This window comes from Amphiura filiformis, chromosome 1 (assembly GCF_039555335.1).
Source record: "Amphiura filiformis chromosome 1, Afil_fr2py, whole genome shotgun sequence".
Lineage (NCBI taxonomy): Eukaryota > Metazoa > Echinodermata > Ophiuroidea > Amphilepidida > Amphiuridae > Amphiura > Amphiura filiformis.
This window is the reverse complement of record NC_092628.1, coordinates 89,870,386-90,014,564: the sequence shown is the minus strand read 5'-3', so window position 1 is coordinate 90,014,564 and position 144,179 is coordinate 89,870,386. Positions and strand designations below refer to the sequence as shown.

The 144,179-nt window shown below is 35.6% G+C and overlaps 4 protein-coding genes across 4 annotated transcripts in view; all 4 read right to left on the bottom strand.

Annotated features, from left to right (window-relative positions):
* Positions 1–33,090: 33,090 nt before the first annotated feature.
* LOC140156993 (ATP-sensitive inward rectifier potassium channel 12-like) lies at positions 33,091–98,913 on the bottom strand. The gene is made up of 3 exons (XM_072180050.1): positions 98,729–98,913; positions 80,883–82,698; positions 33,091–33,188 (listed from the first exon to the last, which is right to left on the bottom strand). Exon 2 carries the CDS (start codon positions 82,573–82,575, stop codon positions 81,301–81,303), a length of 1,275 nt encoding a protein of 424 aa, XP_072036151.1. The 5' UTR covers positions 82,576–82,698; positions 98,729–98,913; the 3' UTR covers positions 33,091–33,188; positions 80,883–81,300.
* A 14,799-nt stretch (positions 98,914–113,712) lies between these two features.
* On the bottom strand, positions 113,713–117,757 carry LOC140156955 (uncharacterized). The gene has a single exon (XM_072180005.1). The coding sequence runs from the start codon at positions 117,247–117,249 to the stop codon at positions 115,096–115,098; it is 2,154 nt and encodes a 717-aa protein (XP_072036106.1). The 5' UTR covers positions 117,250–117,757; the 3' UTR covers positions 113,713–115,095.
* A 1,891-nt stretch (positions 117,758–119,648) lies between these two features.
* LOC140167480 (ATP-sensitive inward rectifier potassium channel 8-like) lies at positions 119,649–122,009 on the bottom strand. Its single transcript, XM_072190790.1, has one exon. The coding sequence runs from the start codon at positions 121,956–121,958 to the stop codon at positions 120,435–120,437; it is 1,524 nt and encodes a 507-aa protein (XP_072046891.1). The 5' UTR covers positions 121,959–122,009; the 3' UTR covers positions 119,649–120,434.
* Positions 122,010–143,418: 21,409 nt separating this feature from the next.
* Positions 143,419–144,179, bottom strand: part of LOC140156937 (ATP-sensitive inward rectifier potassium channel 12-like) — a 3,351-nt gene continuing 2,590 nt past the window's right edge. Inside the window, 1 exon segment of the mRNA XM_072179982.1 lies at positions 143,419–144,179. This exon segment is cut by the window's right edge and continues 1,124 nt beyond it. The gene's annotated coding sequence lies outside the window, so the exon portion shown is untranslated.

Below are 144,179 nucleotides of genomic sequence, written 5' to 3'. Positions count from 1 at the left end.
TAATAAAATCAGTCATTCTTGAGAAATTAAAAGTGCCACTTAAACAATACAAAAACAAAAGAACCTGCAAGCTTGTTTTGCCGATATCTGAAAATTATTTTGTACAACATCGGGCTCAATCCTGTCACCCAAAATACGTCATTTGAAATTCTCTGTCACTACGTGAACAGGAAGCGGCATCTTGACCTGCACCAAGAGGGACAACTTAAATTACATCTCACTTTGGAAAATATATTTTTTGTAACAGGTTTGGTTAAAAATATTGCCATGGAGAAAAAAATGGCTTATGGGGAGCGGATATAGCGAGAGTATGACGGAAGCAATATTACACACATCAGTGCTTTAATTTGTTTATCATATCATCTGACAGTGATGATTAGTACCAACTCAATTTTTTCAAAAATGTTTTAAAAAAAAAATATGACACAATAAAATGAGTGAGTTGTTGAGCAATATCAGTGTTAATTTTGCCATTCCTTATCCTTGCCAATAGGTGTGTGGTCAGATCATCCCCCATTTTCTTCATTAAAACTGAGATTTTAGTATTAGAAGAAAGCTCATATATATCCATCTCATTCCTTCAGTAACATTCAACACCCGAGATATGTTTCATTTAGAAGGTGTGAGCAAAAATGTGGTAAGAAGTGGCAACCACCAGCGGAAGTATTTGTGCCATTGTTATTGGGCATTGGTTTGTTCTTCTCACATCAAAACCGCATCAGCAATGCAACTCAAAATTTGAAAATGGATTGGTAGGCCTCACTGCAAGATAGAATTAGAAAACCGAACATGCACAAATCTGATCACCCACATTCAACAGGCAACAACAGGCTGAAACTTCCATTGAAACCTGACTTCTGACTATTAGCGCCAATCCGGCTTGATATGTTGGGGGACAATCAGCCAAGCGGCTGAAAAGAACAAAAAATGGGTCATTTTGCCAAAAGGTGGGGCGGACACATCCCCCTGTCCCCCCGGGATTGATGCCCATGCTTTCGGCAACCATAGTCCATTTGGCTTCCACAAGAGAGTGAGGTCAGTATACTTAGTTGGAGTTGCTTAACACATGTCAGATGTACCACCTATAATCACGCATGTAAACATGCCAGTTCTTTTGAGTCATTTAAGACTTCTTTTGGCCATATCTCACATTCCTTTTGGCTTTGTGTCAGTACCATAAAAACTCTCATAACAATTTGATAACATACTTTTTTGTTGAGTTAAAAACTAAAATCCATGATTATGTCATACCCATTTGACGTCAGTAATTAAATAATTATGCACTTTGTATAATTTCATCTCATTAATTAGACTAACGAGTACATTTACAGGCTCATCCATGCCTTTTTCCATAGGCTGTTAGATGTAAAACAGTTAATTTTCATAATTGCAAGTAATTATTCTAAAAGTGACAAACAAAGAGATATTGTATTCTTTCTGGTTTGGAATAATTATTTATGACTGAAAGAGTTAATTAGATAATTAGCACTAATTAAACCTTTTGATTAATTAATTATAGGTCTGATAATGATGCAAATTTTTATCACCCTGTATACTTTGAAGGAAGCATCGCATCCTATATAAAGTATATATTTTCTGGTGGGCCTTTTCAAGCTCTGTTTCATGTTATGGTCCCCAGATTGAGAAAATACACCTGAAAAGAAATAGGCACTCCCAAAACCATACCACATGTGCATTAAAAAGTTGTTGCACCCTGTATCTTCTGGTAGACCCTGAATATTGACTTCAGATTTGGGTCGTTGTAATCTATGTTCTTTATGCTTTCCAGCAATGTATACTTTTACATACCTGTAATTGGTACATAAAAGGTAACCATTCATCTCAAAATTGATGTTTTCAGCAATGAAAACAGTATATCACGAAAGAGGGCCCCAACTTGAGACACATGGCCTTTTACCAGCAAACAATTCAAATTTGCTTGATTAAATCACACTACTGTCAGGTCTCTCTTTTTAAAGCATGCATTTTGATTTTTTATTTTTTTTGATAACCCTGGATAACCCAAGAAAGCCTTTTCCTTTGATCTTGGTTTTTAATGGGATGCAATTTTCATTTATCATGGTGTGTTTTATTTATTTTTACCCCTTTTTTCAATTTTCTTTTTCTTGCCATGGTGGACCATGTTATTTGCACTGTGATATGGGAAAGTTTTCAGTGTTTTGTTTTGTCACTTGTCCCTCATGTTTGTGTGTGGGGTGTCTGGGGGATTTGTGTTTTGTGTAGAAAATCCCTGGTCTAATTTTTTGATGCACTCGTAACCAACATGAGTTGCTTGATCTTATTATGCATGTTGTATGGTGCTGATTCTGCCCACCCATGGCAGGGGGACCCAACAGTTGCCTTTGTGTTTTCATGCTTTTGCTGGGCTACCACTTCTTTTTCTGCTTGCCTTTTTCATCACTCTTGGTAGCGTAGCATTTGCTCTTTTTTTTAAAATAATTTTTAACAGAGGTATTGGTTGGGTCCTGTTGTCGCATGGTGGGGCAGTATTTTTAAATCTCATTGTCATAATCTGATTGTATCTTTGCATCTATCTTGGTTACCGTAATTAAGATGGGGTCTGGTGGAACATGTCTGTATGTTCTTTTTTCCCTTCCACCAGGCCCAAGTACAGGTGAATAAAAATGGAAAAAAAAAAAAAATTGAAAGAAAAAAAAAAAAAAAGAAGAAAAAAAAGGAAGAAAAAAAAAAAAAAAAAGCCTCTATTGGAGCTTATTGCCATTGGGGTCCATTTGAATACCGGTATGGGTTGGGAACAGTCAGGGGTTAACACCCTACTCTTTTCGAAACTGGCTGCGAGATACATGTACAGGTATGGCTCTCTGCACACAGGACCGACGGCTTAACGTCCCCTCCGAAGGATTTGGGGTACTTTCATGATTCATTTACCCAATTCTAAATGAACCATGGGGAGAGCGGAAGTCTGAATTTAATCTACAGATGTTGCCAATTAATTTCAGATTTTTTTTCCAAGTCAATATCCCAGCAAATCGCCACCGCCGGGAATTGAACCTGGGACCTCATGTACTAAAGACAAGGACCCTAACCATTGCGCCACGCTCTGCATAATATTTTTAATCTCTGTACCTTACCTCAGTTATCTCATTTGCAGGCTTAGTACCAAAACAATTTACACCAAGTGATAAACAGTATTATTTGATACATTTACATTTTATTCATGCAACTTTCTTTGCCTTGTTTTACAAGATCCAATACACATGGCTTTAATTTTTATTGAAGTAAGCTTAAGACCGGACACAATAGAAAATTCATGCAATATGTTATTGTCTGCATACACTGATATATGTACTGTACTTTTACAATAATTCTGAATGGGAATTTTTATACCAATTCTTTATATCCTATCTTATTTATGCCAAAGCTTTAATAGATAATATAAACAATAGTGCAGAAAGTGGACAGCCTTGATGTACATCATTCTCCAAAGAGAAAAATACAATAAGATACCATTTTGAACAATATAACTTTTGCTTTGTTTCCTTACCTTTGTCTTTCCTCACACCTCTTTCATTTTCCATTCTTTGTCTTTGTAAATTTAGAATTTCTGCATGTACTCTTCTTTCATGTCTTTCTTTCACTTCCTCATGTCTTTCCTTTCTCACTTTATTCTGTATCATTTGCTTCTTTCTTTCGAACTATATTATTTTTATCTTTCTTGATTGCTTGTTTCTTGGTACTTTGATAGCCTTTTCTTTTCTTTGTTTTTTTCCCTTTTACTTCAAAATTATTGTTTATTGCTGATGAAAGTGGTGAAGAAAGAATATTTTGAGAAAAAAAGGAGGTTGGGAATAACAGGAAACACAACATATTTCTGATTTGCTTAGATCTTTGGCCTTGAATGGCTTAAACATTTGTTACACAGCTCTAGCATAGCACAACTGTATCTTTTTCTTACAGGTTCTTTCTTCTTTCCAATTCATTTATTTGTTCAAATGTAAAGAGGCAACATGTGGCTACCCACCCAAACCATAAATCTATTTGTTTAAAGCAAATATATTGTAAAAATGGTGCACAAAATGGCTTCAATTATGCCTTTAAGAGGGGGCACATCCACCTTCAAACACCCCATGTGTTGCACAAGCCCTGGGCACAAGCGCAACGCGATGGCCGCACATATTTTCAAAATTTGTGATCCTTTCTTGGGTTACTCCTTCATGTAATTATACACGAAATTAGGGTTAGGGTTAGTTTAGGGTTAGGATTAGCTTACACGAAATAATTACATGAAGGATCGACCCTTTCTTGGCTCACCATGAAAATTCATGCCCCCAGTTGCAGGAGTTCTGTATACATGCCTGGCCATGTTCATGCTACGACAAAGGTTGTAAGCTTAAAATCAATCCTATGAAGATGCTGGCCATGGGAAATAGAAGGAATAGAAAATTCTAGAAATTGGGAAGAAAACAAGTGACTAAATAAATTCATATCAAAACTTACCTGTCACCAAACCAAGGCTCTTTGGATAAATCGTTAATTGGGTTGAGAAATATGTGACCCATTCCATGGAAAAGATGTGGTTGTCAGGAAAATGCCATGTACTAATAATGAAGAAAAAACTAAGAATTTGTACTATATTAGTCACATCAAACAAATATTGTGTATCTAATATTCATGAGATGTCATTTTAAAGCCAAAGAGCAGTTTTCTAACTTGGGTTAAGAAATCACATAAATGTGAATTTTCAAAGACAACTATCATGTTTAATGTGATGGATCATACGTTATGCTTTAAGACAATCTAAGAGCAAATCAAATAGTTTTGCTTGACAAATCCATTAAAACTTTAGCTTTAATGGATTTGTCAAGAAAAAATGTTTGAATTATTTATCTACAATCCTACAAATGCATCTATTTACCGAAATCTAAGAGCGCAGATTTTTACGGCTATTTCGTTATGCCTTAAGAAACTTTGCACAATAGAATGAGGTTTAATTTTGTAAATGGGCAGTAATGTCAGCCTTTTTGTCATGAAATTCCAAGATGTCCTCATTTGAGGAAATAATATATAATAGTGGCATGGTTTGGCTTGACTGTGGAAGTGAATTGTACTTTCTTTGTAAATAGTGAAAACATGAAAAAAAAATGTTCTTGGCAACACTTTTCACTTTTTGTAAATTACAAAATAATGTAAAAATAAAGAATAACATCTTTGGATAGCTTCCAAAAACTAATAATTTCCACAAAAAGAGTTTGCATTTAATATCTTTTTAAGTGCCGATAGATTAATGACGGTGAATGCCCCCCAATTTGAAAATAATGTAAGCTCTATCATCTTGAAGCAGTCTTGCGGTTTTGCCCTTTGCGAATTATGATTAAGATTTGGCATTCTGATATAACTCTTCTTCTCATGTAGTATGCCCGGAGGCCATTACACATCTCATAAATGACATCCAGGGATGATGCTGTGAGTTCATGTCACTGGTAGTGGCTATTTTAAGATGTTGTGGTTTAATATTCTCTTGTAGGTCAATGGGAGGACATCTTCATACTTATTTTGGACATGTACATATTGTAAATGTGGGATAGTTCGCGAACATTAATTTTTATGCTTTTTGTTCTCATCACAACTACCAAGAAAATAAAAACACAATAATTAGGCCAAAAAAAAAAAGGTTCATCTGAAATCTTTCGCGCTCTTTTGTAAAATCGCACGATTTGACAAAAAACAAATGTGGACATTTTTTATTTAAAAAAAAAAAAAAAAATTTTAGTTTTTCCAAAAAAATTCTGCGAAATTCTGATTTTTTTCTTCAAATAACATGAAAAAAGTCGGGAATAAAAAAAAAAAAAAAAAAAAATCGCATTTAGCATTTGTTTTAAATTTCTAAATGAGCTTTGAGACAAACCTTTTTTTTTTTGGCCTTATTCTCTTTTCTGTATAGATCTGTGTAAGAAAACTCAAAATCACAAATTAAAAAACAATTGTGAAGAAGCCCAAAATCAGCAAAGCGCGAAAAATTACACTTGCGAAAATGAGCACTTTTACAGTATCACTGCTGTACAAGATGAGATAGCTGCCTCGGCCGGCTGCACTAAGTAACAGTCACAAGGTTCTAAGTAAGTCACTGCTGATCTCTTTGAAATGAGCACTTTTACAATATCACTGCTGTACAAGATGAGATTGCTGCCTTGGCCGGCCACACAAAGTAACAGTCACAAGGTTCTAAGTAAGTCACTGCTGATCTCTTTGAATGAGCAGCAGAGTTGATCACATTGATAGGGGGAAGCAAGGATCCCCGATTCGAAAATAGGTCAAATTATTGGGGGTTGGGAAGCCGATTTTGCAGATTTAGTGGAAGGGTAGCAAAGCTACAATTGTGCTGCCATTGAGGAGAGGGCCAGAGTCACACTCTTAATCTACCCCTGTATATAAAGGGACATCAAATTTTCAGGGAATTGTTTGGATCAAGTGGGATATTTAATATGGGATGTGATAAGCAAAATCAGTCAGAAATATTGAGTTTTAGATATAGCCAAATGAAGGAAGTATTTCCTCATGTTTCTTGCTATTTTGGAAACTCTCTAACTGCTCATATATTTTGAACTGGTTGTCCAAATTTAATGGGTTTTCTGCAAAATGTAGCTTTGCAAATACCGTTTACAATCCTATAAGAAACTGAAAATTGAATTTTTTTTATGGAACATATTTTCTCCCTTTTTAGTATAATAAATAAAGTTAGCCATTTATATCACACCTTTAGTTATCAAAGCGCATTCCATATATTCCACTGCCACTAGGACATTTCACCCCATTCGACATAACGGCACCAGTATGACTACTCCCTACATGTTCCAACTTCCCATTTCACATGTGGGTGTAGCAGGACAATCAAGATAAAATGTCCAGCCCTTGTGATCACGAGTCAAAACTCCATAACCATAAAGCCACCATGCTCTCAATATAAATGCCCGTCCCAAATTGATTGCTTTTACACGCAACTATGTATGTATGTTTTTTTTTAGAACTGGCTCAGTTCATCTGATAGTGATGCTGCGCGCATAGCAGCTACCAAGCCCGTCAGAGTGAGGTGACTGGATGAATCCAACACTGAACCTGTGCTATGGCTTTCAGGATTACAATACTGAGATCATTTTCAAACTTGGAAAACATCTATTTTGCAAAGTTGAAAGTACAATTATGACCAATAGAAATAAAAAAAGTTTTAAAAATGGGAAAATAATGAACATTGATTGGTACTAAACATTTTGGGACTGCCTAGAAATTAAAGGATCAGATGAATATATCAGCATTTTTGAAAACAATGGACATGATGATAATATTACTGATAATTGTGCTTGATCTTTCATTACATTGTTGTAGACAAAATTCACTCATTACAAATATCCGCTATCACCCACATCTTTAGGGGAGGGGGGAAATGGAAGCTAAAATTTCGATTTTGAAGCCATTTTTCAACAATGTCAAGGTCAAGGTTTGTGTATGTGATGTGTGTTTGGGTCTATACGTCACATTAGTGGGTATAAGATGCCCTCAATGTATCCCGGGGTGGGGACAGTCATTAATGTAACCGCCCCCTCCTCACATATCTGAGGGTAGGGGTCATAATTGAGCTCCCTTAATAGTGCAACGTAATCCATAAATGAATTCTGTACATTTAATTCTTTTGAGGAGTGTAGTTGGGCACCTAACTGCAAACAATTTTTGTCACTCCGTATTTTGAGTTCAAATGCTAGCAATTAAGTCAATGGAGCACATAGACAGTATAAGACATCAAAAAACATCATTCAAAGTAATGTGAAGATATTTTGTCCAACTTACTGAAATTACAGACATTAAATAACACACCTCTGCATATGATATGATACATCAGGTTTTGTACATGTAGTTTTATTTTTATCTCAACTCATGACAATTTAACATATGCACATGTTCTTAGTTTTCATTTGCAAACTACAATACAAAATAAATCTGAATAGACCCTCAAAGTCTTCTATATACAACATAATAATACCAGTTGACAAACTAGCAGCATTGTCAGTTTAAACGTATCAAATACTTAAAAATGTCTATATTAACGATGATCTAACTGGTTTACCAAAATGTACCGGGGATCATGGTCAAGTCAGCACTTAACCTACTGACTTGAACTGGTTAACAAAATACTTGATCCAGTTTAAGTGAATAGTTTACCAGGATTAAACCTATATTTTATCAATAAATACAACAACAAGACCTGGTAATTAATACATAACCTTACTTTGGATGATTTAAGCAAAAGTTAATGCTTTTTGTGTAGTAAACTATGTTGACGAAAGAAAAAAAATGGTCAGGGCAAATGCCGATGCTTACTACAATACAATGAAGAAGTACTCACAATGGACAAACTTATTATCTACTATTCACCCGGTGTTGCACATGTATCAATGCTACTCATGATCGGGGAGATGAATATAATACTTTCTTTTTCTGATTCACATTTGAAATAGTTGGCTTTTAGCAATAAAATGCAAGCCTCCTGAGTATCATAAATTGCATCATATAGATTGCCTGTTCTCGGTGTGATGGGTTACGTTACAATATTCAAGTATCAATGCTGGTTGAAAGGTATGATATGTGATACACTTACTTGACAAGCTAATCACAACAAAGAGCTGCTTCTTAATTTACTGAAAAACAGACTTGCTGCACTGAACTACAGTGATTGAAATTAAGTCTTGGCACATATCAAAATCCTACTCTTGGGGTACACATTGACATGTTTAATGGTCCAGGCGTAACACCTGCAATGTTGACTGTCTTGTAGATGGTTGTCAGGCATGACCAATGAGCATCTGCAATTCTTAGTTCAGTAGCGTAGCATTCAAGGATGCGTGGGAAGGTTTGACACATCTCTTTATCAACAGGTCTGTTCATTTTTCCAAGTCACCCTGGTAGCAGTAGCACAAAATCAGGACCCTGTTTCTCAAAACTCTTTAAGTATAACGCATTTTATGTGGAAATGACAGAATATCTTAATCTTCAATTCTTTGTGAAATTGACCACCGAGCTTCAATCCAGGATATTATCTGATGTCCAAGCATGTACCATGTGAAATCAAACTGAAGATGACTCTTTGCTGTGTTTAACTCTTAATATGTGATGTGATCAAGCAAAATCAGTTGAAAGTCAGAAATATTGATTTTGAGAGATTCAAACAAAGGAAATAATTTCTTCTCTTTCCTGTTGTTTCAACTGCTCATATCCTTGGAACAATTTGTCCAATTTCAATGGGGTTTTCTGCAAAATGTAGCTTTGCAAATGCTTTATACATCAAAGTAGAAAATGAAAATTGAATATGCCCGACTTTCAGACTGATTTTGCTTGATCACACCACATATTTCAATTGCCTGTTATTGCACCTGCTGCAGTAACTGGATTACAAATTACTGGATAGAAATAATCACCTTATACATCGCCCCAAAAAGGTAGTGTTACACTTCCAAGAAGAGCTCATTAATTTAAGAAATTTACTCACAATAACGTTCTAAAGATGGATAAATTTGTTGTGTGTATTTTTCGGAACAATTCAACTTCCTTCCTTCAAATTACATCTATTTGAATGAAGAATATGGTAGTATTTCAAAAATGCCAGATTGGCCACTGACTTTTCCTTCAAACAAGTCAATGATGAACAAAGTCTACAGCTTCTTAAATGACAAGCTGTGGAGAGCCTGTTTTCAAAAAGGATGGGGAAGGGCTCATGAGATATTAACATAGATAAATCAATCTAGTCTCTATTCATGTAAATGTCCATTGAGCGCCTGTTTTCAAAAAGGATTGGGAAAGGAATCATGGGATATTAACATAGCTAAATCAGTCTTGCCTACTGTTCATGTCCATCTTTGGTCAAGGCATATCAAGTGATATCTTAAAAACATCACATAAATTTCTCCATCTCTACAACTATTTGATATCTTATTAAATGTTCATCTAACTGTAGATTAATTTATAATGTTCATCTAATCGCCTCTGACATAAGTGAAACAGTTCTTATGATCCCTGCGTACATCACCATATACATATTGGTACTTTTAAGAGGGAAGAAATCTACAATATCAACATCATATCGGGTGTAATTATTGCTTTTATATAACATCACAAACTATTGCAATATCGAAAGGTATGACTTATTCACTGGTTTTGATACTTGTACTGACATACAATGGATAGGAGCATGGTATTTAGTAATCTGAACCTAACATAAATAGAGTAAGTTACACTTACACTGAAAAAGAATAAATACCCAATCTGGGAAATAAATTATCTATAGCACCTATTTGGTATGGTCTATTATCACAATACACCTAGGACTGTTATCATACCCATATTGTATGTAGTACTATCTATCTACCAACTACTATAAATTATCATAACTACTTTGTTGTGTACTTGCAGAAACATCATTTTTACTTTTGAGCAAAAAGTAATGTAATCTTTAGTATATAACACTGCCGGATTCCCATTGCAGCTACCCCAAAGGTACATTGCTGCCCTGCTACCTCATTAGAGTATACACATCGGAATCATACAATTACATACAGTACACATACTGGTACTGGATTGGTACTGCACTGGTACTGAGTAGCCACAAAGTAGCTGGGCAGCAGTGTACCTCTTGAGGTCAGCAGCATTCTGGTAGTGCACATATATCACTAGCACTGGACCACTAAATCTTAAAACCAGATTCCATGAACTGGGTTCGCATGCTGGGATAAGAGAATTTTCTTCCATAAAAAACTTATCATTTAAACCAGTAATGCATCCCCCGCATGTGTCTCAAACATAACTTTGAGACTAGTCCAAGGGGGGATTCAAAGCATCTTTGACTCCTGCATTATGTATACAAACATTTCAAATTTTTTGATTCAACAAATATAATAATAGCCACTCAGACTACAAGTATCTCTTAATCTCACATTTGTTGATTAAAATACATTTGAGTTATATCATATAACAATAAGCCCAATCGCCATTGTGACTTCCGGTTTTTGAGAGCACTTTTAGGACACTTTGACCTCTGACATTGCGGAAAAATTACTCTAATTATTGTTTATTTTTTTATTATTCTAATAATGTTACAATTAAAAATATTTAGATAATTAATTTATATAATAAATATATTTTTTGGATTTGTTTTTATTCAACTAAAACTTTATTGATTATATTTTATATGCACAAAAACCAATTTTTCTGAATTTCCGTGAAAGGTCAAAGGACAAACTGTCCTAAAAATGCAAAAACTGTCCCACAATGCATTGCAAACTTCTAATGCCGATTTGGCTTAACTGCTCATTGTTCAAAGTGACTTTCATCGCCCTGGGTGCATCACTCATGAAGGCACTATCACCTCTCAGTGATGCAGCCATCAAATCCAACATAAAATATCACTTCAATGATAAAACAACAACAAATCTTTCATCATCTCAAAATTTTGTTAATAGCAAGAAATAACATCTCAGACTTGTAAACATTACAAATGTTACCGACAAGTATGGATTAAATAACAGGCATTGATATGTTGCAAAAACAATGTTGCTTTATGTAGCAAAGAACCGATGTACATATTGGTTAAATATACATTATAAACAAGAAATAATATCATGGTTAATGTTGTCTTAATCAATGAAGATGAGTTAGCATGAAACATGACAAAATTATGACGATTCACATACTTTCTATTCTCACATTAGGTAGCTTTGTTTACATCAGACTGACCAATGATTGATATGAATTACAATCATATTGAATTTATGTTTGCCTTTCAAACTACACAATCATCATGTTAAAAAAATAAAGCAAAACAAACAGAAACAGACACAAATGTGTAAAATATAAAACTATTAACTTTAAAAATAAAAAAAGCCAACTAAACCTCATTTTGCCTCCGTAATTTTCTTACAAACCATTGTCCGTCATTAGTGTTGTAGTGCTATATGCTGACTGATGGGTTGACAATGACGACACTTACAGCGTCAGTAGACAACACAGAGAGGATCATCAATCAATCAGAACTACTGACGATGGAGAACGGTTTCCTTTATATTATTAGGTAAAAATAATCTTAGTGCTGTTGATTATTTCTAGCTTCTCCTTTCTGTCTTACTACCAAATAGTGTCTATTTCATTGAAGGCTACAGTACATTGGTAATTTGTTTTGTGGTGGCTCATGGGTGGTAGTAGTGGGGTTATTGTACCCCCACTACATACATACCCCATTGGCTCATATTGACAATTTCTGGAATACCTCATTCTTGTAATCATGCACCTCTGGCTTCAAATGCAGGTCAAACTAAGCAATAAAGTACTTCATGTCAAATTTCCCTATGGCAGAGTATTAGTAACATTAACACTGTTGCCTGGTTTAGTGTTCAGCCATACAAACACTTGTTCATATCTTGATATCCACTCACCAAAGACTAGGCATGTTTCTACTTATTCAAAGTCTTTGTCATGCAGAGTGTGAGTACAATAAAATAGTGCTAAAATGATATTTTTGTCTTTTGCAAAAGATGTACCTACTTTAAGTAGTACTTAAGTAGTACTTACTTGACACATGCAAGCATAACATTATGAAGTATTAATGTTTATTGGATTGTGACCACTCCATAAGCTTGGACACCTGCTAAAACAATGCTCAATGGAATAATATCTTTTTGCAGTAACCTATATTGATATCATATGAACCGCCAAAGCCACATGATTGGTGTGAGCCAAATCCCCAACTTACTTAGTGTGATGTAACTTTGTCTTGTATTGTAAATTTGATTTTCTTTGTCACATGGAATTTTAGTTTTATAACTACCCTGAAGTTTGATCAAAATAAATTTAGATGCAATGGTGAGCTTACTATGAGAATCCCATTCAACAAAGGAAGGAGGCATACTGCATATAATGTGCTACCTTTCAGACACTTCCTCAATTGACACTACATTTATGTTATGCTTGTCAGCAGTGTTCTGTCACAGATTATTTGGTTGGGCCAAATTTCGCTCTATTTTAGTGCATTGCCCAAGCACTAACGGGCGAGGAAAAAACTCTTAATTCTTCTTCGGAGGCCTTGCATCAATCTGCAAAGCACTGGGGCAATCAGGCGCCATACAACCTTGGCGGGAACACTGCTTATTAGAATCTGATAGATCTTAGATAAGTGTTACATTATATCCAACTACATGTATCCAGCTGAGATTGGGTGTGGTAAATCCAAAATGTTCATGTTACATCACACTTGTCCTGTGTATATACCACTTGACATGTGCATTTTAAATTTCCCACCACATTTCATATAGTACAAGAAAGCCATTGAACAGTGAAGCGGTTCGTTCGAGTATATCGATAGACCAATCCCTCCCTCGCCTTTGTTGATAAACAAACAATGATGTCAAGTGGTCTATAGGTTACCTTTCCAGGTATAATCCCACCCACGCCAGTCTAAAGCAGATGATGATACAAAAAGCAACTTTACAGAAGATAAGAGGACAAATATTTGTTTGTAACAACTTGGATTTGTAAAAGCCATGTGCATCTAATCACCTGCATCAAATCAGTTTCACCTGCACACCACTCTTTCCCTATTCTAGTCAAGTTTAACCAGTTTTAACTGGTAAGATTAAAAATGTTAAGATTTGTGTACGATTCTGATTAATTACAAAAAGCATTGAATTGAGGAAGGAATCAGTCAGTCCGGGTATAGGAAAATAAACCAGATGACTGCAGTGAGTGCAGAAGTAACAAATGCAAGATCATTTGTATCCATCATTTCAAATTTTTCAACCTTTTCTTCTAAACCATTTTTATTGAATTGCAATTCAATATCATTTGATCAGAAGAATCTTAACAGCTAGTAATTTGGGCTGAACATTGGAAGACATAATGGTTAAATTCATAATGATAATTTTATGTATGGGATGCAATCAAGCCAAGTGGGGACAATACAGTCCAACCTCTGTCCCTTATCCAGACCTCATTTATACAGATCTTTGTGGAAAACATGTTTTTAATGCTTTGAACCTTACTTTCATGCTCCATTTCATGATGCCGGAAATACTTTTTAATGTGACTAATTACACATTATTGTCTGCTAATTAACATACGCAGATTAACATCACATTGAAAGGAGCTCATCAACACTTATATCATGTTGATGATGGAACTGAAGAGTTACATGTGTAACCGACAGGTTGTTTTTAACATGTGTGTATTCACTCATGTACAAACATTGTCACTCAATCCATAGACTGTAAAAAGAAATCTCTTTATAGTCTATGCTAATCAGTCAAAAAATACTGCAAAATCATTTTTATGCAATAATCCCAATCAACACTTTATGCAAGTTTATCTAGATCTAAACATCATGAAATGTGAGGTTTCTCATCACATATGATGCAATCAAACAAGTCATTTGTTGCAAACTGATTGTGTGTGAGATACACCTAAGTGAAGTGCTCAGCAATTTCTGTAGTACAGCATTTAAATGTTTCCAACAATATCTGCAGTATTTAGTTGTTTTCATCCAGATGAGAGTAATCCTATCTTAGAAACAGGAAGTCCAATTTGGATGAGATTTTCAGCTTATTGCGTCTTGTTCAATGACAGAGAATATTACATTACAATCTCAAACATGCTCATCTACCAGGCACAATTCTTTAACCCCAATACGTTTGTACACATATACAATGACTTCTGAATGTATTGGGTACACATACTCATACTCCTCAACCTGAGGTCAAATATTGAGTCCTGGTTGTTAAATGAAAATCAATGAACTGTGCTGTCGAAAATGAACACATTTTGGCTTGTAAAGTTACCTGTATGAAAAGTGAAATTGATTTTGTTTGACATGCCTCAATCTACTAAATCGCCCTACATTTTAGACCTCATGAAACGCAAGTACTTGAATGCACAAGAATGTATGTTTCACAAAGTAATCGAGCTATAAATAGCTAATACTTTGCAAACATAGCATACGTGTGTGCAGCTTACAAATTTGAAACATCACAATTTCTACCATAAACAATACACTTTAAGAAGATCCATCATTAAAGCCATATTATAACATTTCCGTAAGAAATAGAATTTTATTTTTTTGTTCACAAAATGTTCGTTTTCACTGTCAGATATGTCCTCTTTAAGTTTGGGCCAAACTGATGAGGAAATACCAAGAATCAAACATGACTCAGTTGGTTCTTTTTATATGCTATGACTGTCCCACACGCCATGTACGTACTGTGTTATCAATATCGTGTATGCGGTCGATTAACATTTCCATTGTAATAATAAACCATTTTGTTGAGACGGTTTATTCAAAATTTCAGATTTTGACAAAAAGTACAGCACCTTAAAAGTCTTGATTTTTGCAGGGTATGTTTGTTTACCTAAAGTACATTTTATTCGTGTAAAAAAATGAATTTTGAAAAATATTGAGGGCGGCCTCCTCAGCAAATATTACAATATGGCTTTAAATGTATGCAATTTTGTTTCATGAAATCCACTGTGTGAGAGCAGTTTCGTTTATACAGTATAAGTTGCAGAGAATTAGGTAAAACAATAGTATTGACTAGAATTGCTATTGACTTTTCATCTTACAAGTTCCGTTCCTTTCAACACAACTTATACTAAACTGATATAGTACTTAAGCATATGTTTAAGGCTTTGGGATAATCTAGATTAAAAGAATACATTTTAAGAAAAATAATTTGTAAGCTTGGTATTTATTACACATAGGCACTACGTATCCATGGTAACAATGGTATTAACTACAAGGAATGTAGCACATCAATCAACAAGTTTGAAGAAGATCCAGCAAAAATGACATAAATAACAGTTATTTTAGAGTAATTCTTATACTCTCAACATTAGAAGGCACATGGCATGTTGCATGCCTAAACTATATGCTCCCTCTTCACATGGTATCTTCACCAGAAGAAGGAAAAGATAATAACACAGCAGGAGTCAAATAATTGTTTTTAACTTTTCAAACATTTCAGTACTTTTTTAACCTTTTTTTTGTATTTTAAGAGAGTCACTCTTTCTTTTGTAACAAACAATGTTTTGTCATTTTATGAAGCTACTTTTATTTCTTTATAAAAAATTATTTTTATCATTTACATATGTACATATTCACATACATTGTTATTCAGTTAGCTTAGCTATGATCATATCATAACAAACAATCTTTCACCAATCCTTCTTTGAGCTCTCATGGACCTGATGAATTTGTTTTGCAAGCTATACATATCTTACATAGAAACTACTATGCGTAAGAGCTCTTTGGTTACAACTTCTCAGAAGCAATTGCAAGCTGACAAAGTTTCAATTTCTGGAAGTCATCCCTATTTATAAATGAAAACATTATATAATGTGATGAAGTCAAGCAGTAGCATTTAAAATCTCAAAAAAATAATTCAATTTTGATTGTTTCAGCAAAATTCAGCATTTATTATCAGGCATGAGATTACTTTTTCTCTAAATTAAAAACCAAAAAAAAAAAGGTGAAACTCCCTCAATTTAAAAAACATAAAATCAGTCAAAACTACCCTAAATCGGGCTGAAAATAACTCAAATGAGGGAAACAAAACAGAATCAAATTCAAGTTTCCACTTAAAACTCTCATTCCCTTGTAGATTTAACATCATACAATATAAAAGCATGTTCCTGATAAAAGTAAACACTGAATATGGTTGACATGGCTCAACTTTGTTTGATTCCATCACACATTGACAATTAAATGAGGTATCCATCATGCAGTCTTTGGTACCAATTGAATAAAGAATACCATAACTATGTCTGCAAAAAGGGTTCACAAATTCTAAGACTTTTTAAAAGAAGTCCAAAAGTTGTTGACAAAATTTCAAAACAAACAAATAAATTTGTTGGTAGCCAATTTTGTTTTACACATCAGGTCCAATTTACAATTCTATGCTTTATGTGAGTTGAATGGAAAGTGCAAACTACAAAACTGCATCTTTTTGTTACATTTTGAACCATTGTGGCCGAATGCAACTACATGTAGTGTAAATTGGACCTATAGACTACCAATGACTTTTAACCATTAAAAAAAAATGTTAACAACTTTTTGATTCAGGAACTTGGAATTTGTGAACCCTTTATTATATGTACAAACTACGCTTACACAAATAGATCAGGCATTGAGTCTACTTTATCCAGATTTGTACGGATAGACATTGAACTTTTGTGCTCAATCCCTGAAGGACTCGGACAATGCCCAGTGAGTGATAGAACCGTATTTCAACACATAAATAAATAATTCATCCCTTGATGTCTGACCATCAGGTCTGCTGATAACTGAAGCACCTGTCCATAACTCATATTGCCAGAGGATAGTCTCAACCATGCAGATTGGCGTAAATAACATGTATTGAGCTGATTTATTTCACAAGCTATTTCCTCTAAATAATATAGATAATAGGGGATGTCGCTTCCAACTTGTTTGCACCTTGAGAAAAAAGAAGAAATAATTTTTATAAAGGGGAGTGTGCAGGGGTGTGTTTTTATATGTGCCGATGCATATATTAGTGTGCTTTTGTGTGTGTTTGCAGACTCACAGGAACTGCAGATGTCCGCGATTCCTTGCGGACATGCAGGATGTCTGCGATTCGGTAGGTCTAGATTTTAAACATCATAAGAACACAAAACCATTGACCGCAGTTGGCGGTGTGGGGTTACATCTGCCTTTTTACACACCTGCCAGGAGTGTATTAAACTAATTCAAACATTCATACTGCAAATTGGAGAGATACTCTTAATGCTGTAAAATGCTAATTTACCTGCCAATCTGGCTAAACCTGTGTGGAATAATAATATCAATGTCAATTTGGGTTTTTCTTATATGCCTTTGTTTAAGAGTCAAGTCCTACTTTTGCACTGATGCAATAAAGAAAAGCAAAATTGTGCCAGATGGCAAAGGTCTGTACATGTTTGGAAAATAAAAGATGAAAATCTGATCAAACACTTTGTTGAACTACACAGCAAGGATCACTCGTACATGGCCCCATTTAAAATTAAATAACATCATCCCCCTGTTGGCGATGCCACTGCTTTCTATCTGCATCACAAAAGCCACCGAGTGCGGCTAGATTTAGCCGGCGGTGAGTGTCCTAATCCACTTCATGCTAGGTGTGACGCAATTGAGTTCCTCACTTGTATACAAATACAATCTTTACCTTGGCCATAATATCTTATCATCTAATCAAACAGGCTTGTTGACAAGGTATAGCACTAACATCATTTCCATGACTATGTTCTTTGACCTACAGCATTGAACACTTTGTGAACTGACCGTTGTCATCTTTAGTAGATGCCCTAGTTACAGTTATCAGTGAACCAAAAACATAACAATGTAAAGCACAAGCAAAATCTGAAAGCAATTTGTTAAGTGTACTAAAGCAATGTATGCATTTATCTGAGTAATGTTCTGAGGCCTGGTAAGGTTGGAAATCACAACCCTTCATTTGTTGCTTAGTGGCAGGTCAAATTTACCCATCCAAAAAACATTACTGGAGGAAATAATTAACACTAAAAGTGAATATTCCAATTTTTGAATCTGCTTTTCTTAAACTGTTCACATTTGTCAATGTCTTTTTTGTGCCCTATTGTTTAATAGTCCAACCAAACCTATAATCATTCACTTAATGTAAGGTGTTCTGATGTTGGGTGGTTGTTTGGTTTTCTTCAGATCTGTACTCCTCACACTACCAATACACATCAATTTCCTTTGAGCAATGTTAGACAAAGGCAATCTGTCAGAGAAACTTGATGAGGGCCCAACCCGTATATTTTCAGATTAATGGGCCCAAATAGCCCTTGAAAATTTGGCCTAGTCTAACCTTGAAAATTTGGCCTAGTCTAACCTATTTCACATACCTGTAGTGGACGCATCAAATGATGTTAACTTGCCCCTTTCTTAATTAACACAAAATATACCAAAATGTTAAACTGAGCCACAAAATGTTGGATATTTTTCAAACATAGCTTACAGACGACCTTTTAGACGACAGGATAAAGACCCACAATTACTATTTCCTTTCAACACACAAAATGAAAAAGTAAAAGCACCTTCTTCTACACTTCATAATTTTGCACTGAATCAAATTTTCCATCATCTTTGCGCTTTCTAACTCACTAATGAGAAACAGAGCCAGAAAATGTGCTCCCACTGAGCCTTGTCTTTTCTCATTTGAACAATTACGAGGACGCACAGTAGACGTCAATTACCCTCCCTCACGACTCTTTCAAGTTGGCCTTCCTTTAAGAGATGTGAATTTGCACTCCGAGCCATTGCCTTCAATCTTAGATTTCTTAAATGGTGACCGATATTTGTATTGATTGCATTTGCTATATTGTGTGACAAGGGTTTATACTGCTTTGATGTAAAATGATCAATTTGAGTTCCGAGAATCATATGCACATCAACATTAGAATGTAGCTATTTGTACCGGTACTCTGCAAAGGCCAGTATAGTTGATGTTTTTTAGTTGCATTTTCAGTTCATTGCAGAGATTTGACTTCATTAGCAGACATCCTACAATGGTCTCTCACTTTTTTCTGACAATTTAAGTTCAAGAAAAAAAAGAAGAAAAAAAAGATATATCTGAGGAGCAATCAACAAATGGAAAATAGGCAAAGCGCTTTGCGATTTCCTATGCGCTAATCACTCAATTATAATGTAAAACCAAACCAAACAAATATCCTCAAAACATGGATGCGCTAAAGTGTGTACATTCATATCATAAGGATGCACATATCAGCTGCTATATGTGCATCTCTTTACATAATAACTAGGCATAAATAATACAGACTCATCTCAAGCGGAGGTCACTTCAAATCATCCCCAAAATCACATGATTTAGGAATACACAAATATGTGATCAGCTCCAACAAAACCCGGAATAAGTCGCCAGTCATATTTTTGAGTTATAGGCCTTTTAAAGATGACATTCCCACAAAAAAATAATTTTGGAATTCTCAATTTCATGGTATTTGACCTTGGGACTGAGTGGACTTTCAAACCCTTGAAAGTACTTTTAAACAAGGTTTATTTAATCAATAATTAATAATGACAAATGATAATCCCTATTCAATCCTGTGTAAGGCAGGAAACTAATTAGCCCATTACTCAGAATAGCAATTGGGCAAAAATATCATGGTATCATTTACAGAATTATCTATATCTTGAAAATGTATGCAATGATGCAATGTATATAATTGTGGTATCATTTTAAAGCTTGTTGTCTAGTGCTTACATTTTTATTCAAATCATGAAATGTCAAAAATGCTAATTGTTCCAGATTTTGTTAGAACGGGTCACATATATGAATTTTAAAAGCTATGCAGTCTTTGGCCTTGCCGTATATTGCCAACATGCCTGAATTATCCTGTGCCATTTCCCACTTGCACCAATATAATATGATTACTTAGCAACATGCCACAGGCTTTAACCTTCCCATCAGTTTTCTTCTTGATATGAAAATTTAATTCATCCTTCTGCGTGTTTCTACTGAGGGCCAAATTCCGTGCCATGCCGTGCCGTGCCGGGTCATACCAGGTAACAAGCCCAGTAGAAACGATCTGGGTAATCGGTTGCCGTGTCATGCGGGTCATGTGCTCGCTTTTCGTGATCCACCTCTTGAGGTGGATCATGCCGGTCAAAGCGTGTAATCCGCCCAGTAGAAACGAGCCGTGTGATCGGTTGCCGGGTCGAGGTCATTCGTGTTGCAAAAATAACGCGATTTATATTCTACTTGTATATAGTCTAGCCTAGGCCTATGTAGTAGGTTCCTTCTTTCTGATATTATATACACTGGCATGATGTGTGACTCGCATGAAGTAAAATGGATATTAATATATGACTTTACTTAGTCTAGGCCTACTTCTTTATAGTTAATGATTTGGTTATATTTTGGCTGTAAATTAATTATCATAATAGCCAATTACTAGATCCACTGGTGAATTAATGCAATTTGTATTTTACTGAAAACACTAAATTGTGATTGTAGGTCATATGCCATGAGCTGCCATGCGTATTTAAATTTAGGCTACAACCGTCACATCTGTGTTCCGTACTTCCGGTTGACAGGAAAAAAATTCCGTGCATCATGCGAGACACGGCTTTCTGGTCTCAGTAGAAACAAGCTGGGTAACGGTGGCCGGATTGTGATCGGTATTTTGTGCCCGGAAAATAGCGGGTCAAAAAGCCGTACGCTCAGTATAAACACGCTGCTTCAAACCACTTTTAACCGATTTACTGACTTACATCTCCTATAAAGTTTATAAGTAGAGTTTTTATTTTTCGAACCTCAAGTATAATTTGAAACATAGGAGACATTCGTGAGCTCAACGAAGTCTCCTGTGAATAGCTCATTAAAAAATGATAAAGAATTCAATAATAAAATCAAGGTCAATATTTTACCAAACCTTGGATGCAAACTGACATTTTAAAACTCATGAAGACTTGAGTTCAAAGCTTCTTTCAACCATACATGGTGCATCTCAATCCCATTTAGCTTCAACTTTTATGGAACATATTTCTACAGCGCTTACACAGTAACTACAAATTAAACATAATGATAATGTTCATGTGAAAAACGGGATGATTAAAACAATTAATACATAAACAATGCCAACCATATATGTGCAGCTGAACAAGTAGGTTTCTAAAGTGTTTTATATGTGTCAAGTGAAGCAAGTTTGAGTATTTCATGGAAACAATGTGAAACCATAATTATGACAATGTGGCAACAATGTAACCTACATCGTGCCAAGATCTGTGCCTACATTTAATTGCTAAAGTGGCAAAATGTAACTATTAAACTATTTGCTGCATTGTGAAAAAGCTGAATTTGATTGAGTTTAGTCTGGTTGTTTTTCTTAATTAAATCATGCATATAATTAAGATGTTCAGTATAAAAACACACTTATAAGGCACTTTTTTGGAGAGCAATCAAGGTACTCCAGAATGTGCGTCACAGGTACAGTGAATCTATAATATGCCTTGCATTGTATTTACCAATATCTAACTTTGTGATCAATACAACTTTATAGCCTGCATGCAATATCTTTTATTTTCAAGATTTTGGTACCTAAATAATCAATTTGCTAAAAGGTTATTTATAGAATAAGTGAACTTGAATCAATCATTTAACAAGAATCAATCATTAAACAATAAGTTATTTATAACATACACTGTTCAAGCCTTGTATCTTAAAAAAAATGTAAGCATTTGGTAACCGTGTTTGTTAGCGTGTACATTGTATGTGGGGGTGATTGTGCGGGTGGATGTGTGTGAGGTGGGCGTGTATGTGCAGGGGTGATCAGGCAACACTATTGGCAGCGTTTTTACATTTCAGACTTTTTGAACCATGGAATAACGTTTCTCCACAAAAAAAAACCAGTTCATCAATGAAGCATGAATTTCAGGTATATTTTTTGTGCCCCGCTTTGTGCACTTGTTTCTTTAACATCACATAATCTTATTTCCTCAGACATGCTAAAAGAATTCAATAATAAACATAGACCAACCATTAGATCATTTTCCTAGCCATTCTTGTAACCATTTTCAACCATTAAATCACACCACATCAGATAACATTCATTCTCCATCAACTACTATGATCCACAGTAATCGCATTCATCAATGCAAAATTCAACCCTTTTATTATATTGCATCTCAGTATGAGTGTTGATATCCAATTTACACTCAACTGTACACACCCACCCCTACACCGGGATTTTTGTGTGGGGTCCAGAATTATGTTCTTTCTGGGGTATATTTCTTATCACATCATTCTTGTGGGGTTCAAAAAGTGTAGCACTAATAGGCTGTGTAGAACCTTTATTCACACAGACTTACATCACCCCCCTGGTACCTCTAAAAAGGTACCTCTAAAAATAGCATTTCTGCACATTTCATGCCTTATGGGGTCCTGTAAGCTAATTTGTCTTTGTGTGAATAATGATTGATACCCCAAGCGATTGCTGCAACTTACACAGTTCCCCACAAAATTGCTCTCGCACAAAGTACATACTGGGGTTTAAAAGAACCATGTCCTGTAAGGTTGACATAATTATTATACAATGCAGAGGCAGGTAGTGATAGACTCATTGGCAATCTCATTCTCATCAATGTTTACAAAACTCAACTATTTTTGGCTATCAATTCACAGAAATCATGATAATACGATAGCTTTGTGAAGGATGAAGCACTTGCCTCACGTACCACACAATAACATGAGATAAATCATTTTAGTACAGGAATTTCTGAGTATATGACCTTACTCAACTGTTTGTTCAAAGAAATCAACAGGTTTATCTTTCACAAAATGTTATACATGTGGAAACCATAGAAGAAAACTGTGAAGTGGAATTTGGTTGGTTTAGTTGATTTCAAAATTTTAACTTGTAAAGTATTGTATTTAGCAGTAGGTATAATACTCTTTCATTTCAAGATGAATCTTTTACTAGTATAATATTAGACTTTGAATCAATGCAAATAATTTAAAAAACTGATGTGTACATCTGAGCCAAAAGTGTATTGCCTGTACCATTTTCAAAGCTTTTTTGTTCCATAAAGAAATACATGTGAGAGGGGAGAACCTGAGAACCAAACACACCAGCTTGCATGATGTTTGAAGAAGATTCAATACTTGTCTTAAATTTTGAAACATCCCTTGGTAATATGAAAAGTTTTCATATCCTTTGAGATCTTTGAATATAGATTTAAAGTGCATAAATTCAATGAGAAGCATGATCCATAGCGAGTGGTGAAGTGAATACAGTCACACTCTTCCAAGTATTGCATCAATCTACAGTGAGTGCATCATCTTTACCATAAAGCAGGGCCCTAGCAAGGTTGCAAAATGTAGGTCAGCCATCAAAATGTGGTGCCAGCTAAAATACACCAAAATTGGAATAAAGCTGTAAGGAAAAATATAATTTGTCAAAAAGTAGGGCAGCCATAAATCAAAACCGTAGTAATGGTTGTCATGAAATATTCAAAGTGATAGCAATCACTTGTGTTACCCTGATATTAAAACTTGATTGAATCATAAATTTGAACATTTGGATGATATTAAAATGTATCATGAAAATCTCTAACGTCATAGTAAGAAAGCCCATGTGAGGAGTTGCTTGTCTTTAAAAAATAGTTGTCAAAATTATGTCTGCTATATTTATATCTGAAGATTTGCAAGTCCAATTTAAATGAGGTTTTCTGCATATAATAGGTTTGTAAGTGAACAAGAATAATGGACAACATGGTAATTGTTATCAGAGTGCTGAAGAAGTGAGCTTGGATAAGTCACGAAAATTACACGTAAGTGTGAAATCAATTTGCTTGTGTGAATCGGTTAAAATTTACACTAATATTATGAAAGTCTACATAGTTTGACATGTCCAAACACATTGACTTCGGTGGACATTATATGAACAACTTCAATTACAAATTTATCTTTACCATATTTTGGCCACATCTCAAAGTTGACTTCAAAACATTACACCCATTTTGCTTGATCACAAAATCACGTAAGATTCCGGATGTGATGCATCAAAGCAACACCAATATTCGGTGTTGAAATTAAAACTCTTCCAAATTGAACTAGAATTTACTGGAGTGTAACAATATACTTATCAAAGCTGCAGTAAAGGTGCATCCTCCCACGCAGCATGTAATGACTATGCAATGCCATCATCAAAACTAACAAAAACACACTGTAAACGATAACCCAGCTTTAGTACATGCATTAATGTGAGAGAGTCAATAACAACAATTGAATCTTACTCCTAAATTGGATGGCAAAATATGGGTGCATATTGATTTTTCACAGAAATTTGTGGTTTATCAAAAACGTAAGCATACTCCCACATTCCTAATACGCAATCCGTGTATTGAGACGATCTGGTAATGGGTGGAAAAATCAATTGTGTATCACTTATACATTATCTAGAGAATGCTTTTGTCAAATGAAATGTGACATGTGAGTATTAATGTGTTGCTTTCCATGGCTATAATGGCAGTAATGTAATTGTATTTAACTTGTATACATTGTTCATGGCTTATTATGCCAATGAAATTAAATGTTAGCCTTTATCCTCACCGTCAGGTATAAAACAACACCATACCTAAAGCCATAATTTTTCAGTGATACGGAAAATGAACAAATTTCACGGAATGGGAGGTAAAAAATGGAAAACAGGATTTCCTAAATAAAATTGAAATAATTGAAATGAACAAAAAAAATAAAAAAAATAAAAAATGTGTGTTTCCAAAATAAACCTGTAAAATGTATGTATAGTTTATAACAGAGAGCTTGTGATTTTCAAATGTATGTTTCAAACGCCCGTGCATCTATTCAAAAAAAGTGATTTTGAATAGATTCACCGGTGTTTGAAATGTATGTTTGCAAATCGCAAGCTCTCTATTATTTCTCCATTAACCTTCTTGTAAACAGACAAAACATGGTAAAATGGACAAAATCATGCGGAAATCTACAAGAAAACAGAAAAAACACGGCAGTGACATATTGACAAATGGAATTTCAATAGTAGAACACAGAAAACTTATGGTTTTATTCATACCTAGTAATTCTAACCCAATTATTAAGATCTAGAATATCAAAAATTCTAAAATGCTAACAGGTTGAAATCAGCATTAGATGCACTGGCTATATTTAGTAATTGGCGCAGTAGTTTTGTTAGCACAGTATATTTGGACATTCTAAGCATACATATATTTTGTAGATGAATCAAGCAATGGCTCATAAATGCTACAGAGCCTCATGAGAATACAGAAAACAAAACAAAAGATAGTATGACCTCACAGATTTTAGCAGCACAAATCTTTTGCATTTAATTAAGAAACCAGTTTCTTGAACTTGGGAAATTCTTTAATTGCCTACAGCAAAATAAAATATTCTACGTATCAAAATTTCAGTAATATTTGCCACAGGCAAAATTTGTAAAAACTTCATGCATACAAAAATTTCACACGTCACAATATCACAACTTCAGATCCTGTCCCAGTTGTGTTCTTCACTTCAATCATTTTTCCACATCGTGCAAACAATCGCATTGCAAAGCAAAAAACAATTCCGGCCAAGTTTATTGCACTTCACTTCATAGCATCTCCTCCTCTTAAATCGATGCAATGCCTACCACAGCTTGATGCTATGGTGATGGATTTGCTTGGCAGTTTTCCCTAAGTACGCCAATGGAAACCAACTCACTGGCAGGAGCTTGCGTCACTACTCTCCCTATTGCCATATTCATATGATGCAATGCAGTTCTTACAGTGATGCTAGAATATTTTGGTACCAAGGAGTGGATATCCCGGGTGGATATGCTAGGTGGATACGCTACAGCTAATGTTTCATTTCACATTGTCAAAAAGCACCAAAATGTTTAAAATTTGACACCTCTAATGAAACCAAAAGGAAATCTGTTGTGTGGGAAAATTCCTCCTTGAATATACTTCCAGTAGTTAATACACACTGATGTGGTGCTTGTGAATCAAATTTTAATAGCAATTTGGTATTTCAGAAAAGCAAACTATCTTTAAGTAGCCCAATTGCATGGCAGTTCTGGCAACACTGAGCTCTATTGGTATGCTACATTGTCAATGTGAAGTGTTTGTGTCAAGTTGTTTTGCTTTATTGCACCATGTTGCTTAGGTAGACTGAAAAACACTTTTCTATTTCTATAAAGATTGTTTGTTCCACTCAAGTATACAAGTAGTATCCAAACAGACCATATTCACTATATTTCCTTACATCCAAGTATTATGAGTAAAATGCTTGAGCGGGAGAGCAGTAGTAACGCCTGTACATGTAGGCTACCTGTCTCTAGCTTTCTGCTGAAGATATTAGTGAAGTTGAATGAAATCTGTTTACCAGTTTTGCTAATCATGCTGAAGTAATGTAAACCTACTATAACTCAAGACCAAATTAAAAAGACTAGTTTGCATATGACGTCCTGTCAACTAGATCTATACTGCGCCAAGAAAGTATCCTTACACTTAAACATAATCACAATTTCAAAACTGAACAATATTGAGGTAAATTTGTTTTTGTAATAGATGCACTATCTAATCCTGCACATTATGACACCACATTGAATCCAATGTATCCAATGTGACCTCAAGAAGTAAAGTTACAAGCAATTGAATAGACAAAGGTCCAGTTTTAAAAGTGACAAACTGGCCTATACCGGGCGCAAAAAGATTCCAACAAGCGCAACAAAGAGACTACACAGTTTCTGCAATGAAGCTTTATTTAAAGCAATATTTATTTCAGTTTTACTTCTCTGTACTTTTCATAACATGCATTTTATTTGTCAGCTCTTTTGTTTCAGTTTTCTTTTGTTCCTTTTGTTTTAAATCAAAGGCACACACAAATTAGTCATTTACCACTCTCAAACCAGATGTCTAGTCCGTGGAGTTTTGATTAGGCCAGTGTGTCACTTTTAAAACTGGACCTTCGTCTAATCAAATGCTTGTAACTTTGCTTCTTGAAGTCACTTTAGATTCAATGGGGTGTCAAAATGTGCAAGATTAGATAGTGCATCTATTAAAAAAAACAAATTTACCCAATATGGTTCAGTTTTGAAATTGTGATTATTTTTCCAAGTGTAAGGATACTTTCTTGGAGCAGTATATAATGCCATACTGCAACCAATCACGCTGCGCCTTTGCCATGACGTTAGACGCAAACTAGTCTTTTTAATTTGTTCTTCAATTATAGGTCTTCAATTATACTAAGTCCTTATCTCCACATGTATCATAACGTGCACCTGTCAACCTGGTTAATCCTCCGATAGGTTAGGGTCAGGATTAGGGTTGTGGTTAGGACTAGGGCTATAATCCATTAGGCTTCCTCAAGACAGTAGCAGCTGCATGTGATACGTGCAGGATCAAATGTGGGGCATCTGTAGTGCGCAATACAGTGCGAAGTGACTGCGCCCTACACCGACTTTGATCGCACATGTCACACAAACGATATTGTCTCGAAGAAGCCAAACGGACTATAGATTTCTGTTGAACTTGGCTTACTGCCTACCCACCCTAGTTTACTTGACATCTGATTGAAAGCCATGATGGCTGACAAGAAACCTGGCTGCCAACCAGTCTAACAAGGAGGAAAACTTTTAAGACCTACAATAGATGTTACAATGAGTTATTATGATTGCTTTATGTCTAGACATTTTGGCCTAGTATTTGCATCATGCTCACTATGTTTGTTATGGCCTACCTCAAAAGTGTGAGAACACTATAACAGCATTGTACTTTGCCATGTTTACGACATTTCAATAGACGATTTTTCCACAAAGTATGATGAAAATAATCACATCCCTACAGAAATCCTGCTGGTTTTAAAATACTTTGTATATAGTGTCTAAATCCTTTAGGGGCTCAGCTGCCCATCTGTTTGGAGAACACTGGAGCACTACACACAAAGACAAGAAAAAAGAATATGCCTCTACTGAAAAGCCTAAAAAAGACTTTGCCAACCAACCCATATGTAAGTGCAATCCTATTCCTTTGAGTTTTAGTCACTTCTTTCAATTAGCCTACCATGGACAATTGAACCAGAGGGATAAAATGCTACCTGGTTATAAATTATAGGACTACAAATCTCACGGGAAACCACGGTGCGACACACTCAAGTGAATACAAATGAACTGAAACAGTGTGTTATTCTCACCATGATATTTCACAACTATAAGTACTGGATGGTTCTGGATTGAAGCAGACGACGCTACCTTTAAGATATTATCACAATTCATACATAATTTTACAACATTTTGTTCCCTCAGGCCAATTACCCTGATTTTGCAATATGAATGTGCAGTTTTCGCGCATCGACGATGTAATTGCGAGTCTGGCTGATCAAGGACATTTATTCCAGATGCTCTATTCATTAAGATCTAACAGCAAATTGATTGACTAATGTAACTGGGGGATATAACCTTGGTAAATATATGGAAGTATGTGGTTGTCATTAATTAATCATGTAGCAGAGTTAGGATGTGTTTTGTAAACTTGTATACATTTATAGGCAGAGAAAGATGGATTATTGTGGGGGTGTGCGTGCCTATGGGGGTGAAGGGGTGGGTGTGGGGGTGTGTGTGTGTGTGTGTGTGTGCGTTTGTAAATGCCTCCAACTGTGGAGGTGTGTGTGTCTTGTCACATTCACACTGTGGAGTCTGCTAACAACCGTGGAGCTCCACAGTTGAAGATAAGCTCAAAAATGGGGTTTTTGGGCCATAGAGGGGGGTATACCACCTGTCATTTTCTGATTTGAGCAACCTCCACAGTATGGCGGTTGCTGTGAGATTTGTGTAAAAAAATCTCCCCAGTTTGAATGTGGGTGTGTGAATCTCCCCAGTTGGAATATACACACACCTCCACACTTGGCGGCATTTACAAGAGGGGGTGTGTGTGTATGAGGCTGCAAGCGATATGCCAATTAATGAACATAATTACTATCTTCTGTAGTTTGAAAAAATATGCACATTATTAACTATTTCCAACAGCTGGTGTGTGTATGACAAGATTTACATAATTACTAGATCTACTCCAGATAGTAAAAAATGAATGCAGTATTCTAGTCAGTTCAATTGCTATCTACAGTTGATAGCACAACAGCAGGTACCTACAAAAGATAACATGCCTATCTACAGTAGACAGCACAACCATACAACTATCTATAAAATATAACATAGCTATCTTTAGTAGATAACAACTATGCAGCTATGCCCAATATCTATAGTCGATAGCATAGCTGTGTACCTATGTAACTATCTACAACATACATCATTGTTATTCTGATTATCTTCCATTGATAAAAGAGCTACCTTCAGTAATATTATGCAGGGTTGAGTAAGATGCTAGTAAATATAATACTGTGGACAGCTATCTTCAGTGGATAGCATTATACATGGCTGAGATAGATACTAGCAATAAAATACTAAGGATATTTATCTTCAGTAGATTATCATTATATAGCATTATACATGGCTGAGATAGATACTAGCAATAAAATACTAAGGATATTTATCTTCAGTAGATAGCATTATGCATAGATGATACACTAGCAATGTTAATACTATGGACAGGTTATCTTCAGTAGATAGCACTATGCATGGTTGATATACTAGCAATGATAATACTACAGACAGCTATCTTCAGTAGATAGCACTATGCATGGTTGCGATACTAGCAATGATAACATTATGGACAGCTATCTTCAGTAGATAGCACTATGCATGGTTGATATACTTGCAATGATAATACTAAGGACAGCTATCTTCAGTAGATAGCATTATGCATGATTGATATACTAGCAATGATAATACTAAGGACAGCTATCTTCAGTAGATAGCATTATGCATGATTGATATACTAGCAATGTTAATACTATGGACAGGTTATCTTCAGTTGATAGCACTATGCATGGTTGATATACTAGCAATGATAATACTATGGACAACTATCTTCAGTAGATAGCATTATGCATGGTTGATATACTAGCAATTATAATACTAAGGATATTTATCTTCAGTAGATAGCACTGCAATATGCATGGTTGCAATACTAGCAATGATAATACTACAGACAGCTATCTTCAGTAGATAGCATTATGCATGGTTGCGATACTAGCAATGATAATACTATGGACAGGTATCTTCAGTGGATAGCACTATGCATGGTTGATATACTAGCAATGATAACACTATGGACAGCTATCTTCAGTAGATAGCATTATGCATGGTTGATATACTAGCAATTATAATACTATGGATATTTATCTTCAGTAGATAGCACTGCAATATGCATGGTTGCAATACTAGCAATGATAATACTACAGACAGCTATCTTCAGTAGATAGCATTATGCATGGTTGAGATACTAGCAATGAAAATACTATGGACAGGTATCTTCAGTGGATAGCACTATGCATGGTTGATATACTAGCAATGAAAATACTATGCACAGCTATCTTCAGTAGATAACACTATGCATGGTTGATATACTTGCAATGATAATAATAGAAAGATAGCTATCTTCAGTAGATAGCACTATGCATGTTGAGATACTAACAATTGTAATACTAAGGACAGGTGCATCAGCATAATCACAATACCCTGTTGGTTTCAACTGTTTACCACTCACTATTAATAATAGTACAAAATCTAACAGTGGACACCTTCAAAGCCTCATCTACTTTTGCAAACTTGTGACACTCCTGGTGTTAAAATGGTGACATGGAAAAAAATAATGGTGATTTGTCATATTTTGGCACATAAAATGTCCAATATCTTCAACCCGTTTTGACAAGTTGTTCAAAGCTTACTTATATTAACTATATATTTGACAACGCCAGTTATGCTTTTATCTTGATTCTTCAATTTCAATTGTATTAAAGATTCCATTTATCAAGCTCTTTGACACAAATCTGGCTTACTTAATTGAGCAATTTGACACTTTTTGATGGTTGATGCTAAAGTTAGATACAGGCAATTCAAGTTAAAAATAACATGTTCTTCTGTGTTGGACTGTCCCAATATGATCATTCTGATCAGTGAAGCTCATAGAAAACATTAAGAATATCATGAATCTTGGAAGCCTACTTTGTATGATTATGAGTTGTCAAACTTGGCCAACAATAAAGTAATGAATACATTAATAGTTTATAATAGCTACAGAAGAAACTCGATTTGAATTATCGTAAGATTTTGAGAGTGTTTAGGCTGAAGATATTCATACAAACATAAGGGTTGGATACAGGTAAGTCTTTACAAAACATTGTTCTTTGAATTGAACCTGTTTTGAAAACATGAAATGCTTTAAGATATTAAATGGAATGGTGTAGGGCAACAAGAGACAGTTTCGTCTTTTGAGTTGTTAGTTTTGTATGCTTATTGTTATGTACAGAATTGGAATAGTTAGACATGAAAGGCTCTAGCCTGTAGTGTCCTGAGGACTCAATATCTTGACTCCTCATTACCTCAGTACTGAAAACATCCACTTCTTACTTGTATGTTATAGTAGTGCCACTGAGGTACTGGTGTCAGGCCCTGAGCCCATGAGGTACTGGTGTCAGGCCCTGAGCCCATGAGGTACTGGTGTCAGGCCCTGATCCCATGACCTGGAAATCTTACAATAACACAATAATGGTACAATGTAATGTTACATTTCGTCGGCAGAGTGCAACACTATCGGAAGTGTAGTTGAATGTAATAGCTGCCTTTGGTAAAATACCTATTGTTTGCAGCACAATCCCCTCATGCTCATTGTAAAGTGTTGATGTTCTGTATTTTTTCCTGATGGCCCCAAGATATCACCTTTACATGTAGTTGGGTGTTTTTTCTAGTGTTATTGGTTAAGTACATTTATTGAAATGTTGCAAATGGCAGCTATTGCATTTTACTGCACTTGCGATAGTGTTGCACTCTGCTGACGATTTGACTCCTTAATGTTCTGACATGATCTGGTGCACTCAGGCCAAAGTTAACAACTGTGAACATTGTGAGATCATTGTAATATTGTTGACCTTTCAAAGTACGCATTTAAATGATGGAATCTCTATAGCACATTTAGTTATTAAGTTGTGATAATGCTATATTTTTATGTTGCTAATATTGTTTTTGCAACTTATTATTCCTTACTTTAACTTAAAAATGTCCAACGTTGGTCTCAGTGTATCAGATTATGCCATTTCTTATTTGAATTAATTCACTAAGGAGTGCATATGGCAGGACAGACTGATATAAATAAATAGTATAACATAACATATTATTTTGATAACTGATTTCTTTGGCTTTTGAAAGAAGCCTCACCTTACACTTAGGTACAAATACTGCTAAGGTAGTGAACTTAAAAAGCTGAGGCATATTTGGACTTGCCACATCTGGTGTTGATCCACATTGTGATCCATATGATCTGTTGAGAAGTGTTGAGTTCATCGTAAGCTCACATTGCACTATCCAAAGACTGTTGATTGACTGGTCTGGTGTGTGACTTGTAGCTTGCTTTCTTGGCATGTTGGTTTGCCGGCGCAGTACGTTCTACAATCCATTGTACGTCAGCAGTCAGTGAGTCGGTACAATTACTTTGACATATCCAATAGTACTGGGTTATTCTGTAAAGGTCAATAAAGATAAAATGAAACACCAATGAGTGACTGACTTTGATAACATAGTGTCAAATAATACTTTGAAAAAAGTTGCTGACTGGTATATTGACGCTCCAGACCCTGATTAGTCTGCTATGTGTTTTGGATACAAAGAAATAAAAGTTAATGATAGTAAAGCTAAAAAGCTACATATGAAGAGCTTTGTTTCAAAACCCCTTACATCCACTTGCCCAATTTTGAGAACACATCAAAAAATCATCAACATAATCACTGATATAAAGTGTTTTTCAACAAAAGCAGTTTTTAGCAGGATGCTCATCCTACACAAGCATCCCGCCAAAAACTGCTTTTGTTGCAAACCCCAATATATCAGTGATTTTTTGATGATTTTTGATGTGTTCTCAAAATGGGCAAGTGGATGTAAGGGGTTTTGAAACAAAGCTCTTCATATACTCCATGTTGACAAATGCTGAAAGCACCAAAACTAACTGATACAACATTCGCATTTCCATCTTTATATCGGCCAGATCACAAGAAAAATGTAAACAAAGGAGTGTCTGAGCATTATAAAAAGAACACTGGTCATTAAGAAGCAAGTTGGGTATGCAGATATGCACTACAGACCTAGATAGACCTATTTCCATATTGTTGTCTTTTGAAAAGTACACAAATCAAATTAAAACTAAAATAACTTGATATAATTAGGTTAATTAGTCATAGCCCCTGGATATAATTTGAAGCACCCTGTCAATGAACATATGACAACAAATGACTAAAACAGTTGCAGCCAATGAAAGCATGTTTATAGGTTATTCAAACCATCACAGCTGCAAATAAATAGCGAGTATTTATTCAATCAGTAATTTCTTGCCCTACATGAATTACTCCTCACTCGGTCAAGAAACTAACTGTGTGTATATTAGGATTAACAATAACAACAGAAAGTTTGGTTGGATGCAGTAGAGACATCTACCAATCAACCAATTATTGCTGATTTTACTTTTGATTTTGATTTTGATTTTGATTTTGATTCAATTTTGATTTTTCTACATGTGGTTATTATAAAATCAATTTAGACATTGCAGTGACTTTTTGCTGAATGAAATTCAAATCAATAGTAAGTTAAATGAAGTAAAACAAAACAAAATGAATGCTTGTTTCAATCTAACACCCCACCCCACACACAAAGGGCAAAGATACTTCCATAGTGAACGGCCCATCCGAGATCTACACCAAAACAAGCATGGCTTATCACCACAGAATTTGCTAGACAGAAACATCCTGACTCCATTCTTTCAATTTCCCTTTTATTAAGATAGAATATGAAATGTCTCAACATAAAACACCCACAGCTTTTATCTTTGTTCCAAATTGCCAAGAAGATGTCTTATTGAACTTCTGTGCAACAATGGTTGCCTCAACTGAATTGGAACCTGTATTATAGATCTTCATTATCTCAGTACCAAGATTTCCTGCTAGCAGTTCCGATAAACTTAAAGAATATGATTTCAGGTTTCATCAATACCCCTTAAAATAAAGGCTCATTGATATTACCGAACTGCTCCAAATATCAAAATCTTACAATACATTTTTGAAAAAACTGAGGTGAGGTTGTTTTGAAAGATGCATTCTCATGCCTGCAGCCTTGTACACAAAATAAGGGACTATTATTAGTAGTTATAATGTAATCTTTCTAAATCAATATGATTATTTTTTGTCAAACTGGATTTAAGATGCATCATGATGATAAAGGCTTATTTGTAACATTTCAAAATGAGAACACATGACTAACAACACGATTAACAAAAGATAATAAGATGATTGCTACAGAAAACAGACATTTGAAGGACGACAGGTAGCAGGCGTACAGCACGTACACATACTCAAGAGCAGTGTTAACATTAGATGTGCGCATAATCTAACCATCTGTGTTCCTGTCTACATGGCGATGCTGTGAAATTGTTTTGTCATATTCACAATGATCAAGTCTCCTATCTGAAATGTCCTTAAAAATTAAGTCTCTCTGGTTGGATTTTAAAAATAAAAGCAATGTTATCATGGGACAATTGATACTCTTCCGTGCATCAATTACAAAAATGTGCTTTAAATAGAAACCACATCCAACACATTTTATTGCCGAAAAGGTTTAGGCATTTAACATTACCATTTCACACTTTCGACTTATGTGCCTCCAAGTGTTTTTGCTCTTAAAATTTTATCATCAGTGGTTTAAAGATTCATTTGTGGAGCCTTTAAAAAACAGCTTTGAAGATTTATTGCCTCAATACTTTGCTTCAAGCTAACATTGGGCTATTCCAGTTGAAATCCACTCTACCCCTGTGGAAGATTTTGGACATATCTTCCACAGGGGGAGTATGCATTTCAAATGTAATTGGTCAGGCTAAATCATTTTGAAACCCATACTCCCCCTGTATAATGGCTTTACCTATATGTTGCACAACTGGAGTGAGAATTTCAAATAGAAGCTACCCAACTGTCTATTCCATTTGAAACTCATACTCCCTCTGTGGATGACTTTAGCTAAATCTTCCACAGGGGTAGTGTGGATTTTAAATGGAATAGCCCATTTGCACAAAATGGACTAAAATCCACAAACAGGAGAGCTTCTGCAACTTGTGTAAGAGTAATAGATGACATCACTGTGGAATGCCTCCTCTCAATTGGCTAACTGAATCATGACGATTCTGGGAAAATGAAATTTGTGCTGAAGTTCAAAAAGGTAGCAAACATTTACACAGTTGCAGGAAATATTTGAACGATAAAATTGATTTCTGGATCAGGTCACCTGAGTGCAGTTCCTCAATTGTCTACATTTTGAATGTAAGTAGAGTAAGACACTAACAGGAACTGTATTTCGTGCTGAAAATGATGAAGAAATATGAGCAAGCAATGTAAATAGCGATGTGTATTGATTGTTTAATATTTGAAGTACATGTATTTAAATATTGATGAATTGTGGATTAAAAATAGATTATTAGAATTATCACTGTTCTATTCCCACATGTCTTAATGAATCAATTATGAGGGTTCTGAAAAGGGTAATATTTTAGTGTTTTTAAACTCTTTTTAAAGTCTTTTAGCCAATTTTACTGCAGAAAATCTGAAGTGTAACAATATTTGATGACAATTTAAAGTGAATTTTGATGGAATATTGTATCCTCTGTTGAAAAAGTGATGAAAGCAACCATGAGAAAATGGCTAAAATCTCTGTAAAATGACTGAAAATAAGGCTTTGCTGCCCCTGTATCATTGATGCATCATTACTCATTACATCATCATGATCTGTCAGCACATCTTAAGGGAACAACCCAAAAATTTGATGAAGCCCTATAAATGAAAGTCCTTTAGTTAGAAGGCTAACCCCCCTCCTCCCGCCCCTCTAACGTAAGTGTCTGCACGCTGCTTCATTAACACACTGTTGGCATTCTCAACTTAAGACAAGACAGAGTATAAATGTACAGTACTGAGTATTGTATATTTGTGTCCCCTGAACTTTAAGCTGTGTAGACAAGGAAAATAAATGTGAATCACACTTGTGTTGTCCTAAGTAGGTTGCTCAACAACTAGCTTGTATGTTCACTCATTGTTTGGCATCTTAAGCAGACAGTCTTCTGTCAGATTTTGTCAGCTTTCAAAACAAGAAAATAGCGGCACATCAAGTGACTCTGGCAGTAATACATACAGGCTACTGAGGCTATTCATTCTCATTTAACCTTTACAACACTGCACATGTGAATCATGAACCTAATGACGTAAAAACAACATTCTACCTGATACACAAAGGGCAATGGGAATGGGATTCCAAGTTTGTTATCAAAGAGATGGGAATTTGTTAAATCTAAAAGATTTTGCAATTTTATAACCCTTTTAATTATGACTAAAGATAACATACTGTAACCATGGTAACCTATGTATGTTGCATAGCCTCCTCTCATCCAGTTAACTGATCCTAACATGAAATAGTCCAAATTAATGGCATTTGTTAGCTATAGGGAAGGGAAGAATGACATCATTTAGTCTTGATAAATGCCCTGAATGACATTGTAAGTTCAAGAGAGGAGTTGATCAAATTGATGAGAGAAAGTGCACGTGCCTTTAGCTTGTTCTACACAGATGACGTCATATGATGAGCCAAAGGGATGAGATAGATTAGACAAAGCCAATTAAGGGATTGAAATGTTTGCGTTTAATCTCTACACCATGTTTTCAGTCCTGTGGCTGTATACTGCTACAAACTTGTGCTCAAATAAGCAAGTCCCGGGAAGCAAGTATAACCTTGCTGCTTTAAAATATACTGCCTTATGCTTCATCACTGCAGTAGAGACTTCTTTTCTATAATTCTCTTCGTGCACTACTTCAAGGGGTGCTGGGGAAAATGTCTATGTACATGTATGTGTTCAAATGTCTGCATTACTGTTACGTAGTTGTCATATCTTCAAACGAATATGTAAAGGGTGATCTGCTGTGATTTTATATGCATCTCTTGAGGCAGCATACTGGGCATAAACTCCTCTGCCCATCACATCTGCTCTATCCTACACCTCCTTCCTATGAAATGTTAAAAAGTCAGGTTGATCACAGCTCCTTTGTCACATGTTTGCAGGACTCCCCAACTACCCTCTTTAAGCAGGAATGGAGGAAAGAAAATGTTGGGGTATTTGTGTTCTGCTGGGAATGAATTCGGAACTTAAATCGCTGCTTGTGTGTGACACTTGCAGAGAATGTGACTAATAGCATGACACACTGATTGTGTTGAAGGAGCAACAAAAGTGTTTTTTGTTTCCGCATTCTGTTGGTAAGCTAGTAGCCCATATGAAGCTCCATTTTTTCTAATTCTAACTGCATAATTATACAGGGTGGTATATAGATCTTTTCATATCAACATCAGAAATGTTCGTAAAACCACTGTGCAACAGGTGCATGCGCAGAGTAATAAAGTGCACACGAGCGCCCTTACACTTGCATAAATTCAAATAAGCGCTCGCCAGTGACACACATTACGCAACGCGCAACTAGCGTGTTGCCCCCAACAGCTGTGTGATGACCTGGAATATTATAATAAAATAGGTCATCATTAACAAAAGGAAGTGTCGGTTCTCCTCTCTATTTCTGTGGTGACACTACATAATTGGTTCATAGTGTATGATGAGCTATATGTGTGTCTCTGACTCAGCACAATTGTGTTCTATTCACATCAGATGGTAGCATGTTGACATTAAGTGTAGTCAATTAACCATTCCTGTCCCATTTCCACACACTTTGATCTAAAATATCCACGTTTGTTTGCACTTCCTACTGAAAGCGATATTTGTTTAATCGGAGGAGTTCAAACTGGACAGTAGCATTTGTGATGTGATCAAGCAAAGAGTCAAATGACTCAATTTTGATTTGATGGATGGAGATATCAGCAGAAAGTGTATAATTGATGTCACAATTGAAGCCTGACTCATTATGTCTGACTTTATCACTTGTCTGCCTTCTCTCCTTTGTTTGTTATGGGGATGAATTGTAATTGTATGTCGGTAGTGACATCATCATGATTGTGCTATCTTCAGTAGATAGCATTTAAATGGCTACCATAGATGAATTGTATCACTGCAACATGGAGTGACATCATCATGATTGTGGTATCTTCAATGCAGTATTGAAAACTACCTGTTGAAACCAGTTGTTATGTAATAAAACGTTTCCTATTCCAGTGGTCATGCCTTCAGGGAATTTGACCCCCCCTTTTTTTCCCTCCCCAGTTTTCCACCCAGTTAGGAAAATAATCACAGAAATTCCACTATTTTTGGTGAAAATGCCCGTATTTTGGGCAAATATCACCCATAATGGGTGAAAACTGCTCATTTTCAGGAAAAGTTTCCAGATTTTTGCTCCCTCCGAATCAAATGATAACAAACTGAAACTGGCACTAAATACTTCATTCAAATCACTGCTCAATTATACAGATAAAAGAATTAACATTCTCACACAAACTACAAATTGTCATCAATCATTTCAAAAATGCTATGGAATTTGCACACTATTGCTTCGCTGAATTTAAACCAACATCTTTCGTATTTGAAGGATTTATAGCTTGGTACAATGTAAATATGATTTCATTGTGTTCCATGTACACATGGAATTATTGTTCATACTTTATATTTACTCTCGGAACCATGCCCATTAAGCCTCATTTGGCCTTTTCACTTTCGCAAATACATGAGCTGGGGATTATTTATGCAGCTTCTGGCAATATATGTATCATATGAGAAAGATTTTCTTAATTGCAAGCCACATGAATATGCCTTCTTCCCTAAGAATCTAGACAAAATCACAGTCAGTAAATATAAGGGTTTTTCCTCCCCAACCTTGTGCCCCCCCCCCCCATTTATACCTAAAATTAGCTATTCTCATGCATTGATGATACACCAATGAAAGGTAAAATGGTATATGGCGTTAGAATTTACACATAGCCAGTTTGCTCTTCCTCCACATTATATGCATGGATAAAATCATAACATTAAGGTCTATCAATGTTTACAAACACAATTATATAATCAATTTCTGAGAATCCTACAATCAATCTCTTGACACCTCAATTTGCACGCATCAATGCAATACGCAACAACCGGGGCAACAACCGTCAACCACTCGTGACTTGGTCAGGCCATGTGACACTATACCAGACGTAATATACGACTACTAGAAAGCTCTACAAGAACCGTGTTTATATTATTTTGTATTCAATAGAGAACGTAAAGTAAACGTCCTCCCTCTAGTATTTGCGGCCCACTGATTTATCTATGAATGGATGTTGTGTGACGTCATGGTATATGTATACTGGCTGAACCACATCTCATCTTAATTAAAATTTAATTTTGAAAGTTTAGCTTGCGTGCAAATTGTTTTGCGTATGTGTGTGCTTCCCTTTGTCTCCTGATACAAAAGTCTTGCTCTATTTTAGAATGCTGGATTGGGAGGCCCAGCAACTTCCGCAAGTAACATGATACAAAAATATAATCAAATTGAACAAAAACAAAAGCTTGGATATTGGAAAAGCCTACAGTCATACATGTATAGTCAGCAGATTCAAACACTGTCATAAGTGCACTTTGCATTGAATTTTTACAGAAGCAGAATTTGACATTTTACTAAGTGGTGATATTATCATCAATAAATGTTTGACACAGATTTTGAGGGTTTAGTTATGAATTATTTTATTACTTTTTGAAGCTGCACTAATGAAAAATACGAACAAATTTGAGAAGTGTGCATGAAGAACAGTGTTTTAGTATTGGATGCAGCAACACTGTCGTTAAGTGGCTCTCGGTGTTACACTCCTGAAATGGGACCACCTGGCAAATGCAACAGTATGTAATGCATTTTAACATACTTATTTTTAAAATGGCAAAAAAATAATGCAGTCTCAGTTTAAACTGAATATATTTATGATATATTTATTCAGGCATGACAGCGGCTTTTTTGGAAACTGCCTGAAAAAGCGAGTGAATTTGAACTTAAAAGGCCCAAAACAGGCTGAAAAATAAAAATGCGTAAATTTGGACAACAAAACTGCCTGAATTCAGGCAAAAGCCTGAAAATTCTCATGCCTGATTTATTGCTACCTACCACCCACAGTATGAAATGTTAAATAAAAGCCAAGATAAAAGCAACAAAATGTTTCACTTACAAAAGTGTTGCATTCTATTGTTGTTGTTGTCTTGATTTCCTCCTGCGCTTACGACATGTTCTGGACTTACTTATCGTAATTACTAATTAATTAAGATGGTGACTTCCTTTATATTTTATATTTAAGAAATAAAAATCAATTTTACTAAAAGGGTCACCAAGTACAGTGTTACTTTCTAACAATAATATGTGTAACACTTCAGTAGTGCTAGTATTTATTTTCACTTTCTATCCTTGCCAAGGTGTAGTTCTTACGGAATAGACTGATGTTTATTTCTAAAGTCTATGCTTACAAATAATTGGGATAAATTGGTTCTTTGGATATGGATACACAACCAAACACAGATTACACTATGAACAAAAATGTCCAAACAAATTGATACAAAAATGCTAATATTCATATACATGTAATAAATTTATGTAGTGCAATAATACAAGATCATTGTGCTTTACACAAAGTCACTGCCCACTAATGGCCCAAGACACACCTTATCAACCATTTAGTGGGATGTAGCTGTATACAGGTGCAGAACTCTATAGAGCCTACATATAAAATAACCATTACAGCCAGGATCAGCTCTTGAGATGGGACCAAGACACACCTTATCAACCATTTAGTGGGATGTAGCTGTATACAGGTGCAGAACTCTAATCAGCCTAGAGCCTACTATAACCATCACAGCCAGGATCAGCTCTTGAGATTGGACCAAGACACATCTTATAAACCATTTAGCATGCAGGGATGCAGCTCTTTACAGGCACAAACCTAATCAGCATAAACCATTACAGCCAGGATCAGCTTGCCAAGTTTTGTTCAGGTAAACTGGGACAATTTGCAGGATGTTCCTTGTTCAGGGGGATTTCAAGCTACATGTAGTTCAATTGTTTCCATGAGAACAGACATTGGACACTCATACCATCATACACTCAGGCTCATGCAATCTAGTGCCTTGCCGATTGAGATAACTTACTAACTGGGCCATTAAAAACAAGACTTTTGTGTAATCCTGACCAGAATTTAATGTGATGAGGGTGTCAATTTAGTTTTAATTGCTGCTTGTGGTAAATTTGTAATCATTATTGTTTTACTCCTCCTCGTTGTTATTACTACTGTAATTATCATCTTCTCTATCAACACTAAATTTGTCACTGTTTGTTATTATTATACCATCTTCCTCACCATCAACATCACTGTCATCATTACCACCACCATATTTGTCATCATCAATCTGCATCATGCCACTACCACCAACATAAACAACATCCAATGTGACCAATCTCATCAGCTTTGTTTGAAGCAAACTGCCTTTTAAGATATATATCATGCATGAAAAAATAAAGAACATTAAAAAAAATCATGACTTACAACGCGCGCAGCGTGTTTATTCTGAGCACCTTGCATTACCACGTTTTTTTTTATTCCCATGCATTTTTAATCCTCTCACCGTCAACAGGGTCGTTTCTGCTGCACTGTAAATGCAGGGTAACGATTCACTACCCACATATTTAGCGCTAAAGTTTGTTCGGTTTATAATAGACAAAAATTATTCGGCTTTTGTTACTTACTGCGCGTCAGTAAAGTTCCTATCCACTCGTGCGTTAATCCACATTTAAGCGTGCGCCAGTCACACATTACGCAATGCACAACTATATCAATACATGTGTTATGAGCCTTATTTTTTTTCGCTTTATATAAGCTGAACAAACTTTAGTGGAGAGTAGTACAGAAAAACTTTTTTGTGACCTTCAAGATGCTTTTCTGTCATATTTTGATCACTTGCGCTGTTTGTCACTTTTTGTGTCACCCACTAAAAACAGACAGACTACGGAAGGTGTATTGGAACATCGCAATCTTTCTATTGGACGTGATATTTATTTTGATCACATTTAATAAAGGCATGGACAAATGAGTTAAAAGCAAATATCAACTGAGTATACATAAGATAGTGAGTAAACATCATGCAATAATGAAATATTTTGGTTACCGAGAAGCACTATGAAGAATGTATATTTCATAAGAATGTCATCAAAGTCTTGTCAAGAAATTTTTATTAAATTGAGTAATGCTTGTCACTGGGCACTGGCAATCTCAATCAATAAACTTATGCCAACATTATGACTGTTACCGAACTGTTTCTTTCAGAAAACCTACTTTTACGATAGAAAACAATAGAGCAAAATTGCCAAATAAGAAATCTCCCCCTTCCAAGTTGTCATTAAACCATATTAATGTCAACAAAAGATGCGTTAGAATCCACAGATACAGATAAGACTCACTGATTAGTAAATGTTGCTTCAACCGTACCAAACATCAATTCCAAAAGCATATGCACAGGCGGGTATCCCATGTGATGCGATTACGTCATCATGCGAAAAGTGATATGGCGACAGAAAGCTTGGTTGGCCAAGCTACACCCCGTGGCTATGTTGACCCGAGGGGTCGGTGGTTCAAAACCGCACCTGAGAAGGAAAGTTTTCTCTTCTTCTTTCTTTCTTTCTTTCTTCTTTCCTTCCCCCTCGCCAAAAAGCAACTGGGCAATATTAACCCTAACAAGGAACATGCTTTTTTGCTATCGGAAGGCAGAGAAGGAACAAAAAAGGAGAGAAGATGAAGAAAGATTTCACTTGGCACCACCGGGAATTGACCCCTGGACCCCTCGGGTGCCATGCACACGATCACCGACCTCATGCCACGGCCAGCGACTTGGTGCCCATAAATGACTTCACATGGAATGCATGCATGCGCAGTGGTTTTCCTTGTAAGATTTATAGGCGTTAGGGTTATGTTAGCATTGCCAACTGGCTTTGGTATTGTTTTAGCAGTGCAGAGCCCCTTCTGGCTGCCTGTGTTGTCTCCCTCTATTGACTGGCTTACCACACTTGGCTGCACATACATACTTTCTACTCCGATCATCTTCAGTGTCCCTCTCCTTCCAGGCTATGTTCTCATATCATGCTCTCATTTCAGTACAATTATTTTTTTTGGGGGGGGGGGTACATGTAGTGGTTGCTTGGGTGAAAGCGTTTGGTGCCTTCTCCTAGCCTCCACTTTGCTTTCTCATAGCCAGAGACAGTGAAACTGCCTGCTGCTCTTTTTTGCCTGCCAGGTTCCACTGGTCTCCCACATTTCATGCTTTACAGTACAGATGAGTTGACCTCAATGTTTATCAACAAAGGCTAGGGACTGGTATATCGATATGCTCGAGCGAACTGCATATAACCACTACAGCCTTATTGCGATGTGGCGGGAGTTTTAAAATCATGGGCCCTGAACAAAATATGATGCTCGCACATACTGCCAGGCAAAAAAAATGGGAAATTGTGATGATGCTTGTGCATACTGCCAGGCAATGACGTCAGAAGTCAACTCATCTATATTATATATGGGTTAGGTGATCCATCAAATTGAAATGCAATAATCAGTCAAATATATAATATTATAAATGTACATAATCAATTCATCCATTGCAATGAGAATCTTGTGATCAATATCTATCAATGGCTGAAGATGAGCAGTCAATGAATGAATGAATGAAGTTGGCCTGTAACTAGTACATGAAGTACAGCACAGACTTAAGAAAAAGTACAGTGTCCAAACCATGTCCTTGAAAAACCTTCTAGTTTTCCACATCTTGAACATTTTGTTTCCTAGGTAGCAAGATAAAAGAGGTGAATGACCATTGAACTCTATTGACCATGACTTATTTTTCGATGTTACCCTAAACAGCGCAAATATTCTTTACATGAATTATGTTTGCAAGACGAATAATTTGAGACTATTTTGGTTAAAATCTGACAATTTTTAGTTTTTGACCCCCTGTGGAACCCAGCATTTGACCTTTGGGCTTATAACTCAAGAACAGATAGGGCAAACTTTACATTTTCTTAATCCTAATGACTAAGGAATAAGTTGGGATATTTTGTTTAAACGATTGGAGTCATTTTGAGATTTGAACCCTCTATACCTTTTCCCACCAAAAACTACCTTTCCACCAAGTATATTTTTGTACTTTTCGTACGCTGTTCAGGGAACATCTCTGACAAGCATAGCAGTGGAACTTATTCTATTGCTAATTATAGCGGACAGTCAATGGACAAAATCTTTTAAAATATCTTGTTCTTCAGATTTTTAAAAGTCTTGTTATCTTCTGACTGACCTGGCTCGTGGCTTGGGCTGTTATTTTTTTGCAACACAGTTGTCCAAAATCATTACATAAGAAACAGGGGTTATCCAGAGCAATGCACTGCTTTTGATTATTTTAGGAATTGACCGGAGTTCTGGGTTTAGATTATGAAACTGGATGTACAAGGGTTATCTATTTTGTTTTCAATTCCACCTCATGGTATACAAATCTATGAAATTATAACAGACATATTATGTCAGTTTTGATTCACTCTCAAGAAAGAAGAAGAATGAAATATAGGGGTCAACGAACACTGAGATCAATGTTCAAATCAATTGCAGCATTTCTTTGGACTGAGGCACAATTGTTTTATATATCTTGATGGACTATATACCCAGTGAAACAGCAATAATGTATAATCTATTATTTGTGAATAGCTCTATTCAACTTTCCTTGAGGGATATGGGGGAGACAAGGAGGACATAATAACAGTGATTCAAAAACAATTTCTTCATCAGAAGTTTCCGATTTATGAACTAACTCATACATATTTCATACAAGTTTCCTCATTCAGTTGAGATGCTAAATAGGATGATTTTTGTCATTTTGGGTTACACGGGGGGAAACAGTTCTGACTGAGGGGGTATTTTGCCCCAAATCCTCCCATGGTGTTGCCACTGGCGATAGGGAGTAAAAACATTGACATCTATTTCAAGCAGGCTAGCCTCTGTTTCAGTTCAAGTGATCTATTTATTCATTTAGTTGATATTCCAATCTTATCAAACCACAATCAAATATTATCCTTCCAATTGGATATAAATAGCAAGTGATGAGTCCATCATCACTTAAAAATCAAATATAACCCAAATCCCATCCACAACAACATTGACATGATTAGCTCACAAATCGATGCCTTTTAATTATTTTAATTTGGGATCTAATTCAACTCTATCATAACAACTGCAGCCTGGTCCAGGTCGACCCAACTGTCCAGGTAACTGTTACGATGGATGATCAATTTCTATCATCGGTTATCGCTCACTTAATGGCAAAGGTTCATACGGCTAATTGACTCTTGTTAAGGTGATACTGCATTTACGCTTTTTATACTCCAACAAAGTTATGCAACCATTTTCTCTTCATCCACCCATACAGTGATGTCACTAGGATGAAATTAGTGCCTGTTATTTTTTGAGGCATGCAAATAACAAATCAGTAGTGTATTCAGTATTTTCAGTCAAACTATAGTGCCGATCGGGGCAGACTTCAATATGGACCAAGTAACGGCTGTCAGCACTGAGTGCTGGCTGAGGGTGACTAAATTAGCTACTTGCAGTTCCGCCATTATGCACTATATGCGGGAGAGCCTCGAACTGGCAGCATACATGAAAGGAAGAATTATGTAACCTTACACAGAACGTTATGACTAGTTCAATTCCCATTCATGTATGCTGCCAGTTCGAGGCTCTCCCCGCACATAGTGCATAATGGCGAACCGCAAGTAGCTAATAGTCACAGCCCTGTCCCCATATTCCTACCACAGAAGATGGGAAACATCGCCTTAAAAAATCTCTACACAGTCAGTCGAAGACGTCAATGCATGATGGATGGGAAAGCGGTCAACTCACAAACGTGTGTTCCGTTTCCTCGCTTTTCTTTAACTAGTAATGCTTAGCTAGTTTGAAGTGATCTTGTAGGGATATAACACGGTACTTTCTGAAGTATAAAAATAATTGGAACTTTGATCAGATTTCTTGTGAGCAAACTCAGCAAAGATGTTATAACATTGCAGAAATGAACAGTTGAAACAGCTTGAAACTGTCTTCATTATCATCATTACTTACAAAAGATTACAAGAATTTGTCAAGTTTGAAAATTCTTCCTCTTTTGTCATCAAATGGATACTTATCTGGCTCAAATCAAGTTGTATGAGCTATATAATGGGATTCAATAAAACAACTTCTTTAGTTAAACAAGTTCTTTAATTGAAATCCTGTTGTTTAATTCAAATCCCAATGCTGTAGCTAGAAAATCATGCAACAGGGATTGTGAAATAAAAAATATGAGTCCAAACGTTTCCCTGTAATGTCCTGTCTTAATTGAATGTAATAACAGTACATGTATAACACATGCATGAGAGCGGAGATGAAAATGTGATATATCCAAATCGCTGCTTTGTATATATTAGTTCTGTAATAAATACTGCAATTCATTTCTTTTATTATGATATTTCTTTGCATTAAGGGATGGGGTATGAACGTTTGGACAGTATTTATTGTGGGACATTAGAGCACATCAGACATATCGAATTGCATTCTGAATACGAAGAATGTCCTTCTGATATTAACTAGTTTTGAATTTTTTGAAATTCGCAATGTAATACGCATTTTATGGCAAATCATTAAAAATTTATATTTTTGACATTTAACAGTACTCAAAGTAAACTTTATAAATCTGATGATTTATACTTAAAGTGTATGTAGGTGGGATGAAAAGCCGACGATCAATCAAAAATTTTGACCTTTCGTATCGAAGATATGGATTCTTTCTTTTAGGGGGAAAAATCCATATCTTCAATATGAAAGGTCAAAATTTTCAATTGATTGTCGGCTTTTCCTCCCAGCTACATACACTTTAAGAGTATATCATTAGATTTATAAAATTTACTTCAAGGACTGTTATATATCAAAATGTGAAAAATATCAAATTTTAATAATTTGTCATAAAATTTGTATTATATCGTGAATTTCAAAAATGAAAATTATTTGATATCAGAAAGACATTCTTCGTATTCAGAATGCAATGCAATTTGATATGTCAGATGTACTCTCGTGTCCCACAAAAAATACTGTCGAAACGCTCAAAACGCTCATTCCAGATCCCCTAAATTATCAAAATTAATTAAAAAACACAAAGCTGCAATAGCATATTGCTGTTTGTATCTGAACTCATCACTAGTTTTCCAGGTACATGTAGTGTGTATCTCTGAATTCAAGCATGTTATCCTACTTAAAACTTCACTTGGGGAAAGAGTATACAAATAGTCAGTAATTCAATCAGCTAAAACAATGCTTGTGAATGTAAACTAGTTTGTGCTCATCAAACATTCAAATTATCCCATGATATACATGACAAATGAGGAATAAGGAATTCAATTCGGCTAATAAAACATCTCTCCATCAGCAAGGGCTTTCTTCTTATGTGTCTCCAGGTAACTATGTAGTGTGTGGGAGCTGTGAGTAGGAGGAGGATAGCACTGGTGTAAAATTTAAACAAATGTTGATTCAATTTGTATCAAATTCACATTGATGCCTACGAAAGTATGCATGTGTTTTGTATTACTTTTCAAATGACACTTTTCTATTTTTACTGATCCAAATTTTGTGCACTATATTGTTAATGTAAAGTCACAAGGTTGTTATGCTCAAAATGTGTCCCGATGGGACAGGTACAAAACAAAATGTACCCCCACATTTCTGACCTTACTCAAATATCTTAGGGGTGTCATGCAGATCAATGAGCTTTGAAAGTTGAAAATCGGGCTCAAGAGTCTAAATGCCAGAAACGTTTTTAACATAGCTTGTAATAATCAATTTCAAATAATAAGGAACAAGAACTCATAACCTGAGGTCAACTCCTGAAATAAGATTATTCAATGGCAGATATTGAACTCTGCCATTAGACATGAGCTCCTCATAGCAAAACCTATCTTCATCCAATAATAGATATTATTATTTCTATTAGCCTTCTGAGAGGTATGATAAATCTGCCTACTATTGCATAGTGTTTTTGATGTACCCGCATAACTACAATATATATTTTAAAGGATGTGCAGATGATATTCATGTGCATACATTCTCACTTTATTCAAGTTTCATTTATTTTTACCAAGTCAGTTTTGAAATCATTATCCATAGAACCATAGCATCTTGTAAGGGGTGGTAGAGCAGAAGTCTAAGAGTTCGACTCATAATCGTGAGGTAGCTTGTTGAGGTCAAGGGTTCGAATCCCTGTGGTAAAAACATGTTGAAAACTTAGGCAAGGCCCCAATTGCTTCTCCCCACCCAGGTGAACAAATTGGTACCGGCTTTAGTCAATGCTGGGAAGGTAACAGACTCCCTAAGGAGGAGGTGCAGCCATCCCCACAGCAACATTTCATGGAAGAGTCTGGCTCAATCCCTTCAGATGAGATGGAAGCGCTGGCCAAACAGTACCAAGTTCAAAGACCAACCGTAGAACAGCTGTTATACCAGGGTAGTGCACAATAATACAGACAATGAACTTTCCCATTTACACTTGCGGCCAATTATAAACAAGCGCCAAACAGTGAAGATTGAATGTCAAAACATTGCTTGCAACGGTTGGATGACGCACACATTTTACACCAAGCTTGACTAACGCTCTCACACTGAGCCGTCGTATAGGTTTATCTAAGATAATAATTACATGATCATGAATGGATTCTATTGGGAAGACATCTCTTGATAATGGTAATGATTTTGAAATCAATAGGAACATGAGCATTTGACAGCAGGTAGAAGTTCAATAAATCATCAGGCATAATGTGCAAGTTCACTTATCTGTGTCAGTGAACAATCAAATCTTAGATGAGAAAAACAAAATTATATCTGTGATGATAAAAGGTAAATTATCAGAAGTTAGAATTAATTACCAAATCTAGTTTGCTCCCCCCTACAACTCGCACAAGGACTTTCAGAAGACATTTTAATTGCGAAACAAATTGCTTTAGAATGTTTCACAAATAATTAAATCAAAAAACATACATTTTATAATGCAAACCTACAGACAATGTTATACAACATTTATCACAGTATGACACATTATGTTTACATGATTTTGACCAACAGTTATTGCTTTTTCAAGTTTTGATCCCCCTCTTATTGCATTCTATAAACATACCATACCAGTCCTCAACACCTTTTAAAAGTTGAAATGTTTAGTTTCTCAAATACTGTGATTTGATTACATCACAAATTAAAACCCAGCACGACAGATCCATGTTTGAAATAGTTTCACAGTAATTAAAACAATACAAACCATGGGTAGGTTACTAGTTAGAGAGACATGTGACCACAGACCTGACATTTCAACAATATTAATATGCTGATGCTGGTATTTTCAGTGTTGCTACACTGCCATCAGGATGAGAAATCAAGTACTGTATATCGCGAAATTTTTGTGCGGTTTTTATTTTTACGCTTTTTGCGGCTAATTTCATTACCGCAAATTTATAAGCCCCCTGAAATATTTTTCGCTGATATAAGACACTGTATAACTGCTCTGAACAGTTCAAATTGCAACAGATTAATACCACAAAATATCATGCATTACAGTATAAAGTCAAATGCATAAAACACCCTTTGGGTGGTTATAAACAGTACAGCAAAGAAATCACCCAACACGATTGGCCAGGTGGAGGGGGCACTTAACACAAATGACCATACAGGTATGCTCCCCTGGAGGAAAGACCAGTTTTTGGACTGCACAGCTCCGAAAGACCCGTCCCCTACCAAAACCAGGCACTGAAAGACCCCTGATTTTGATCATTTCCAGGCGATTTTCAACCAGAAAGCCAAGGAAGACCCTTGATTTTGACAGTTCACAGCTCCAAAGACCCCCTTTTATAGTACGCTGTGAGCTCCCAAAGACCCTAATTAATCCTAACTGTACAAATGTTTTTTTGCTATCAGAAGGGAAAGGAGAAATGAAAAAGGAGAGAAGATGAACAAAGAAGTCACTAGGTACCCTCAGGATTCGAAACCTCGGACCCCTCGCATGCCATACAGAAGATCACCAGCCTGTAGCCACGGAGGTTACGCTGGCCCGGCCAGTGATTCCCTGGGTATATATTACTTAGGCATCACATGCACATGGAATGCGTGCACGACCAGTGGTTTTAATAGCAAGCTTTAGTGAGACCTGGTTGGGTTTGGGCTAGGATAAATTTATTAACTAACCCTAACCGCACCCATGTTTTTTTTTTTGCTATATCGGAAGGGAAAGAAGAGTGAGACCTGGTTGGGTTTGGGTTACAGCTGGCATGGCTGATTTTAAAGAATCTAGCACAGATATCACCAGGATGTGTGATTACAGAATATTACATGAAATCAGTGGAATTAGAATTTTCATGCTGAATTATCGATTATTTCCAGATTTTTGCAGATAGGCTATTTGAAAACAAATTTTAGGTTGGTACCTGTCACTTATAAATTGAGAGAATATCCTTTATAATACAGAAAAGATCATAGTTACTTGGTGAATGGTGATGGTATGAAAAATAACAGTCAAGTTAATAAACTTGATAAATGGTTTTCTTGTTTGATTACCAACATGCATAGCATAATTATCCTTGTGCTTTTTAGGTTTCTCTGTCCAAGGGTAATTATATCGCCATGCAACTAAAACCATCAGAAACCACTGATCCAAGGAAAATTAAAATTGATTCTTAGAAACATACGTCACTGATTTGAAGAAACCAAACTGAAACAAACAAGTAAACAAACAATTTCTTCCTACATGTAATTGAGTAATCATGCCCTGTCTGTAACAGGCAAAAGACAATAGATGCCGTCAAAGGTAGATATCCCTCAGTATTAAGCACTTCTGACAACCTAACACAACAGTGAGACTGAACAACTTTGCCTGAGGATTTGCCGGGATGTGTGCTTCGGTATTACATTCAATGCTTCAAACCTGTCTGCTTATGATACGCTCCCTCGCTCGCTACGACACACCAGACTGATAGGAAAAACTACCACATCCCCTGGGAGTACCTCATCACACCTACTAAATTGGAGCTCATATTTTAGGTATAGATTGGGATGCTTTGCCTTGTTGTAAACAGATTTCAAAGACTTCAATTTTGGGAATTGGATAATTGGGATAGTAAGTCATGTGCACTGTAATACTGTCAGATGATAATCAACATTGTTCAATGGAATAATTGATATTTTATTTTTGAAAGGAAAGTAGTCCAATTTTATTGCATACCGGTACCAGCAAAAAAGCAACAAATGTTGGCATTTGATTTAGTCGTGTAATTGAAAGAGAAATAAGATTCTCTGGTAGCGATTGATCAGATATCCATGCTAACAGCTTCCAAATGGTTACTTTGAAATTTGAAGGACGAAGGTCCAATAGTGTAATCATGCCTGCCTCACCTCTTATTTAACTTGTGCAAAGCTCCCTCTCCCCGTTCATAAGTAACTCATTGGAGCCCACACTACCCATTGGTTTTCTCTCATCTGTTACCTGTACTGCGCTGTTTGTGGCCCCTATTAGTGGACATTTCAAAAATATTGAATTAAAAATTAATAAGTGACACAATCTGCTCCATGGGGCCAAAGGAGGCATTTGAGAAAAATGAGTTACTATATACTTATTACCTTATACAATCATTAGGCTAGTATCACACACTGGAAACACCAAAGTTCTAGCATACTTGGTTCTAAAGTTCTGAAATTTTGTAAAGTCTATTTCCTTATGTATTTTATTGGGGAACAGCGTGGCACACTGGTTAAGGTCTTTGCCTTTGGTGCGAGAGGTCCCGGGTTCAATTCCCCGCAGGACCCCCCCCCCAAAAATATATATCTGTTCTTCCTGTGGTTCATCTGGTAATGGCGGGGCAGATGATCCATGATAAAGACCTCGTTTCAGGCGGTTCCGATCAGGGTAACGCCCGATTGTCGCTACACTTGATTGTCCTGTAAAATACCCGACCAGCTATCTACGGCGACCCCCTTCGTTCACCAGGTCACTTGTGCCTGACCGAAGTTTCATCAGCGTTATCTCCTAGATTTCAGCTGTTAATGCCTAGATATGCCCGACATAAAAAAAAAAAAAAAAAAAAAAGAATTTAAGGATCCAATAACCATGCAATTTGCAGTACATGTACATGTAAGTAATTTAGTAGACACCAATCATACCGGCATTCCCCGGCAATTATCTTACTTGAGAGAAGAGCTATCCGGTAATTAGAAAATAAAATACTACTTTTACATTCTACATGTGCAATGTATACCTGAAATGACCTGTTGAATTACATAGCAATAGCATTAAAGGGAACATGTTACAATAATCTTATTTTGATGCTTTTCTTACATCCCCATAATAATGCAACATAAAAAATTAACCATATAATTTCAGGATGCAAGGCCCTAGATCAAACATTAACATTCAATTCAAGTTTACTACAAGCATACATTGTAATCATGGTAATGGGTTGAAGTTGTCAAAATGTGAACAACTGAATCCTGTAAAGTAAGTCTTCTTTTTAACAGTACACATTCCATGAGTCTCTAATTACGTTACCAGTAAAAGGCTGTTAAAGGCGACAACCTAGCATCTGCACATGATACAATTGATGAGGAGCGCATGAGCGGATGATGGTTACTATGTAGCACATCTTAGCCTCTACATTTCCGTCTTTCATCGTGTTCACCTTCGATTTTATGAATACAAAAACAAAATCAGTGACAGTTACAAATCAGGTATATTCAGAGGCATGAAAAAAGAGGAAATAATCAATATCTTGGATGCATTAAGGATGTAGAGCAGGTACAAAGAATAGATAGCAGTGAGGGCATCTGGTCAGGTGATGTTCATGATGACATTGATGGCTAAGTGTTTAATACTGTAATACTTGTATAGCCTATATTTAGCTTCTGTAGTTCTTGCCCAATGCCTTAGCTTATGGCACTAAGTTTTCATAAGGTTCTAGGAGTTCTACATACATGACAGCTCAAGAAGAAAGGGATCTAGGAAATTGTAAGAATACCAAAATGATTCTTTGTGGCATTTGTCTCAAATGGTTCTTTCTGGCCTTTTATCTCTTCATAAAACTATGTAAGGTTCTTCTACATACAGGACAGCTTAAAAGAGAACCTATTTAGGTTTCACTTAGAACCGTTTTTCCTCAGAGTGTATAATAGTGTAAGTATAACTACTCTCTATACTTAGTGTATGTTTCAATTACAATATGAGGACAAATTACTGCATTCATCCCAATTAGCACCCCACCCCTAATAAGTGACCCTACATAATATTTTGATTGACAGCTGTCTAAGCACCCCTTTACAATTCACATGTACAACTAAATTCCACCAAATGTCTGAATAAAATTATGACCCTGGATTTTGAATGTGTGTGAAATCATATTTGTAATTTTCATTTCATAATTTATAATTTTCAATTCATAATTTTAATAAGCACCCTTGAAAATGACTAACTTAAGGGTCCTATACTCTAAATAGCAAAATATTCAAAATTAAGAAATTTCCTAATTTAGCCTTGAATCTATTAGCGGAATATTTCAGGGATTTTAATGTTTTGCCATCTACACAGTAAAAACCTATGTGTCTAAAATATTTCTCAGTTTTGATAATATGTGCTGGTTGGTTATACAACCTATTCAGGTTATGAACTCTCCTGCACTGCTGGCCAGTCACTTGAGTACAATCATATGCAACACACCATTTCCTGTGATAGTTTAATTTTCAAACTGGATTTCCGTAAATACCAATTTGAATCCATGCTAACTATAGTATAGAAAACAAACCAAGTACGAAAGCAAATCAATTTGTAGCCATCTATCTATAGGGTGACCTGCTGCTGTTTATTGCACTTCTGACATGTGACTATTTTGTTTGTATTCCATAGTATACATATGGGTAGTCCAATCTAGCGACACTCATTCGTTTAGGTAGTCCGAAGGGTCATTAGTCCAAAAACCCAATCATTTAGTTATAAACTCTAATCCTTACCCTCACCCCAACCTAAACTTTACCCTAATCTTAAACCTAAAGATAACCCTGACTCTTATCGTATATCTCTGACCCCAACCCTAACCCGAAGCTAACCCGAACGGAACCGTATCCCTATCCTAAACTCTTACCCTTTTCAGATTATTGACCCTTTGGACTATAGGCTGTTACCTTTCTTGGTATTATTACAATTTTTTACAGCTCCGGCAGAACCTGGTTGGTGCAAGTTGCTAGGAGTAGCGATAGGCGCTGCCAGGAGGAGTGCCAGTGTGAACGATGGTCGGCGTAAGTTCCGCCAGGTACGTCCGACGATTTACTCCTAACAAAAGCCAGGAGTAGCGAGCTAGCTGTAATCTCCACCAGGTGTATGCTGCAACGTGAACACTGCTACGCCTGTTTTGATCGGAACTAAGAGGCTACATTTCTTGTGGTTGAAAAAGGTCACAGAAACACCAAAAGTGGCAGCCAATGTTTAGGGCGACCAGAAGCAATGCTTGGTGGAACTGGTTGGCGTAGTGCAAGGAATAAACTGGGTGTGGACACATGGTAGGAGTAGGGAAAATATTTATCGATTTTTTAACAATGTCAGTGTAAGTTTATGCCACATGTAACTCAAAATGTGAACAAACTCAACTTATATGGCATGGTTTCTCTATCTGTGAGACATGTCTGCAAATAGTGTCTTGAGTTCAGAACCAGGGTCCTGACTAAGAGACTAAATTTGCTTCAGGTTGTAAGTGCATGGTTTGTCCCCTGGTTTGACTTTTAAAAAAACAATGGCATTCCAAAAATATGAACAACTCATGTCCTGTAGATGTCTGTAGGGCTGAAGAATCAGACAAAACTGGCTTGTAACAGTCAGACTAGTAGTAAGAGTACACCTTGATATCAAAAATAGAATGGAGCCTGGATGTAGCCAGAGTGCAGATGGCTCCCATTTTCCTGGGTAAGTACACTGTGCAAAGGTTTGGATGAATTCTAGAGAGAGTAAGATGGATGGAAATATTCTACGAAAGATCGATGAGGTAATGCTCTGATTTCAACTTCAAAGTTAATTGAATTTTAACAGTGGCTTTATTGAAGGCCTTTTATGATCTTATTTTAAACATCTTATAAAATGTGTAATATACATGTACTAGCAAGGTTTAAAATAATAAAAATTACGTAGCATTGATTTTTTGATTTTAGGTGTTGGTTGCATTAAGACAATTGAACAATTTGAGTCGATTTGGCCTTGGAAGAATAGTGCTTTTCAATTTGATATTTTATTCTAGCTTTTTGGTGAACTTGCTTTTACATGCATTGTTTTATACAATTTTCAAAGTGCATTTCAATTAACTTGACAATAAATTTCATACTTTTGTAAATTCAGAACTATCAGATGAAAGCACTGAACTTTATACAAGCAGTTTTATTTCATACACAGTATTCAACAATATGGCCCCTGCATACTTTTTAATATGATGTAGAATATTTGATGCAACATGTCTTCATTATTAAATCTATTCCCAGGATTCCAAAGGATCCAGTCATGTTTAACTTCTAATGAATGTTTGATGATGTAAAATTGATAATATGTGACACGATCTGGTCCATGGAAGCCAATTTTTGAAAATTGAGTTACTATGATTATTACCTTATAAAAATATTAGGCTATCATATACTGAAAACACCAAAGGTCTAGTATAGTTGGTTCTAAAGTTATGAAGTTTTTTGATGTCTATTTTCTTATGTATTTTCTTGTTTTTTTACTCCATATTTTTACCTTTATCTCAGTTTCATATTTGCCGCCTTTGGCCCCCATGGACCAGATCATGTCACATACTTCCACCAGACATTTGACATTAATATAATTGATTTACTGCATTTCAGTAAACATTTTGTTAGAAGATAAAAAATGATTTGAAATAGATTAAATAATGAAGTTGTTGAACAAATATTCTATGTCTATTATTTGGAGTATATCCCGCCCTTTATAGTTGCATCAATGCTTATACATGGGTGGATTTAGATGCAATTTTCATATACAAATGACTAGTTTTCAGCAATATAAATATTGCCCTAGGCAAATCAAAAATATTCACTATTTTCTTAACATGGCTTAGATGAAGCAATACATGCTGAAATTATACATCAACCAATTCATTATTCAGTACTGTAAGTTTATCAAAACAGCACTTCAGAAAGCATTTAAATGTCAGAAATTACTTTAGTTTGGTTAAATTAATTGTCACTGTTGGAAACAATTTGCATATAAATGTAAGAAGTTATGAAGTAGAAAATAAGATAATTTTATAATGTCTGTTACAATGTATTGTTATGTTATATTATTCAAAATGTTTATATACACTGTAAGCAGAGGGATATACAGACAATTTTGAATAAAAACACTTTTTACCCAAAATATGTCTAGTTTATATTTTTACAGGCAATCCTAGACTTCAGGTTTTTTTATTATTTGCCTGAATAAATTGCAGACTCGGCTATTGTGATTTATTATAGGAGAGTATGCAATTTATTCCATCAAAATAATATAAAACCCTAAAACCGAGAATTACCTTTTTTTCAACACTAGCCTCAAAAATAAGCTGAATATTCCTCTGCAAAATCTGCTTTGCCTAATCTGAGAGTGGTGCAGTGTCACAGGGGTACGGGCTGGATGTGACCCAATCAAAGTGAAAATTGTCAAAAAACATCTGATGTCCCCTCAATCCAGCTCGGTGCTTCCCTTCCTAATCAAAATCACACCATGCTTCTGCCTGCTGATTATATGAGATGCGATTTTTCAAAATGTTATGTTAGTAAACAGAGACTACACATAATATTATCACATCAAGAGACGGTAAGAAAATACTAGCGCATGTAAGCTCCTGCAGAGTACAGTAGTAGGGCATAGAAAAGGACAGGTACATGGAAACGCAGTTCCCAGAATATCTTGGAGGAGTGCAGTGGCAGAAAATGCAAATAGTGCATCCAAAGGCTATTTTTGAAGTCAGAAAAGCTTAACACAATCCATATTAATGTTAAGGTGGTATTGGATGCATTTTCTAGAAATTAGGAAATGCTTTGAGCATGTTTTAAACAGATTAATAAATTGAGTAGGGTAAAGTACACTGATCAATATGCCTTTTGTTTGGAGCCAATCGGACATACGGTTTCCATAATACATCAATTTATATGTTCTATGTATCCTATTGTTTTTGTCAATAATCAATATAGTTAATGAGCTAAAAGGACTGGAAAGGCTCATTAATATGTAATTTTGCCAATATTTTGCTAAAAATCAATGCATAAATGTTCATGGTACTCTTATTTTGCATACTTTTGCCCTGAAACTTGGTCAAAGTGTTTCTAATATGTTCTAATGTATTATATAGTGAAGTCAGCCCTCTAATTTGCATATTTGCATAATTAATGAGCTAATTTGCATAAATGCTAATTAATTTTTAGCAAAATATTGGCAAAAATTATATGTTAATGAGCTTCTCCAGTCATTTTATCTTATTAACTATATTGATTATTGATAAAAACAATAAGATATAAAGAAAATATAAATTGATATATTTGGAAAACCATACGTCTGATCTGCTTCAAACAAAAGGCATATTGATAGGTGTGCTTTGCTCTACTCAATTAATCTGTTCAAAACATGTTTAGAGCACTTTTATAATGCCTCCAATCCCACCTTAAGCAATAACCATGATAACACACAGAAAATGACATGTGCTCAGATTGCCTATAGTTCCAGAAAGGCAAAATTATTTCTATATCCTGGAGAGCAGAATCAAAGTACTAAGTGAAGTGACCCACTAATTATACAGTGGTAATTATTGATTAATCCTCCTGTTTGTCGAGTCAAAATCAATGCCGTCTGGCACGGCTGGTTGATGCTCGTTTTCGCAATAGGTCAATCTTGATGACCAAATGGATGAAAGCAACAAAAATCGAATGGAAGGAGGTTTTAGCAGCCAGGTGATAGCATGGTTATTTACTCTATAGTTTGTATCAGATGGGAGAATTAAAGGACACACAAGAGTTCATTTTAGGCTTTATATGTTTTTAAAACAGGTACATTTACTCAAATAATTGAAATTGTACAAATGATGTATTTGTACCTGTTTGGCAGACTTTAAAAGTTTGGCAGATTCTTCAAAAAATTATTTTACACTGAAATTTATAAAGGAGGATCTTTTAGTGTTACTTCAGTTTGCACACCGTGTTCCGTATGTGTGTGATTGACCGACTATTCAGCTTATAACAACAATCAAAGGGATTCACAAAAATCAAATGTGACAACATTAAATTTGCGCTCTCTATTGTATTATATGCCTAAAAAAGTCTGAATTGCCCTTAAAGCTCCAAAGTTGGGGTAGGTTGGTATTAAAAAATTCTTTTATTTTATATTGCCACAAACAAGTTCACTACAAAATAATGATTGTAAACAATGATTTATAAGGTTTGCCAAGCTAGTTTTGTTAATATATCAGAGTTGTGTGGTACGAATTACAAACAGGAAAAACATTTTGCAAATTTTATACCACATATACATGTAAAAGCTCAAATGAAAATAAAACAAAAACAAACAAAAACAAACAAACAACCATATTTTTCAGATTTTAGGCTCGGCCTGGAAGGGCAATACAAACTTATATGGCATGGTTTCTCTATCTGTGAGACATGTCTGCAAATAGTGTCTTCGAGTTCAAAACTGGGGTCCTGACTAAGAGACTAAATTTGCTTCAGGTTGTAAGTGCATGGTTTGTTCCCTGGTTTGACTTTTTAAAAAAAACAATGGCATTCCAAAAATATGAACAACTCATGTCCTGTAGATGTCTGTAGGGCTGAAGAATCAGACAAAACTGGCTTGTAACAGATTTTCAGATTTTAGGCTCGGCCTGGAAGGGCAATACAAATTACAATCAGTTTTATTAGGCCTTGATTTCTGAACACATTGTTTCACTGTCACATATAATGTAGGATATTAACTGGCTTCAATTTGAACTTATCCTTGACACAGTTACAGTCAATACCATCATAATCATAATTCATATCTACTGTAGATAGCAATACAAATATTATTTTGGTCATTATTGATTATGTCAATATCCAACAAAAAGGCCAATACAAACCGGTAAATACACTTAATCCTGTAATAAATGAGGTGGAAAATATATAATATGACATGACCTTAACGAAAACGATGACACCAACAAGGATTATTATTTGCTTTCAATGCTGTGCCCTCCTCCATTACAATGTAATCAATAAACTCCCAAGGTTTTCATCCTCTGGTAAACTTGCCCATCTCACATCTATTATAGTACATATCAAACAAGAATAGACCAAGTACCCAGCTGAAATATACTCAAATTCATGAGCAATCTGCAGATTGGCATATTTAGGTCAAGTTATAATTTTGTAAATAATATTTTCATTTAACAATTGTATTCATTACCAGAATGCCCATTCTACATAAAATATTATTGCCCTGAAATTGTTTCTTTCAATTCACCATAAGTAGTCAGGCTCACATCACACACTCGAGGTGGCGCTATTCGTCCATAGGGAAGTGGAATGTGCCTGTACGGTCCAAAAATGGCTTTACTGTGGGGCTCAATGGAAAAAATTACTAAAAATTAATTTTGACAACCAAAACCTAAGTGATGTTGACTTATGTTGGTACTGGCATAATAATGGATTCATAAGCTATCATATAGTGCAATCTATGTTCCACCAAGTGGACACTCGATTTAGCTCAAAAGCAAATCAAGACCATCCAAAACAGCTTTCTTACAGTAAAGAATAGGAGGTCATCTGGGGTCACATACAGTAGTGTACATTGTACATGTGCCTGCTGTCACAATTTCACACACAAAATTTTGGACAATTTGGTGACACTATTTTTGTCTCTAACTTCAAAAGTATATGCACTAGAAACATGATTGACCTCTTATTGTTTAGGTAATTTGATTCTCTTTCAAATGAAAGAACTTTCAGCTAAAAATATTGAACTTCAAAATTTTATGAACATACCTACCATAAGAAAACATGCTTTTGCCAAGAGGAGTGTCTTATAACTAATTACCTAGCTGGGGGGTTTACACCCCCCAGCTAGGTACTGTAATGCTCTCCGATTCTTCTTTCTTTCTTCTTCTTCTTCTTCTGGCAACAAACTTCAAAATGCTTCTCCTCCTACATGTTACACCCTACAATTACGTAACTTGCACATATGTATCGCCTATATCCAGTGCCCATATAGTGCAAACAGAATTGGGATCAAAGGTCATTAAAGGGCATTTTCGGTATATAACCAAATATCTTCAAAATGCTTCTTCTGCCACATATTACATAGCACAATGACGTCACTTACACATGTGCATCGGCTTTACCCAGTGCCCATACCTTGCACACAGAATGGGGGTCAAAGGTCATTAAGGGGGTAAAATCTTACAATTGCATTATCTGGACATCTGTAAGGAGTATGGGGTTCAAACTCGATACAATAAATCTCATGACCAGGGGAACATTTTATGGGGGTCAGGTCAAAGGTCATGCAGAGGTCAAATTTTAGAAACGCATTTCCTGGACATCTGTAAGGGGTACGGGGCTCAAACTTGGTGACAACAAACTTAATGATCAGGGGAATATGTTGGAACACTTTGCAGGGGTCAGGTCAAAGGTTATCCAGGGTCAAATCTTTATAACTTCATTTTCTGGATATCTGCAAGGGGTATGGGGCTCAAACTCAGTGACAACAAATCTCATGACCAGGGGAACATTTTGCAGGGGTCAGGTCAAAGGTCATGTAGGGGTCAAATTTTCTAAATGCATTTTCTGGACATCTGTTAGGGGTACGGGGCTCAAACTCCACAACAACAAACTTACTGACCTGGGGAACATTTTGGAACACTGTGCAAGGGGTGTCAAAGGTCATCTGGGGTCAAATCAGAGAATTTCATTTTCTGGATATCTGTAAGAGGTATCGGGGCTCAAACATGGTGACAACAAACCTCAAGACCAGGGGAACACTATGGAACATCATGCATAGGTCAGGTCAAAGGTCATCTGGGGTCAAATCTTAGAATTGAATTTTTTGGACATCTGTTAGGAGTACGGGAATCAAACTCGGTGAAAACAAACCCCATGACCAGGGGAGCATTTTTGGAACATTTTGTAGGGGTCAGATACCTCCACAACACCAACATGCCCCAGCTAGGTTTGTGGTCTATGACCACCATTTGCCACTAGTTCAATTTGTGATGTTATTTACTCAGGTCAGTCTTTACAGAGAACAGAGCTAGTGGCAGCCCACAGACTTGAATTCAGTAAATAATAACAATAATGTAGAAATTTGTCTTCACCAAATTGATTGGAAAATCATTATTTTCATTCACCGAGTTATCACAATACAATCATTTATACATGTGACAACATAATTATAAATTTCACAGAATCAAAGGGGAGGGGGGGGGGGTAGTGTGTGGTGCGTGGGGTGGGTGTGTGGGAGAAATATCATTACATAATTAACAAGCAAATCATAATTTAATTAAAAACTGGAGTATGAAGCTACATTTGTATAAACGTTAAGGTACAAAGCAAAGGTCAAATTAATTAAATCAATACTATGTAGAACAGTTAAAACATCAAACGTAGATGATGACCGGTGGATGCATTTCCCCAGCAGCTGTCACGTATATGATATAGTAGCATCACGAACACATGGATATCTCAATACACATAAATCGTTTATGGATATCATGTCCTCATTTTCAATCTAAAAAGTTCTTCACAAGTTTACAGTGGTGTAACTTCTGACATTTACTTCAGCCTAATTTGCGTACAGTTTTACCTTTCACCTGCAAGCTCAGATCACTATATAAGACAAAGTGTCCTACTATTTTCTTGCATTTTAAGCATGAAATAGGTCTTATAGGAGATCTCTTGTCATTAACCTTGGTTAATAATAGAAACAAAAAAACAAGTACGAGCAGATAAATTTCAAAATAATTTGCCGAGACACACATCAAATAAAGCACCCTTATATGATTTCTAATACTGTCTATCATATTTCAAATCAAGGGCTTACTACACCTCATTTGAGTATTTCAGATATACTTCAGTTCTGGGCCAACCACATTGAGGAGTATTCAGACCTATATATAAGGGCCCACGACCCTTGCCAGTGGCATATTGTGGCCGCTCCTACCCTGGGGGGGGGGGGGGCTACAGAAAATGAAAATTTTGCCGCCCCCTACAGCAACAGCCCAAAATGGTTGACCCAATTTGTTTCCAGCAGAATGTAGCTCAAAAATCTAAAGAGTGGGGGAGGGGAGGAGGATCAAAAAACATTTCTCACCATTTTTTTAAAAATATTAACGAAATTGGAGGTGTTACAACCCCCAATAGCCCCCACCGCCTTGAGTGTTGGCCCTACTGGCGACCAAAAATGTATTCCGCCTTTTAATAATTCTTCTTACCACCCATTCTGCCTCACACTTTTTTCTTTAATAATTCTTCTTGCCACCTCTTCATCTTCCGCTGCCCCTTCTTTTTGCTGCCCCATGCTTTTACCCCATGGGACTCACACTCCCAAAGCGGCAAAGCCCCAAAAATATGCGCATGCTTGCAGATCTTGTCTTATTTCCAGCCCTGCAAGCTGTATTCTAGCTTAAGTCAAGTTGACATTTTATTTACTAAAGATAAAAAAAAAACATTACAAAAAAATATAGTTCATGACCGAAACTGTACAAAAAAAAAAAATGTAACTGTAATTGGCACAGATATAATATATAAATGTGATATCAAAATACAATTCATAGATGACCAACTATAAATACTAATACAGTAACAGATTGTATGAGGCGTGATCAAGTTACTATCATGTGTATCTGGGCAAGCACATGCTTGATAACGTCAACGCAAACCTACTGAGTGAGCGAAGGTTATATGATGATGGTGAACTTGGTTTTCAGGTTAACATTGATGGCTACAAAGTAGATGACAACGTGACTTAAGAGAACTAGTTCACTTTTTTGTTGGATCAATAGATGCATTGATACATAATCTCACCTCCTTTTACATTACATTTATAGCTGAAGGTGAAATCAATGGGTGTTTGTAGTACACTTACTTATAAAGCATGGGTTGCGTAAATGTGTTATTTTTAGCTTGCTGCAAGAATTTTGCTTGAATTTGTTTACCGCACTGTTGACAATTGAGATATCATTTTTCTTTGAATCTAGTGATTTCACATGTTGTGTGTCAACTCATTAACTCTGCTTGGGTTAGTCAAGTCATAGAAATAGTTATTTTGGGTTACTAGATTATGTAATTCATGCAATTTATTATGGTTTACTCACTCAGTGAAAGAATCCAAACAGACCTGAATTCTACTCTAAAACTGGTTAAATATAGAGGTTGCAAGAACACATGGTTGAATTCTGCAGCAAACCCATCGATTCTTGTTGAGGATTTCACTAGAATGTGTCAAATTTTGAGCTTGAAAGTTAGAAGTATTATTGAGATGGGTCTGTAAATATTAAATATGGGACATATATGCAAACATGATACAAAGATAATTACCATATATTAGATACAGCCTGGACAGAAAAGCATTATATTAATTATTATAACATTTACATGAACAGGCATGATATTATTATGACATTTACATCATTAGCTGTGTTCACATTGTCAATGTTAGCGCACGTTTACGCCGGGTGTAACTCAAAATGTGAACACGACTAATATTTGCTGCAATCAATATACCAGTGTTTGAGTACATTATAGCCTGCAGCCCCCTTTTTATTTGTCAAGTATAAAGCTAATTTGGCATTGCTTTTATGTACTCAAGTCAAAACAGAGTCTGGTCAGGATTTGCATTTTTAAATATTCATGTCCCTTTTAACAATTTTAAGTAGAAACATGCATTCCTGTAAAACCAAACAATGAATAGTTTGTCACCCATACTTAAACTGTTTACAACACATAGTTTGCCATAATAATATAGTGTGCTACTGTACAGTGTATTTAATTTCAAGTGCTTTCAAGAATAAGTTCCCTTTCATGTAAATTTGATGAATATTACAAAAGCAGTATTATTCAAAAAATGTCAATGAGTCCACACAAATGAAATAATATGTTTGAGGCCTGAATCATATACATTATACAGGGTGTATCAAAATGATTGGTACCCATCAGTTTCCAGTGATTATGGACAAGACTTTCACATCAAAATACAACATAGGAGCTACGGTCAGCTACCTAATTTATAGATGAATATTATAAAAGGTTATCAATCTATATTTTTGTGGGCATTTCAAGAGGATCCAATGTTGCATGGAAGAATATTAGAACCAGGCTTGTCAATAAACACCAAAACTGATGGGTACCAAACATTTTGATACAGCCTGTAATGGTGGAACCAAATGAAGTTAGTAAATTATACAACATGCTATGAATTAATTACATTTTATGCTTTGATAATTGATCAGTCATCTTCATGCCTATATACCATACATGTGAGTTTGACATTTGGCTGCTATACATTGAAACTTTATGCCCTTATAAGGTCATTGGTGTGGTGAGACAGACTTTCTTTTGCCCTGACCTAAAATGCAAGATGATGAGGCAGCACAAGAAGTTGCAGCACTTAGAATGTGATGAAATATTTAAAGATGCAAATAATTATTGTTAACCACAAATAAACCAAGAAACAAATCTATATGTTCAATGGTAATCAATCCTATTACATCATCACTTGACAGCGAATTGCATGTCAATGACAGCACTATCAATAAGACAATAATTATAATTGTGTAAAACAAGGTCAAAATCAGTAAATTAGAATTAAATGTCAATAATATAAGAAGAAAAGAACCTGAACATCATTAGTAATTCATCATTTAAAATCTGACCAAATTTACATCATAAAGAAATTACTCAGATGACCCTGACATACTTTATAATAAGCAAATACATCACCAGAAAAAGTATTTGCTGTTTACCATTGACTTGATACGAATCAATATTTGGTCAAATTCAACAGACTAGCCATACCATACACATGGTACAGATGGGGGTTAAATATTTGAATTGGACTTGTCATCAGATTTATCCACACTTTTGTCCTTCCTTCCCCTTTTTTAAACTTATATACATACATGTACAGCCCGCTGTCATTGTAGGATGACTTGCATGAAATACACATCAACTGTTTTCAGTTGGCTTTTCTTCCTATCTATGCCCATCCCGTTTATAGTTTATAGATACCACATGGATAAATCAGAAGACTAGGGCACAGTTGTCACTTATGAGTATGGTTACCAAACCCACAATCTGCTAGCTCAATTGGAGACTTTTGAAGATTTCCTCACAACTTTTGACAATTTCTTGCCTGGGATTTCTTGTCCCATAGAAACCAATGGTTGGGAGAAAATTAAATTAGGGTGAATTTTCAAGATTGGCCCCAAGATTTTCTGTAGAAATCAATGTTTAGAAAATAAAGTGATTAAAGCTGGGATTGATGGCAACACTGATCTTAAGGTGGAAGAGCAATGACTGTGGTGGAGCACATTAAGAGTCCAAAAATTGAACTTTTTGGTTCTCCACTTTATTTATTTATTCATTCTTTCTTTATTGAGGGTTATACTGATTCAGTGACAAGCACTGCTTTTCAAGCAGGCCCTCATTGTATGGGGGGGGGGGGGCTACATACTTCGGCAGTTTCTATGGAGCAGGAAACTACAACAAAAAATCTTGTAGCCAATGTGGAAAAGTCTCCAAAATTTTCTCCTAGCAATTGGTTTTTTATATCGACTGAAAACACTTGCTTTAAAATAAGATCTTATCTACGCATCTCATAAAACCAACATCTAAAAATATAAATAACCAGAGCAACTGCACATTCACAACATAAATGGATCAAATACATAATGTGGAGAAATACTTGTGTCCTCTTTCAGTATCATCCTATCACACACAATCAACAAACTGCACTCCATTCTAGCTGTATGGTACCAATCACTGAAACCTTGCAAACTAACAACACACCTCACCAGGTAGATAAATTTAACTAAATTCTCTGAAAAACAGCTACATTACTTCGCTTCGATCTGATGTTACAGACTCAAGTGAACTAGCAAGCAGAAAAGGAATCAAAGATAAATATTTACAACTAGTGTGCCTAAATGCCTATTGGAGTAGTTATAAGATGAATTATGTATACATGATGTCATCCACATTTTATTGCCAATTTATACCATGGAGGTATGGGGATGTGAGGTCAATTTTATGCAGATTTGAAGTGCATTTTAATTTTCTCCAAAAATCTGGAAAAAGTGCTAATGGGGCATTTACCTTACTGTTGAACATAAATAATTTCAAAGTCCAAACAAATGTGCATCATTTTGGGTCTCTTTTTATAATCAAATTTGGTATATTTTCAGGATAACTTTTCAGAGTCCCAGATGCACAATATCTTAACAATATTAAAAATATATATTTTAACCTTACTAAGTAGAGGGGAAAATCAAACAAATAAAATTAAAATACATTCCAGAAACATTCTTTGAACATACATGTAAATTATATCCTGCATTTGAGTCGCACCAAATATTATCACAAATTTAAAACCAGCTGCAATGCAAGCAATTATATAGTTACCGCACCATAAAATTTGATTGCAGCATCGTTAAATTTTGTCCCAAAATAGTTCATATTTAGGCTTTATTTATAGTTAATCACCAAAGATTATAAACATCATTTCATAAAATTGATATTTCTTGACGTCAGCCAATAAAAATAGGGAACATAAGGACATTAATTCCGGTTTTGCTTGTGTAGATAGTCTAGCTAAAATTTAAATCTGAGCAGCCTGAACAATCTTTGTCGATAAAGTTATAGTATTTCTACGAGTACGGCATTGGTTATCACAGTTCAAGTGCAACCGGTCCCTGTATCAGTGGTTGAGCTTTCCTCAGCTTGACCACAGATACAGGGATTGGCTGCACCGTTACTGTGGTAACCGATAGCGTACTCATAGAAATATTACATACTACAACTTATTATAAATTCTCATCATGAATTCATTTCTTCCAACATGTTATGTATAATCTAGACCTGTCATGGAACACACAAAAAAGGAATTGTTCTGATTTCATGTCCGCAAGCCTGCATCAGAGAGAACAGGCCACACAGGCCTGATAGAGCAGTCCTGTACATCGTGAAACTAAATGACCTGATCATGAAACTAAATTAGAGATCAAAGTTTGCCATTTTCTAATTTTAGGCAAATTCCGTAATTTCCATTTTGTGAATTGCAATACCTGTTTCCAACAGCTTTTTAAAATTACAAAATTGCACCATCAACATAGACAGATTATTGATGGTATGAATTTGGAGTGTTTAAGGCAAAGCAATGCTTAAAATGACATTAATTAGTCTGAGAAGGTATTCCCCAAGAAGATTTTTCACAAAAACAATGAATTCCGTTTTACCAGTAAAACTGAAAACTTTGGTTTCTAAACTTAATTTATGCTGTTGGTACAGTGATTTCAGGCCCATTTCATCACTTGTGACGTTACATGTATCATTAAGACTACTCAATAACAAATACCTCTTTTTAATGTTTGAGGTACAAAAATTCAACTTACTGGCATGTAGGTCTACATGTATATACATTAGTGTACATGTATGTTGTAAATCACTAATTACACTAAATTACACTACACTGTATGTTATGTTATTATAACAAACTATAACCAACCAATTTAATTTTGTGTGATTTTCTGCACTTTCCAACGTTTATAATTAGGAATTCTTTCAAAAGAGGAACTCTTCAAGGGTTTTCCATGGGCAGGTTTTTCATCATATTATTGGGTATCAGTATAAATTTGCATCCAGGCTGCACGTACCTGTTGAAGAAGCACTATCATGTTAGAATAAAAACTGGGAATCAGACAGTGTGTTTGTAAAGTGATATACCTGCAGGTGTCAGGTGACGTAGCAATTACTCGTAGATTAATATTTATTTCCTCATAGTAAAATAAAATACAGCCATGTAATTATGCAATGCAGAAAAGTGAATATGTGTATTATAGTAGTTGTGATTCATAAGAAGAATACAAGCAACAGGAAGGAATGGCATACATTTTACTTAGATACATGTACATGTACATTTTTGGAAACTGAAAGGAAAGTATTTGATTGATAAAAGTTTTAATTAGTGTTATTTACAATGAGGGAAATTGCAAAGGAAATTCTAACAAGTTTAGCATATACCGTTTTTCCTTAGTCGTCCCCTCAAATAAACGCCCCCACCACTTTTTTAACCAATATGTTTTAAAAATGCTGATAGTTCTATGTGTAGTAAGCTTACCAAGTTGCACACATGGTCGAGAATATCGTTGACGATCGCCGAAAATCTGGTTGGAAACCCAGAAGTGAACCAGAAGTCAGTGTTTCTAGTTCATAGTTCGTCTTTTCAGCACAAGTTTAAAGCTTACCTAATGATTTTAACGGGAATTATCGTTCCAAAAATGACCTCTAATAAACGCCCCCATCCCCATTTGGAAAATGCAAAACCCCCCGGGAAGTGTGAAGCATGCGGGCAGGGCAGATATACTGATCAAACCAATTGAACATCACTATCAGAAAAATCAACCAATTAGAAGTACATGTAAGTTGGATTCACTTCTGCATCACCCAGTGCAGGGTTCGCAGGTTTTTGCCGCAGGTGGAAAAAACCGCGGTTTTAACCACTTGGCAAAAACAGTTTTTGCCAGTTTTTGCCGGCAAAAATGGCAAAAACTAAAAAAGTGATTTATAGTTCAGTTTTTTCATCTCATTAAGTTACAAAAATAAGTTCCAGAGTGTAACAAGGCCAGGTTTTATAATTATAAGCAATATATTAAGATATTAAAGGCATGCGTTTTCATTGCTCAAGTGCATTTAATCGAAATGTGGCATGTATCAAATTCAAAACTTTTTCATTTTAAGGACTTGATGAGACAAAAAATATGTTAAATGACTCATTAAAAGTTGTGTATTACTGTTTATGAGCTTTCTGTGTCACTTTTTAATATTTGAGTGACTATATGTGAGTTTTTGCCAGTTTTTGCCATTTTTGCGGTTTTAACCACTTGGCAAAAACAGTTTTTGCCAGTGCCTGACCCAGTGCATGATGAGCAAAGAGTATGTATTTTCCATAATTGTACGACGTCACTAGAAAACATAAATATGACTAGAAATACCTGATATAATTATTTCCGGAATGATTTACATAATGGTTAATTATGAAATGAATCTAATCACAAATTTATGTTAAACATATGGCATACCGGTAATTACATGTAATGTAAATGACCGAGCAATCATTCAATTACAAGTATTGCAATAGAAGTTCTAATGTCTACCCTCCAATATAAAAAAACACAAGCTGGCCCAAAATACAAACATGACCAAATTTAAATGAACAAATTTGGGTTTCAAAAATCAATTGATTTTATGTTCTAAAAGAAATTTCAGATTTGATTTTTACTAAATATCTGCAATAAATAAAATGGAAGATGCCCTTCAAAAACAATTAAGTCCATACACAAAATGCCACCTTACTGTATAATTCCAGACTAATTTATATTGGCCTCTTTACAATGAGATCTACTTTAGCCTGAATCACAAAGTATTGGTAATTCCCTTATCCACAGGTACGGTGCCCACGACTCTCTGCACGTTCCAATTTTAAAGGGATTTTATGATAGCTTGGGAACTCTTAGTTCATAACAGGCATTGAAATCTGTTTGATATTCCCTTCCATAAAAAGCTCAATTTCAAAAAGGTTGCAAATATGGCTTTATCTCCAACTGATCTTGTGCCGATGTGCTGCACTTAGTACACTGCTGGACAAAATGATTAGAATTATGATTGCAAATACATGACCTCCTCTAAATTAGTCCATATTTTAATGAATAGTATAATTTCCTGCTTTGCTTTTTTTAGTACTTGTAATGCAATATATGAGAATAGCATATAATATGCATGTATTCCTTGAATTTTAACCTTGAATTTATATGTTGAAATTCTTAACTACATGTATCAGATGTAATGAGATGAAGATATTATATCCACCCAAATACAGCCACTTTTAGATTTTTGATTTGCAACATTTTGTGTCAACATACACATTTAAAGTGTCTGATTTATGTTATTGTTACTTTGGTTTACTCTGTTAAAAAAAACAGAATAAAAAAATCCAAATATTAATTATTATCCTTATCTTCAATCACTAACTTTTGCTTGCTATCAGGGGAAGATAGCAGGGATTTGCAGAAATTCATCCACCAGGAAGATCCAAGTACTAATCTATAACATTCTGAAGTACTAGTAGGCCTATAATATGATTTCTCCTGAACAGCTTCAATTTATCCTAACAAAGTCCCAATGCCCCTTCATCAACCCCTATCTAAACACATACTGAGTCTCATTGCTATCAGCTGAAGACAGCACTAACATAATTCACCAGAGTTTTTATAACGTAATTTGAACATTGGCAGTATCCGACACAGCTTCTCTCTATAAAACCAACATCCGATTCCCCAAATAACCTGATAAATGCGGCTTGCAATGGTGCAATGAACTTGCTAGCGTACATACTACAAGCGTGAACGCACATATCCCAGTCTTCCATTGACAAAGTTCCATGCTCATATAATACAAACGAGTGCATAAACTATCCCAAGTTAAGTATACTGGGATTTGCAACTCATTCTTTCCAATAACAGGTCAGTTTCTGAGACATTGCTTACTGAACTGTGCATTTGTGAGATGAGGTTGTTTGGACTGGTTGCAAGCCATAGGGGTATTTATCTCATGTATATCACAGGCTTGAGGCACTGTTACAACGACACGTATGTGTCTCGGTGACTGAAAACCATTATCTTTAATCAGAATCTGAAGTCTGCTTTGTCTTGTATGGCATCAATGGTGGCATCGTTTGAAATTACAGGGTGTTCTTTTGGAAGTTTTTTTTTAAACAAATTAAAAATCAAATTATGTAATTCGATATGTCTGATGTGCTCTCATATATGTCCCACAAAAAATACTGTCGAAACGCTTAAAACGCTCATTCCAGATCCTTTAAAGAAACATATTTTCCTGTATACCAAAATTTGAAAAAATACACCGCAAACAGTTTTTGTACATTAACCACCCTGTAAATACATATCGAAATCAGTCATTATGCAAACTAAACTTTGTCCTCAGTAACTACAACTTTACATTGACTCACTGATGATAAATAACCACTCAGTATTTTCCCACTTGGAAAAATGTTTGCAGTCTAGTTTATCATGAAATCAATGCAAAGACCTGCCACCTAAGAGAGATTATTGGCTGACATCTTGCCCTTTTCACATTTTTAGATCATGAACTGTTGTTTATGCATGTCTTGGGCTATGAATGATATCCATTTCTCATTTCAAATAAAAGGTCAACAAATTTAACAGATATTACTATTTTCTACAATACTTGTAGCAACAATTAATGTCATAATTGCCACTCATCTTACAAATCTATTAATACTAATAGCAACATTTTTATAAATGATTTATAAATTCCATTGTCTAATACTGTACACACAACCAAATCAATATGAGGGAAGCATTTTACATTTAAAAACAAAGAGTGGGCTATTCTTTCGTCAACATTATCTTGTGAGTTGGATCGATGAGGAAACACAGGTTTTCCACAGTAGGGATTACAGTCTCAACTCTGATGTGTGATAATACATGTAAGATGAGAAAGATGCTGCCAATTACACCCAATTGCACGGGTCAACCTCTGTCCCTATATCCCTTGGCTGTCTGCTTTCAAACCATTCCAAAAAACATGGATGACTTCGATTGACCGCTCTTTCAAATTTTTAGTTCCTGGACTACACATCCGGCCTCCCCACATCATTATAGGTCCAATTGTCCGTAATGTTGGCAAATTTGGAGAGCAAATTGACATACAAGAGGACAAGAGGTAAATAGTGAAAACTGAGCATAGAGCTCTGCATGATGTAAGGAAATGGACAGGAAGTCAGTAGTGTCACCAGGCCATTAGGTTCTCAACACAGCGTGTCAACAAACGGTCAGGCTACCAAGAGATGGAACTAGGATACTATGTTTCATCATCATAGACAGTCTAATAGATAGTATAGAAAATCCATAACTTTATTGGAAGCTATTGGACATTGTCTTACTGCTACACATAGCTAGCTCCAAAGCCTACCTATTTCCACCAAATAAAAAAAAGAAAAGTCATCTCAGTACATAACATATCCCCTCTGACACTTGTCTGCAAAAGCACCTCTGCTCTGTGTTGGTATTTAATGTAAGTGGATTTTCTAAATAGGAGGTCCAGGATTATAACCGGCGCGGTGCTACAGACCAAACATCAGGGTCTGTGAGCTAACGCTGTTGAGACTGAACTTTCTTTTGTCACATCAGGATTATGTAAATGCATTTTTGGTATCCAATTACATAGTTTTAGGTCTAGAAAGGCCATTTATGGGTACTTTGTATCAAAAGAAACTTTTTTGTGTCCTATAAATTTCTCAGTTTTGAGTAAAATTAGCTGTTAAACTCGCGTCAAAACGTACAATTCTTGTAAAACTGCATAAATATATCCAGGGTCCCAAAACCATGTCAATAATTATTTCCAACAAACAACAAAGAAAATGCCTATAATTCTCAAAGTGGTGAAAAAGAGGGGGGCACAAGTCCCCCCTATGCATAGTTTTTTGGTCAGCACTGTCTCATTTTTAAACATATTTTTATAGGTGTCAAAATGCTATCAAATCAGCTGGTATCCTAAGCTTTTTTAAACATCGCCTAATTTGGTTGTACAGCCTTTCACTCTGAACAGCAATTCATAATCATACTCTTTCAATAAGCACTATCTGCACCTAAACCTCTATTTGTAGTGTACAATTTTATGACACAAAATTAAAAATGTACATATTTTGAGGCTCTTGCATAGACGCAATATCGGGCTTGTTTTAGCATTCAGTGCGATATTATAAATAATAAATTGAAAATAAAGGGTAAACAGTACACAGCCACAAATGGAATTGCTGCACAAAAAAAACAACTACGTAAATCCTGATGTAATACCCGGAACAGCTGGAATTTACCATTTTTAGAAACAGACTTCCCCATTACCCCCATATGTATATTCAGTTTAACAGCGTAATTGACATAATTTAAAACGTTTGTGTGATTTCAACATCTAAGATAACAGGGCAACGGAATTCAAAAACAAAATCTGAAACCAGTTAATAAAAATACACCCAAAGGGCAGACAATGCAACCAACCACCATGCCATGTGAATTTTGATTTATGGTACGTATACCGGTGACTTTGATGGTACAAATGCACGTGAGAATTCAAAATATAAACCGACGCCCACTGAATAAAATTCCTTTCATCAATACATACATGCATGATCAGTACCGTTTTATAAATATTGAATCATTTGCGGTTATTGAGATGAATAAGAAGTTCGGTGACTGTCTTGAAGATGGTTGTGTCTCTGGGTGACGGTGTTGCCTTATAAATCTGAAATTCACTTTGATACATGTAGCTTTTGAGCTAAAAATATAACCTAATTGAAGTACATTTGTACATGTATAAGGCTAAAAAAATATGTCTCAAAGCCGGGCGCACGTTCGTTTTTCTTAGCACATATATCTGTGTCATCTGAAACGGCAAATTCATTTTTTTTTCCTTTTTATTTTTTTTTTCCCTGCAAAATCATGAAATTGTCAGATTTGATACTCGCATTGTTTAGGTATCAAACAATTGATATTTGTACTTCAAATGTGTAAATTTTATGCTGTGTAGTGTGTACTTTTGAGCAGCTTTAACAACACTGATGACTGTATACAGAAGTACAAAGCTACATGTAGGTAATGGCTTCAATACAAAGTCACGACAAGGGCAAGGTGGTGCAATCAACACGTTTATGGTAATGTTCAGCAGTTTTCTAGACATAATTATGAACGTTGCATTTTTTTAATTTGATTAAGTCATTAAAACTGTGACCTGTGGTAGAGTAAGAAAGAAGTTCAGCTATATAGCTAGACATCTTAATCACAAAGCTATGTAATATTGTTTGCATATCATGCAGAAATAGAATATCATGTAAATATATCAATACCAGTAGCAGTATTATTTGTATTGATTGGGATCATCTTCTCACTACATCCTACCCCTGGGGAATTGACAACTTATTTTATTCACTGTGCAAAGCATATCTTGCTACATATAAATATATAGTCTTTGTCAAAGACCTGTGTGGTCCATTCCAAATGCTGAAGTCTGTTCCACAGACTACACATAACCCATTTTGGTAGAAGAATTGATTTTAGCCTGCTATCATTCAGCCACTTATATATTACAATGTACCTGGATTGGTGTATACATAAAATCATAAGGTAAACACTCAAGAGTGATTCGAGTGTTCTGTTCCCTAATAATAGCTAGACAAGGTAGAAATTGTGGCCCTGATGATTTTGTGAATAGCAAATGTTGTGAACATTGGATATGGAGACACATAGATCTGTAAAACCCAGGGGCTGTGTGCTGATTTCGTTTTCCCCCAAAGAGTCTTAAAGTGTGAATGGCATGGCCTAGATTTAATTCATACTACATGTATATACATACATACCTCCAAAGGCAACACTTTATTCATCAATACATGTACCTATAGAAAAGGAGTCATTACAATTTTATCTTAAAGGCAGACCCCAAATTGTGATTTTTTACCAGGAATTATTATTACCGGATTGTTGATGCATATGCAGCCAATCAAATTTGAACTTCAAAACTTGACGACCCAGGTCAAGTAGGTTTCGCTGTAGTGTAAGACCTAGACAGAAAACGAGGAATTGGCAGTAATTAACGCTTTCTTCGTCGAAAACCATGTTAGACGTTAATAAGCTTCCTTCGATCTTGGTTCATTATCGTTCAATGTGTATGGTACAATGACTTTGTTCGATCTTCATTCAGCGCAATGTGAACGCACGCTTAATTATTTAATCACGATTTATAATAGTGATTTCTTCAAGATACAGCAAAATTAATATCCTTTTGTTGAACTTAAAAATGCAGTATTTTAAGTCTGCCAGACATCATGTATACATGTATCCACCAAAACAACGTTGACAACGTAAAGAAAGCAGCAAGTTTAAAAAGCCCCCACCTCGGCTCACTTTTTGAAACTTGGTCCCATTTGTAAAAGATACTGATTTAATCTTTGTCATAATTATCAACTTAAAACATTTCCAGAAGTGTTATGTATCTTTAATGTGCCGATGCGATATTAAGTTGTTAGCATTCTGGAACGATCAGAAAGGTTATTATGTTGTTCTTGGCCAATATCCTTATATATATGTTTTGTTTTATGATAATTATTAAGTTCATGACCAATGATTGAATTAAACGAATAACAAGTAGGCATGTTAATGACAATGATACTATTGTTTAAACGTTAAAAACACCGATTTGCTGTTGATATTCAAAATGGGACCAAGTTTCAAAAAGTGAGCCGAGGTGGGGCTTTTAAACTTGCTGCTTTCTACGTTGTCAACGCTTTTTTGGTGGATTTTCTTTCTTTTATGAATGTAGCCAAGCAGCTCTAAGCTTGGAAAGTCATCGGGCTACTGAAGTACTCCATAAAACAAAAAATAGATGTTTGAAATTATGTTATCCTTGATTTATGACAGTACATAATTTGATAAAACTTTATCAGCCGTTTATTTTAAAACTTGCTGGTCACAGCTACCGCGTGACTGTAATGTTAATAGGATACATATACATTTTAATATACTTTAATTATTCAAGGCAACTAAGAAAATGTAAATATGGACAACACATACCCAATGTTGACGATGCCAGCGAGACACAGAGTCCGATTTACTTCAAATTGAAACTATGTAGCAAGGCTTATACTACGGAAGCGTCTAAGTGCCACGACTTAGCAAGATAATTATGTTTTAATGATTGTGGTTTTTGTAGCCCTTTCGCGGGCAATCTAGTTGGATATCCAAATTTCGCGGTTGATAGTTCTTTGTAGCCCTGCGGGCAATCTAGTTGGATTTCCTATTAAGCGGCGGTTGTTGGCGGTTTTTCGCGGTTTGTAGTTTTAATTTCCTCATTCTTCATGCCCTACCCTCTATCGGGGTTAATTTATAGTTTAAGCTCGTTGGATAACTATACTTTTCGGTGTGTGGTTCTTTTTGTAGCCCTCTTGGGGCAATCTAGTTGATTTCCTATTAAGCGGCGGTTGTTGGCGGTTTTTCGCGGTTTGTAGTTTTAATTTCCTCATTCTTCATGCCCTACCCTCTATCGGGGTTAATTTATAGTTTAAGCTCGTTGGATAACTATACTTTTCGGTGTGTGGTTCTTTGTAGCCCTGCGGGGGCAATCTAGTTGGATATCCAATATTCGCGGTTGATAGTTCTTTGTAGGTGCGTGGTTTTTGAAGTTCTGCGGCCAATCTAGCTGGATGTCTCTATTGAGCGGCGGTTGTTGGTTGTCTTTCACAGTTTGTGGTTTTAATTTGTTGGATATCCAAATTTCACAGGTTGTGGTTCTGTGTAGCCCTGTGGGCCAATCTAGTTGGATATCCCTAGTGAGCGGCGGTTTTTGGCGTTCTTTCGCGGTTTGTGGTTTTAATTTCTCTACTTGTTCAGGCCCTAATCTCTATCGGTGGCTAAATTGTCTTTTAAACTGGTTGGGTATCCATACTTGCGGTTTGTGGTTCTTTGTAGCCCTGGGGGGCAATCTAGTTTGATATCCCTATTGAGCGGCGGTTGTTGGCGGTCTTTCGCGGTTTGTGATTTTAATTTCCCTCATTCTTCAAGCCCTGTAGTCTCTAGGGGGATAATTTATAGCTTAAGCTTGTTGGATAACCACACTTCTTTGTAGCCTCGCGGGGCAATTTAGGTGGATATCCAAAATTCGCGGTTTGTGGTTCTTTGTAACCATGTGGGGCAATCTAGTTTGACATCCCTATTGAGCGGCGGTTGTTGGTGATCTTTAGCGGTTTGTGGTTTTAATTTCCCTCATTCTTCAAGCCCTGTTCTCTATCGGGGTTTCCGTGTGTATGTGGTCATGGTGGTGGGGACAGTCCCTCCTTGCAATTCAGCATCGAAGTGGTTACGTAATTCTCTTGGTTACCGGATCACGCTACTTTGGTATGCCTTCGAGTGCCATATACTTTATGTGGTGATCATCATTCGATCGTGGTTCATTACTCTAGCGCGTGATCCCGTTGACATAGTAAAATTACGTAACTTCGATACTGAATAGGCATTTGGGTTTTTGCCGCTTTGCTAATTTGTCTTTACGTATGACTTTAATGGCCTTACATATTTGGTTGTCTCTTTTTGGATACGTTTTTGTCCCTGTTGGCCTTCCATACTAGTGGAACAATACTTTTTCACACATATATCCAAATACACGCATTCCTACACCTGACTAGCAGCCTTTAGTTGGGTCCCCGTCGGCTACAATGCATCCAAAATGTGAAATGATTCGGAAATATCATGATCGTCAGGCATGGTGAAAGCATCTGCATGGTGAAAGTAGGCCCTAGGCCTAAATGTGAATAAAAAATCAAACATGTTTGTTTGATGAAAAAAATATAATATCACAATAGCAATGGATGTTCGAAATGGTGTTATTCTTGATTTATGACAATAAATTGGTTAATAAAACATTTAAAAAAAGGTGATGGGAAGTTTCGAACTTGAGCAAAACTTCTTAAGTGGATTAGAAGTCCATGTCCTTAACCACTTCGCACGTGGGCGCCCTCGATATAACGACGTGTGAAAGTGGAGTATTTATTAATATGAATGTATGCTGTGGTCCGGAAAGAATAAAAAGAATTGTGAAAAACTTGATTTTTTTTTGGCGAATGGGATTCAGAATTTGTATGTAGGGTATCCAGGAAAATGCTAGGGTATATTTTAAAAGTGAATCTCAAAAAGTAGTGCGACAGTGACAGCCATGTATGGCTGTAGCAGTGACGAAAGATTCTGGATATCAGTATGATTAGCTATGATTTGCCACTAATTTTGGCTATGAAATACCGCGTGAAATAAACAAGAATGTTAGTTTATTATGAAATAATCGGATTGACTGTAAGATTGGTATAACTTTTTGAATTAATGAGTTATTAAAATATTACACTTTGGACAGTAAATAAGATTTAGCATGGTTTTAGATATATTTTGTACCCAGCGAAAAATATCATAGAACAATAGCGTTTTGTTTCCTGTAAATATAGTCTTGCGGTGCATCTGCTTATTCTTCTTTATCAGTCGTTTTTTTTAAAACTTGCTGGTCATGCTACCGCATGACTCTAATACATGTATGTCAAATAAAGTAGGGGTTTCCTTCCAATTTGTCTTTCGTGGAAATACATACAAACAAGAACTTCATATTAATATACGTTTAATTAGTAACTTCTGAATTCTGAAAGTGACCTACGGACAAGCAAACAACTAATTTTTTGGCCTTTGTGTCCCACTCCTACTGGTCCAGGCCCCAACATTTATTTTTAAGGCCACTCATTTTCAAAGCCAGTATGCAGAGGGGACAAGAAGACCAGGTAGTAAAGAATGCTTTGGAACTTGAGGGACACCAAGGGCAAGTCTAGGGCACCAAAGGCCACAGTGTCCTCCCTAAATTTCCAGCCCTGCACTAGCCCTGCACTAGAGCCTGACCAAACTATCAGTCTATCTCCTGGTGTCCAGGACTTTGAGTGCATCACCTGACTAAATTCCTTACCAAATGATCCATCCACATACCAATTAATTTCACAAATATATCTACTAGCTAATCATAATCACAGATTGACAGTCACAACCGACCAGTCTTCATAATTGATGACGTAAATGGCCTATTGTTTAGCAGATGTTGACTCCGTCAATCTTCTCATCAAGAAATATCCATTTCACCATTTACGTAATAGATCGCTCCAGTGAGTGTATCTCTATAAAGCGTTAAATCTGTTCAAGTCATTTGTGTGAGCCGCAAAAGCGTGTTATCTATTACTGAGCGCTTCACTTGCCACAAACCATCGTGACAGATCGTAAAGTCATTAATTAGTCCCACAATTTAGTTGAAATCACATGCAGGTTTCAATTAGTATGCCATCTGATAATCTTTCGCAACTTTACTAATATCAGCAGACAGCGTTTATTTACTTTGATAAATTGATTTGTATTATAAAACAATCAATGAATGTCAATTGTTTACAATCTTCTGATTTGAGCAGATCCAAGCTTCACTACTTAGTGCAGCGCCAGTAACTTTATACTGCTGCCATCACTAATGCCTCATGAACATTGCAATAAATGTTACTTGTCTCATTGTATTCAATTCATTCATCTATGACATTTCTTACTTATTTTTCAAGACATTAAAAAATGTAACGCTTTAAACATGATGATGTATTTTGTTGATTCACTTACTTACGTACATGTTCTATCAGCATTGTACTGACCGGAGGGTAGGTCAAGGTGCCGAAATACCAGTTCTAACAAAATTTACCAAAGTTGTACTTACATCTTCCTTTTGCCCTGTTTGAAATTGAATATTTCAAAATCACTTCATGCGCATTTCAAACAAAATCCTTTTGGTAGTGGGTCTGTGGAAACTTTTTTGCCCCTTCTGTAGCTTGTGACCCTGTACACCGTAACTATGTACTTTATACAAAACAAACTTTTGGAAACTAAACAGGCAGTTTGAAATACAATATAGATGAACAAATATAAGATTTGCCAAATCCGTTTGCACAAAACACACATTTTAGGTCTGGGAAAATGTCTATATGCTGGGGATATATAGCAAAATTTTACTTCAACTCTTGCCCCCCTGTTGCCACCAGTAAAATTACTAAACTTTTTGCAGTAATTTTGTGCAAAATTTGTTGATTTTGTCCCCTTGAAATTCACTTTGTCCCTCAATGCCCCCCCCCAGAAAAAAAAAAAATCCTGGCGCCGCCACTGCATTGAAACATGATATGATGAAAGGGAGTCAAGACTTACCTTATTTTTTGGTATCATACATGTGATTCTTTAGATTTTGGATTTCCATTGCAATCTTTATATCCTGGTTTCCGAGATAACGGGACAATATTTCCAACAGATCCACTACTAGGCCTTCCTAAAGGTATCCCATCTTCAGTTGTTGGTGATGTCTCAATTGTTGGTGATGCCACAGGTATGTATTCCTGGCTGCGACTTTTTTGCAGAGAAGATTGCTTTGCCAAGACAGGTGCTTTGGAGCGTCTTTGGTACATAGAATGGCGTTCTGGACGCTTTAGCAAAGGCTTCAGATTCTTTTCAACATGTGGTTCTTGTTCTTGTTCTTGTTTTTTAATCTCTTGTAAAGCACGAAGGATAATTTCTTTGAATCTCTCGAGATCATCTTTATTGGGTTCGTTATTCTCTGTTTTGCTGCCCTCTATGGCTTCCTTGAGTCTTTTTTTTTTTGCTCCTTAATTCTCATTGCTTCATAAATCTCACATGCGGATTGCTTAGGAGTTTCAGGCACCGGATACATTGAATCAAATTTTGAATAGTCTATGTTATATTGTTTGTCATGTTCACTATAAAGTGCAATGACGGAGCTTGCAAATCGGTAGCCCCACTGAATTTCAGATGGTAGGTAGGAAGTACGAGCTTGGGTTGTGAGTCCAGTTTGTTCAACTACGCCCTCTAGAATAAGGACTACTTCAAAGTCTGCATCAACAAGAGTAGCTGCTGAGAGGTTATAGAGTGGACTCTTCTCATCGATGATGTGGCATATTATCAACGGCCACACAAGGAAAATGCGATCTTCGCCTGTTTCATACATGAGGTCCATATTGTGATGGTACAAGGGTATAAACTCACCTTCACTTGTGACTCTAGGTTTAATAGCATACGCCCTCACATGCGCTTCAAATAAGTGACTGTTACGGATGTCCCCTACACGGAACATTAAGCAGAGTTTACCGTCTCGCATTGCAATCACAGCTTTTTCGCTGAATTTCAATGTTGCGGCTCGTTTCTTTGGCCTAGCAATCTTTGCAAAGAGGCACCCTATCATGATTGCATCAATGAGGCAGCTTATTACTGATTGGATGACCACAAGGAGGACGGCATGAGGGCAGGCTTCCGTAACGCTACGAAAACCATAACCAATTGTTGTTTGGGTTTCAACTGAGAACAGAAAGGCACCAGTGAAAGTTTCCATGTTGTAAACGCATGGCTCAAATTGATTCGATGTTATATTTCTGCGAATTTTCTCCGAAAGTCCAATATCTCCATGCAAAAAAGCTATACCATACCAAACGATTCCAAATAAAAACCAACTCAAAACATAGGCCAATGTAAAAATGCTTAAATTATACCTCCAACGAAGATCCACCATTGTTGTGAAGGCATCTGCGATAAACCTAAACCCACGAAATTTAACATGGGTGTGAACCACTTTACAATCACCTTCTTTGTCGACTAATCTCTGTATCTGTTTCCGTTTTTTAAGCCTCCTGCGGAGTCTGTAGGAGCGTACCGAAGCGGCACGCTCATGGTGGTTCGGTATTGTTGTATTATCATTGCTACTATATGCACTTTCCGAACATTCACTATCTAAGCTTCCTCTCCGAGATGGTGGCTTAATAGTTGCCATCTCGGGTTTGTAAACGCCATCATCCGCCATGGCTGAATATTTCAGTACTGTAATCTTGTCTATCATCCAGAAATGAATGTCTTACTAACTATAAAGGTTCAGTGGTTCTGCCCTAGAACTGCTTGAGAGGAAAGCGTGACACAATAATGGCTTCCCTATAGCTGCTGTAGCCTTCCAATTGATATTCACCTGTTGAAGAAACAAGAGAGTCAACCAATATCATTAATAATGTATTTATAATCTGTTCATAGCATACAAATGATATTATGCATATACCGTACTGACGCGAGTATAGTCCCACCTTCGAGTAAAGTCCCACCCCAAATTTTCAAAAATTTCAGAAATTAAAAAAAAAAAAAATTTTTTTGGTAAGTTATTTATTTTTTCGGCTTTGGAGTGTCCCAGGAGTGAACTAGACCTAAATGCTAGGATCATTCATGGTTGACCTAAAAAAAAAAAAAAAAAAATTTCAAGATATTTTGTATTTAATATGAAAATTGATACTTGGTATTCATGTCATAATCTATTAATGATTTCAAAATGCATTCAAATTCAATGCATTTTGAAATCATTAATAGACTATGACATGAATACAAATTATCAATTTTCATATTAAAAATACAAAATATCTTGAAATTTTTTTTTTTTTTTTTTTTTTAGGTCAACCATGAATGATCCTAACATTTAGGTCTAGGTCAGGGACACTACAAAACCGAAAAAATAAAAAACTTTAAAAAAAACTCGAAATTCGTATAGTCCCACCCCCCAATTTTGAAAAATGTTCACCCAAAAACGGGGTGGGACTATACTCGCGTCAGTACGGTATATCTCAGGGGGGGCCGGCCAAGATTGGCTGAATTTTGACGTTGTCATTGGTTTTACACGTAAACACAAAAATGTCTCAAATTATTCCAAAACTGTACGTATGTTATTAAGCACTATTTTATCAGTCTAAATCCGCTGAGGTTCGCCAGTGAACCTCATTGTAAGTACTGTTTTTTGAATGTTTTGTATGAATAACGCACGGTATGTTTATGATATATACCTAAAATTTCCCCCATTGTGTATCACGGTTCGCGTGGTCTAATGGTAATGGGTCCCGGTGCATAGGGTCCCGAGATCGAGTCCCGCTCACTCCCGGCTATAATTTTTTTTTTTCTTCACATTTATTTTGAATCCAAAAATATTTATTTTTATGTGAAAATTTATACATTCACTGAGAAATATATTTTGTGCATTTTTTTTCTGTAACGGGGCCAATAGAGCTAAAAACACAACTCAGCACGGGCGTCCAATGTTCAGGCAGTGTTGCCGTCATATTGTCTGTTTTGTTTACGATATTGGCTGTTGCCACAGTGAATAATGTAGTCCACCATCGTCTGGTATATCTAATTTATACTCATAATATCAATATCATGTAAAAATAAGAAATATTAAGCATCTGTATGAATGGCTGGGCAGGAGCACTTGCCCTTTATGACTGTAAAAACAATGCAAAATCAACTTAAATCTGTCTGCAGGACTTTCATCTTCTATCATTTCTATTTCCATTGTTGATAATTAGTGTACAAAACATCTCATATTCACCATTCTCACAACTGTCCCAAATGTAGTGACTGTTAGCGGGGTATAAATGAAGAGATTTCATATTTCTAGTCCAATAAATCATGAACACTTTCGACATTTCAGAGTACTGATTTATTGGACTTGAAATAAGAAATCTCTTCATTTATGTTTCAACAACAGTCCTGATGAAAATGTTCAGTAATGTTAGCGGAGTGATTTATCAATTTTGAACCTTTTGGGAAATTTTACCTTCCACACTGGTTCAATCTGTCCCATTGCATAACAAAAGGTTTGTACATTTGTAACATATTGTGTAGCATTTCTATTGCTAGAGACTTCCGGATTTTCTGACACTGTGTCAAAGTGGAGAATATGTCTTCAGGATTCAACAATTAGGCCACCTTAATTAAATCCAGAGTCTCAAAGCTTGTGAAAAATTGAAAACCTAATGCGAAATGGCTTTTTTATGCATATAATTTTTTTTATTGTTATTTTATGTATCAGTTCAGGCTTTGGGACAAGTATTATGTGCAGAAAGTATCCAATGTCTGTTGCAAATAAAGTCACTGTTACAAACTAATTCTTCTCTGTGTTGAAAACTTCAAAACTTGTTGAACACGTGAAATCAAATTAGGAATTGAATTTTAATTTTCTCCTTTAAAAAAAAGTCTTGATTTTCAAAGAGGACTATGTGCACTATTTTGAATGATAAGACTCATAACATCATGGATTAATGGATGCAGTGGGCACAGTACCTGTAGTTTGCACATTGCATAAATGTGCGACTGACATGCGCTTATACCAGGCCTAAAATACATTGTATTTTGGGGGCTACTTTTGAAAAAAAATTATCCAGGGTAACTTTTGGGGATACTTTCAGATTTCAGGGGCCACCCATAAGCAATGAAAAACCCTGTTACCAGCCCAACCAACCCTGATTTTAAGAAATGGGGGGGGGGGGGGATTTCATGTGTGAAAAAAAGCGACCAACCGACCAAACCTTCTTGAAAGGTCCGTCTGCCCGTAGAACAGGGTGGGGTGTTTTTAGTTGCCTATTTTTTTTAATTTCAAAGTTCAAAATAGGATGTAGATTGTTTTATACATGAATCGTAAGTAACTTTTGCATGTACACAATTCTTTATGTGATTGTGAGTGCATTGCATGGTAAAATCACACTTGTTTTAAGGCATGGAAGAAAGAGATAAGATTCTTTAAATTGTCAATAATATCTCTCACATTCACATGCATTTTATTTTGTATGAGTACATTATGTGAACATTGGAGTTTGCCCATGGTCATACTAGACCTTTTGCATTTTAATTAGTTATTTTTCAATTTCCATTGCCAAATGTTGCTGTTTACATATCCAGTTACCAGTTATATGGAAGTTTGAAGAAAATCCATTCTCTAAAATGGATATATGTGATGCGATCAAGCAAAAATACTCGGAACTCAGAAATAAAGGAACAAAGGAACTAATTTCCTTTTGTTTCCTTTTGTTTTGGAAACTCTTGCTCACATCTTTGGAACTGGTTGTTCAATTTCAATGGAGTTTTCTACAAAATCCAGCTTTGTAATTTGCTTTTACTATTCTAGATAAGAAACTGAAAATTTAATCATTTCTGAGTTCTGACTGATGTTGCTTAATCGCATATGTATACAGTTGGCAATCAATGGAAACTGAAAAACAGTTACGGTACTTGTCAAATGTAAATGATTATCCCTTGTCTTATTTTGTAATTTCAATGTGCTCTATATTTTCATTAATTTCTTGTATTATTAAGCCATATTGTAACATTTCCATAAAATAGATTTGTATTTCTTTTTTTATAAAATGTTAGCTGTTACTGTCAGATATGTTCACTTTTAATTTTGAGCCGAACAACTGCAGGTACATGTAATGCAAAAAAAATGCCGCCAATGTGTGTCACTCTGTCGGTTATGCTATGGCACGCAGCGTTCGAAATAGGGCCAGTCAGCCGGCCATTTGCCTGTAACTTTTTGGCCTGGCCGGTAACTTTTCTGACATCTGGCATCTAGTTGCCGACCCAGCTGGCCGGTAACTTTTTAAGGTCAAGCCCGGCTGGCCTGTAACTTTTTGAGGCATATTTCGAACACTGATGGCACGGTCCTCTGATGTGTACGTACGCAATGTACGTACATGTACTGTATTATGAACATCTAGCGTATATGTTTGACTTGTTATTTCTGTCGTAATAATTAAACAACGGTTCCTGCATTTTATTCAAAATCTCGGATTTGGACAAAACTACAGCACCTAAAGTCTTGCTTTTTGCCGGGGATTTTTGCAGGGTATGTTAGTTTTATAATGTACAAACTGTACATTACAATTGTGTCCAAAAACAGAATTTAAAAAAAATTTGAGGGCATCCTCCTCTGCAAATGATATGGCTTTAAATATATTTTGTATTACTAAATTGCAAATAATTCAAATAAATATTAGTATGATGTAGCTTTCGAACATGCCAGACAAGGCGCAATGCAATGAAATGCATCTTGTAAATATAGGGCTATTGGTAAAATTCTCCTTTTGTAATATACTTGTGAATCTGGATTTGCTTGATAGTACTTCGTGGGAAACAGACTGAATAAACTATCAAATGATGTGTAATTGTGTATTACCACACTTGAAATGACCCATTGTATGATTAAGCTCAAGTTGCTGTCTTGCTGATTTGGTTTAGTATTGACCATCACAATGGATTTAACTGCATTAGGAATAGGAAGTAAAAACCTCACTCATCTACGTGTAAAACATGACGCATGCTTATTGCTTGCTCTTTGGGAATAAAATTTAGCTTGAATTTCAAGAACTGGCAAGACTCAGATTTCGGTAACTTGTTGAACAAAACTGATAGATATTGTGTCAAATGAATTATTGTTTTACTTGGATAGCGAAGATTTCAAGTTTTTTTGCGGGACTCGAGAGCACATCAGATATATCGAATTGCATTTTGAATACGAGGAATGTCCTTTTGATATCAAATAATTGGATTTGTTAAAATTAGCAAAATATAATACAAATTTTAAATATAATACCGTACAAAATTAAAAATGGGCCAATATTGGGGGTCAAAATGGACTTGATAGAGGTTTTCTCTTCCTACAGATTTGGTGTATAAAGCTCCTGCTTGGTACCATACTAAGTCTAAGACGGGCTTGTATTCAGTAAGTAAATATTATATAACACAAAACAAAGATAACCCATAGGCATGAATATAAAACCAGCACACTATTGAATTGTAAGTCTATATTTGTGTAGTTAGTTTGTGGACAATCAAATTATTTTTCCCAGCTTCAAATTGAAATATTTTTGTTGTGTGCCTTTGATATCAAATCTACAGGGAGGAAATTAAGAAAACATTTGATCATGGAAGGTCAATGCTAAATTCAATTTCATGGAAGAACTCTCGGCTCCTTAAATTAATCAATAGAGAATTCCAACCTAATTATTGACTGTCTGACTCAATTTTGTACATTAAAGGAGGATTTCGTGATCCTAGCATCCTCTTTTATGACATTTTTCAGTAGATATCCACGAAAAAAGCTTATTTCCAAAATTTCAGTTGATTCCGATTTTATGCTTATGAGTTATGCATGATTATGTGTATTACACTGCTGTGACTGCTCCATAGACAATATGTTGTAATTTCGTTCTGGTGCACCAGAACTAAATTCAAATTTGGCGATATATTTGCTAAACAAATTAATCTGCAAGAAATATTTGGTACATAAACATTATGTAGCCAGAGGTATCCAGTGGTGTAAAAATCTCAACTTTTTTGGGAAAAGTGGGGGATGAGGCTGTGGATCACGAAATGCCCCTTTAATGAAAAGACACATTATGCAAATTGGTAAATCTGGTTTTAAAGTTTTGATTAAAACATAGACACAATCAGATAAAAATTGATTTTCATCATATTTCAAGTACTGAAATTTGTTTTTCAAGCACAATGTGCAACTTAGCATTTATTCCTCCAGAATCTCATAAGGACCAAGATTCCAAGAAATACAAGACCCTTTTAATGCACATGTTCCACTATAGATAGTAGTGGCTAAGGAAATCCCCAGTGTAAATTGTAGTTTCTTTAAAACAGACATTGTTTTTCACAGACAGACAGACCCAGAATGTATCGAATTTACATACGTTGTAGTCGCATACTCAATGGCATGATGAGTCATTGTGAGAGGCCAGACTGGAATGAGACTCACGACTCCCTGTACCATCATGTACACATTGTATGACGTTATAATTATGTGCATCGGTTTTTCTATACATGTATACATGTATACATGTTTAGTTGTTTGTTTGTGTATTTATGGGTGTTCCTTCTTTCATCTTTGAGCCATGACTTTGGGTAGGGGAAAATTATTTCATGGGAGGGGCCCTCAAGATTGCACTGCATACCGGCTTATCCCTCATAAACAGGGTTGGTTCAAAATTACATAAAATAAATATTGTGTGCTTTGTCCAAGAATAAAACAAACATTTAAAAAATTATCTAAAAAAAATTAAACATTTACAATCAAATTTTCAAAAAGCAAAATTTAAACAAGCAAATAAAAAAATAAGACATTTTTAAAACAATTGTAAATTTAAAAAAATAAAAAGCACGTAGATCAAGTGCATAAATAAATCGCCCCGTCAGTGCAATATACTGGGTAGTCACATTTTAAAACCATTTTGATCATTTTCAGGACATTTGTGTGTGTGTGTTTCAATGTGTTTTATTGTTTTTAAACTTTTGATTACAGTATTTAATTTATGATTTAATTGCTTGTAAAGTAGTTTGAAATAATTATTTTTTGCATATATTTTAATAATCCATTAATAAGTCAATTTCTTTCAAAAGGGCATCCAACAATATCGCACTTGAAATATTCAGTAGTAAACGTTAGAAAAATTGAATTGGATTTTCAGCCAACAGAAGGACCTTCAGAAACACAATTAAGAAGCAAGAATAAATTGGAAAATTGTATATTAAATTTTGTGAGTTGCCTTTAAAAATTGTAATATCTTTGCCAGTTGGTAATAAAGCTGATATGAAAAATCAATGTGAATCAATTATACGGCAGGTTGGCTATGCAATAACAACAGCAATCTATGCCAGAAATGTCAGTTTATTATCAATATGGAAACACATGTATCCACATGCAGTAACAAATGTGGCTAAAATAGCTTTGGTATCATTACTGAAATCTGCCAATGAATATTCATGTGAAATGATCATACAAACAATGTAAATTTAAATAAGGTGAATATTATTATTTTATGCAGATCTAGATGTCCATGTCAAATCTCAAAATCCGCTAAATATTTTTTTAGTGGGTTCTGAACATCCAATGGTAAAATCACCGTACATGTGTTTCCTGCCATTACCATTCACACCTTGTACTGAACCATTCTAAAGTTTATAAAACCACAACAGCTTGGGCCATTGTTAGAGAAGAGCTAGTTGCATACAAATATAGGATTCTCATATCACACACACTATTTGTAACCTATAGTTGTGATTATTCTATACTTTTAATTAATATGTTTAAGTATATTTGACTTCCACAGCATCAAATTTGTACATACATAATTTCTCTTCCACAAATTGTTAGTTTTCACTGTCAACAATAATTTTTAGCTGAACAAATGATTCCCCCCAAAGCCATTTAATTCCAGCGACTAGCGCCTACACTTATTTTTTGCATTGTTTACATAATTGCCTACATATGTACATGGCTCAAAATAAGCTAAGGTGTCATAAAAGTGTAACACACAATTATTTTTCCAGCTCTTTTCTTTTGGTCTCCAACCAGGTTTAAATTATAGTATGCACATATATTGTTCATAATACACTAAAAGAAAGATAAGTTACAGACCATTTATTTCACAAATTTAATTTTCTAGCCCTTGCGTACGTTATATTTGACAGACACAATTTTGATGATTTTCTGCAATCAAATAAGTATTACATAAGGTATTTTGTGGTTATTTAGGTGTAGGACCTACAGCAACTGATTTTGGAAAAAAATGTGTCCAAATATTACAATAAGGAGGATAAATTGTTATAAATAAAATATGTGTGTCTGTCAAGCCATAACATAAGCAAGATGTCTGTCAAATGTAACATACAGAATAATAATTTGGCAAAAACAGTAGCTCAAGATGGGAAATTGAATAAAGATCACATGCAGTTTATAAATCACATGTTTTAAAACACTTTTATAAACTCTAAACTATCATCATAATGTGAACATCAAGTGATTTTTAATTTTTTTAAACGTATTGCGTAGGCCCCCCCTATGTTACTTTTGACAGACACATACAAATCTTATGTATGTTACTTGCGTACAAATGTTTGACAGACAACACTTAACAATGGATTGTGTCATCAAAAAGCTTCTCCTCACAAAGTGATAGTGCCACAAAGCTAGGTGGAGCTAAATGCTATGTCATGTAGCATAATTAGCTGTATCACCCTAGTTTAGCAGGAATTACAGCACCGTCTTGCGTATGTTACTATTTGACAGACATTTCAAGAAAAAATTTTAAATTGTTATATGTTCAAAAAAAGATGGCAGCCACTTACAAATTGATTATAATATGGAGAAATGAAGTTATTTACAATAGATTTACCCTTTAGTTTATGCTTCAAGTCTTTGTTTATAAAAAACTGAGGGACTTCAAAATCAATCAAAAGTTTGACAGACAATAGTAACATACGCAAGGCAAACTTTTAAATCCTTTTTTTGATCTGTTAACTTATAATTCACAATGCCTCTTTCTGTTTTTTTGATTGGTTTACTGCACCAATTTGGAAAACAGGTCACATGAATTTCTATAAGGATCCATAAAAAAATTTAAAAGCTGTTGAAAAAAGGCGTCTCTTGGCATGTTACAAATAAAAGTGTAAAAATAGGCATTTTTACAGCTATTTTTTATTTTTTTTATTATTTAGAGTGAAAGGATATTTTACTTAAATTGTGTATGCTATGTCTTTACTACCTAAACTTGCCACTAAACTAGCAAATATTCCATTTCTATAATTATTATTTAAAAAAAAAGATGTCAAAATATATGGCTATAATATGACACCTTAGCATATTTTGAGCCACATGTATATATAAAATGGACCAAAATATTCCTCCATCATCTACATTTGTACAGTGTGCCATAGAGCGTCCTGTAACTCAGTATCCAATAATGTCCTAATTATAATGATAAATGAAGATACTGAGTTACAGTTACAGGAACTAGTTTCAAACGAATCCTTTCAAACCATCATCCAGATTTGGGCAGTTACAAGTTCCAGTAACTGTAACTCGTCATACCTAGAGTTACAGTGCACTCTATTGATATCTATTCCACAAATAAGAAACATCACAATATGTGGGCTCATTTTGGGCTCTAAGGATGTAGCTGGACAGTTTGGGCATGCACTGATGATTTTAATCCCATTGTACCAGGGTTTGGGCATGCGTGGATGATTTTAATCCCACTGTACTACTACTAGTATAAGTATACTCACAAAGTTGAGGTAATTAGTCTACACTGATCTCATCTTTTGGGTGGGTTCAAAATTCCCTGAGTTAGCAAAACCGGCAATCTTCATGGGAGTAATTTACTTAGTGCAAAAGTGGTCAAACTATTGCTCTGCAAAATGTCTTGATTTTCATGATTTGGATTTATCATATTGAGCAGCATTCTACTTGTGATGTTTCTACACTGTGTAGAGAGGGTCTACATGTACAATGTACAGCATCTCTGAGGTCCGTAGATGTCATTATGTTTATGATAAAGACTGAAGTCTTGCTGGCAGGATTAGGGCCGTTACTAATATCGCAGTTTGCTTGTTGTGAAGTCACTAAGTGGGCGCTTTTAGGGGCAGGCCTTTTTGGTGTTGGGTGCTATAAAAGTGCATTGTTGTTGTTGTTGTTGTTATGGGCACAAGGCAGGAATGAATATGGTACATTTACATTCAGAATTTGAAAAACATTGAGGGCATCCTCTGCAGGATATGTTACAATATTTATTGCTTTAAAAAGGAAACAGAAACACAACCATGGATGCCTGAGTGACAACAGTAGGGCCCCCTACTACATTACCGGTAACAGATACAGCAGCCACATGCATAATAAAATGGCTTAGTTTGAGTGTGATACAAGAATATAGGCCTACTGTAGTTCACCACGTAAACTTGTATGGCTCAAAATTCGGACCGCTCGCCATTAAGTTTACTGTCATTGCGTATTTTGAAACGGTTGACGTTTCAATGGTCCCCGATTCCTGGTCAATTATTTTAGCTGTGCATGTGCATGACGCTTGTGGGAACCAGCCAAACCTCGGGATAAAAAAACGATCGCCGATAACGATGTGATGTGGGCACAGGGATTAAATTTGGCAGAATTTGACTTTTCTAGGCAAGTTGACAAAACTTTGTGTGCGTAAAATGATAAAAGACAGTCGTAAGTAAGTATATGTGCATAACTTAGGTGTTTTGATGTTTTGAGAGACTGTGAGGGATCCCAAACAACGGGTGACAGAGCCTATTCATGACTGTGTAATATTCCTTCAGCACTCTGCAGTATGGTCTTAGCCTTATACGTTGGACAGATAAAGGTTTATTCAGATTTCCTTTTACAAATTAAGCGTACTGCTAGCCGTCCAGTGCGTATTATTTGCACAAGGTCCAATGCACATGCTTGATGTCGCGCACGTATGATACGCGATGGTTAAGCTGTCAAAGGAAATCTGAATAGAACTTTAGTATCAGTTTGTGAATGAGGACAACGTAGAAGTTCCTTGTACTAGCCCTACTGCATGAAAACACTGACTGAGCCCAAGGCGAAGCAGAGTTCGGTATTTTTATGACAAATACAGTATTTATCACACGAAAACAATCCTCCCAATATTAGGTCCATGAAAATCAATTCCAAGTTTAATTCCGAGTCCGATTTAAAGCAAAATGGAAATAAATGGAGACTGTTTTGCTTCCAAGTTATGAATTTATGACAAACAAAAATATGTTTCCAATTGCTAAAACTGGTGAAAACACTGATACTTTGAAAATATTAATGAATTATTTTGGCATTTTTGGAAATTTGATGCGGGTATTTTTGGTTTCCAAAAAGTGACGCGGGCGGGGACTGTAAACTTGGAATCAACTTTCACGCACCTTATACTAGTATATGAAGCTATTTTTCTAAGTGCCAAAGAAAACGGTACCAAAATAAACATGTTGGTGTCATTTGGAGACTATCAGTTTTTTTTAGTGTACAAATGTATGTGTATGGTAATTTGGTATTGTAAGGCCAAATAAAAAAATAAACATGTTTCACGTCCCCTCCCCTCAACATCGCTCGCATGCTGAGCGGACGTGCCTCTCGGGTGCTCTCAATATTTCATTGCATTTTCTTTGCTTTTCATCATCAGAAATCTTGTATCTTGGTTCAATACTAGTTTCCAGTGGATGTTTTCTCCATCAGACCTTATGTGTCAAATTCTGCTGTGATATTTCCGTTTTTTTCTTGGCTTTTAAACCTGGATGTTTTTTTTTTTTTTTTTCACCATTTTGGAGCCTGAGGAATTCGGAAGCCTGTTGTGTGATTTACGTGTGCACTACTGTGGCAACGGAAAGTTATCAAGTGATACACACAGGGAAACCAGGTCAAGTCACGCAAGTAGAAAAACTGATCTGCTTACTGCCATCCATATACAATCCTCACATAATCTTATTATATATATGTTGAACTGTAAATTTACCAGTTTCTCAGTGATTATGCTCAAATAATCTCCACTTTACTTGACTTTTAAAAATTTTGCCGCCTTACGCTCACATGGTCAAAATGGCGGCTTAAACATTCATTTTGTTGTGTATGCATACAGGTGTCACCAAACTATTCTATTTATACCATCACATCATGAGTTGTAATGCATTATAACCATTTATTTTCTGTACCCTACTTGGTATTATTTGATTTAATGAGTTAATACCAAGTGGTTCATGAACTCAGCCAACTTTAACTTCTCACCAAGGACCATTGTAGGAGTCATTTATAAAACTCCTTGGTTTAGTTACTTTAGTACGCATACTGGTGTGTTGAAATTTTTCATGTATCTTGTTACCCATCACTAGAATATTGCATCATGGAGCTCACTTTAAAGTGTGCTCTTTACTTAGTGATTTTTATGTACTTTGTGAGACGGTGTGAAACGTCGTTTGTACCTGAAAATCAAAATGACACGAGCAAACCAAGCTTCCAAAAAGATGAGATGGAAAGCTATCCCTATCTTGCCATTGCTCGACCCCCTTGGAAATTCCTTAGCGTCGCATATTTAGTCAAGCACAAACCAAATTGCTTTCTCAGAAATGGCCTGCTCCAAAATCAGAGTGAAAGTGCCTCCCCCAAACAGCTCATTTTTCTTGTGCTATTCTTAAGCGGCCAAGTTGAGTTGAATCCCGGTCCGCAAAGTGTCACTCAATATCCATGTGGGGTATGTATTAAGGAAGTTAGAGATGAGCATAAAGGGATTTTCTGTGACAAATGCTCTATTTGGTACCATACAGAATGCACAGGAATGTCAGAGTACATGTATAATACTTACTGTAAAAACTCAAACCTATCTTGGATCTGCCTTAACTGCGGCTTTCCAAATGTATCCACTGGTATCTTTGATAGCACACTGTTAAGTACCTCAAATTCTTTTGAGCTACTTGAAGACGACATATCAAATGTCGGCAACATCTCTCAAAATGAGATTCCGCTCAATCCAACCCAAACCTCAACTCCCGACAAAAATAAAGAGAACTCAAACAAGAGAGACCATAAAACAAAAAAGAAAACCAAACGCCTAAAAGCCATGATAATAAACTGTGATGGCCTACATTGGGAGAAAAGAAAAACGCCTTCCATGCCACAGTAAATGAACTCAAACCTGATATAATAATTGGATGCGAATCCAAATTGGACCCCACTATGCCAACATACTCAATATTCCCAGACACGCACAATACTATGCGTAAAGATAGGAACCAACATGGAGGAGGTGTATTTCTTGCAACCCATGAAAACCTCCTAGCAAATGATCAAATTGACTTTGACACATCATGTGAGATTGCCTGGTCTACATTACAAATTTCAGGTGCTGGCTCTCTCCACATTGGTAGTTTTACCGCCCCCAAATGCGGGTCTGAGCCATTTGATCTGCTCAAGACAGTGTAAATAAAGTCCTAAATTCACACAAACAAAAGAAAAACTCAGACAACATAATACTCTATGGCGATTTCAATCTCCCTGATATGGATTGGAAAAATGTTATAGTCAAACCTGAGAGTAAACAAAAGAGTCTTCACAATAAAGCCTTGGATATTTTTGGGGACATGGGACTCATTCAGCTTGTGACTGTCGTCACCAGACCAGTGTCCCAAAATACCTTGGACCTTATCTTCACCAATAACCCAAACATCATATCAAATATAAAAACTCATTCTGGGATCTGTGACCATGATATTGTCACTTGTGACATTGATCTGTCACCAAAGTCCAAGCGTAAACCACCTAGAAAAATCTATCACTACCAAAAGGCTGATACAGATTCTCTGAAGAAATCACTTGAGAAAGAAACAGCCGATTTCTTCAAAAACCTACCAGACAGAAATTCTGTTGAGACAAATTGGTGCAACTTCAAGGAAATAGTACACACACATATGGAGAAATTTATCCCACATAAAATGTCCAAAACAAAGCATTCCTACCCATGGATCAATCAATACATCATCAGACAGATGAGAAGAAGAGATAGTCTTTACCACAAGGCTAAAAGAGCTGATCAACCACGCAAATCAAAAAATCTGGAGTGCGATAAAAAGCAGCGAAACCTTGTTACAAAGCTTCTTAGAGAAAGCCATGAGTCGTATAAGCTCAATGTACTGGGCCCAAGCCTTGACACAAATCCAAAGCGTTTTTGGTCCTATGTTCGCTCTCTAAGAAAAGAATCTCTTGGTATACCACCTCTCACTACTGAAAACAAAACCCACACCACTGATAAGGATATTGCTGAAGCACTAAATGATCAATTCACATCTGTGTTTACAAAGGAAAATGTAGAACTCATACCTGATAAAGGAGTATCACCATACAATGCTATATCTGACCTTGTTGTTGATTTGGATGGAGTCATAAAGCAATTACAACAACTGAATGGAAATAAAGCAGGAGGACCTGACAATATCCCAGCTAAGTTTCTTCAAATTTACGCTTGTGAGTTGGCTCCAATGCTGCGCTTCATCTTCCAGCAATCATATGATTCTAGCTCTCTGCCTTCTGACTGGAAAAAGGCTTTGGTCAGTGGTGTTTTTAAAAAGGCTCAAAGTCATCTCCGCAAACTATAGACCTATTAGTCTCACCTGCATTACATGTAAAATCATGGAACATATAATACTCTCTCATACAGCAAAACATCTAGCTAAAAATAAGATCATCATTGATGAGCAACATGGATTCCGTGAAAAATTATCTTGTGAGACCCAATTAATTCAAGCAACCCAGGATTGGTCCGAGGTTCTAAATCGTGGTGGTCAAACAGATGTACTACTCTTAGACTTTAGCAAGGCTTTTGATAAAGTCCCTCACCAGCGCTTGTCTACAAAACTCAGTCATTATGGCATACGAGGTAAAACCCTTGGATAAGATCCAAGACCTCCAGTCTGGGAGAGAACAGAGCGTAGTTGTCAACGGTACGCAATCCCGATGGAGTCCAGTCCTGTCCGAGTCCCCAGGGCTCGGTCCTAGGACCCACCTTGTTTTTAATATACATAAACGACATTGTGACTGATGTGAAATGTACCCTACGCTTATTCGCTGACGATTCAATTTTATACACGGAGGTTAAAAACAGAGCCGACCAAATCAAACTTCAAGATGACCTTCACAGAGTTTTCAAGTAGGCCGAAAAATGGCAAATGTCCTTCAACGCCAGCAAATGTCAAAAACTCACAATTACCCGCAAGACCAAACCTCACACTTTCACATACAAAGTCGACAACCATCATATTGAATCCACCGCAAACCACAAATACTTGGGAGTAAACATCAGTAGTAACTTGGACTGGAAACAACACATTCAAAACATCACCTCCAGTGCTCGGAGTACCCTAGCCGTCCTTAGAAGAAATATTTCATCCTGCCCGCCTGATGTCAAATCACGGGCCTACCAAGCCTTAGTTCGTCCAAAACTCGAATACTCTTCAGCTGCTTGGAACCCCCACCAACAAGATCAGGTGAACAGGATTGAAGCTATTCAGAGGCAAGCGGCGAGATTCGTCAGTAACAACTATGAAAGAACAGCCAGCGCCACTGATATGCTAAAAATCCTGGAGTGGGAATCCTCGCCACACGGAGGCTGCTCAACCAGTGCTCGATGTTCTACAAGATCCATTTTAGCCTGGTGAACATACCATTTCCATCTTGTGTCATACCAGCTACCCGTCAAGGAAGAGCAAACAATATCTTGAGCTACAATAACATCCAATCCCGTGTGAACACGCATACAAGTATTCATTTTTGTTTCGGACCATACCCATCTGGAACCGCTCTACCAACAACAGTGGTTCAAGCATCCTCTATAAAGCAGTTTCAGACGCTGGCCCTTCCAGTGCTGAGGGAGATGCAACCCACCCCACCCACCAGAAGCTGTAGGCAGCCATGGTTTTTACTTGCACCAATGTAATTTTTGAGCACCCGAGGCACTTCTGCACAGCACATTCTCCAAGGACAAGCGTCAGCTTACTTATGGAGTATTCATCTCAAGACTCAAGACTCCCGCTTCCTTTTTTGAGGTTTCCTCAAATATATTTTTATTTTTTGAAATTCAGTTAATAATATAACTTTTCAAAAAATATGTCTAGGAAGTTGAGATGCATTCTATAGCCTTGTTAAGATACAAAAAACACTTTAGGAAGGTTGTGTGATCATTAGAGGGGGTGTAACTCTCAGAACAACAAATAAAAAAGGGCCTCCTCCTTTTTCCAGGCATTATTGTATACGCTAAAACAGCTCTAAGTATGGGTATTTACACCAATTTTGCAATAAAAAATAGAAAATAAAAAGCCCCCTCTTCCTCCTTTTTATCGAAAACCCGGACGTGAAACATGTTTTATTTTTTACTTGGCCTAATCATTTTTCATGAATAAACAACAAACTGCATGATTCTAATTAATTGCACCTGCTTTGCCTTTTTGGTCTTTCTGCATGCCACGTAACCATGATGAATTGCGCATCACTTTTTAATGCAAAATGTGCGCGCCCGTTCAGTATCCGAAAGACTTGCACAGTATTAATAATTATTACTGTGCAGTATATACAAATTAAATAAGCTTTGATTATTATTTTTTTACATGGATAATCCTGGCCTTGGCTGCTGTGTGTTTTGTTTTCCACTAAATGATTTTGTTAACAATTTCACGTTACAACTTGTGGTTGCCTTGAAGTCGTGTGAGTCATCAGAACTTGACTGAGAGGACAAAGCCGGCATGCAGAATCCTCTCGATGATGTTGTGTGCATGAATTAACTCAATAAGCTTAAAATAAATACAAAATCGGGGAAGCTACCTTACTGTACTACAACAAGTTTTATACTTACTTCCGTGTAACGCTAGAATCAGCATGTTGTAAGAAAGCGACGTTTAATCTTATCCTCACTGTCAATAATCCTAAAATATGAGAGAAATCCTTCCCAACGTGTTCATCTGATACCACATTGACTTACTACTAATTCAGTTTTTGACCCGGCGGCTTATTGAACCAGTGAAGTGCTGTGTTGCGCTGAATATGTATACGTCAATGGGCAGTGCACATAATTTCGCGGGAGAGGTCGTAGACACCATTCATTCTCCACGTTGAAATTAGTGCATCGGGGGAACCGTATTGGATTAATGGGCCAAGAGGTTCTGCCAAATTATGTAAATATCTAATTTAAAATAAATGTTCACTAGCATTTGGAGTATTTGGAAAAATAAAAAGTATACATATTATCATAATATTGATTGAATAAATGCTTTTATTCGCACAAAAAAGATAATTCATAACGTTTTATTCCCGACCAGCACCTATATGTACGTGTGACCCCGGTGTGGTCGTAAAGTTTTTGATTCTTCCACTTTGTACTAGGTAAGAATTAAAATATGGGGAGTAAATGGCCGACAGAAAATGGAGAACACTTTATTGTAGAAAACATATTCTACATAAATTCAAATCCATATAATCTAAATGTAGTTCTTTTGATCTCAGTAGACATTTCAGTTTTGAAAATTGGAACACAAGAGCCTCATTAATCGAAACATGGTTTTCAATAGTTTTGTTACCCCTCCAAATAAAATACTAATAAGGTCACATATTGTGTGACCTTTGACATTCAATCAATTTGTAAACAACATTTTGGGGATTCCCTCCCTGCTGCATGACTGAAGACTGGAATCTGGATCTACCAATTTTATTTGTTTGTTTGTTCAGATCCTTCCCAAAATGGATGAAACTTTGAAGTGTGGTGACTGCACAGAGTCAACGAGGTAAATAGTTTACTGAATTTAGACACATTCAGCTGGTGTACAGCTGGTACTTCGTAGCCTACCTCTGAATGTATTGAGTGAAAGGAGGCTTCATCAATGACATGAGAATTGACATTGCATGTTCAACAGCTCAGAGAGCAGAGAAAAATTCAACAATTGGATCTTACTCTATGCAAATATTGCATAATAAAAGTACTAAAGTTGTTTTCTTTAAACTTCCGTGGTCCGGGTACGGGCTGGTGAATTGCGATCGCGTAGAAGTGACAAGGTCAAGGTCGCCTACTACGCGCCGCGCCGAAGACCAATGGGTCAGCCGGCTTGTTGTCAAGTGCATTGATCAGCCAATCAGCGTGATTGTTTATTGCTTTTGTGTTTACGCTCGTGTACGCGATACGCCCAGGCACGACCACGGAAGTTTAAAGAAAACAACTTTAGGGTGATAATGTTGATGTTCCTTTTCCTTCAAATAACTTTAAGAAACGCAGTCTTTCATACAGGGGTGCTCATCTATGGAACGATCTCTCAGCTGAAGCACAGTTGTGCGATAGATCTGCTGCGTTCAGGAGATTGCTTTACTGTAATTATGAATTGAACTTTGCCTAAATGTTTGCTTTTGGTTATTACTTTGTCAATTGTACTTGCTTTGTATGTTTAATTTATATTTTATCACTTTGTCATATATAGTTTTTATACTTGTTTTGTATTTCCATTTACTTTTAATATCCTTGATTAATGATGTAACGTAACATGTAAATTTATGTAGCAACACGGCCCCAGGGAAGACCAGCTCAAGGGCTGATCTGGGCTTTTTCGTGTATAAATAAAATTGAAATGAAAATGAAAATCACAGAAACTTATTAGGTCTTGTTCACGAGATGTCAAGTCCAAATAACAATTTTTTTTTATATTTCATATATAGTCATTGCATTGGTAGTAACTTACAGGGCGCCATATTTAGATTCGTTTCACATTTAAGCTTATTGTACCCATAGCAAGTCAACAACTTGCAACTCTGCTTTCTCTAAATTACTTGAATAACTTACACTAAATGTAGTCCAATATGTATTGTGCAGAAACTCAGGCAAACAAACTATCTGCATATGGATGTCTTCATAATCATATGGGTCTTGAAAATGGTATAATTTGATTGTTTATTCCCAACTCTTTCAAGTACCAATATTAATGTCAGTATGTTAAAGGACTAGGGAGGCATCAGTGGCGTATCGTGGCCGCTCCTTAGTTCCAGTAACTGTAACTTGGTATTTTCATTTATCATTTGGATGTTAGATACTGAGTTACAGGGCTTTCTATTGATATCTGTTCCACAAATAAACAAATTCAGGTCCGTAGATGTCATCATGTTTATGATAGAGACTGAAGTTTTACTGGCAGGACTAGGCCGCTCCTACCCCGGGGCAAAATGAAAATTTTGCCGCTCCTGCAGCAACAGCCCGAAAGGGTTGACCCAATTTTTTTCCAGCCAGGATGGTACTCAAGAATCTAAAAAGTGGGAGGGGGTATCCAAATGCATGGGCATGCTGGCAGGTATAATTGCATTGGTACTTGTAAAAAACATGTTAATTTTGTTCAAAAATAGACCAAAAGGAAGAAGCTGGCAAATTGATTATTCTGTTCAGATATTTTGAGCCCGGAGGGCAACTTGACCCCCTGCTCCGGTGCTCCCAGTAATTACGCCACTGGCCGTATTTGAAAAAGTCCAGTGTGAAAACTGCAAATTGAATTAAAAAATTGCTAAAATTTTCAAGGGGGAAACATTGTTCCGTTGCTCGGCTATCAGAATTTAGGCGATCCTGACTTTTAGACCACCCGAGCTATATAAGGTAAAAATTACAAATTTATCATGTTAAACTTTCACAACAAGGTTAAACATGTTATCAATTGTACAAACATACCTTTTATTCCATCGGACAAGCTTTATTTTGTTCCAAAATTCATGTTTTAATAGCTATTTTTGACGTAAATGAGCTGGTAACAAAACCGGTGATGCCAGCTCCGAAGTTTTCGCGTAGCACAAGCGCTTGATGTACGCTCGTTTTGACGGTAATTTACGCTAGCGTATCATTCATTTTCAAGCGCGTCTGACATCGTTTTACTGCGCGACGCAATTCAGCATTTATTCAAGATGGCGAATTTCTAGAAAAAGCGTAATGTATTTTACCCGAAATTTCCCTCATTACTCAAAACCCTGCCCTCTTTCACAATATTTTATCTTCTTGGATATCATCGGAAACATAGATTAGTAATATTAGGTAGGTCACTGTATTTTTAAAGACTTTTTAGATGATTTTTACGATGAGAAAATTGATGTTTTAAGCTTCTTTTCAAAAATTGGTCTTAGCTTGTTAAAAAACGGGTAAAAATTGTTTTTAACTTGTTGGATATTTTTGCTTAATAGTTTAAAGCTTGACTCTTTAGATGAAACTTTTAGTTTAAGCTTGTTAGAATATTAAACCTTGATGAAATAGAATATTTGAGCCCTATATAGCGCGGGTGGTCTAAAAGTCAGGATCGCCAGAATTTACAGGTACATATGCATGAAAATTTTACAATTTGATACAAAAATGGGCCAAATTTAGCTAATTTCGGTCACAAATAGACCATAAGGAGTGGAAGTTATGCACATCACAAATTTGGTCTAATTTGTCCCGGTAATTTGACCAGAAGGACCAAAACCTTTATGACCATTTTTGTCTTGCTTCAACTTGTTCAGAAAAGAGATTGTGGAGTCTGTGTAAATATGCACAGGAGTGAATGGTTACCTACCTTTTGCAGAGTACGGTAGTAGAAAAGATCCATTTGATGGTGACACTCATTCAAAATAGGAAAAGCATGGCGATATGAGACACTCAGTATGAACAGAACATGTTGTATAAACCATACACAACTTTCATGTCATTGCGATTGTTATTTTCAGTCAAATTTCAGCTACATCATAATAATATCGGGGGGTGCAGAGTGGAGTTTGAGGATACATTGGTTGGTCATATGAAATATGACCAACTCGCCCCCATACACTGCTTATCACGTGCAGATATAGGTAGTGTATGTGCTTCGTCCGTGATTCGGAAGTCACATAAAGCCGTTGGTCCCGTGTACAGGAAGAGTCAAACCCTGTGCATGTTAAGTGTCAGAGCTATTCGAAAAGAGAAGGGGGACCATCCCCGGTTCTGATATCTGCAATCAATCCTAGATTCCAGGATCGTGCATAGGTAAAAAAAAACTGTGCACGTTAAGCCCGTGCGACAATACTCAATTTGAGGTATGCACGTATATAGGAAGAAGAAGAAGAAATGTTCACCTTCAAACTTTTTGCCACAATGGCAATGTATGATTCAAATCTGTTTCACTAAGCCATATTATAACATTTCAATAAGAAATAAAATTGTATTTTTTTGGTATGAAATGTTAGTTTTCACTGTCAGGTATGTCGTCTATTAATTTGGGCCCTGAAATAGACGAGGCAATACAAAGAAAATCGCTATTAAATACCATTGCATTATATGTCGACAATGCGAGCCACTCATTCAAAATGCGAGTTGTGTCGGTTCTTTTGATATGTCATGACTGCCCGCACGCCATGTACGTACTGTGTTATGCTGTGTTATGCACATCGTGTACACATTCTACTAATATTTCCATCGTAATAATAAACCGTCTTATCAAGACGGTTTATTCAAAATCTCGGATTTTGACAAGACCACAGCACTTCAAGTCTTGATTTTTGCAGGGTATGTTAGTTTACTAAAGTACACAACAATCATATAAAAAAAGAATTTTGAAAAATATTGAGGGCATCATCCTCAGCAAATGTTATAATATGCCTTTAATGCAATAAATGCATAGAACCAGGGGGCTTGCGGCCCCGGGGGCTCAGCCCCCTCAATAATTTTGATGTGACCAGATACCAGGAAAATGGGTCAGCCCCCTCAATAATTTTGATGTGACCAGATACCAGGAAAATGGGTGTTTTTGACCTATTTTTTGCAAATTTCCTGATACCAAGGGGGGAAACCCCCTTGGACACCCCAAGGATGGGTCATCAATTTTTTTTATTTGGTCAGCCCCCCTCCCCTCTCAAATGTTAAAAATCTTCCTAGGCCAATGAAATGCTTGATAGTTATATTCAAATTATTTAAGGAAAGGATGTGGACCATTCATGATTTTCATACTCACCTACATATTCAACACACAATTTTACATAAAATCGTGTTGGTTTGGGGTTTTTTTTTCAAAATATATTATTTAGTAATTTCTTAAATACAAAGTGAATCATTTTACATACCGTACTAATAAAAGCTTCATTAGATATGGTCTAGAATGACAGAGAAAATAAACAATCTGCAAACAACTTCATTTCACTACGTATGAATATCCACTCGTAAACTTCATTTTCCTTTTGTGTACATTTTATTAGTAATATCATTTAAATACACTTCATCTGATTTTATACATCTGATAAAAAAATGAATTATTAAATATAAGCCTATACATAGTTGGCATCAAAAGGCAAACACATAAAGTTGACATGTTAATGCATGGATTAATTTGTAAGAATGACTTGATAAAGGAATGAGAGATGCAGTACAAAGTTCACACTCGCTGCTATTTATTGACTCTATGCAAACAAGTCATTATTGCTCTAGGTGTTCCATTCTGGAACCAAGTGTGGTTGACAGAAAATTGACAGATCATTCTAATTTATATCCAAAATAAAATAAAGATTATGCATAGGGGTTAATATTAGAAGAAACATGACAATAATTATAATGACACAGTCAATATTAATATTGTAGCACGGAAGGTTATGAATATCTTTACCTTCATGTATTTCTTAAGTTTTACTTCCTTGTTCTTAAAGTCTAACTAATTGATTATGTTAATCTGTTAAACATGCTAGAAGGGAAATCTCTACAAAGCAGAGATTTATCTTATCCCCTGATTAAGTGATTTATCTGATCCCCTTATTGTTATATGATGTTTGGCTAATCATGTGATTATGCAAAGTCGGATCATACATGTACCTTGTATGATAATTTATGCAGTCTTTGAGAGATGACAAGTCACCATGACGAACTATATAGCTCTAAAACTGTATAAATAGGGGTCAGAAAGCCCAGTAGTCTAAGTCTCTTGGAAAATGGGATCCTGATGGGATCACATCATGCTAAATAAATGGTATTAACACATAGAAGTAAATAAGTCAAATCTCTCTGTGTTTGATTCATACCACGGTTTCATTAGTCCGTAACTGCTAACTGAGTTTCCCCTTCTTCACGGTGTCCCGACTCGGCATATAAGCGTTATAATATAATAGTAATACTTAAATAATATTAATGATAATATTAAGCACTTACAGTTATAATGCACCATTCATACATACTCACAATATAACGACGTTTCTGATTGGATTTGCGCCCTTTTTTGCTGGTCATAAATACCGTTTATGACCAGTACCCAGGGCATAAACAAGCTGCGTCACGCAGCGTTGGAACCCAATTAACGCGATTCACGATTTGCTAGTGTTGCATACACGCGCATGTCACCGTGCCCATCACACGCGGAGCGCAAGGGATGAACGCGTTGACTCCCGGCTGTTGACCTCACAAGCTGCTTCCTGCAAGTAGGCCCACTCATTTTCTCCCAATTTTTGAAGGAAAACGGTATGAAAATGTTATTTAAACTTGTAAACCTTATTATTTTCATTTATTTATCTATATAATCCTCAGTGCTGACTTAACAGATACACAGTACAAAGAAATAAACAAAATAGTATTATAAACAGGGGACTCAACAAAATGTGCTGTTGAATCACTGATATTCAAATAACTAATATTTAAATAAACCTGAAATGAATCAAACAACAAACCAAGTTTTTGAACAAATCTAACTAAATGTGTATGAATTGCCAGAAGTCATTCTCCTTTCATGTTGTTCCTTCACTTACTCAGATTATAGTGATGCTTATTTGGAAAATGAGCAAAATTCAAATTTGAGCATACTTTTTAAACATGAGCTTAAATTTAAAATATAAAACTTTTTCATTGTTGTCCACTAGCTTATGTATCTTTTTTAGAAAACTTTTTTCTTTCTTATTTTCTTCCAGGAGAATTAGAATTGTATAATCTATATACAACAACATTCACAAATAAAAGTTACATCAGTAGTTTTCCAAACTTGGAACTTAACTAGAAATTGGTGAGTATAAAAACATAAAGCCATCAGATACTTGTTATTTTAAATACCGTACAACATTTGTTTAACTGCACTGCACTCTGATACTATCAAAGAGGGCACACTACTACTGATGTTGACACAGCAGCTAGCATGTTATACAGATGGCTTATCAATAACACAATGGGATGCTAGCTCTGCTTGAGTAGTATCAGCCAGTAAATGCTGTACCACAATTACGCAAGTCCTATTTGCCTTTTCCAGATATGGAGGACACATATGGCGCTGCACAAAATGGGTGTAAAGTCTTTTGAATTTGTCGGGTTTTACGCATATTGAAGACTGCTCTGCTATTGTGTACGCCATATCTCGAAAAGGCTAATAGCCCAAGGTGTCCGAAAGTTTGGAGCTTTTTGACGTGTTCATTGGTTCATAACACATTGACTTTCTTAAATAATTCTAAATGTGTAATGGTACCAAACAATATAGTCTCATTTAGATTCATTGGTAATCCATAGGTTTTAAAAACACAGGGGAAATTAAATTATAACAGGATTAATCTGGATTGTTGCCACTTGATTGACTAAGGTTGCTGGGTTGGTCTTCATCGTCAGATTAAAGGCTTATTCAGTGATCCCAGCGAAACTGTAAAAAAATAGTGTATAAATTTCTTAAAGTAAAGGATAAGTCATTAAAACTGTCATTAAAACTGTCTTTTGGTATTTTTGAAATGAAAAATTTGGCAAAAAATGAATAAAACAGTAGTATTGACAAAGTTGAAGTCCTATTCAAATACAAGTAGCTAATTTCTGTACTGAAGAGAAATTACAGATTTACGTGAAATGTCTTACTTTGTCTTTAATACACGACTTTCAGCTTAACCACTAACAGGCTATGTTCTATGACAGTAAAATGACACTAACATAAGTACCAAAATATGAATGATTTTTACAATTGAGCAAATTACTGAATAGGCCTTTCAGAGGTAACTTGACACATTAATATTCTTTGTGGCAGGCCAAGAAAAGTCAACTCATCGAGTTTACATGTTACATCCTGGATATATCCCATTGAAAAATACACAAAGTACTACTCATTTGGTTCTTAACTGCTCATCTAAGTAGTGAACTTGTACCCTAATGGTTATGAAATAATGCTACAAATAATGAAAATTTCTGAGTGTCTTACACCCAAAACAGGGTCACAACAAATGTGTGACAAAACCAGTGAGTTTTTTAAACTTGCTTGATATTTTATCCATTGTATTGAAGGACTTCATCAGATCTGAACATCTGATCCACTATCTCAGTAACATGTACAGTCTCTTTTATTTTTAAAGGGATCAGATCTGATGAAGTCCTCCAATGCGATGTATAAAATATCAAGCAAGTGAAAACTGGAAGGTTTCTACATTATTTTACATTACACATGAAACTACTACAGGACAAACAGTCACATTGAAGTAAACTCATCAATAACCATTAACCAATTCATAATAAGTCTTACATGTAAAGCTACTAAACAACTTGTATTTTAATGTGATAGATGTTTCAAACTTTAGAAGAAAATATTGAATAATATGAAATTGATTGGCATGTCAGCTGATACATTTTGTTATGGCTTGGAGTGATACATTTATACCAGTATTACTTTCTAGTACTGGGGGTAGACTCATTTATTACAATTACCATGGTTACTGGAATATAACAACAAATGCTTAGCTTTTTTTCAACCTCAAATAAGGCCAAAAAAAAAAAGTTGTTTGCTTGCCCTCAACCGACCGACCCTAATTTTGGAAATCAGAAAAAAGGGTTTTTTTTTCTATTTACTGTACAAAAGAATACCGACCCTATTTTTGGAAATTCCTGAAAAGTTTTTTTTTTTCTTTTTTCAAATTTTTGCATTCAAGATGTAAAAAAATGTATTTTAGAGCTTGTGTTCAACATTTTAGTTGTTTTCTAATATTAGTTGATTCATTTTGACACCAAAATTGTCTGATTTTTCATATTTTGAGCCTTAATTAATACAAACATTAGAGTTTCCTAGTAATTAAAAAAAAAGAAAAAAAGAAAAGAAATCCCGACTGACCGACCCAATTGTTAAAATTCAATTGAGGGCAAGCAAACAATTTTTTTTTCTTGGCCTTACTGAAGTTAAGACATTTAGAAGAGATGTCAGATGTGTATACTAGGAGAATGTGCTTATTCTAAGGACAACAATGAGGTATGCTATATGTTTAAAGATATCAGATGCAAAAGCCGATACCCCATTTTCAAACTTTTTGTGGTAAAGCCATCAACATATACCCTATAATGCTAGCTTTTAATTAACACCTTACTTTGAAAATCCAATGTAAATTATTCTATGATCAAACACTACACATATTATGAATGTTCTTTATACTTGATAAGTTATATTTGCCTATATCTCAATTCGAGAAAATGGATAATCGCTTTTTGCATTTGAACTCTTATTATGAAAGAGTTTAAAGTAAACTTTTCAAGTAAGGCCAACAAAAAAAATTGTATGTCTCAGACCTTGTGAAGAATTTTAAATCCAATGCATACCGGTAATGTATTTTTTCCCCAACTCAAACTTGACCAAAATAAGCTGGAGATGCTTGAAAGTTTGAAAAAAATTAGGCAATTTCTCTGAGAAAAATGCGCAATGCAAAACGAATGCAAGCTGCAGCTCTGCGACATACCATTTTATTTTATGGACCTTTTAAGGGGGTACTACACCCCTGGCCAATTCTTCTCATCTCATTTTTCTCTAAAATTATAGCGCATTGGTGGTAAGTAATATATGTATATTATACTAGGGGCAAGGACTACAACTACTGCACTGAAAATTCGGCAGCTCAAGGCAAGTAGTTATTGATTTATTGATCAAATATGGGTTTTCCCTTATTTTTGACTGTAACCCCACAACTGTTGTCTGTACTGAAATGAAATTTCCAGTGCAGTAGTTGTAGTCCTTGCCCCTATAATATACATATCTTACTTGTCACCAATGCGCTATAATTTTTGAGAAAAATGCAAAAATAGGCACAAAATTGGGCAGGGGTGTAGTACCCCTTAAAGGAATTCAGGGCTTTTCTGTTGAGGTGGTGGATTGTGCTATATACTTAAAAGTACAAGGTGTCCCATAAAAAGGTTACATGTAGAGAATGAACCGCATTTTGTGATGGTACAACAAAACAATGTCATTTTTTCAGATATTATTTATTCATCCGTCTTGTAACTGTTTGCTAAGTTTCAATTCCGTATCTTAAAAGCAAGTTAACTTATGAGCGCAAGATGACAGGGGTGTCAAGAGTGGCTAACCAACAAAATATCGCACAACTAAAGTTGAACACCCGCACACCTTTTTTCAGATTTTTTCTGTATTACTTTGTATGTTTCTCTTATTTTTCATTGCGGAACTTATTGCACAAAAGAAACATATTGAAAAATTAAATATTGTACACTGAAAATAGATCAGTTTTTAGAGCTTCTTGACTCTTGATGGTAACAAATAAAGGAAGATGGTCATTAGAGAAGAACAAGGTTTTGATGAAAGCAATTCTGCACGCTATATCCCATGTCATCAACATAGTGAAATGAATAACAATCTTTTGCATTTAGGCCTTATTTGGATTTTGTTGACTTGAAATCGTTGCTGTTTGTGTTTATTTCTGACTAAACTCTTGAAATAAAACTGAACAGGTTTTATTGTTTGTTTATTAGAATAAAATACTGCATCTGCCATGTTATGGCTGGGCCTACTCAAGTGCCACGCCAAATGCACGGTGGCTGTGACGGTGGTATAATGAACCTCGTGTTGCATTATGTCGTGTAAAGAGCATGCTCAGGAATTTGTGGAATGCAGACCAAGTACGTAGGTTGTGAACTTGACATTCACAGGGGTACTAGTAGAGGGTACATAGATTATGTCATGAAAAGGATATTTATATTTGTTAACATTAACTTAGATTGTTTTCAAAAATCTACATGTAACCTTTTTTTGGGACACCCGGTATATAGCACAATCCACCACCTCAAAAGAAAAGCCCTGAATTCTCAAATAATTTTACAGGAACTACAGTAACTTTTAAATACTGTTGCATTAAATCTAGCGTACTCACAGAACTTGACTGGGAGAACTTGGGTTCCACCATATTTATGTGTTACTTAGGGGAATAGTAAAAGTTTCTCCAGACCTTCACTGTGTGCTTGACAGTCTTAGACTCTTGTTTCGCCCACCAGTGGGCAATGTGGTATACCAATGCACATGCTTCATGCACAAGCTTTTGCAATGACTGCTTAAAAACACCAGATATCATTCAGTTTTGTTATTTTGGGGCCTGAAAATCTGTAGCAGATTTTCTTTAGAGTTGTACAATATCAGGAAAGTTTCCTGACAATATGAAGTGTTCCCAGATGAATTCTATGACTTTTACAAAGAGACAGTAACTTTAATGGTTTTTAAAAAACATGCCATTTCCCAATCTTGTATTATCTTATTTATTTCAATGTAGCAGCCAAATGGAAACAACACAAAATGTAATTATTATTTGACAGTAAATAAGCCATTTTAAATTGTGACTCCTCGCCACAACTGAGCCCGGATGTCGCCAATCATCATTTTTGAGATATTCAACCAAAATATTCTGCTTGAAATTAGCTTTAAAATGATGTATATCATGTCTATAGTACTTGACATTTAAGTAGTGAAAATCAATAAAACAGTCAATAAATCCTTTCTTTCCTATTGTTTATTGTTAAGTTCGATGGAGCATATCTCAATAGTGGCACTGGCGACATCCGGGCTCAGTTGTGGCGAGGAGTCACAATTATGAAATTAACACAATATATTTGTGTAAAATGCTACATCTAATTATGTATTACACATGCACAGTTTATAATCAATTATATCTTCGTGATTTTAACAGAAGGGAGATTGTACGAAATTACGATTTAGAAAATTCTCAGTTATTCATACTTCTGTAAAAACAAGTGTAATTTTAAAACTTTCATACAAATGAATTTACATAATTTAGCACAAAGTAATGTTAAAAAAGATAAAGATATACCATATTTTCATAAAATTTTGCAAATAAATTAATTATGAACAAGAAAACCAGCAATCACCTCGTGCATGTAGTAACTTGTTGTCATATTATCAGTATCATTCATGATCTTGTCTTTGTGTAATTAGTATTTGTTACTGCGTCATATCTGTTAAATCAATCATCATTGAAACTCATATCTCATAGGAAATTATCCACATCATTCTATCCATAAGTTTCCAATCAGGCTGTAAATAATCTTGACACACATTTCCAGTCTAATTAGAGTCTTAAAGGTGAATGGTCTGATTTCATCTTATGCTGCTCAATGAGACCGTCACACCTAATTGACAAGTTTTATTTGAATTACACGTGTTAGTGGTAGTTTGCTAGTCTTAAAGGTGAATGGTTTGATTTCATCTCATACTGATCTATATATCTAATGAGACTGTTACGCCCAATTGTTAAGTTTTATCTGAATTACACATGTTAGTGGTAGTTATCTCTGGTTTAAAGGTGAATGGTCTGATTTCAACTCATGCTGCTCTACATGTATATCTAATGAGACTGTCACACCCCACATACCCTAAATATGAGCTTATTTGAATAACACATGTTTAGTTGTAATGTAAAAGGCACTTTTAAGTAGTGTTAAGCATCATTAATTTGATCTTGTGCGCTAGTTTGTAATGTTTGAATATTTCTATGTTTAAGCCTATGCGTAAGCCTTTCCCGTGTTTGTATGTGGGTAAGCATCATTAATTGATCTCATATACTAGTGTGCTGTTTGTATTGTTAACCCTCATTATACATATCCATAAGTACTAGATTTGAATTCTGTTTATCAGGGACAATCTATGCAGTTCAGTGGTTAGAGCATTTGTCACACAAGCAAAAGGTTTGGGGTTTAAGTCCCCACACAGATATGTATGTCTAGAGTTTTTTCTCTGGTTTATCTGCCTATGCATGTTATGTTTCCATTGTAATTTTGTGTTTAATTGTGGTAGAGCAGTGGCGTACCGTGGCCGCCCCTTCCCCAGGGGGCTGAAGAAAATCCAATTTTGCCGCCCTTCCTCAACAGCCGAAAAGGTTGCCCTTTTTTTTTTTTACGGTCGTTTGAAAAGTGAAGAGCCCTTCTTCTTCTGCCGCCCTCTTTTGCCGCCTTCTTCTTCCCGCCGCCCCTAATTTGACCGGGGCTGGCACCCCAAAGCCCCCCAAAAAAAAAAATACGCGCATGTAGAGTGAGATGTGTGGTTTTTCTTTCCCATGTATGTTAGAAGATAGGTGACCCACAAAATGTTGTTCATCAAAAATATGCTGTAGCCAAACATCCTCTGGAAACACTAATGTCAATGAAATATACTTTTTCTATGCATATAAGAACTTCTGTCTATGGAAGATAACAATAATGATTGTGTTGTTGACTTCAGTATATGGCAGTAAAGAAATATTTGCTGTCAGCAATAGTTAGAAATTATAAGATTATTTGCTATCTACAGGAGATAGCAATGAAGAGCTATTTGCTGGATATCAGTAAAGTTTGTTTGCTAACGTTGGTCTATGGCAGTAAAGAAATGATTGTTTGTGACATGATCAAGGGGAATGAGCTGGATGTTGCTAATATTGTTTGTGAGATATTGGCAATAACAGTGTTCAAATTCTTTTTATTTCATATTGTTTTCAGCCATTGATATATTGCTCATAACTCAGTAAAAATATGTCTTATTTTGATTGGGTATTCATCAAAATGTAGCATTCATAAATTGCCAGAATTGTTTGTAAAAAAATCCTAATTGAAAATTGCCAACATGTGACCCATTCACCTTCATCATGTCATATTGCTGTCTACAAAGTACAATAGATAGCAAACATACAAGGTTTGTGGTGACTGGTATGGTGCACTGTGCCTTAATAATAATTATATTCTGTCCACAATAGTTAGCATTCAAGTACTATTTTTAGGTCTAATGTGCATAGCAGACAAAGAATATTTGTCACCTGAACATGCTGAAGTACTGCTATGACAGCAAAGAAATATTAGCTTTCTATAGTAAACAGCATTAAATGACTATTTGCTGTCTACAGTAGATAGCAGTAAGTGACTTTTTGCTGTCTGAAGTACATGACAGTAAATATATATTAGCCATCACAGTAGATAGCAGTAAAGAATTATTTGCTGTCTTCAGTAGACAGCAGTAAATGACTATTTGCTGTCTAAAGTAGATAGCAGTAAAGGACTATTTGCTGTCTACAGTAGATAGCAGTAAATGACTTTTTGCTGCCTGGGAAGTACATGACAGTAAATATATATTAGCCATCACAGTAGATAGCAGTAAAGAATTATTTACTGTCTTCAGTAGACAGCAGTAAAGGACTATTTGCTGTCTAAAGTAGATAGCAGTAAATGATTATTTGCTGTCTGTAGTATATGGTATAAAGATATACTATTAGCCATCACAGTAGATAGCAGTAAAAGATTGTTTGCTGTCTTCAGTAGATAGCAGTAAATGACTATTTGCTGTCTACAGTAGATAGCAGTAAATGATTATTTGCTGTCTGTAGTATATGGCAGTAAAGAATATACTAGCCTATTAGCCATCATCAGTAGATAGCAGTAAAAGAGTGTTTGCTGTCTTCAGTAGATAACAGTAAAGGACTAATTGCTGTCTACAGTAGATATCAGTAAATGATTATTTGCTGTCTGTAGTATATGGCAGTAAAGATATACTAGCCTATTAGCCATCATCAGTCGATAGCAGTAAAAGATTGTTTGCTGTCTTCAGTAGATAGCAGTAAAGGACTATTTGCTGTCTGTAGTATATGGCAGTAAAGATATATTAGCCTTCACCAGTAGATAACAGTAAATGACTATTTGCTGTTTTCAGTAGATAGCAGTAAATGACTTTTTGTTTCTTGAAGTACATGACAGTAAAGGTATATTAGCTGTCTACAGTAGATAGCAGTAAATGACTATTTACTATATCTGAAGTAGATAGCTGTAAAGAACTGTTTGTTATCTGAAGTAGATAGATAGCAATAAAGGACCATTTCTAAAGTAGATTAGTATTAAAGAAGTATTTGCACTCTACAGAAGATAACTGTTAAGCACTATTGTGTTGCCTATTATAGGCCTAGTACTAAATGGCCTTGCACCCCATCAATCAGATGTCTAATAATAGATATTTGATCAACATGATTTGCTAATCTTACTTCTAATGTTTGATTTAATTTCAAAACTAATATTCAAAGTAACAGTGTGTGAAGTAGCCTATCACTCAGCTGCTCAAACACAAAGAACTAATTACATTGCCATCTTTTTGTGTCATTCCAAATAGTGCAGAATCACAGAGGGCAGCTATCGTCCAAATAGTACAGAATCAGAAGGCAGCCATTTATACTTTGCAGACACGAAAGAAGGATTTGAATTTGGTCGTTTTTACCAGGTAAGATATCCTGCAGGTATTTCTGCAAGATTATACAGCAAAGTTGATACACTTTGCAGGATTTAAGTGAACAATTGTGGTTTTTATACTTCATCAGCTATTCCCCATTTATTGTTCTATATTGATACAAGCATGACTAGGGAGCATGGGAACTGGGCTGAGATCAAAGAACCACCCTAGGTATGACTTGTGTTAATACATATGAATACCACAATAGAAGTGAAAGTGTTAACATAAAGTACAATACTGTAAAGATTCGTCTAATGACCCTTGACATAACTGGAATTTTAGGCACAAATTTAAAGTGGCCTCCTGTTAAAATCCCACCTGCAAATAAAGGCATAGACCCTTAATTCTTCTTGGATTTTCAAAAGAGGGAGCTCTCTATTTGTATGTAAAATTTACTTTCAGGCAAAAGAACCCATGTGTGCCATTAGGCGAATCTTTACGGTAGTACTAGGCCATAAAATGTTGTGGCTTCAGGGTGCAAGATTACCATAATGGTTCAGATGCAAATGCAGTAATATTTTTCTAATAATAGTGTTATATTCATCAATATTCATTTCATTTTATTTATTATTTACTTTTTGCTTATTTTATTGGACATGTGCTTTTATACTATATTCATGCTAATTAAGTTAGTGTCTTAAGTATTATCAACTACAATCTTATCTTACTAACTAAAATACACTATTAATATAAAAATGTAGGCAATCAAGTCATTGTTCATTTCACTTGAGGTATATAAAGCCTTTGTTTATGAAACTGTACATGAGTCTCTTTGTGGTTGGTTTCCTGCATCTTCTGGATCATCCAGAGGAACTAAACAGGACTCTTCCTCAGAGGAAGTCTCTGTTGGTGCCAGCCTCGATGGGCTTCCTTGGCCCCTTCGTTTCAGTTCCAAGCCTATTCTTTTTGGATCCCAGTTCTTCTTTTTAGATGCTGATAAGCCAGGAGATGAGGACTGCCTTGTTAGAGCAGGAAAATCTGGATCTTTACTGAAAGTCTTTGTCTCCAGAGGGGATGGATCAGAAGTCTTTCTTTCTAGAGCAGATTCAAGACTCTCAACCTTTTGAGCAAGCTCTTGGAGACTTTGAATGATTAGATCATGGTATGGACTTAAGTCACTGATCTCAGGGAGAGGAGACCTGGATGTGCTTTCTGCTACATCTGGAGCAGGAGAAGCTTGATGTTCTTGTGGCTGAGGTGGGTTGTGGTCAGTATCTGGTGGAGTTTGACCATCTGGTGGGGTCTGATCATTGCCTGTGTCTTCTTGTATGGATTGTAGTTTCCGTGGGGAACTCCTTAAACTGTGTATTAATGAACTGCTCTGTTTAACAGATTTTGGTAACACATTGGCATGTACTTTTGTAGGTGTTTTCTGTAGCTTTTTGATCTGCCGTGCTTTTGCTTTCATTTTCTTTTTCATATCTCGATAAATATCTTTTGCACATTGTTCTGGAGTTTCTGGCACTTCATAGGTGGAATTAAATTTTTGGTAATTGATTTTGTACATTCTGTCTTTCAAACTATTCAGCGAAATGACAGAACTTGAAAAACGATGGCCCCACTTGATTTCAGAGGTAATGTATGAAGTACGTGCTTGGGTAACCAATCCTGTTTGTTCAACAACACCTTCTAAGAAAACCATAACTTCCAAATCAGCCTCTACTAAGTCACGAGCTGAAAGTTCATAGAATGGACTGTTTTCATCAATGATGTGACATATGATAACAGGCCATATTAGGAGTGTCCTGTTTTCTCCTGATGCAAACTTAAAGTCAATATTATGATGATACAGAGGTACATATTCCCCTTCTTCAGAAATACTAGGCTTAATTACATATGCCCGGATGTGAGGCTCATACAAATGACTATTACGTATGTTTCCAACACGGAACATGAAGCACAGTTTACCATTGCGCATGGCTATCACAGCATGGCGGCTAAATTTCAATGTGTTGACACGGTTACCTGGGGAACAAATTTTAGCAAAAATCAATCCCAACATGATGGTATTGACGATGTAACTAAATATGTTCTGAACAGCTTCTAGAGCAGCGGCATAAACACAGGCTTCTGATATGAAACGAAATCCATAACCGATTGTGGTCTGTGTTTCAATTGAGAAAAGAAATGCGCCAAACAGGGTGTGTACGTTATAAACGCATGGGTCCTGATAACGAGCCATGGCGTTTGCCGACAACGAGCTCGAGGCTCCTTCTATTAAATCTTCAGCAACTGCAATATCTTTAGCAACATCACCATAGTCCGCTGGACTATTATCATCAGTATTATGTGACCCAGTTTGGGTGCTATGAGTTGGTCTTATATAACTGTTGTAGTAGTCACCATCAGTTAACAAGGTATCCGCAGTACCCCCATAATCAGTAATTTCAATTCCTGGGACATCATATACATAGTCAGGTGTATTGTCACTATGTGAACTCCCATAACTACCAATATCTCCACCTCCACCTCCACCACCTCCAAAAGTAAAGAATGTCGATTCAATGAGGTCTCCATGTGACCAAGCTACCACATACCAACCAATGGCAAAGAAGGACCAACTTAGCAAATATGTCAAACTCAAAAGTAGCAAAACATACCCCCAGTTCAGATCTATCAATGTTGTGTAAATGTCAGAGAGAAAGCGAAATCTTCTGTACTTGAGATGAGTATGAAGGATGTTGCATGCACCATTTTTTTCTACCAGTCTCTGAAATTTATTTCTTTTCTTAATCATTTGACTAAGACTGAAGGTCCACTGTGATGAATGGCGCTGAGAAGCTCGTGGGATTTTTAGAGTTGAATCATCTGGCGCTGGATGCGGGTTGTGATTTTCCGATGTCATGTCAGAAACCTTTAATTTTGGTGGCAGTTTTAAAGGAGTCTTCTCATCGCTTGCCATGTTGAATTTGTTACGGTTGGTCTACTTTGGTGTTACAGTTGATCTGATGCTAACTGTGCAGTAGAAATGGTAGGATGTGATGATTATACTCAAAACTGAAATCCTGTAGTTATATTGAAGACCATGAGGCAGCTGCTTCATCATCAGCTTGGTGTAAAATAATGTTTGTTTTTCATTTTCATCAACTTTATATGGATACTGTACAGCAGTAAACATAATTCATTTGATACGTATAATGCCTTGCGCACATGTCGAAGCACTCAGAGTTATTGCTTGCGTTGAGTAGGCCTGCAATTTAGCGTGTGGGATAAAGGTGGCATTATGAATTGGTATAACTTTGCAGAGATAACCTTTAGCAGGTTTAATCAAACAGGTACTGTAAGACAAATGATATTAACATATCGGCCGGCATAATAGTTATGCGCCATTGAATATTAACATATTGGCATAATAGTTATGCGCCATTAAATAATTTATGACAGGAATTCACAATTTACAGAAGCTCATTTTTTTTGCACATTAATGCCAGACCTAGGAGTTATTATTAGTGGGTTGTTCCCTAACTTTTGTTTCAAAAATATTAATTACCGCTAAGATATGGAATTCTGTGGTTCCCTAAATTTCATGGGTGTAACTAGACCTAACCTTCCGGGGGGAAAGATTGGCCCCCCCTCCCGGCCCCCCACTGGTTACGCCACTGCTAACTTTTGTTTCAAAAATATTGATTACAGCTAAGATATGGAATTCTGTAGTTAAAGCAATCGGAAATAAGTCAATGTTATGATATCAACATTCATTTAATTTGCTTTTATTTTTAAAATATTTTGCTTGTTTGCTTTTGTTTGCCTGTGTTTTGTCAGAAACATCTGAACCAAGTGGAAGAGGAAAAGTGATTGTAGCTTTCCTTTTAACTGCTGAATTGTTGGTCTAAAGTATAATAAAAGCCATATTTAGAATGATAAAGACTTGCAAATCCGTATGTGAGATCAAATTTGGGCAAAAATGCTGTTTTGGAGAAAATCAACTTCACCAAAAATGGTTGAAATTTTGGCAAAAATCTGTTGTTGTTTTTTTGATGATTTTTTTGTGCAAAATTGAGCAACATTTTGATGTGTTTTTCAACATTTTCTCCAAAACTTTTGACTCCAAGTTTGACCTCACAAATGGATTTGTCAAGTCTTTGCCATTCTAAATATTCATACTTTTATATACTTTAGACTAACAATTTAGTAGTTATGAGGCCCAAAGGTTTCCATAATGTTGTTAAAATGAGTCAAATGTTGGCAAAATGTATCTTTTGGCAAACCTAGACAAATGTGGGCAAAATGAGTCAATTGTTTGCAAAATTAGAAAAATGTTGGCAAAATTAGACAATTGTTGGCAAAATGAATCAGATATTGGCAAATGAGACAAATGTTGACAAAATGAGTCAGATATTGGCAAATGAGTCAGATGTTGGCAAATGAGTCAGATGTTGGCAAAATGAGACATATGTTGGCAAAATGAGTCAAATGTTGGCAAAATGAGACAAATGTTGACAAAATGAGTCAAATGTTGGCAAAATGAGTCAAATGTTGGCAAAATGAGACAAATGTTGGCAAAATGAGTCAAATGTTGGCAAAATAAGTCAAATGTTGGCAAAATGAGACAAATGTTGGCAAAATGAGTCAAATGTTGGCAAAATTAGAAAAATGTTGGCAAAATTAGACAATTGTTGGCAAAATGAATCAGATATTGGCAAATGAGACAAATGTTGACAAAATGAGTCAGATATTGGCAAATGAGTCAGATGTTGGCAAATGAGTCAGATGTTGGCAAAATGAGACATATGTTGGCAAAATGAGTCAATTGTTTGCAAAATTAGAAAAATGTTGGCAAAATTAGACAATTGTTGGCAAAATGAATCAGATATTGGCAAATGAGACAAATGTTGACAAAATGAGTCAGATATTGGCAAATGAGTCAGATGTTGGCAAATGAGTCAGATGTTGGCAAAATGAGACATATGTTGGCAAAATGAGTCAAATGTTGGCAAAATGAGACAAATGTTGGCAAAATGAGTCAAATGTTGGCAAAATAAGTCAAATGTTGGCAAAATGAGACAAATGTTGGCAAAATGAGTCAAATGTTGGCAAAATGAGTCAAATGTTGGCAAAATAAGTAATATTGGCAGAATGAGTCAAATGTTGGTAAAAAACTGATACTGGGATATTGCAGTGCTAACATCTGTTATATTGAATTGTGTATCAGTTACCAATATTTTTAAAATGACAGTTTCACTATTCATAGAGGCCCTATTATATAATAATATCAAAATAAAATAAAATCCAATTTTGCTTCACAAGGTAAACATTTTGATTCATGGCATCATATAATCAAATGTGTTAACTTACCAGGTATAGTAGCATGTCTGCTGGAAGTTGATTCTCCAAATGTGCAAATTAATCATTGCAAATGTTCTGCAGATTATATTAAGTGAGTGAATACACACACTCACCCCACACACATACACATAGTCTAACAAATTCCAGTAATGTCTAAGTCAACTTAAAGTTATTCAAAATTTAGAAAATTGCATAATGCTAAATGAAGTCATCACTCCTTGATATGTTTATGATACTACACATGACTCTTCTTGTGGAGGAGGTTTTTCTTCTTCATCCGGGTCATCTATGGTTACTAAGCAGGATTCCTCTCCAGAAGGAGATGTCTCAGTTGGTGCCAGCATTGATGAGCTGCCTTGGCTTCTTCGTTTCAGTTCTAAGCTTATTCTCTTTGGATCCCAGCTTCTGCGGTTTCTAGAGGACGATAAGCGAGGTGTTGAAGAGTGTCTTGTTAAAACAGGTGCATCTGGATCCTTACTGATAGTCTTTCTTTCCAAAGCAGATTCAAGGTTCTGAAATTTGAGCGAGAGATCCTGGAAGCCATGTTGGATCAAGTCTTGACAAGAGCTGCTAATGTCTTGTGTGTCAGAGGTCTGAGTGGACGTACTTACTGTAGTGACTGGGGCTACAGCTTGAGGTTCTTCAGTAGGAGGAAGGGGTGGGTTGTATTCAGGTAGAAGGTGACTACTGTATGTGCCATCTTCTGCTATGGACTGAAGTTGTCCAGGGGAACTCTTTAGACGACTTTGTCTAAAGGAACTATTCTGTTTTACAGAACTAGGTACTAAGTTTACATGAAACTTAGTTTTTTGATGTGTGAGATTCTTTTGTTTTTGACGAGCATCTGCTTTCTTTTTTTCTCATTTCTCGATAAATATCTTTTGCACATTCTTTTGGAGTATCAGGCACTTCATAGGTAGAATTGAATTTTTGGTAATTGATTTTGTACATTTTATCCTTTTCACTGTTTAAGGCAATAACACCACTTGAAAAACGATGGCCCCACTTGATTTCAGATGGAAGGTATGAAGTGCGGGCTTGGGTAGTAAGTCCAGTTTGTTCAACAACCCCTTCCAGAAAAACCATGATCTCTAAGTCAGTATCAATAAGGTCATCAGCTGGGATCTCATAGAGTGGGCTTTTGTCATCAATGACATGACATATGATGACGGGCCATATAAGGAGAGTCCGGTCTTCACCCATTGAAAAATTGAAATCCATATTATGATGATACAGAGGTACATATTCCCCTTCCTCAGTTATAGTGGGTTTTATCGCATATGCCCGGATGTGGGGTTCAAACAGATGGCTGCTGCGTATGTTTCCAACTCGGAACATGAAGCACAGTTTACCATTGCGCATGGCTATCACAGCATGGCGGCTAAATTTCAATGTGTTGACACGGTTACTTGGAGTTCCAATTTTAGCAAAAATCAATCCCAACATGATGGTATTGACGATGTAACTAAATATGTTCTGAACAGCTTCCAGAGCAGCGGCATAAACACATATTTCTGATATGAAACGAAATCCATAACCAATTGTGGTCTGTGTTTCCATAGAGAAAAGGAATGCGCCAAACAGAGTTTCTACATTGAAAACACACGGCATGTGATAATCACCATAATTACCAAAACTGCCGGCATCTGCAGATCCTCCAATGTCCTCCTCACCAATGGCACTATTGATAGATAAACCACTTGTAACAGCAGCATCGATGACTGACCCATAATCATCAGTAATATATTCCCCAGTTTGGGTACTGTGAGTTGGTCCAATATCACTGCTGTAATAGTTGCCATCCGCTAATATAGTACCCACAGTACCCCCATAATCAGTTCCTTCAATACCTGGAATTCCATAGTCATCATATCCCTGGTCATTGTCAGGAGTGCCACCAAATAAACCCAAATATCCGGAGCTAGTGTCTGCAATGTCTCCATGGACCCAAGCCACAGTGTACCATGCTATAGCAAAGAAAGACCAACTCAGCACGTATGTTAAAGTCAAAATTAGCAGTATATAACGCCATTTGAGGTCAATCAGGGTTGTGTAAGCATCAGAAAGAAAGCGGAATCTTTTATTCTTGAGAGGAGTGTGAATGATGTTGCAGGCTCCATCCTTCTCAATCAGTCTCTGAAACTGTTTTCTATTCTTAATCAATTGGCTGAGACTGTAAGTCCACTGAGAAGACTGACGCTGAGAAGCACGTGGAATTGTAAGAGTTGAATTGTTCAGTGAATTTGAGTTTTGATTTCCACAAGTACTGTAAGCTACCTTGCGATGTGGTGGTATCTGTATTGGAATCTTCTCATCGTTTGCCATGTTGAAAATGTTGTTGTGTCTTCACTTTGTCGTTGTAGTCTTTGCGATACTAATTATGCAGTACAGATGGTGTAGCGGCATCGTGTGAGCCATTGATTTAATAGCGACATTCAATGATAAGACATCTTCTTCATCAGCTTTGTAAATATAATGACTTTGTTTTCAATTTTCGTCTACTTTATATGGGTATTCTATAGCCGCAAACATGGTTTACTTGATACACGTAATGCCTTCTGCACATGTCATAGCTTTCACAGTTATTGCTATAGGAGTAGGCCTGAAATCTAGCACGTCATATTATGGCATGATAAATTGGTCTAACCGTTTAGCAGATTTAATCAAAGTTATGGTGGGGAACATGCATGTGTTCTGATTAAACGGGATGAGTCATTTGTTTTTGAAATTAATTTTGAGATTATTAGATGTTTAGAAGAGTTAGACTGCTATTGTATTCCATTGTTGTCCTCAATGCGACAACAACAAATCTCTGGCACTGTAAATCCAATTTCTATGGGATTTCAGCATGTCATAGTTTGTTAAATGACCAAGACAAGAATATTAAATGAAAAAATGAAAATTCATATCATGTAACAAATAACTCATTTAGCTGTCAGATATGTTCATTTTGAAAATATTTTCCAGTAATATGACAATAATGCACAATCGTTATGTCCCATTTTAATCATGTTAATGACAGGTATGTATTATACAATATGTGACCGTACACGGCGAATGAGCCGTAAATTCCTCCCCGGTCAATTTTGTTTTATTTCGTGTTTAGAAAATATACATCATAAGCTTTAAAATGGTATATTATTTGATTTCAAACGATATCCAGAAGCGGGGTTATGGTTTGTTGAACTTTGCTCCTTCAACAAAATGGTAGCTTTTTTCGTTTATACATGTGTCTCTTTTTCCACATTGTTGGCAATAAATATCAAACAGTCATTATTTGCGGTCATTTCAAATCATCCCAAAGTCAACAAAGTTCAAGAAAGTTCTCTCATTGTTAATTGTTGGTTATACATACCTATACAAAATACAATGCCTGGTAACCCACCACTTGAACAGGATTTAGCCAGAGCAAACAAAGACCAGAGCTATTAAAATTCTATAGCCATCTAAGGTAGAAGCTTATTATCCTCTTCAACAATAGGATTATTGATTGGTGTTTGACTATAAAAATGAGATAGATGCCGCGCCAGCTAGAGGTACCGATGAATACGACCTTCATGCACATTTTACACTGTAACTCATAATACAATTTAGGGAATTTACGGCTCATTCGTGCTGTACGGTCACATATGATGATCAAGTCAAAACTTTCTTAGGAAAATAGCACACAATTGAAATAAAGATTCATTCTGTCAAGTGTTTTTCATCATTTTAATCTCATTAGCTCTCCTATCAGGAAGTTGAAATCAAGGCATGTTTGTTTGTTTATGTTTGATATTTATTTTGATACAATCATGTATAGATCTGTCATAAACATATGGCACAATCAAACAAAATGGTCTAATTGTTGTGCAGTATTAATTAGCATTCTTTCATTTAATAATCCTCCATCCTGGGGGTACTCAGGTTTGGGTTTGTTATGTGGGGTCCTATGCCATGTTGATGAAAGGCCTTTATTTAAGATTTGTGTGTAATATTTTTGGACAAAGCTTCTAGTGGTGTTAGAATGTATCTGCACAAAATCACTATGCGTCATCTCTCATAATATATTGCCACTGTCCATTTGGCATAACAGCTTTTGACAAAACACTATTTCCATAGATGATATGTAGGCCTAGTTATGCAAATAGACGACGATATAAAATGCTACAATATACTGAAAGCTCTAACAACACCCCGGGGCATTCAACTTTAGAACTGATGAGTATGTGCCTACCGGCGTCGTGAAGTAGGGGGGCTATTGGTACAAAACATTGTTTTAAAAAAGGGTGGTCATTTGATACAAACAAAATGAAAAAGGGGTCATTGGGTGTAATATTTTGAAATAGGGTATCATTGGGTAGAAAATTTCAAAAAGGGGGTTATCAGGTAGAAAATTTTAAAAAAAATAGCAAAATTCTGTTTCTTGTTCCAAATTTCCGATACAAATTTGAAGAGAATTTGAAAGTTTCCGCATTATTTTGTGGCATTTTGATGATACAATTTTTGAAAAAAGAAGATCATTGGGTAGCCGTGTCCAAAAAAGGGGTCATTGGGTAGCCGCACCTAAAAAAAGGGGGGTCATCGGGTATGACTTGGATCCTGGGTCGGCTAATAAAGGGAATACACAAGTTCAGAACTATCTTCTTTCATAAGCAACAAGATTGTAAGCACTAAAACATGACTGAGTAAATCACCTTCATTTTTACTTGGAATTGTTCATAAAGAACAAAATTCACAAGATTGTAATCGTGTCAGTGAATTGTAGCCAAATGGAAAGTAAAACTAGAGGCAAATGGTGGTCATAGACCACAAACCTAGCTGGGGCATGTTGGTGTTGTGGAGGTATCTGACCCCTGCAAAATGTTCCAAAAATGTTCCCCTGTCATGAGGTTTGTTGTCACCGTGCTTGGAGTCCTGTACTCCTCACAGATGTCCAGAAAATGCAATTCTAAGATTTGACCCAGATGACCTTTGACCAGACCCTGCAAGATGTTCCATAATTCACCCCTGGTCATGAGTTGCCACCGAGTTTGAGCCCTGTACCTCTTACAGATGTCCAGATAACGCAATTCTAAGATTTGGCCCCAGAATGATGTCTTTTGAGCTGACCCGTGCAAAATGTTCCAATATGTTCCCCAGGTCAATTGCAAATCCACAGTAGGGTTGCAAATATACCATATGTCACTTTCGAGTGCGACAATTTGTACAGATAAATTTATCACAGGTATTTTTTTTATTTTTTTTACCATTCGTCTGCATATTATGAAAATATAACCCATTTTGGGCTACCGTTTCTCCGCGATGGTCATTTATGTCGACAAATTGTTCACAAATCCACAGTAGGGTTGCAAATATACCATATGTCACTCAGTAAAAGTGCGACAATTTGTACAGATAAATTTATCACAGGTATTTTTCTATTAATTTGGCCATTCGTCTGCATATTACCAAAAATAACGCATTTTGGGCCACCGTTTCTCCGCGAACATCATTATGTCGACAAATTGTTCGCAAATCCACCACAGGGTTGCAAATATACCATACGTCACTCAGAGTGCGACAATGTGTACAGATAAATTTATCACAGGTATTTTTCTATTAATTTGACCATTCGTCTGCATATTACCAAATATAACCCATTTTGGGCTACCGTTTTTCCGCGAAGGTCATTTATGTCGACAAATTGTTTGCAAATCCACAGTAGGGTTGCAAATATACCATATGTCACTCGTAGTGTGACAATTTGTACAGATAAATTTATCACAGCTATTTTTCTATTAATTTGGCCATTCGTCTGCATATTACCAAAAATAACGCATATTTTGGGCCATCCTTTTCTCCGCGAACATCATTATGTCGACAAATTGTTCGCAAATCCACCACAGGGTTGCAAATATACTATACGTCACTCGGAGTGCGACAATGTGTACAGATAAATTTATCACAGGTATTTTTCTATTAATTTGACCATTCGTCTGCATATTATGAAATATAACCCATTTTGGGCTACCGTTTCTCCGGGAAGGTCATAAAATGTGACAATTTATCAAAATAATTTTATAATGAACGCTTTTATGGATATTTGCCAATACAATATACCGTACATCTGACATGTACATGGTATATTAGGTATGCTAGGTGAATTCAAATTTGCCATCAAACTGCATCATTTTATATATCAAATTAAAGCAGCTCTTGAGCAGGGGTAGCGTTTTAAGGGGTCTTGGGGTCCAGGACTCCTTGATTTGGCAGGTCCCCGTGATTTGGACCCCTTAAATTTTGCCCCTTTATTGGCCAATTTGGACCCCTGGACTCAGCAGGTCACCGCTAACCCTGCTCTTGAGTAAACAAAGCCAAAACTGAAAACCTTTTTTTTTTTTTATTTTCCGTAGCAAAGTTACATCTTGTCAAAGATTGACTTTCATCAAAAAGATTCAGCTAGCAAAATTCCCCAAAACGGCATTTCGGGGTGTTTCTAGATCTTAGTCTCATTATGATAGCAGCTTTTTTTAATGGAACTGCTATCAAAATCCTCTAAAATTCCTTGTGCGATTGTCTTATCACCATAAAAATCATATATTTGGGTCAAGTGAAGTATAGAAAACATATTTATGTAGGTTTCCTTCTTCGCCAGTTGTTTTAAATTTCTATGTAAATATGCATTTTGTCGGCGAATTTGGCTGACTAGCAAATGTGTTAACTAAGGTTTGCCTGGGATGAGTACATCATCAGGTTGTAGTATTAAGCTACAAATTTCAAATGTTTGAGGACTTGTTCTCATTGCTTACCTGTGTTTTCACATCATATTTTGTGGTCAAAATGATTACAAATGTGTAATTTGCAATCATTTCCGACGGCTAAGTAAGATGGCCTTGAACAGGGATCTCTGATTTGAATGCACACTAACCAGGGCCGTGACACTCGTATTCAATCCCTGTATATCAGTAAGCTTAAAGACGAAATACCTAGGGGAAACTGGGGAAAAGTGGAACATTTTTTTTTGTCCAGCCCAAACAGGATTACGAAGCAAGGCAAGGCAAAAAGGCATACGCACCGATATTAACCTCGCGCCAATCAGGCCGTCTTCACGTACTAGAGGTAAAGTTTGACATATCAGATATCGCACGACTCTGTGGTATATTTGGTTAACAAGATAGAGGGTTAAATGCACAAAGTGCTATATCTCATTAACCAATGATACTACAGAGATGTGAGCACTGACTTTTTTGTTCTTTATGACCAGAGGAAAAGTTTGACATATCGCACGACTCTGTGGGATATTTGGTTAAAAAGATAGATTGTTAAGTACACAAAGTACAAAAAAGTGACTATATCTCATTTACCAATGATCCTACAGAGATGTGACCACTAACTTTTTGTTCTTTATGACCAGAGGAAAAGTTTGACATATCGCATGCGACTCTGTGGGATATTTGGTTAAAAAGATAGAGGGTTTGGTGCATAAAATACAAAAAAGTGACTATATCTCATTAACCAATGATCCTACAGAGATGTGACCACTGACTTTTTTCGTTCTTTATGACCAGAGGAAAAGTTTGACATATCGCACGACTCTGTGGGATATTTGGATAAAAAGATAGAGGGTTTGGTGCATAAAGTAAAAAAAAGTGACTATATCTCATTAACCAATGATCCTACAGAGATGTGACCACTGACTTTTTTGTTCCTTATGACCAGAGGAAATGTTTGACATATCGCACAACTCTGTGGGATATTTGGTTAAAAAGATAGAGGGTTAAGTACACAAAGTATAAAAAGTCACTATATCTCATTAACCAATGATCCTACAGAGATGTGACCACTGACTTTTTCGTTCTTTATGACCAGAGGAAAAGTTTGACATATCGCACGACTCTGTGGGATATTTGGTTAAAAAGATAGAGGGTAAGTACACAAAGTACAAAAAGTGACTATATCTCATTAACCAATGATCCTACAGAGATGTGACCACTGACTTTTTGTTTCCTTATGACAAGGGGAAAAGTTTGACATATCGCACAACTCTGTGGGATATTTGGTTAAAAAGATAGAGGGTTAAGTACACAAAGTACAAAAAAGTGACTATATCTCATTAACCAATGATCCTACAGCGATGTGACCACTGACTTTTTCGTTCTTTATGACCAGAGGAAAAGTTTGACATATCGCACGACTCTGTGGGATATTTGGTTAAAAAGATAGAGGGTTTGGTGCATAAAGTACAAAAAAGTGACTATATCTCATTAACCAATGATCCTACAGAGATGTGACCACTGACTTTTTTGTTCCTTATGACCAGAGGAAAAGTTTGACATATCGCACAACTCTGTGGGATATTTGGTTAAAAAGATAGAGGGTTTGATGCATAAAGTACAAAAACATGTGCAATTTCACTTAGTTGCCAGCGGAAGAAAACGGGAAGATTACAGTGGTTTGTTGCCAGCGGAAGAACCCGAACGATTACAATACCTAGCTGGGGGGTGTAAACCCCCCAGCTAGGTAATGATCAAATAGTCTTTAGATGAGTGAAACATGCTATTCCACAACCAAAAAAAACCAGCAGTGTCTTTCCCTTCATTTAAAAAAAAAAGAACTGGAGCCAGAGAAAGTAAGCCCAGGGGTACTCAACTTTCATGGGGTGTGTAATGATAAGTGCACTTTGGGAATTGAGAACTTATTTCTTGTCAGAAATGGGGTTTCTGAACTGAAATGTTGACATGCCTTTGGGTTTAGTGAACTGAAATTGTGCCACATTATCATGATTATAGGTTATGAAAAATATTGATTTGGCGCTAATGAACTGGATCATGATTCCAACTGGGGAGGTCTTGGGAAGTTCAGAGGGTGTGAAAAAGGGACCCTTGACTGCCGCATATACCCATACCACCTTTATATGTCATATTCTACTGTATACAATAATGAGACACATCAAAGAAAGGAATAAGACACATGTAGAGTCCAGTTATATGTCATTTTATGACTAATGGAAAGTTCAAAATGAAAAGGTAATACAAAGCATAGATATACCATGTTTATTACAAGTTAATAATGAAGATGAAGTTAACAATCATTAAAATGTTTAGGAAACAAGTATGTATAAAAGGTTTATAGCCAGTAATGATAACCATTTACTTTGGCTAGTAGGAAGAAAAGAGATTAAATCATGAAAAATGTTGCAGTTTAACTACATTGATGAAGAAATGAAAATTTGTATTTTGAATAGAAAAGTTTTTGTTTAAAAATGTGAATATTAAGAATTTACAACATCTTTTGAAAACAGTAAAATCTTAAATCCATCAAGCATTAGTTTATCATTGGATCTACCATTGCATTGAATAGGTTATGTTGCAGACACATATATTTCAGTGTGCTTGTAACTTCCAAATAGCACTTGCTGGACATGTACATATGACTCTACAAAATCCTGGGGGGGGTCAGTCCCATTGTGGCCTGTACACCATCCGCGATAATGAAAACGCGTAAAAGGGTAGTTTTTTAGTGGGTAGGTATCGTGTTTAGGGTATCAAAAACATGGTAGCAAAATTGCAATGGCTAATACGCGGAAATGAAATTTAGGGTATGAAATTTGATGCAAGGAATAAAATCCCTGTTTAGGGTATCGTTTTAGCCAAGGGTTAAATCCTTGTTTAGTGTGTTTTCCAAAAGTTGATTATCGCGGATGGTGTACAGGCCACAATGGGAGTGACTTCCCGGTACAAAATCCATCAAAATCAAAGTTTTTATCAAAATTGTTTACAACAGATTAACATGAAACCTCATGTGCAGGTCACAACTAAAACCTAAATGGGATGAATAGGGAAAATTAGGTCAGTTGGAATAAAAACAATTAAGGAAAAACAAATTAAAGTTACTGATATATAACCCAAGGGTTCTAACCCATATATTAACATTAGAGTCCATTAACATGTTAATATTAAATTCAAGCTAAATTGAAATCACAATAGGACAAAATGTCAATAATGTTAAATATGAAGGCACATATAATTTGGTTGATGAATTTAACGACTTCCAATTTATGAATATGCAGAGTAATAATAGCTTTTGCTTTAATTCAATTATGTACATAATTTGTGACCCATCACATCAAATCACTGCAGGTGTTGAAAACCGCCATTTAGAGATAATAATAAACAAAAAATGTATGAAAAAATATAGGGACAATAATAAGGATTTGTAATATACATCTCTGTCACAGTCAGTATTGTACATGCGACAAAAAAGTAGCTCTTGAACTTGGTTAAGGGATCTAGAATGAGCGTTTATGGCATTTCAAACAGTATTTTTTGTGGGACATGAGAGCACCTCAGACGTATTGAATTGCATTCTGAATACGAAGCATGTCTTTCTGATATCAAATAATTTTCATTTATTGAAATTCATGATATAATACAAATTTTATGACAAATTATTAAAATTTGATATTTTTCAAATTTTTGATATATAACAGTCCTCGAAGTAAACTTTATAAATCTAAAGATATGTAATGACAATTGAAAATTTTGACCTTTCATTTTTAACGGGTTTTTTTCCCAAAAAGACCTAAATTTTGTTCGTGTTTTGGGGAAAAAAAAATCCATATCTTTATTACGAAAGGTCAAAATTTTCAATTGATCGTCTGCTTTTCATCCCAGCTACATACACTTTAATAGATATCATTAGATTTATAAAGTTTACTTTGAGGACTGTTAAATATCAGAAACATCAATTTTTAATCATTTGTCATAAAATATGTATTATATCACAAATTTCAAAAAATCAACATTATTTGAAATCAGAATGACATTCTTCGTATTCAGAATGCAATTCGATATGTCTGATGTGCTCTCATGTCCCACAAAAAATATTGCTCAAACGTTCATACCCCATCCCTTAAAGAGATCTAGAACATTATGGAAGACAACTGTGTGTTGATGAGATGGGTTACAGTAATACAGCATAATATAGAGCAAACTTTTGCATGAATAGATACATATGAGCAAGACATGCTGTCCCACATTGATTATACCCATCCATGTCCCAGTTTACATGTCGTTGAAAGTTTCAGTTGACTATTAAAGATAATTTTAGATGATCTTTTCTGCAACTTGCCCTGCAAAAGATGCATCCTTGCTATACAAATGACAAAAGTTGTTGAACTATTTTTTTGTACATTACTGTTTGCATCATTTTGAGACAGTCTGTGTTAAGCATCAACCAGCTTTTGCTTCATCAATTTACATTTCTATTTGTATGAATACATCAAGCAATAAAATGCATCAGCCTTCATCATGTTTCATCCTAAATTGTTGTATCATATTGAGCAATTGCTATTAGTGTATACATTTGTTTTAAGGACATACATCCTGTCACTAGAAAAGCAACTAGCCCAAACATAGATCTGAATTCACTATAGCATTACCCAGCATCAAATCTGCTGCCAGTTGAATTCCGCAATTTAAAAGCGACACAGCCACAGCGTTTTCACATTGGATACCACCAACATTGATAACATTGGGATTTTTCTCTTGATCACTACTGCTGCTAATATGAAAGAAGTATATCAGCCTTTGTTCAATACACTTACATTTCTATTTGTGTAAAATTATTCATCAAGCAATATAAATCATTGGCCTTTGATATGGACATGTTTGCAGTTTTATCAAGAGCCATGATAGCAGACGCAATATAAAGTCAACTTTTTGCTGAATGCTATATGATTACATTTGTACACTGGAATACTCCTATCAATATAAAGCAAAAGCAATACTTTTCGATCCTGCTTTTATATTTCTAAATGGCACAAACAAAATTGTGTCATCTTGTGCCAAATTTTGCTATACTTATGTGTGAATACATACAAGCCATATTGTAACATTTCCATAAGAAATATATTCGTATTTCTTTTCCATAAAATGTTTGTTTTCACTCTCAGAAATGTCCTCTTCAAATTTTGAGTAGGGCAAATGGTGCAAAAAAAGAAAATTGCTATTTAATCCAATGCCTATGTCACCAATGAATGTTACTCCGTCGATCATGACTGAGCATTTGGTCCTATTTATGTGTTATGACCATCCCATACGCCATGTACGTACAGTGTTATAAGCATCACGTATGCATTTAACTAATATTTTGATCCTATGAATAAAATGACGGGATACATTGTTTATTAAAAATCTCAGAATATGTCATAAATAGAGCACCTAAAGCTTGAATTTTGTGGGTTACGTCATTTTATTATTAAAGTACATTACAATCGTGTTGAAATCTGAATTATGACAAATATTGAGGGCGTCCTTTTTAGCAAATGTTGCAATATGACTTTAAGCAATTATATAACCAGCTTTTCATTAATTAAAGTTTAATATAGTACCTATGTATATACTTGGCACAACTTATAGCAGGCAAAAAGGTAGCCGATTTCATGCATCAATGAAGTCCCAAATTACCAAAGTGCACGTCCACCAGTCTTACATTTGGTATAGGTACCGCATGCTGGGCCCAATTGGTGATGCACGTCATTCTATTCTATAATTCAAATAATAAGTCCAAATGCTATGAATTGAACCAAGTAAGCCCATAGATTGTTTGAAATTTACACCCAATTTTCACATTTTGGTTCAATTCTGTTACATTTATTGTTTAAGAATACATCACACAAATTAAATAACTGGGTTTTTATTTGATTCAGCTATGTTTCATACGGAACCGCATGCGAATATCATATGAATAGCCTCTACACAAGTAAAGCCGAGTTCATATTTATATTATTTAGTGAGTTATGACAATAGCATTATACTAGTTGCAGCCAAGACCCATATATGGATCAATGGTTGCAGCATTGGCCCCTTGTATATCTTTTGCATTGTAGTTGTCTGCTTCTGGCTGAATTGCAACAGGGTTATTTCGGAGCAAATTGACCCTTAAATCCGTGTATTGCTCCATGCAGGTACCACAAGACAAATTATGTGTAATGTCAGTACAAGGTAAAAGTTCCAGAAGCATAGATCAGATCATAGTGGAAAATGAAAAGAAGCCATTTTGTCGGGCCTGTTATTATATCAGCCTCGATATAGTAGAATACATTGGAATAGTCCTGTTATATCAGCATTGATAGAGTAGAAGAATACATTGGAGTAGGCCTGTAATCAGCCTTGATATAGTAGAATACATTGGAGTAGGCCTGTTACATCAGCCTTATTTAAGCTTATTTATACAGGGTTACAACATTACAACATTCAGTGTCTAGGACCTGATTTATTTCATCCAATATACATTTGCAGGTTTTTTTTCTGAATGTATTCAGAAATATTAAGCAACATCTTTATACTTGCTTGACTCATCTACATTATTAGTTTGTATGAAGACCACAAGTGTTAGCTCTTGATTGATCAGTCCGGTCCGACTGCCTGATCAGGAAGTATTGCCGAATCAGGCAGCATGTTGCCGAGTTAGGCAACACAGGCTTTGGTAACCCTTCCGAATTCGACAGACTAAGGACTAAATTGTTCATGGTGATTTTATAAAAGATCGGGGGAAATTTTACTTTGACACACATGAGCTACATGTAAGTTGACCATTTTTCACCGGGCGAAAAAAAAATTCCACCGGGAGAAAAATAATTTAAATAACAAAACAATTTCTAACGGTTTTTTAAAATTTGATTTAAATATGCAAATTAACTTTATTTTAACTAAAATTGATGAAAAATTACTACTAATTGTACATTCATTGATAATTTTATATATTTTACTTACTTTTTTACTCTAAACCAAGAAATAACGGTATATTAAAAGATGCTCTATTTGAAATAGAGCATTGCATTGTGGGATACCATACTGCCTGACTCGGCAACATACTGCCTGATTCGGCAGTACTTCCTGATCAGGCAGTCGGACCGGACTGTTGATATGAAATACATTTAGCAATATGAAACAGCCAGCATTTGTTTGATTCATTTACAAGTTCATGAGAATCACAGAATCGATTCTCGTAATGATTCTCGTAAGATTCGGTTGCGAGAATTAACTTCTCTCATTGTATCATATAGTAAATGCAGTGACTATGATGGATTTTGATTCTCGTAAACCAAAACGAAATATAGGCCCTGCTTGGATCTTTTTGGTGTCCCCTAAACTTTAGGGCTAAAGCTCCATAATGCACAATGGGTTAATGACAAATTCTAATAAGATTTGAAATTGAGTCACATAGAGCATGTTTATAGTCGCTGTTTACAGAAAGAATATACTGCAATAACAATTGATTTTGCAGTACTTATACCCTAATACGCTTAATACAGGATAATATGGCTTAATATAAACATGCTCATAGCTCCATTAAGCTACTTGCGGTTCCATTATGCACTATATGCGGGGAGAGCCTCGAACTGGCAGCATACATGAAAGGAAGAATTATGTAACCTTACACAGAACGTTATGACTAGTTCAATTCCCATTCATGTATGCTGCCAGTTCGAGGCTCTCCCACACATAGTGCATAATGGCGAACTGCAAGTAGCTAATAGATGGGTAATTCCAACAATATTACATGTTTATTTTTACAAGCTTCTGATTACAATGACCAATTGACCGTATTCATTCCATTAAGCACCCATGCTCCAATAGTGCCCACCTACCCATGGTATTTCAACCTACAGAATGTGCTACTATGAACTGCCCATCCAAAAAGTAACTGTCAATGTAAAATGACTTACTTTAAGCAACCTGGGCACTTAATGGAACAAATACGGTACTTACATTACAATCTCTGAGATTAGTCTCTATGTACACTTGTAGAGTATATGACTTTTTTTGATTTGTTACATTTTATAGTTTGAAAGATCAAGCTTTGCTTGACTCTTGATATACATTTCTACTTTTTATGAATACACTCAGCAATATAGTTATAAAAAGCATTCTTTTCATGTGTATGTTGCATCTCTAGTTTACTTAATGCATTCAGTAATACAAAATGATTGGTACCCATCAGGTTTAGGTGTTTATTGATGAACTTGCTAGTTCAATATGAAACATTGATCCTCTTGAAATCCTGGGGATTTCTAGAAATAAGACCTTTATAACATTCATCTATCAATAAGGTAGCTGTGGTAGTCTTGTCCATAATCAATGGAAACGTGGTGGGTACCAATTATTTGGATACAGTCTGTACATCATCATCTTTGATTCATATGGATTGACAAACCTTCACAATATGTGTAACAATATGAGTAAAAAAAAGCATGTGATTAGTTACCTTCGTGACATGATCAGATAAAGTCAGTTGTTTGTTGCTCAAATTTTTAAATCCTTTTCTCAGTTTTGCCAGCTTTAAGCATGCATTATGCTAGTTTGCAGGTCAACATTACTCAGTCCGTGTTTGGCAAAGGTTTGAAACCGATGCGCATCCATACCCCAATACATGGGCATCAACCCTGAGTGGACAGGGGTCCCCTCCTCCCACCTTGCGCAAAATGACCTATTTTTTGTCCTTTTCAGCCACTTTTTGACAATTCAGGCCCCACATAAGACAGATTGACGCTCATGCCCTAATGCAATTTATGCAAAACACAGCGAAAAAGGACTTTGTTAAAGGCAGTGAAATTCTTAGTATTTTCTTGTTTTCAGCAGAATGGAAATCACCATAAGGGCTTATCTCAGGAAGTCAACTTCAATAGGATTTTTAGCCTGCTACCTTTAAAATGCAAGAAATAATGAAAGTGAAAATTGGTATTGCTCATGACAAATACTGAACTAATTTTACTGAAATGTGTCACATTGTATAGTTTGAATACATACAAGCATCAGTTAGCATGCTTATCAGATATGTATGAATATTTATTATATTATTGATACTGTTTATCAATAGCCCCAATGAATAGCATTATTATGTGTCACTCAATACTGGACCATATTAACAATTCATTTGCAGCATAAAATAGTTATTGCTTAAAAAATTCTGCATCGCTGAAATATTTTCACTGAAATGTACATGGTTTTTGTTTTTGTATTTTTGCCTCAAGCAAATTAGTGAAAAATAGCTTTACTGTTATTGTGTCAAGTATTACAATTGAATATCAACATTGTAAAATTTAATATTGAAGGCACTAAATTTTAGAATTGGAAATCATATTTTGGCGTGTCCTTTGTGTAAGACTGAAAGGTGAAGATGACAGAATAAAGCTCCTAATCCGTCATTGTAATCTATACATATTATATGCTTTCATGCATGACTGATAATGATAAACCCTATTTCCAGTCAGGGGATATGTAGAATGTTCAATATAACAACTAACATATCTTCATAATCTATTCCCATTCTATTTCCAGTAATGTTTTAAAACTAAAATTCTAACAAATGTTCGATGACGTAAAATCGATGATATATTTTTACAAGATATTCTGCGAAATATATTATTGATTTTACCTACATTCGTTAGAACTTAAACATAAATAGAATGAGAATAGATTGTAGCCATGTTACTTCAAATATTCTACATCAAATACTCAGGAGTCTGTAGCAGCCTTCAGTCCTGTCAAAGTGATTACACAACTAAATTATTGTTTGAACCATGGATTAGTTGAATTCAGAGAGTTGAATTGGACTAAATATGATGTTTGTCTAACCGTTTTGACCAGTGACCCATTGAAGCAACATGAGGACTATGATGTCATAACATTGTTTTGAGTTGTCAGGCCGACTTATTATAATAAATAAATTTTAGGCTGCCCTTTAATTTAGAAATAAGTGCTCAAGCACTTTTGGGTTCTTGCTTGTCCCTGACCGAATTGTTATAAATAAATAAATAAATAAAATAAAATATTTCTTGGTCATCATGGGTTACCTTTTTTTGAGGGGGGTTATTGGTTGAGTTGATTTAATGTTACCCATGCCACCATCTCAAAATTCAGATGACTTTATGTTACTGTGACATCAAAAATTAATATGGTAATTTCTGGCACTGTATGTGTGCAAACATTGATCTTTGGATATTTTATTGTTTGTTTTGAAGTTTATTAATATAAATTAGACCCACAATGAAACCTGGAAGATGACATTCCCATAGAAAAAAATCAAATTCTTAGTTAAATTCTTAATTTCATTGTATTTAAATCCTTGAAAGTAATTTTTGAAAGGAGGATTATTTATTCAATTACCAGTTGAACTAGGGTAATCCCTATTCAATCTTGTGTAAAGCAGAAAACTAATTGGCCCATTTCTCAGAATAGCAGGTAGAAAAAAATATCAAGGTAATGTATCATTTCCAAAATTATCCATATCTTGCAAAGTATGGATGCTGTTGATAAAATTTTGGTATCATTTTAAAGCTTATTATCTTAATATTAAAATTATAAAATGTCAAAAATGTGACTTGTTCCTGGTCAGAGTGGGTCACAGGGTTAGCACGAGCACAAAAAATCAAGGGGTCCAGTTTAATTTTTCTGGACCCTTTGGTACGTACCTGCAAAACCTACATTTAAGGGGTCGAAACTTTGAAACTTGTCAAATATTCCAGTGAAATTATTAGAGTCGTTCGCCTATGGCGATTCGGAAGATTTACTGATCTTTTTATTTTTTAAAATTTTTAATCAACGATTCTTATACTGATTCGTAAAATTAAGCAGTCCATACAGTTTTTACCTGACACATTGGTTACTTTCAACTTGTGATTCAAGGAGTCCAAAATGGCCAAAATAAAAAAATAAGGAGTCTCTGGACGTGCAGACTCCTTGTATGCGACCCCTGGTGGGTCATATATTTTACTGTGTTTGAAGTTCACACAAGTTATTAGTTCTTCATTCTGAGGGGGAATTTTCACATACATAAAGTAATTTAATGGTAATTTATATGAACCAGGCACCAATACTCTTGAACCATAAAAACCATAAAAAGTGCTCCACCAGCACTAGGGTCTGAGGTCAATGTAATAGTTTATAGCAAGACACAAAGATTGTTTGATAACTTTTTTATGGACCAAAGGCCTGAATGCATTTAATAAAATTGAACTTGAACTAGAATTTGAAAACTTTTCTATTATATGTATGTGTACTTGTATGCTTTACAATTACACTTCTTTTCAAAGTTGGAATAGTTAGTTCAAGTTGACCAGAGGCCTTTGGTAATTCAATGCATTACAACTGAAATGTAAATTTAAGCTAATATCATGAATATACTCGAATTGTGCTGAAAGTCAGTTTAAACTTTTAGAAATCATGAATATAGTTATCTTAAAATATTAAAGTGAGTATGATTTTCTGTACCAAACTATAAAATGGTCGGCACAGAGGGTGGATAACCATTCAATTAAAAATATATTACATCATTCTCTCGATTCGTTTTTGAGTGAGTTTATTATATAGTGAGACAATCGTTCCATTATTTGCCTAGACTGTCACGCAGTCTAGATTTGTCATGATTGGTAAAAAGTACACAAACATAGACTGCGGCAATCCATCTAAATAATGGATAAGCTAGCTCACTATAAACACAATCTTTGATAATCTTGCTTCAACCTATTATGCTGCATAGAAATATAAGATATATCAGCCTAGCAGAAATAATACTATTCTTTGATTTGCCAGCCTTCATTTAATGCCATAATATTTTGATGCAGATTATGCTTTTTTTATTCTTTTTTTGTGTTTTTATATAAACTACTAGGCTCTTACACAGTCATTGTGTTTGTACTTATTACAAAAACATGAAGAGACTGAGAAATGGAACACAAATAATCTGTTTTCAAAGTTGACTGCCTGAAAGTGTTTTGATTGGTATCATCGAATCATGATATTTTCCTTGCCTCCTCATGAGCAGATGAGGAAGGAACCTGCTGAGCATGTAGAGTTGTTTTCACAGTAACCATGGTAATACATGATTGGGTACCAGCAGGTTAAACTGCAACAAGTTTTTCTTTACAGTAAAATATATTTTGAAGTTATTTAAATTCAATTCCACTCTATATCTTAATTTGAAAACAATGGAAGATCACTTTCAGTGTCCCTATAGCAACTTCCTTCCACTGGTGCTGGATACTGCCAAGCTTAATAAAAATTAGGCATTATATTCAAATTTACTTTGCTGGATTTTGCATGCATGCTCAGCACGTTCCATCCTGCCGTCATGAGAAAGCAAAGGAAATAGTATGATTTAATATTGATCAAATACCCAGCAATACCAAAGGACTTTTCGTTCATGATATCTAAAAAATAAGTTTTTCTGCACAAATTTTCTTTTCATTAAAAGTGAATAACGATCAAACACCTTCACAAAGACTGGGATTGTTCATTGGGAACACACAGCCAGCCAATCACAAACCAGGTCATAGTTGACTCCAAGTTTTGATGAATGTGATACAATCCCGGGATACAATGCCCATTATTTTGTGACACTTGCAATTGTTGTAAAAAGGAAGAAATTTAATGAGTTAACCCACATTTGATATGAAGCACAGAGTCAGATGTCAGCAACATAGACTGTGAGATACCTCCAACTTAAAATTTTATTACATTAAGCAACGTGATCATAGGTATTCAGAAACTAAAAATTTGACATTGTGGAAGTTCATTTTGTTGCGCAATGTATCTTGTAGAAAAAGGGCAATAATATTAAAATTTAAAAGTGAAAATTGATTTTTTTTAAAGTCTTGTTTTGCTTGATTGCATGTATGTATCATTATTGAGAAGTCAGACTAAATATTTTGTGACCATGTCATTTTGCATTTTGTTGAAAACTTTTTGAGTTGTTTCATTTTCACATCATTATGTACAGATAATTTATAGACTGGAAATGGTAGTTTCCAGAACCACAGACTTATATTAGGCCATCTTAATTAAATCCTGTGTCTCAAAGCTGCCGCGCGCGTTAGTAAAATTGTGCGCGTAGTCCTCTTTGAAAATCAATAAATTTGTTTTTTCTTATCTCTTTTTAATAAAACTCAAAATTCGTATTTGATTTCAAGTTTTTGATTTTTTTCGCAAATTTTACACACGAAAATAATAAAAGAGAAAAATAATAATTTGTAGCAGTGACATTTTTTGTCTGCTATTCCAACATTTACAACATTGGATATTATTTGCACAAAATGCTTGTCCGAAATCCTGTACTGAGTACTGACACATAAAAGAAATTAAATTAAAAAAATACAGTAAAAAACACCGCATTCCGCATTTTAAAAAAAGCTTTGAGACACATGATTTAATTAAGATGGCCTTACATAGAAATATTGCAAATGTTACTGTTAGTTTGAGATTTGAGAGATTGCAATTTGCATATATGTTTTATGCCTTTTAATTTGCATATTTGCAGTGCAGTCATTTTCAAACTATCTATTCATTAATTTATCACCTATCACAAAATCTTTCCTCATGCATAGTCAGGGCAGAGGTGAGACAAAACTTCTTTTTCTGGGGAATTGGGATTCAAATTTTGTTGCCCTCAATGAGCGACATGCTAACATGGCAGAGTCTGTTCTCTTGCGTGCAATTTGGTTGAATCTATTATGATACACATCATCATACCAGCCTGTCCTATAGATGAGTTGACCTCAAAGGTAAGGGACTGGAAAATTGTCAAAAAACGGCATTGTGCCCCGTCAGGCCCGGTGCTACCCCCAATCATAGTCGATGCCCCCAACTGATGACCCATGCTACGCCACTGTATATCGATATGCTTAAACGAACTGCATAGTCTTATTGTGATGTGGCTGGAGGTTTAAAAGCCCAGGTCCTGAACAAAATATGATGCACACACATAATGCCAGGCAAGGAACAATGGGAATTGCTAACAAACTGCCTGGCAATGACCTCACAAGTTACTAGTAACTCATCTATACATGATTAATACTGAAGTTATTGCTAGTGGTACTTGAAATAATTAATTTGAATAAATTGGTAAAATTCAGATTCAATTTTTTAATACCATCTATATGTAAGCCGATAACTTTTTTTTTGAGATAATTTGCGAGATATGGAAGACAAAGCACTTATGCTATACATGCAAGGTGTGCTTTGCCTATTACAGGTAACTTGGGACAAACTAAATGCAAATTTAAGCAAGTATAACTTGGAACTTTATTTTATAGGTATTAAAAGTAACGGTTTGAGCCAATCAGGTAAATCTGGTCCATAGCGTGATTTGTAAAATGGGTCTGTAGTTCAGATTTTTATCATGTGATCAATACATGATTTACTAAACCTTTAATATAGAAGTAGGCAGTACAAATACAGTCACATACTCTCATAAAATGTTCTAATTTGTTCCATTATTTCAAGGAGACAGGTGGACCATAGGCTTTTTTTTACTAAAAATTCGGCACGTAATTATTCAATGTCTAATATGTGATGTGATAGGCCTTTCTTACTCCGAATTCAGCACACAATTATTTAATGTCTAATACGTGATGTAATAGGCATGTTTCTAACTCCAAATTCGGCACGCAATTATTTAATGTCTAATACGTGATGTCATAATTTCAGAGGATATCAAAATTGCTGACAAACGTGAAGTTGAACAACAGTTTAAGTGCCATGCCCTATTATATTATAATCCTGATAATTTTATTATGGCAAAAGATCATTCTTCTTCTTTGTATGAAGCAAGTATTTATTCTACAGTAAAATTCATTTACCAGCTATGGAGTATAAACCAGGCCTAATCTTTTAGCACGCTACAGGTATACAAAATGTAATTGTTGGCAGCAAGAACGCTATAAGCATTAATGAAATACAAAGACATGTATGACATTACTGTATCCTGCATGGCGACATTTCTTCACTTCTCATTGATTTTGTTTTACTAAAACTTAGCCTAATACAATAAGCAATGATGTTGAAAGCTGTCTGGGCGGGTGCCTGGATTGCAAGGCCTAAAACTGTCAACTAAGCTTGAATTTGAATACAATAACTTCAATATTAAAAACACTGTTAAAAGCTTTTCTTTGAACTGTTAAAAGCTGTCTTGGTGTTGTCCGGCCTAAAACTTGGCATGTGAATACATTAACACTTTCTACATTATACCTGCTGGCCCTAAGAAAATACATTTTCTTCTCAACAGAGGAAACATAATAATAACCAAGAATAGTCAGTCCCCGGGAGTCAGTCTGGGCATTGCAAGGCCTAAAAACTTGTTTTGTGGCAACAATAGCATTGTTCTTCTGCAGATCACCTTGGTATTATTTTGTAAAAACGTGTGAACTAAATCATGACAATAGACCAAGATTTAATGACATAAATTTCAAGCCTACTAGTTGTTGATATAACCTACAAACCTAGTTACAAAAAAGGCCTACAGCATGCATGTACCCAACAAATACCACACAGAATATGTTTTAAAAGATAATAAACAGTTTAGTTTTGGTTAAAATTTGTAATAATGTTTAAATGGCGGGTTATATATTTTTGGTCATGAAAAAGTTTTATGATAAAACACTACAACAACATTGTTAAAATGTTGTCAAAATATTATTTGTAAAATATTTGTTTGTAAACATTTTTGCTTTAGGTTAGAATGTTTTGCAGCAAGGTTTCAAGACTTTTGTATGTTATATAGCATTTTATAACCTAACCTTCAAATGTTTTCTGTACAATAACTTGACATTTTAATGTTTTCTGTAATGTAAACCATTATGTGTAAATATTTGCTGTTTGAGGAGTATAAAGGATGAAATACAAAGTGAAATTTGGGTTACATGGAATAGAATACATTGTGTTGGGTTGATGGTGTGTTACAATTCCTCTTCATTGTGTATTGTAGACATATTCAGGAGATTCTTTGAAACTAGGAAACTAGATCTAGGTCGATATGGTTGAGTTGGAACTTCTGGTAGTTTGAACATTTTAGTGCTGTATATTCGTCAACTATAAATTCGCCAACTATTGACTTAATTGAGGAAATAAGCTTGAAAATGACACCATGTTTGTTTTCGTAGAATTACTTGCAAAAATATTTTGACCTGGTCCACACAATGTTTTTCTCCATTGATTACGGTTGTGTTACAATCGTATTACCGTGTGTCCGCTCAATGCGGTCAGCATACGGTACTTCCATTCACAAAAGTGATGAAAAGTTCCAGTTTGTTGCATGATCGTTTCGTAATCGCCAATGAAAATGGTTATTTAATGGACATTGTAATAACTGTGGCGTGTGTATAGCAGAAGTGATTATGACACAATGACAAGGTTCTGACCGTATCAATGCTCTCATCGTTATTATAATCAAATTATAACGAAAAAATGCCAGTGTGGACAGGGTCATAGTCAAAGATTCTTTCGATATAATGTTTGAAGCACTGAATAATCCAACTAAACCAAGTCATATAATGCAATCTCAGTTCATTTAAAAAAAATCAGTTTTGGCTCTAATATTCCTACCAATTTAAAAACAACATTGATTTTGTTGAGATATGATAATTTTCCTGTGGCTACAAAATAGCAATATGCAAAAGAAATGGAACTCATCACTGGATGTGTTAAAAGTGCAATATTTGAAAAAGTTATTTTAGTGACTTTTATACTCAATTTTCAAATTGCATGTTTTATATCCTGTGCAATTTTGCTTAAATATTTAATTCAATTATTGTCCTTAGGGGCCTATGTGTATTTTTATATTTTAATGATTGTATATATGACTTGGCAATAAAATGATATCAATCAAATATCAATTAAAATCAAACAATATTGGCAGTAATTAACAAAAGTTATACATGTACTATACAATTACAAATTAAGGGGTCAGTCACCCACCTTTGCACAGTATTTTGTGGGGCCTGAGAGCACATCAGACACACCAAATTATTATAAAAAGGCCTAAAATGTAGGTCTTTGGGGAAAATGTGTATCTTCAATACAAAATTTCAAATTGAATTATTATAAAAAGACCAACAAATTTAGGTCTTTTTGCGAAAAAATGTGTATCTTCAATACAAAAGGTCAAAGTGTTCAAATGATCGTTGTCTTTTCCTCCCAACGACAAACACTTTAAGGATGAATATCAGTAAATTTATAAATTTTACTTTGAGGACTGTTAAATATGAAAAATAAAAAATATATAAATTTTTAATAATTTGCCAAAAAATCAAAATTACTTGATATCACTTATCAGAAGGATATTCCTCGTATTCATAATGCAATTCAATATATTTTCTGATGTGCACTCATGTCCCAAAAACATACTATGCAAATGTTGATATCTAAAATTAGATAGTCATAAACATGCTTGATAATTAAGTTTTAATAATTGTTTTTGTTAAGTTTTCTTTATAAAATACGAACTCATGTTTATAGGAATTTTTATGAAAAGGGCATGTAAGCCAGCTTAAACCCAATAAACCCAAATAAAAAGTATGCAGTGAAGTGCACATAATCATGAAAATGGTGTGATGCCAATGCAGACAGTTGACTGTTAATTTAACCTCACTATATAAACTGCATAAATACTACATGAAAACGCTATGTGCAGCAATTTGCATAGTACCATTTAACAATAATAGCAGACTATTCCACTGATTAGGCACTTTAAAAGCTTAACAAGAAATGCACTTTCTGGAATACAAAAGTTAAACATTTTCTAGAATAT

Excerpts from the sequence above, each read along its gene's own strand:
- LOC140156993 (XM_072180050.1), bottom strand. The coding sequence starts at position 82,575 with ATGATAGACAAGATTACAGTACTGAAATATTCAGCCATGGCGGATGAT.
- LOC140156955 (XM_072180005.1), bottom strand. The coding sequence starts at position 117,249 with ATGGCAAGCGATGAGAAGACTCCTTTAAAACTGCCACCAAAATTAAAG.
- LOC140167480 (XM_072190790.1), bottom strand. The coding sequence starts at position 121,958 with ATGGCAAACGATGAGAAGATTCCAATACAGATACCACCACATCGCAAG.